This window comes from Homalodisca vitripennis, chromosome 5 (assembly GCF_021130785.1).
Source record: "Homalodisca vitripennis isolate AUS2020 chromosome 5, UT_GWSS_2.1, whole genome shotgun sequence".
NCBI classification, from domain to species: Eukaryota; Metazoa; Arthropoda; class Insecta; order Hemiptera; family Cicadellidae; genus Homalodisca; species Homalodisca vitripennis.
Genome location: NC_060211.1, coordinates 16,446,920 through 16,591,098, shown reverse-complemented (window position 1 = coordinate 16,591,098; position 144,179 = coordinate 16,446,920). Strand labels below are relative to the sequence as shown.

At 31.7% G+C, this 144,179-nt stretch overlaps 2 protein-coding genes across 2 annotated transcripts; one reads left to right on the top strand and one right to left on the bottom strand.

Annotated features, from left to right (window-relative positions):
• The first annotated feature begins 34,065 nt into the window (after positions 1 to 34,065).
• On the top strand, positions 34,066 to 34,473 carry LOC124363366. The gene has a single exon (XM_046818616.1). The coding sequence runs from the start codon at positions 34,066 to 34,068 to the stop codon at positions 34,471 to 34,473; it is 408 nt and encodes a 135-aa protein (XP_046674572.1).
• A 7,863-nt stretch (positions 34,474 to 42,336) lies between these two features.
• LOC124363365 lies at positions 42,337 to 143,514 on the bottom strand. Its single transcript, XM_046818615.1, has 7 exons — positions 143,270 to 143,514; positions 51,168 to 51,346; positions 49,913 to 50,109; positions 48,702 to 48,915; positions 47,246 to 47,423; positions 45,416 to 45,552; positions 42,337 to 42,610 (listed from the first exon to the last, which is right to left on the bottom strand). The coding sequence occupies exons 1-7, from the start codon at positions 143,512 to 143,514 to the stop codon at positions 42,513 to 42,515; spliced, it is 1,248 nt and encodes a 415-aa protein (XP_046674571.1). The 3' UTR covers positions 42,337 to 42,512.
• Positions 143,515 to 144,179: the final 665 nt, after the last annotated feature.

Here is a 144,179-nt window from a genome sequence, read left to right as displayed (position 1 = left end):
TTGCAAATTTCATGAGTTCAAATGAAGTTGCTGATAAAATAAAAACATTGGAAAAAGAAGCTGATGATGGTGTAAAAAAATTATTTACCAATTTAATGTCTCATATCGAAAAAGCTGATGAAATTACTGAAGCGATCAAAGTTTAAAAGAATTATGTTAGTTTGGCTAATAAGAAAAGAATTGTCGGTGTTCGACCTGGTATTGACAAACATGATGTTGTTGTTAAAGAACAAATTTTAAAACCTCTAAAATTATCAGAAAACATCGATATTGTTGATTTACATGATCCGAATGTTAAAAATGCCTTAGATTTTAAAGGAAAAAGAATTAGCGGTGTTAGTAAAGGAATTAATCCATTTGATGTTGTTGTAATGATTCAATTAGAAGATCCTATTAAAATGTTTAATGAACTAAAACAAAATTATGAGAATCATAAACAGCATGTTAAAGATTTTACAACAGAAGTCTATGAAAAACTTGAAGAAAGAAGTAAAAGATCTATAGAAAATTGTGATGAAAAATTTACAAATTTTGAGGAAAATTTCAATCTATATAAAGGCGATCTTTATGGAAAAATAACAAACTTTTTGGAAGATTTCGCTAAATTTCAAGAGGGTTTTAATGAAACCGATAGAAAAAATGGTGAAGTTTTTAAAAGAGTAGTTACTAATCAATCTTTACTTCATGATAAATTAATTAAACTAGAAGAAAACTTTGGCAAAATTAATGAAAAAGTTATAAAAAAATAAGCAGTCTTTTGATAAGTTTAGTTTAGATGCCACAAAAACTTTTGAGAATATTGATCATAAACTCGTTGAATACAACGATTTATATCTCGATAAAGTAAAATAAACTAGAAGAAAACTTTAATAAATTTAAAGAAGATGTCGATAAAACTTTTGAAAACATCGACAACAGATTTAATGGAGTAGGTGGTTACGATGACTAATTTTCCTTATATAAATGGCGCTCATATATTGTGTGAGATGTAAAGAGAAAACTGCCACAAACGATATAAAATACTATGCAAACATTAACGGAGTTAAAAGAATTTCGGGAAAATGTGCTGAATGTAACTCAAAAAAGAGCCAATTTATAAAAACTTGATTTTGAAATTTTTTCTTAATAAATAGAGATGGCGGGACATTACAGTGCTTTCGATCTTTTTATAATGCAACACGAAAGAGAATTTGAAAAAAGAACATTGGGATGACATTTCTCAAAAATATGAATTATCCGAAGATATGATGAGATTATACGTAAACAAATTGAATTGGTATAACATTGCTAAATATCAAACTTTATCATCAGAGTTCATTCAAGAAAATATACATTATCAATTAAAAGATCATATGTCTGTTCTTTGTCTCTATCAACACTTGAGTATAAAGTTTTTGGATGAAAATAAAGATACAGTTGATTGGAATAATATTATAGATAGCGGTTACTATCCTGTGCAGATTTTATTGAAATATGTGACCGAGATCGCAAAATTTAAGGAAGAGAATCCTGAATATGACGAAGTAGATCATAAAAAAATGACTCTAATCTTTTTAATTATTTTACTAAAATTTATATCTTTTCTTATAAAAACGTACATTAGATCGATGAAAAAATGATACATGATGTTTTAAAAATTTCTAAATTTTCTCTTATTAAATGGCGGACTACAGAAAATATGCTAGTGATATTGAAAGGGCGGAGTTTAAAAAATTTCTATCCAATTAGTAAACAACATTTGAATGAACCGAATAAAAGAACTGAGTTTAATATTGATTTTGGAGATAATTTTTGCTCGTCTAACTTCCAGTTTTATATTTCTGGAACTTTAACAAAACAAGATGGTCAAGCATATCTTGGAACTGATAATGTTAGATTAATCGATAATTTTATACCGTTTTTATTTTCTAAGATTGAAGTAAGAAAACACAATAAATTGATAGAAGAAGTCGAAAACTGTGGCCAATTAAGCACAATTAAAGGAACTATTTCGTATTCAAAAAGTGATGTTATTTCTCAAACTTCTAATGGCTTTGAATCAGATTTTAAATTTGGTGTTTTTGAAGCAGCTGGAAATTTATCTCATTTTGGATTAGGATTTTTTGGAAAATGTTACTATTCCGATCTATAAAGGAGGATTTTATCTAAGTTTTATAAGAGCAGAAGACGATGATGTGATTCTGAAGACTGCAACTGGAAATGTTATGCCTGTTGATGGAAAAATAACAATTACAGATTTTTTTATTAGAGTTCCAATGATTGATTATAAAATCACGAGTAAAATAAGGTTGATTGATGAAATTACAAAAAGTCAAAACATTATGTTTAATTTTCTAGATTGGCAATGTATTGAACAAAAAGGTATTTCCGGAACAACTTATTCGTTCGATATTACAAACATTTATAGAAATATCTTCAATCCTAAATTTGTTATCATTGGCTTTCAAACAGATAGACAGAATAAATCAAGAGAAAAATCCTTCAAAAATTCGATAGTTTGGATGTAAAAAATATCAGAGTAAAATTGAACGGTACTTATTATCCAGATGAATTACAAAATTTAAACATTTCCGGAGGTCTTTTCAGAATCATGTATCAGATGTATCAAGATTTTAAGAAAGTTTACTGTAATAATAAGGAAATGTATTACAATCCTAAAGAATTTTTAGCGAATAGACCTATTTATGTCATTGATACAACAAAGAGTTTGACAAATATTTCTGGTTCAAAGAACGATATAATTATCAATATGGATTTTTCAAAAAGCTGTTACAAACTCGACATGTTATGTGGTTGTGGTTTCTGAGAAATTTTTAGCCTATGATGTGACTAAGAAACGATATTAGAGAAATTCAGTAAAAATCGCGTTATTCGTCGGATAGTTTTAAAACTTTACAGAATTGTTAAAGACATTGATAAAAGTTTACATTTTAAATTGCATTAAAAAATTTTGAAAAATAGGGATGATATTAGGAAAAAAACTATTTCAAGGTCATGGACCGGAAGTGGTGATTTTAAAAATACTTTAATATTTACTGATCCTATATACCAAATTTCATCAAAAAAAGCTCCAATAGTTCTCGAGATATAAAAGTTTAAAGATAAGGGATGATTGGGGTAGAATTTTGAAAATTTTGTGAAAAGTTGAACTCGCTTGTTTTTGAAGTTTCAGATTTTTCCGATAAAATTTTTTTATTTTTCTTTGAATATTAAGAAATAGGGGATGATTTCACCCTTATGGATAAGTTAAGTCGAAAGAGTTAAGTATTTACTATATGTGTACCAAATTTCATTAAAATCGGTTGAGTGGTTTTTTAACAACAAGGTTTGAAATAAATATTGATATTCACTTATTTAATATACATTGGAAACTATAACAGTTCTAATATCGATTGTAACCATCGATTTTTACTATCGATAAAACTTCGATATTCATAATCGTTTATATCGCACGGAAAAAATTTTCATCATGGGCGTTGGCCACGTATAGTCAGTCATGCTTGATCCTCCTCTATTTTAACGAAATTTAACAAGATATATCATCAATTAGAAGATTCCTAATGTATTTGCAAGTTGAAGAAAGAAGATATAGACTTTATATGAAGTAAGAAGATTGTGTGATGTTCTGTGTTTCTTGTTAAAAGTGAAGTGAAGTGTTCCACTGGGCGTTGCCATTCATAGTGTTATTATATTTTATAAGTTACTTTTATATTTGGGACTCGAAGAAAAGACGTTACAAGAAGATTGTGAATTTGTGTAGACATTCTAAACTGTGATAAAACATTGTGTGAAAAATAGTGATGTAAAGTGTTCATTTGTAATACAGAATTAAGTGTTTTTACAGTGATTTCATTGTCTCACACGGCCGTGAGAAAAGCAAGGTCATTGTTTGGTGTCACTACTGTCCTTGTACCACACACACGGCGTGTGTGCAAAGCAAGGTCAAGCGTTAGTGGACACAAACGCCTCTCACATGTTTCAATAAAATGAGATTCGAGGTCAAGCGTTAGTGGTACAAACGCTCACAGCAGACGTCACAAATCTACAGTTGATTGAAATAAAAATATATGATACCTTTCTTCTTCTCCCATTCCCAATTTCTTAGAAGTTAAGTAGATATCGCAAAAACACGCACACTAACAACACTCATTTTGTATGTCTTTAACAATAATTGATGATGTTCATATTATTCTCTTTCATTCCTTCTAAAACTTCAAAAATATACTCTTTCGCCACTGAAAAATCCCGATTTCTCCCGTAATAATCTTTATAATCGTACACATAATATCCTAAATAGTTGTACAATAGAATGAAATTATTTCTATTTATCTCTGTTATTGTAGAAATGTAAACACAAACATTTGCGCTGAAAAAATTTTATACCTCGGCAGACTTAGTTCCATAATCTCCATTTATAAAAAAATCTTTTTGTTTAAATGGAAGAGTATAATGCCAACTGTTACAAGTGTTCTAATAGAGGAGAAATTATCGATAAAAGATATTTAGTTTGTAGAGGTTGTAATTTAATTTTGTTAGAAAGACCTAAACCTAAGAAATTTCGAAATAAATTAACACATTTGAATAACCTGCTTACAAAATTGCAATATGGAGACAAGAAGCAAACAAAATTTGTTACAGAATTTAGAAAACAGAATAAAAAATTTTTACTTATCTCTTGGAACCATTGACAAAATTATTTTCCTTTTCAAAGAATACATTAGGTTTGTAGGTATCGATACACACGTTTATTATGAAAAAGATATTACCTGTATTTTTTCATTATCTGGATGTTGAATTTGTTTATGATTTTGAACCAGAAATCCTCGATGATTTTATAGTACATTTGGAGAAATTAAACGAAGAACCTCTTGAAAAGAATGCGGTTTTACTCACATTCTCCCCCGACTTCTCGAGTGAAGGTTAGCGAATTTCATTTTTTCCGTCTTTAAATTTTTTCTATTTAAATGGAGTTCTTGAAAGAGTTAAATGATATTGGAGAATGTAAGTTTAAAGAGTATAAGAAGTTAAATGAATTGGAAGAAAGGAAGAAACATAGAATCTTGAATTTGGAGAAAATGAAAGATAAATTCGGGTTTACAACAATAATTGCCGAGTTGGAAGATTGTAAAGTACACTTGCCGAACAGATTTTTGACTGTTTTGGATGAAAAAAAGATTAAAGAATTAAACAAAAATGAAAAATTACACTTGATTGTTACTGGAAAAAAGACTATTAAAGATAAAGGACTGTGTTACAATTAACTTTGTAGAATAAAGATTTTTTTATTAAGATTTCTGGATTTTTTCATTAAAACAGCTTATAAATGTAGAAGCAAACATTGAACAGTAAAACAGCTAAAGATTCGGTTATTTAACATTCGTGCTTTCCTGTTAGATTTCTTAGATTTGTTTATTGTTCAATGGACAGTATTTTACATTGATTTTCTGACTGTCCCAAAAGTGCGCCAGAACCGCCATATTCATATCTACTTATATATATATATATATATATATATATATATATATATATATATATATATATATATCAAACAGGCACCTAAAATTAAGAAAAACATTTGGGTTTTCCTTCCTTTAGCTGTAGAATTTAAGGCAAACAGTTTTTTTCTGTAGATTTTTGGAAATTTAAGAACATATAAGCCACCATTAAAATATAAACTTATGAATGTCACAAGAGTTTGCTTATTATTAACGCACAATTCTCACAAAACAAGTCTTCTGTTTAGTTGAAGAGTAAAACTATTTAGATGAAAAACTCATTTAGTAAAACTCATTAAATGAAAAGTCAAACCGACCAAATCAGTGGTTCCAAAACCTAGAACTGCTTTTAATTCTTGACTGTCTTTAAAAAAATAAACAAAACAAAAACTAATTTCCAAATATCATATACCAGAACTATAATATGCTGTCTACCCAAATTGTTATTTTGTGACTTCTGTAGCGTTCAGCCATAGACCTCAGGACGCAAGTGAATAATTGAAATTTCTCTCCAACGTTAACTTGTTTTGACAGATTCACTGAGTTGTTCTTGTCGGTTCTATTGTCAAAGGGCAGATTCATTTGTGCATTATTGCTGTTAAACTTTCCATTAAGCGTATAATTGTAACATTTCTGAGTGTATTTGTGATACAATGAGCTGGTTTTCACAATTTAATTATGATATAAGTTATATAAAATTATAAGTTTAAGTAAAAATCTACTTATTGTGTTTCAAATACATACAAATTTTTATATTCCAAAGAGTGAGTATCAATTCATGTTCTGGGTGAATTATATACTCCTTCCAAATTTAAGCGTAATATGGCTTGAGAGTACTTCAATATACTTTTTTTGTTGTATTAAAAAAAACGATAACATAAAGAAGGAAGTACGAATGCTTTAAGGAGAACACTAAGTAAGCAAAGTGTTAACACGTAAAATTAAGAACGAATTTCCATTAAAAACCCTTCATAAACTTTAACGGTATAATGAAAATTAAAAATGTTGGAATAGTATTTTTATTCTGAAAACATGGAATATTTTTTCGATTATAGCTCTCCTAATTAACGATGACATTTAAATTTTTCTAAATTCATCTATAAAATAACACGGAATTAAAATTCAATTCGATTTCTTTATATTCTATTATTTGAAAAAATTGCTAATAATTTTTTTAACTAGCCGATCTTTCTACTCAATACAAAAGTAAAAATTAAAGGTCCAAGTGTTTAAACTTTTAAATAGGTATTTTTCTAACACAGTTTCATTATTTCAGGTATATTTAGATATAACAGTTTGTAGGTATTACCATTATATCAGCTTTTGGAAATAAACAAACATATTATATATATATATATATATATACATATATTCACTTCGAGTGTATAAAAGCAGAATTGCTCTGTTATATCAATTATTAGACTTCTTGATATAAAGTTCCTTTAATATTTCGGCTTTTTGCCGTTTTTCAAAAAGGTATAATACAAAATAACAACACAGCAACAAAATTTACAAAAGTCTTTTGTAAATTTTGTTGCTGTGTTGTTATTTTGTATTATACCTTTTTGAAAACGGCAAAAAGCCGAAATATTAAAGGAACTTTATATCAAGAAGTCTATATATACATATATATATATAAGTAGGTAGGAATATGGCGGTTCTAGCTCACTTTCGGAGCCAACAGTAAATCAAGGGAAAATACTGTTTGAAGGACCATAAACGAATCTGTAACTCACGAATGAAAAATTACCGAATCTATAGCTGTTTGCTTCTACTTTCTTGAGCTGTCAAATCAATCTATCGGAAATGTCTGCTACGAATAAACTATAAATTTAAAACTTATAAACGGAAATGATGGAATTTGCTAACAATCACTCGAGAAGTCGGGGAGAATGTGAGTAAAACCACATTCTTTTGACGAGGTTCTTCATTTAATTTCTCCAAATGTACTATAAAATCATCAAAGATTTCAGGCTTAAAATCGTAATCAAATTCAACATCCAGATAATGAAAAAATAAATACAGGTAAAATCTTCTCATAATAAAACGTGTGTATCGATACCTACAAACCTAATGTATTCTTTGAAAAGGAAAATAATTTTTTCAATGGTTCTAAGAGATAAGTAAAAATTTTATTCTGTTTTCTAAATTCTGTAACAAATTTTGTTTGTTTTTTACCTCCATATTGCAATTTTGTAAGCAGGTTATTCAAATGTGTTAGTTTATTTCGAAATTTCTTAGGTTTAGGTCTTTCGCACAAAATTAAATTACAACCTCTACAAACTAAATAACCTTTTATCAATAATTTCTCCTCTATTACAACACTTGTAACAGTTGGCATTATACTCTTCCATTTAAACAAAAAGATTTTTTTGTTATAAATGGAGATTATGGAACTAACTCTGCCGAGATATAAATTTTTTAGCACAAATGTTTATGTTTATATTTCAACTACCGAGATAAAAAGAAATGATTTTATTTTATTATTCAACTATTTAGGATATTTTGTCTATGATTACAAAGATTATTCCGGAAGAAATCGAGATTTTTCATCAGCGAAAGAGTATATTTTTGAAGTTTTAGAAGGAATGAAAGAAAATAATATGAATTTAGCAAATTATTTTTCTTAAATAAAAAATCTATTCTACTAAATAGTCATCAAACAACATGAACTCTCCAAAATCACTTCAGTTTCTAGCATTTAAAGAACTTACCACAGGAATATAGTTATAAAGACTTCTTTGAATTACCTAAATATGTTAAACAAATGTTGATATTTTCCTTAAGTGAAAACGAATCCTTAAATGAAAACGAATTCAGAGAACTTTTAAGTACTAAAAAGTGTTCAATGCAATTTATTACAGACAACTTAGATAGTATAAATATGTTAAATGTAATAGGAGATTTTAAAATTAATAATAGAAAAATAAGAAAAATATTCCGATTTTTAACAAATAAACTAAAACACCAACAATCTGACATTTTTTCATCGCTTTTATGCTAAATTTCATTGCTTATTTGTTGAAATGTTGAGAAGACAATATCCATACTGGACAAGAAATATGCATACAGCTAGTTTTTTAACAAGTCTTTGTAAACAACAAGATTTATCAAAGGAATTTATAAGAGATCACGCTTTTGTTGTAGATTGGGATAAATTATATGGAAAAAACATTTACGAAACAGATATATTGTGTGTGTGTGGTTCTGACGAAGAAAAGAGAAACGTTTGCCATTCAGCAATTCATTACGATATAATGAAAGACATACAAAATGAATGATTGTGTCTCTGGTGTAGTGTTGTTAGTGTGCGTGTTTGCGCTATGGGAATCACATCACATTCAACTTCTACGGTGTCTATTGTTTAGAGACTTGGCCCCTGCACTGCTACTGTCCAACCAAGTTAATGGCTAGGAGCTGTAATTCGGGTCTTAGACTCTGGAATTTTTTTTGTTCCCAGTCTCATTTTTTTCTTTGGTAACTACTGTGTAGAAGTTGATGGAGAGATTCAATTAGGGAATTTGTGTCGGGTGTTTTGTAAGTGTAATGTTGTATTAATGAACGATGAATGTAATGAACGAATTAAGGAAGAGAAGGAATTAAGGAATGAAGTGGAAAGGTGAGGAAGCAAATGGCGCGCCAACCACAGTTGTCATTACTCGGCTTGTTCTATAGTCATTACACTATGGCCACTCGTGTAAAGACTTGTCCCCAACCACTGAACGACAACCATGTCTTCCTCAATAAAAAAGCGCGCCTGAAGCTCTGGGATTTGAACCAGAACCTCAGGCTTTGAAGGCAAGCGTCTTACCAACTGAGCTACGGAGAGTCTCGAAAGTTATAATCTATATCTCTGCTATATAAGTTGTTCAATTAGGAGTGCTAGTTTACAAATTTATTAATAATTTTATATTTCAAAAAACCACTCAACCGATTTTAATGACATTTGGTACACATATAGTAAATACTTAACTCTTTCGACTTAACTTATCCATAAGGGTGAAATCATCCCCTATTTCTTAATATTCATAAAAAAATAAAAAAAATAATCAGAAAAATCTGAAAACTTCAAAAACAAGCGAGTTCAACTTAAAATTTCATGAAAATAACAAAATTTTCAAAATCTACCCCAATCATCCCTTATCTTAATACTCTTATATCTCGAGAACTATTGGAGCTTTTTTGCTGAAATTTGGTATATAGGATCAGTAAATATTAAAGTATTTTTTAAAATAATAACTTCCGGTCCAACCCTTAAGATGACCTTGGAATAGTTTTTTGTTAATATCATCCCCAATTTTTTAAGATATTCTTTTGAAATTAAAAATGAATACTTATATCAATGTCTTTAACAATTCTGTAAAGTTGTAGAATTATCCAATGAATAATATAGACAATAAGACGATTTTTTTCAAAATTTTACTGAATTTCTCTAATATCGTTCTTAATCACATCATAGGCTAAAATTTCTCAGAAACCACAAACCACATAACATGTCGAGTTAGTAATAGCATTTTGAAAATCCATATTGATAATTATATCGTTCTTTGAACCAGAAATATTTGTCAAAACTCTTTGTTGTATCAATGGCATAAACAGGTCTATTCGCTAAAAATTCTTTAGGATTGTAATACATTTCCTTATTATTACAGTAAACTTTCTTAAAATCTTGATACATCTGATACATGATTCTGAAAAGACCTCCTGAAATGTTTAAATTTTGTAATTCATCTGGAATAATAAGAACCGTTCAATTTTACTCTGATATTTTTTACATCCAAACTTATCAAACTTTGAAGGATTTTTTTTCTTGATTATTCTGTCTACCTGTTTGAAAACCAATGATAACGAACCAATGAAGATATTTTCTATAAATATTTGTAATATCGAACGAATAAGTTGTTCCGGAAATACCTTTTTGTTCAATACATTGCCAATCTAGAAAATTAAACATAATGTTTTGACTTTTTGTAATTTCATCAATCAACCTAATTTTACTCGTGGTTTTATAATCAATCATTGGAACTCTAATAAAAAAATCTGTATTTGTTATTTTTCCATCAACAGGCATAACATTTCCAGTTGCAGTCTTCAGAATCACATCATCGTCTTCTGCTCTTATAAAACTTAGATAAAATCCTCCTTTATAGATCGGAATAGTAACATTTTCAAAAAATCCTAATCCAAAATGAGATAAATTTCCAGCTGCTTCAAAAACACCAAATTTAAAATCTGATTCAAAGCCATTAGAAGTTTGAGAAATAACATCACTTTTTGAATACGAAATAGTTCCTTTAATCGTGCTTAATTGGCCACAGTTTTCGACTTCTTCTATCAATTTATTGTGTTTTCTTACTTCAATCTTAGAAAATAAAAACGGTATAAAATTATCGATTAATCTAACATTTATCAGTTCCAAGATATGCTTGACCATCTTGTTTTGTTAAAGTTCCAGAAATATAAAACTGGAAGTTAGACGAGCAAAAGTTATCTCCAAAATCAATATTAAACTCAGTTCTTTTATTCGGTTTCATTCAAATGTTGTTTACTACTTGGATAGAAATTTTTAAACTCCGCCCTTTCAATATCACTAGCATATTTTCTGTAGTCCGCCATTTAATAAGAGAAAATTTAGAAATTTTAAACATCATGTATAAGAAAGATATCATTTTTCATCGATCTAATGTACGTTTTTTATAAGAAAAGATATAAATTTTAGTCCATTTTTAATGATCTACTTCGTCATATTCAGGATTATCTTCCTTAAATTTTGCAATTTCGGCCACATATTTCAATAAAATCTGCACAGGATAGTAACCGCTATCTATAATATTGTTCCAATCAACTGTATCTTTATTTTCATCCAAAAATTTATACTCAAGTGTTGATAGAGACAAAAGAACAGACATATGATCTTTTAATTGATAATGTATATTTTCTTGAATGAACTCTGGGGACAGATTTTGATATTTAGCAATGTTATACCAATTCAATTTGTTTACGTATAATCTCATCATATCTTCGGATAATTCATATTTTTGAGAAATATCATCCCAATGTTCTTTTTTCAAATCTCTTTCGTGTTGCATTATAAAAAGATCGAAAGCACTGTAATGTCCCGCCATCTCTATTTATTAAGAAAAAATTTCAAGTTTTTATAAATTGGCTCTTTTTAGCGTTACATTCAGCACATTTTCCAGAAACTCTTTTAACTCCATTGATATTTGCATAGTATTTTATATCACTTGTTGCAGTTTTTTCTTTACATCTCACACAGTATATGAGCGCCATTTATATAAGGAAATTTTATCATGCATAAAACCCTGCAAAAATACCTATTTCAGTAAGATCTTCCTCGAACTTATTAATTTTTTCTTCTAATTTTTGAAAATTTGACAGCATAAGAATCATTGTATTCAACAAATTTATGACCAATATTCTCAAAAAGTTTTCGTAGCATCTAAACTAAACTTATCAAAAGACTCTTTAAATCTAGTAAGTTTTTCATTAATTTCACCAACATCGTCTACTGATCTTTTACTTCTTTCATCAAGTTTTTCATAGACTTCTGTTGTAAAATCTTTAACATGCTGTTTATGATTCTCATAATTTTGTTTTAGTTCATTAAACATTTTAATAGGATCTTCTAATTGAATCATTACAACAACATCAAATGGATTAATTCCTTTACTAACACTGCTAATTCTTTTTCCTTTAAAATCTAAGGCATTTTTAACATTCGGATCATGTAAATCAACAATATCGATGTTTTCTGATAATTTTAGAGGTTTTAAAATTTGTTCTTTAACAACAACATCATGTTTGTCAATACCAGGTCGAACACCGACAATTCTTTTTTTATTAGCCAAACTAACATAATTCTTTTCAACTTTGATCGCTTCAGTAATTTTATCAGCTTTTTCGATATGAGACATTAAATTGGTAAATAATTTTTTTACACCATCATCGAATTCTTTTTCCAATGTTTTTATTTTATCAGCAACTTCATTTGAACTCATGAAATTTGCAAGTTTGTTATCATATTCTGCTTTAAAAATCTTCAATCTCGACAGCAAACATATCTGAATCTGGAAGGTTTTGTAATAAATTTTCTAACTTGTTATCAAACTCATTTCTCAAACTATCAAAATTGAAACTATTATCTACATTTTGAATAATTTGTGTTCCAAATACGTCAAAAATATTTTGTGAATCCATATTTATTAAGTAATAATTTGTTAACAACTTCTTTAAAATCTTTACCATCACTCAGTTCATTCAACACAAAAACACATAAATGACCACAAATTGGGGGATCTTTATAGTCTTGAATCTGAGAATCATTGTAGTAGACGCTTGATTTTTTCAAATATTTAATCAATTCTATAGGTGGTTTGTCCTCAATTCTTCCATACGAATCAAAATAACATGCATTCTTATCATTTTTATAATAACAAATCCAATGCGTTCCACTTCCCATAATCGAGTCTAAATTCACAATTCCACATTCAAATTTCTTAACTTTTTCAGGTAATGTATCTCTCATGAAGATTCCTCTAAAATGTTTAATATTTTTGCAGATTTCTTCCAATTCCCCGAATGTTAAAGGTTTTAAATTTTTTTTTCAATGTTTGATTTCACGTAATTCAAAGTTTTTTCATCTAATCCAGATCCTGTAACATCTTCCAACTCTTTATCTAACCAATTTAAAATGTTTCGAACAATAGGAATCACATCCTTTTTAACGATTGGAGCAGCTTTACGAACATAAGGAACAACATTTTTTAACAACTGGAATATTTTCTCCAAAATCTAATAAATCTTTCAAAAGTCCACCATTTTTAAGTTCTTTCAACTGATTATAAGAAAATTCTATTCTGGTTCCTTTATTGTTTTTTCTTATGTTTTTCGAGTGTCTATTTGTTAAAAATATCTTATCTTCGCCATTTTTTAGTTGATCTATTTTAAATTGAATACTAACGGGTATTTTCTTCTTAAAAGCGGATTTTTATTTTTTCTTTCTGATTTTTGCTGAAGTTTACGTTCACCTCCATTTATATAGTTAAAATTTCAAGTTCTCTTCGATTCCCATTCCTAGTTTTCTCTTCAAAAACATTGCTCCAGCTGTTGGAAGCGCAACAAATCTTTCACCTAAACTAGCATCTCTTTGATAAAAATCTATCCATTGCTTTATATCTTGCAAAACTTTATCTGCTATATGTCTGGAATTTGTGTCTCTATGTTTTGCATAAAAAATATCGTGTTTCCATAGCAGCTTGATCTAATTTATTTATACCAGGATCTCCTCTTTTTAGTCTTTTTTCGAGTTTTGTGCCAGGCCTCAGATACTGATAAGTTGGTACGTGTAATTCAAAAGGTAAATTGTTGATAAAATCATTCAAAAGTCCGCTACCTTCAATCATAGATGAACTTATTGGCGGCAAAACTCGTTTTAAATATTTAATTCCATCAGGTTTTTCAATCATTTCATCAAGTTTGTTCGAAATAAAATCCTTAATCGCTTTCTTTTCGTTCAAAAAATTGTTGTTTCCAGCCTTTTCTTGAGCATAAATATAATTTATAATTCCATCGAGTTTTGTCAAATCGTCAATATATCTGTACTCAATCTTATTATCACTGTATTTTCTTATACCTGATCCTTCGATTCGTTTTTCCCAAATTGGTTTAATTAATTTCATATATTTTTTACCTCTACTTGACTTAGGCTTCTTAGTAGATGGATCATTATTTTTGTAAATTGAGTCAGATTCCCATAAAATTTTCTGTATACTTTTTCAAATCTTCTTCAGAATATAAATTATCTTTTGGAGCGTCATAGTCTGTTAATAATCTCCATAAACCTTGAGTTCCTTCATATGTTTTTCTCATTAATAATGATATCATTATGCTCAAAATTAACGGGTAAATTTCCAATCATAAAACTTTTCTTTTTTTTATCCCAATACAAACCAAATTTATATCATCTTTTACTCTAGGAAGGAATTTTTTACCAATTTCACCAAATTATTATATCCGTTGTTCCAGGACTTATTGGTTCAACTATGGTAGAGTCTTCAATGATTCGAGGTCTAAATGGTGTTGAAGATGGTAATTTTGGCAATTCAAACTCTTCAGATTCTGGAATTGAAATATCGGCAAATTGTCGTACAACTGGAACCAAATTCATCAAATTTTGATTATCACTTAAAACATTTTCAATTTTGCCCTCAACGTTTTTTATTGCAGAAGTTACAGGTTGATTGATTTTTTGAATAAATTCTTGTTCTTTTTCATCAATTCGAATCTGTTCTTTAAATTCTTTGATTAATTTCTTTTCGATTTGATCAAGTTTTTTCGCTTCTTCAGAAGTTACGTTCACCATTTAATTAGAAAAATTTTGAAACGTGAACGTGGAACGTATAACGTGAACGTGGAACGTAAAAACGTGAACACGAAACGTAAAACATGAACGTGAAACACGAACGTGAAACACGAACGTGAAACACGAACGTGAAACGTACACACGAACGTAAAACATGAACGTGAAACGTAAACACGAACGTGAAACATGAACGTGAAACATGAACGTGAAACATGAACGTGAAACATGAACGTGAACGTGGAACGTGAACAGATTTACCGTTTTTCTGTTATTTTCATAATGTAAATAAAAATTAAAGATAATATAAAAATAGTTGTAACAAATATTTTATCAAGTAGATTTGTCAGACCACTGAGCAGCATTTATATTAGAAAATTTATTCAGATATTTACCATTTTTAGGCTTCAAAGTTAGATTAATAGTTAAAAATCCATAGTCTTCTTTCCAAATTTTATCACATAATTCATTAAAGTGGTTAAAACTCATATCAGATCCCACATAATTGTTATAAATATTTCTGGAATAATGATCATCTTGTTTAAAAACACACAAACATATTCAAATTATTTCTTATAACTTGTTTATCAACCTTTGAAAAAGCATTGAGAAAGATAGATACAAGATATGTTTTTGTGACGAGACATTACGAAATATTCTTTAATAACGTCTTGATTTTCTAAAATACAATCATCGAAAACGATTAAAGAATTTGGTTTACATTCGCTTAAGTGAACTATGTCCTCGGAAGCATTATAAAAATGTGATATTTTTTTGTTTAAGTTTTTCTCAATATTTTCAAATCTTTCTTGTAATTTTTTATAGGCGTCTTGTTCTAAAGATTTACTAAAAACATACAAATTGGAATAAGGAATCAACCTATTGTAGATAAAATTCAATAATAAAGTTGTTTTTCCACATCCACTTGAACCAACAATTAACAATCTGATTGGTTGATCTTTCTTACTTTCTTTCAAACGTTTGAAGTTTTATCTGATCTTTTTGCTTTAAAAATTTCTCCATTTAAATAGCGAAAATGAAGCTGTTCAAGTTGACTTCAGAAAGCTCTCAATTATTTTTAAACTTTGGAACATCCTATTCATTTAGAGGAAGAATCAAATTATTTTATCGGTTTAAGCGGTTTTTATTCTGAAAATTTTGTAATAAACATTAGTGAAAGTTCTCCTTATTGTATAGGATTTAGTGAGAAGAACATAACAAAATATTATGGTTTAAACAAAGGATCAAATTATACTTTCGATCAAATAAAAAATTCCCTTAAAAATTATCTGAAAACATTCAAACAATCAGATAAATCTTTAAACTTTGACGAAAACAAGTTTGAAATGCAAAAAAATTATCTCTCTAATAAAATTCAAATAAAATCACCAGTAAGAATAATGTTTTCAGCAATTATTGTAGATTTATTGGGGTTTGTTCAAGAAACTATTGAGCCAAATCAGGTATATTTAGGAAATAAAACGCCAAAATTTAGACCGTTTGATGTAATTGAAGTATATTGTAATCTCGTTGAACCTAGTTTTGAAAATCATACCGAACATTTACACAAAGAATCTGAAATTTTGTACACTTTTTTCCCAAATGTTGCTTATGGATCAAAAATCAGTGAAAAACCGAATGAAATCGATTATATTCCAATTAGAAAAAATATTAAAAGAATTCAAAAAATCGTTCTAACTATACAAGACTCTGAGGGAAATTTTATTAAATAATGAGAGTAAAACAACAATATATTTAAGATTGTCGAAAGAATGATGAATCAAGGGGGGAAACGAATCGTTCTTACCTTCAAACTTTCAAAAAAAACACCGTTTTTATCAATGAATCTGGACTTTATTCTCGAAATAAAAATGTTTCTATCTAAATGGAGACAGTTGTAGATCTAATAAATAATCAACTCAAATTCAATAATACAGAAATTTTTACGATTGTTGACGAAAATAACGAAATTTGGTTCAAAGCAAAAGATGTTGCAGAAATTTTAGAATATGAAAACACGATGCAAGCTATCATAAATAATGTCGATAATGATGATAAAAACAACTTTTGAATGTATAAATTACAGGAGGTCTATCCCATAGAACCCGAGAAAATATTCAAAAAACATACTATTTTCGTTAATGAATCTGGTCTTTATACTGAAATAAAAATTACTAGTTAAAAATTTTTCTATCTAAATGGAGTCACTTGTAGGCCTACTCAATAATCAACTCAAATTCAATAACACAAATATCTTAACGATTGTAGACGAAAACAATATGATCTGGTTTAAGGCTAAAGATGTTGCAAAAATTCTAGAATATGAAAATACTATGCAAACGATCAGATTAAACGTTGACGAAGATGATAAATTAACGTTTAAAGACATGAATCAAGGGCGAGCTATTGAATAGCTTACCTTCAAACTTTCAAAACAACACTGTTTTCGTTAATGAATCTGGACTTTATTCTTTAATTTTGAGATCGCATAAATCAGAAGCGAAATTGTTTAAAAATTGGGTTACAAAAGAAGTTTTGCCTTCTATTAGAAAACTTGGTGAGTACAAACTTGAAAACAAGATTAAATATTTAGAGGATGAAGTAAAACACTTGCAAATTAAAGATGAAATCAAAACGGAAATAATCGCAAAACAAAGTGTTAAAAATTGACTTAATGAAACCAGACCTTGTTTGTAAAGATTTTGCTAAGAAAAAACACCATGTTTTTGTATTAATTAAGAAGAATCACATGTGGGAATATCCTTATTACGTTATCAGAGCTCAAAAGAGAGAAATACCGAAAAGATTGAAAGAACTTGAAATTGATTACCCAGAAATGGAAATTTTATTAAGACATGGAGATCCAAATAGTATAAATCTCTACAACCAAATGAAAGAGTCTTTGAATATTTTATACAACGGAAATCATTTTACTACAAATATGGCAGAATCTCGACTGATTTATAGAATATCTAAATTACACGATGAAAATGTTTCTAAATTTTACTAAAAACTCTCGATTTATTATATTTTGTTTGTAAATGTTTAGCATAACTAGGTAACCATTGTAGAATTCTTTTTTCATATTCACAAGGCATTTCGTTTTTATAACTTTCACTGAAATTTTTTTTAGCACAATCTTTGCAAAAAGCATCTTTTCTATCTTTACTATACTGCCAGTTATTAAATTCAGAAATATTTTTATTTTCTTTACAAAAGTAACACTTTTTTTCTTCTAAAGTTAATTTGTCCATTTTATCATGAACCTTACAATAACAGTCTTTTCTATTCTCTTCCTTATAAAATTCTTGACACTTTGTACATTTATAGACTCCATTTATATTGAAAAAATTATTACACGATGAAAATGTTAAACTCTTGAATTATGATATTTTGTCTGTAAATGTTTTTGAAGATAAGGTAACCATTGAAATGATTCGTCCACACTCGCAAAGAGTCGGTTTCTTTTGACGTTTTTGAATAATTCTTCTAGCACAATCTTTACAATGTGTATGTTTTTTATCTTTACTATAATGCCAATCGTAAAATTTGGAAATATCGTTAATTTCTTTACAAACGCAACATTTTTTCTCTTCTAACGTTAATTTTTTCTAATTTATCGTATAGTTCTCTCTCATATTTACTACGACAATCTTTACACATAGACCCTATTCCTCCTTTTTTAGTCTTATTTTTATGAAATTCTTCAAAATATTTATATTCTTGACAAATTGTACACTTTCTTTTTTGAGCCTCCATTTATATAGAAAAAATTACAGCTTTGACTTTCTCAATTCATCATATTCATAAAACTTTCCGGTTATTTCTTCATTATTTAAAATCTTTTATACTATAAGTTACAGGATCTGTGTTATTAATTTGATAAATCACAAAGATTTCTCTTGACCAATTGTTCTTATATTTGTTTGAAAATGTTTGTTTTTTACTAACAATTCTTACATGATCATTGACTTTAAATTTAGTTTTTGTGTGAATTTCTGGTGGAATATACTTGAAAACGGTCTCTAATAACTCCTTTTCTGCATCTTTATCTACGTCTTTCGGTTTCATTTTTATTGTGCTGTGAACTGTATCGTTATAATTGTTTACGATTTTTTGAAGAATATCGATCCATTTAAAGTTTTTATTAATCTCAAAAATTACTTTCATTCTCTCATTTTGAGTTCTGTTATATCTCTCTACAATACTTGATTTCTCTTCATTTTCAGTATGATAAAATCTTAATGTTGTATTTTTCTCAAACATCGTTTAAATTCTTTATTTTTAAACTCTAAACCCTTATCTGTATGAAAGTAGGTTAGGAGGTTTGTGATTGATCCTTATGGCATCTTTTACTATATCTTCGACAGCTTTTGAAACATCCTTGCCGTTTTTTCTTTTGATAGCTCTTGACCAAGCATATTTTGAGAAAGTATCAATAACATTTAACATATACTTAAATCCATCATTTTGATCTGAATAGTTAGACATTATAACTAAATCTGCTGCCCATAAATCGTCAATTCCTAAAGTTATAATTTTTTCTCTTTTTAAACTTTTTTCGTTACTGGTGCATGAATTTCTCTAGCTTCAATCTCGATTTCTTCCTTATTCTTAGATTCTTTCTTTACTTGTTTTTCATAAGGATTCTTTATAAATTTACTCTTATTTGTCTTACATTTTGAACATTTTGCTGCAATTCTATACAATCCTTTTTGAGTTTGAACAATCTTTAGAATCTATATTTTTCGTTTTCTTTTTACACTTGTTACAGTGAATTAAATCATCTTCCATTTATATATCAAAGTTTCCAACTTTGTTTAACTCTTCTAAAATATCTGTTTTAATTTCGCCTTTATATCCATACGGTACTGTATCGATCTTATTTTCTAGGACAATTCTCTTATCATCTTTAGCGTTCAGTGCCAGCTTGTTTATGGTAACTGTGTACAACTCATGTTTGTAGCTTTTGATTACTGTCATCTCTCTAAATTCTTCTTTATCTTCGAACAAACATTTCTTCAAGTTTTCGATATTTATTGTTTTATTTACAACGCTTCTCTTAATCCCTTTGCATCTTACTGGATTTTTTGTCTAGATATTTGTACGAGTACATTTTCGATCTCAATCCACAAAATTCTTCTAAAACTTCGCTATTTAACTCATCTTTGAATTTCCCTATTACCTTCTTATTTTAGTAGTGAAACATTCGTGATCTTCTTGGATAATCACTTGTATCAAAGTCATCTATATTTTCTTTAATAATTTTAAAAGGATCTCGTTTCAATTCTAGGAAATAAACTGTCTGTATCCATGTAACACAGATTCAAATCTGGGTCAAACTTCTTTAATTTATCGTAATAAAACTCATACATTAACAATTTTGAATAGGTCAAGAAACTGAAAATCCTATGTAGATCGGTTTGTTAAATTTAACCTTTTGTTTATTACATGTGACTCGCTATACAGTTGTCGTCAAAGATATTAAAGCATTTGAAGTTTGTTTTCTTGGCCTGTTTTCATTGAAAATTCTTCATTTCCTAGTTTGATATCAACATCTATTTCGCACATTTTTCCATAGATTTTCCAAAAACTGAGTTGTTCATCAGCTTGTAAAAATCTTTCTCAAAGTCACTTGTAGCTTTGGTTCTCATGTTTGTGTTAAAATCAATGTACTTTTTCATAAAAGGCTTCTGATCGAATGCTATAACTCTATTCACATGTTTCAAAATCATACCTTGTTCGAGGTAAAATTTCAAATTTCTTGAATGAACAACGTATTCAGTTTTATCCAGTAAAGTTGTGCAAAGTTTGTTTTTATAATGTTCGGGAGCAAGAGGTAAATCCTTGTGATGTTCATGTAAAATTTGTTGGATATCCTAGATCAACTTCGAGAATATAGCCATAATCTTCGTCGCCAGTGAGTTCTTAAAATTGTTTCTCTTGCCACTCTTCTTTTGTATATGTTTTAGATTCATCCACTTGATATCACTAAACGGCAGTTTTTGCATAAGACCATAGCCATAAAGGTTGTTTGCATCGACATAAAGTAAATAGTTTTCGGGCTTTTTCTTATCGAAATCTTTCAAATATTTGTTATTTGCTTTAACATATCGTTTAATACATTGAGAAATACCTCCACGAATACCTTTTTTCAATCATTAAATACATATTATAACCACTAATCAATTGTAACTCTATTTTCGTTAATTTAACATAGCGTCCCATGCGAGACTTGGAGCTGTTAGATAATGTGCTGGATCAAGTTTGTAACAATTTAGACAAATGTTTCTGAAGTTTTCGAATATATCAGCGAGCAATAAAACATCTTGGATATTGTAACTAAATCAGAGTAATTTCCAAGATTTTTCTCTTTTAATTTGTTCCTAAAACGCTCAAGTAGTGGTTGATAATCTTTCTCAGATATGCTCTCGTCTGTCAAAAGTGAATAGAAAATCTTGAATTTTCAGCTCTTCTGTGTAATCAAGTTTTTCAATACTATCGATAAATTCGTAAGGAAATATACCTTTTCCAGATAGAATTGTTAAAGATTTTCTTCTTCGTCATTTGGTTTGTCTATCTAGAATTTTGCGTTCAATATTCGTCCATCTTGTATAAAATGATTTGTATGTTTGACGTCTTCTTTCTTTAGGATTTTTAGCTAACTTTTCAATAGACGATGCCATGAATCTGAACGTATCTACGAACGAAAACTTGATGAATTTTCTAGGCTTATTCATTGTCAAACTCATAGCCATATCCAGAATTTACAGAATAATTTATATATTTTTTCATTCTGTGTTTGCGATCAAATCAAACATTTTCCATTATTGTTTAGCCATCTCTTTTATGTACAAATGAGTATCGTAATTTTGACATATTTATGGACAGAAAACTGGAATATTTTGTGGAAATTTCAAATTCAGATTACAACATGAATGAGCTGCGCCTCGAAATTTACCTGTTAAATGACAATGATCTCTTACTTTATTATAACTCTTATCTTTCCAAACTATCAGGAGTAAAACCATACTGAATTGACCTCAACATCATAAGCAGACCATTCGCAAATATGACAAACGTTTGCATTTTGGTATGAAATTTCTTCTTCTTCAGTTCAATTTCATAGGTTTTTTGTTCTTAGAATTTATATTTTGTAGCTATGTATTTTGATATTTTATTGAGTTCTTCAAAACAATTTTGCAGGAACAATTTGGCAAATCTTCTTTCATTTTTTGCTCGATAACATATCGGCCTTGTACATACGATTGGTCACATTCGACACTACATATAGAGTAAAACCATAAGGAATGTGCTTCTGAATCTTGGTTGTAGTCGATCTTTGTGGATTGTTCTTGCATGTCGGAATTTTTTCTAATATGCTCTCAAAATCCATATAAATAACGTACGGATGGCTAAACTTCTTTTGATAATTAGTAAATGATGTTGTTTGACCAGGAAACGGCATAATTGGCTTGCAAACTTCATGTTGCTTGCAAATTTCTAAATGATCTGTTAAATCTCCAGATTTGTAGAAATGGCTTAAACATCTTCTACATAGCAATTTTTTTATGTTCGTGTTTTAGATAACTGAGAACTCACTAATCTATTTAAAATCTGTTATCAACACATAATGAGATTTGTCTTCTTGTTTAACATACAATAAATCGATTTCTAACTCGGCCATTATAAACTTCGGAAATTTGTAATGGAACAATGTTGAGTTTTTCGTCATAAGTATAGATATTTATAGACATTTTTGGATATTTGTACTTGGAATTGGAGCTGCGTTTCTCAAATTATTGTATATCTTTTAAAGACATTGGATACTCAAAGCCCGAAAAATATCTCGTCATTTACAAATTTTTCGTATTGTTTTGCTCTGTCAGCATTCTTTTCGGGTTTTCCAATAGCACATTCGGATAGAATAAACAAAACAGAAATCATCTTTATTTTTTGATATTTACACAAGCTTTCTTTACCTTGATCTCTTGTGGTAAAATCGATATATGATCCTGCGTTCATAAATTCGTTGTTTTATTAAGGCTCAAAACTAATTGTTTACAACTTTTAAATGTCCAATCCAGAACCTCTATTTGGATGATTTGTCTGTTCTCGATGTGTTAATTTATTAAATTGCTTAGTAATAAAGTCGTTTACGTCAAATATTTCGTCTGATTTTTTATAGTAAAATACATTGGGCAAGTTTGTGGTTCACCGTTTACTAAAGTTCGTTCATATTCACATTCCAAAGAGAGATATCCTTTCATATTTTTAACATTCTCTTGAAATTTTTTTCTATTAAACTTTTAATTTCTGGCCTCATAAATTGATAGATATTTTGTAAATTGACATGGAATTATCGTTTAAAATTTGTTAAAATGTATTGCTTGAAAAGACCGTGTATTGAGGATAAAACTTCAACATCTATGATATTTTCAGGTTTTTCGTTAAGAGTTTTGTCAATTTCTTCGATCATTTCAGACTTAGTTTTATCGTTTGTTTCAATGGACAATTTTTTCAGCGATTGATTGAATTTTTTCATCATTAAAATAGATTGAGATCTTTTTTTATCTTCCTTAAAGTTTTTCTTTAATTCACGCAATTTTTCTATATTGTACATTCTTTTCATGATCGACAATTTTGATTTTCTTTCAGCCCATTGTCTTAAAAAATTCAGTTCTTTCTCGTAAATTTCTTTGTTTTTGGCATGGAGTTTGGAGCCATAATGTCGATCATAGTTTTTTCTTAAAATTTTCTTTTTTGCAAAACGGACATGTTACTTTTCACCCTCCATTTAAATAAGAAAAAATTTCTTTAACTAAGGTTTGTAGGAGGCAATTTAAATTCTCTATTACTATTTTTTCAATAATTTTAGAATTTAAAAAATTAAATGATTTTTACTTGAATTTGACAGAAATCAGCAACAATTTCTGGTGAAACAGTGATAGATTCTTCTATTTATTATTTAAAAAAATGTGTAAACTAAGACTTAAAATTATTGAAAAAAGTAGTATAGAGAATTTAAAATTGCCTCCTACAAAACCTTAGTTAAGAAATTTTTCTTATTTAAATGGAGCTACTAAAAGAATTAAATGAGGTTGGTGATTTAAAGATCAAAGAATATAAGAAATTAATGGAATTAGAAGAAAATAAGAAATACAAAATTTTTGAATCTGGAGGAAAATGAAAGATAAATTCGGGTTTACAATAATTGCCGAGTTGGAAGATTATAAAGTACACTTACCGAACATATTTTTGACTGTTTTGGATGAAAAAAAAAGATTAAAGAATTGAATAAACATGATAAATTACACTTGGTTGGTTACTGGAAAGAAAGACTATTAAAGATAAAGACTGTGTTACTATCAATTTTGTAGAGTAGAAGATTTTTCGTCGTAGCAGACATTTCCGATAGATTGATTTGAGAAAGTAGAAGCAAACAGCTATAGATTCGGTTTAATTTTTTCATTCGTGATTTACAGATTCGTTTATTGTCCTTTAAACAGTATTTTCCCTTGATTTACTGTTGGCTCCGAAAGTGAGCTAGAAACCGCCATATTCCTACCTACTTATATATATATATATATATATATAATATATATATATATATATATATATATATATATCAATGATCGAATAATTAACGATATACTGGGTTATAAATTTAAGTAAAAGATTCCATTGTTAAAGATCTTTTATTATTTTAAATTGGCAGATTTCCATGGAATATAGACAACCTAAAAAAGCAAGTTTAGTAATTCTATCCAAAGAATACGAAATTTTTGGAATCTTAAAAGCCTGTTATGAAAACAATACCACGAAGGATAACCTTAGTTAATTAAAAAATTTTGGGAATAGTATTTTTATTCTGACAAACATGGAATATTTTTTCAATTATAGCTCTCCTAACGATATGACATTTAAATTTTTAACCGAATTCATCTATAAAATAAACACGGAATTAAAAATTTGTACCGTATGGATGATTACACATGGGGGTGGTGACTTCTGAGGTCGTAGTAATAAATACTCGAATTGCAAAGTTTACTTATAAGTACCTTATAATTTGTGAAAACTTCCCTACAAGCACCACTTTTAGATGGTAAATGAAATGTATGTAAATGCCACGTTGCTGCCATTTAGGAATACAAGAACTAAAAAACGCATATCTTATAGGTGGGCCTAAAATATCCAATGTTCTCTGGAATTATGCCTACGATGTTTTTACTATATAACACAACAAGATTTCACTTCCCTTCGCAATATGAAGACTCACAACCCGGATGTCGGCGTGCTTCCCTTGGCACGAGACATTGAAGCTGTAGTCTAAGAACGGTTATTTCTAGAAAGAGGAGTAGAAGTTGGGAAAGTGGTAGCCATCTACTCAAACAACACGTGAGATAACATCAGCTACGTGAGCTACGTGGAACTCGCCTAAAACAAATTCGCGACGGTATTTAGCCATTTAATGATACAAATTACTTATTATAACAACCGTGGGCCATAAGGACGACGCCACGACTTTTATCTATCTCAATCAGGTAAATTAAAAGATCTTCACGGGTACGTTACTTTACTATTTACAACATTAATTTACGTTACATTCATTTTTATTACGTTTGGCATCAAAGGGCTAATTTTCATAATACGAAAAGATAATTTTTACTTACGGACAAAGCGCGCGAGGTCTGATCGGTCACGTAGTTGGGCTGCTACAAAGGGTTAGAAAGAAAATATTCATGGCAATTAGGTAGTGGCAATTAGGTAGTTACTCCGCCCAAATAATTTAGTTCCGGAACATTGGATAAAAATAATATAAAATTATACTGGCTGAATAGGGTGTGAAATTTACATTATATGAAATTTAATTAACCAATTAAACGGTACAAATTCAATTCGATTTATTTATATTCTATTATTTGACAAAATTGCTAATAATTTTTTTTAACTAGCCGATCTTTCTATTCAATACAAAAGTAAAAATTAAAGGTCCAAGTGTTTTAAACTTTTAAATAGGTATTTTTCTAACACAGTTCATTATTTTCAGGTATATTAAGATATAACAGTTTGTAGGTATTACCATTATATCAGCTATTTGAATAAACAACATATATATATGATATATATATATATATATATATATATATTATATATATATATATATATATATCAATGATCGAATAATTAACGATATATACAGGGTTATAAATTTAAGTAAAAGATTCCATTGTTAGAGATCTTTTATTATTTTAAATTGGCAGATTTCCATGGAATCTAGACAACCTAAAAAGCAAGTTTAGTAATTCTATCCAAAGAATACGATATTTTTGAATCTTGAAAGCCTTGTTAACACGAAGGATAACCTTAGTTAGTCTAGAGTTACCTAAGACAATGCGTTATAATTAAAGAATTTATTTATTGAGGAAAAATGTTTTACAGTACCCTACGTGTTATTCAAAGCCCTAAATTTATACACAAAACTTATACTTGACTATATAGTTTTCTAAAAATATACTGACATGATAAACTGACATTTCTATAACATATAATTATGTAATAGATTAAATATTCATTCATGGCAATGCAGCTGTTCTCGTATTTCATAAATATATAAGTACGTCCAAAGTATTATTTTCAGTAACGCTCGTTTTTCGTACTAAACAAAACATTGACGGTAATTAAAAGTGATCAGCTGGTATTATAGTATTACTTTCATATTTTTCATACGTAGAAAATTGAATTTAAACAGTTATTCCGTGAAATTAAAGCCCAGCGAGCCATATTATAAAGTTTTAAGTATTCACTATTCAATAACCGGCAACTAAGCTACGTTCTTTTAATTATTTTCTAGGAAGTGAATATTGCAAGTTAAACAACACTTTTAAATCGTTCTAATGAACAGACTAATACAAAAAACTGCATTACAAGTGGTATTGATGCCATACTCAAACATTTAGATTACATGGAATTACAGTTACAGTGCATGCTTGTTTACTGATCTGTTAATTTTGCTTCTTTTGATTCCAACACTTGGTACCCCATTACATTTAGGTTAAATTACTACAAATTTCTATGTTTTTATTTCTAATAAATAGTAGATTGCATGCATCTAAATAAATATACATGTTGGTTTACAGGATTAGAACTCTTAGTCTTTGAGTTTCAAACACTTCTCTGGTAGATAGTGTTCTGGGAAGTTTTGTAGAATTAGCTCACACTGTAGTACTGAATTCTTAAAATATTGGTTCGAATAGCTATTAACTCCGAAACAATAAATTTTACTATCAATATTTTTACTAAAATATGCTTAGCCTTCGATTCGACTATATATTAAACGGTAGGATTAAATTCTAAAATTTTTATTTTTCAATTTATTTCAAGCCGTATTCGCAGTTAATACAGATTTTTTGATAGGCAAGCCGCAGATTATAACTGGAGGTTGAATGGACTAAAATGTTCATTAAAGTCAATTTCTTGCTAAGATTCCAAAACTTCATTTAAAAGTTCAAAGCTCTCCTCTCCTCGGGGTTGAACTGGTGTCATTTCCCCTTCTCTAGCCCACAACGTCCTCCTCAACGTATTTGTGTATCTATAAAACCTCTACTTTCCAATAAACAATAAGTGCAAAAAATCAGTTCTTTCAAGCATTTATATGTCTTGAAAATAGCCAAATAAGCAACTGAACAGAATATATTTTGTATTATAAACTACTTTTATTTTATACACTCGTTGCCAAGTTTCTTTGTTATTTTCATACATCATTTAACTTATTTAGTTAATGTTAATTTCCGTAGTTTATTTGCTGTTGCTAATCTTGTGTTATTTTAACCCTTGTCAAATAAATTAAAATGAAACATTTGTATTATTTAGACTGTTTCTAGCTAATTCCTCGCATAAATTAATCGAAAACCCCTTCCAAAGGATTCTGGATAAAGTCAAACATACAAACCTCCCTCCGATAGTTTTGAAATGGAAAAACTGCTTTTTAAGGACACACTGTATAGAGAGTTGTATTATCTAACAATCCCATTTGTATTATATTCGTACCATCCAGAGTGTACATATTCCTGTCGTACACTTAATATGAGTCTGTAATAATAAGTACAAAACCTACAGTATTTATTTATATCTTACGTCTCAGGTCAGATATATATATATATATATATATATATATATATATATATATCTTATTAATAAATATTGTCTTTATTCATTCCCTTTCTACGCTTGAGAATGTTTTGTGATATACACACTTAATTAAACAGTAAATGAATATTTAACTTTACATTTTTTTGTAACTGCCCTCCCTCAAACTCTACGGAGTTATTGGTTGATGCTAACTAAGCTACTAACTTTGTGAGCAAATAATTTGTTTGTTTCACTACAAGATTAATCAAAACCCGTGTTACTATGCATTTATATATTTACCACAGGAAGACATTGTTGAATGATAGAATGATTGCACTAATAGAGATTTTATAAACATTAAAATGTGTGCAAAAGTAAATTACAATATCAGTTTACAGGTACTGGTGAAAAAATATACTATAGGCCCTGGTAAACTTAACAGCTGTTTAAGATAAATTTTATGTTCATAAAATTATAAAGTTAAAGCTACTTTATGCAATGAATTCAATTTATTACAAGTCACGTTGTCAGTATACTACTGAGCTAATAGAAGCTACTTTGGATGTGGTTCTTAGAACTTTTACAGACAGCACAAATAACAGACATTTAAGTTTTCAATGCTTGGACTCATAAGAAAATGTAAAACACAAACTTTGTCTAGTTGTATAAAATTTTTATAAATGTTGGGACCAGTCGGAACCGGAAAACATAGATAGCTATTCTTAATTACAACGTAAAAAGAGCACAAAATGCGATTAAGCATTAATTTAAAAACAAGCCGTATACGGTATGAAGTGGCTTTCAGCTATTTTTAGCTGAGGAATTAAACCATATTTTAAATAGTTCTTACCTCTCTAATGATATTAGATCAGTAACATTTCTGTTGCAGAGTGACGAGAATATAAACAGTAACAATAATACATTAAAGATTTAACAAAACTACCACGATAAGAATTACATATTATCGCACTCAACTTCATGTTACTCGCGTACATAACCACTCAATATAGAACCTCAGTAAAGTTCATATAATTGTGACGTAACACGTTGAGGTAAACATTCCAGAGTGTACTGTACCTGCAGTGCTGTTAGGTAAACACTGTATCGATTGTGTTGTTTGCTCATAAATTTAGATCAGTGTGAACCTATGTGCGAGGTACTAACTGTAAACTGACGATCACTCCAGCACAAGTTCAACACTATCTGTCTTTGGGGTATTACACGGGTTTAATCTTGTCGAATAGCAAAGTCCTACTCAGCCAATGTCGAACTCAAAACTAAAAGCTGTGTTGCGAAAAGCTTCCATTCACACTCCCACCCCCAGGAATCAAAATTTCGTGGTTCAATTTCTTGAAGCTAAAACTCTGACTGTATTGGCCGAGCGTTAGAAAAAGAGGGACTATAAAAGTAACATTTCTGTGTCTCTGTCTGTCATTTTTGTATGTCCGTAAGATATCTCGAGAACGAATTAACCTATAGCCTGAATCTTCATTTCTGTATAAGCAACATCGAAATCTATGATGGTGCATGTCACTCCATGAAATTTAGCTCAGCTTTAGCCAACATTACATTGGTCTTACATGCAATAACGATGACAACGAGAAAATTAGAAAATCACAGAATAAATGTATTTTAAACAGTCTGAGCACATAAAAATTACACTTCAACATTTTATATAGTTACGAATGTAACATAATAAAATAGCGTTGCAAGCAACTTCAGAGAAGTCTGTTACGAGGCAGGTGGTGTACTCCTTCCTTGTTCTAGAATGAAAAACATGTTTTATCCTGTTCTTTAATGTCTAAATAAAATAAAACCTTCTAGATTCAATAAGTACAAAATTTAATATTTACATTAATTACATATGTATAATTATCAATAATTAGTTACAAACATTTTGTATCATTTACTTCCTTAACTCTGGTTTTATGAATTGTATCATTAATTATAGTATCCATGTCAAGGACGATGACAATTAGATAAAGTTTTGAAACTGCATTTTGCTATATTAGTTTTTAAATCAATATTACGAAGCATTGTGCATATGAGTTTAGATCTTATGTCCATAACGGTCCATAACGTTTTCAGTTGTAAATCATTCGCAAATTTGTTTTACTAAAATAAAACTTTAACGTTATATCATCTGCATATTGAATTAAACTTCAAAATCGTAGGATGAATTGCAATTATCATCAAACAATATAAATAATATGGAATTAGGAATCGATCCCTGATGGGCACCAAATTATAATTTCATTGGAAATATTACTTTGACATAAACTGCTATTTCTTGAATGCACCTGTATTAGCTAGGTATGTGGCACTCCATGTATACCATAGCTTTGAAGAATGATCGAAAGGATCGGGTGATTTATACAATCAAACTATAGACCTAGGAAGATGCCAATTGTATGCTGTTGTTTTCCAATCCTTTAATTAAACGATTGGAAAACAACTAATTGCTGTGTTTGGGTTTGCTTGTCGTAAGTCCATTAAGAGTGATTACTTTCATTGCCTAAACCCAAATTGAAGCCTTGATAAGATTTTGTATTTTTCTATATATGCCAAACAACCAATCAAAAATAACTTTTCTAAAGTTATGCTAAGTACAGGTAAAATAGAAACAGGACGGTATCTTCCACCGAATTTCCCTTCTTGAATATTTGAATCGCTTTTGAGTATTTTAGGGATCAAAGAAAACTCTTGTTTGAAGAAAACAAATTGCTTAAGATAATTGATCTTGCGTGGAATGCAATACGTTACATTTAATGACAAACTCGCCGTAAATATTACAGTAAGTATATGCCTTAGTTTTGTTTGATATTAACTTTTTAGAAACAACAAGTCAAAGACAGAGAACTGTAAAGATGAAACATTTCTCAAGGACAGTCTCTGAGACTTATGTATGCCACTCACGTCGCGAACTTATGGAACTTCCTCTTGCTCAGTAGAATGTTCTAACTCAATCCAAATATATACTTTGAAGTCACCTTGTAGTAGTTCATAGCTCCCTATGCCGTGCCAGACTCCATACGTGACAAAGCTATTCTATAACTAGCTTACAGCAAACTTGTACCTAACTAATACTACATAGCTGACTGATACTTTGGGCCATATTAATTATGTAGCAGAACAATGATGAATTAAATAATTTATCATTACTGGTCGAAGAGTATAACGCATAAAAATGGGAAATAGCTGAAAAATAACACAGTAAATATGCACTCTAACTTTCTTATTGTGTCGAAACTCTGTATCCATTCATGTATTACGTTCCTTTTTTTGTTTTATGTGTTATTTGGAATGGCCCCGCCCACCACGAGGACGGCTGTTTTGGAGACAGTTTGGTAAGCTCTCGCGATCCGCGATCGCCCTTTTTCTCTTTACTTCCGCCATCTTCTGCCTGTAGCACTAGCGTACAGCGTCTTTCTATATCTCGCACCAGTCCAGGAGCACGGAGTGCGTGACCAACATGAGCAGCCGCCGCTTATTCGCCACAAGTCCACCAAAAAGTTTTATCAATAGGATCACAGAAGCGGTAAAAACCTTCACCTTTTTTGCCACGTCACGTCGTAGACTTGGCTGTACTCCCTGAACGTGAGCTTGGTATCAAACACAACGCCGAGATACTTCACAAAGCTTTTTTTCTCGATAATCTTCCGGTCCACCCGGACCTGTTAATCCACCGTCTGGTGAGAAGTACGACATTGGTCTTCTACGAAGTCAGAGCCATCCGTCCAGGCAAGCACTCGCAGCATAAAGGTCTTCGCAGTGACGACTGTGGCAATATAATCCTCGTATCCCATGAGGAAGCTCCCTTCAGTCATTTCAATCTGAAGAATTCCATCGTAGGCGATGTTCCACAGTTCCGGTCCCACAATCGCGCTGCGCAGCTCCTGCCGTGATCTCTCTCTAGTACGTTAGCAATCCTGTAAGTCAACCGCCCACACCTGAGACAGCCTTTAAGCACGAGGTAAGGAGGGACTAGGAAATCATCCCGCACGCAGAGCATTCTGCATTTCAGCCCACCTGGCTGAATTGAATGCGTTTCGCACGTCCAGCATGGCCAGCATATTAAGGTTTTGTGTTTTGTGTGGACTGATTGCACAATGTGTTTCTTCACCATTTCCCCCAGCGCAAAGATCAGTTGGAATGCCAACAGCCAACAACACGCGTCGCGCTTCCAGACACTGGGAATTCGCCTGTGAAATCGGGAGTCACGGACATCATGCCTTCAGTTGACTCTTTCTGCTGAGGATGCTGACTCGGAGTATGGTTCTGACAAGAGGATACCAGTTCTCATTAACGAACGTTTTTTAGATGTAAGCCAGCAAGTAGAGGTAACCAACCTTGTTTAGTTAATGTCCCGATTCTAGATTGTGAATGTTTCTGGTATTAATGTCTCAGTCCGTAGAAATGTTCAAAACAACAAACTCAAAATTCTTCACCTAAATATTCAATATTTACGTCAAAAAATCGATGAAGTGGAGGTATTATTGGCTACCGAAAATCCGGATATTGTTTCATTTACCGAACATGGTCTGAAAACCGATGAAATAAAAAATGTGATGTTTTGATAATTACACGCTGGTATGCTCATATTGTAGAAGGAGTTCGTAAATCAGGAGGTGTTGTCATATTTTGTAAACGTGACATATCCTCTGAAGTAATCGATCTCTCTCATCTTTTAGAAGACATGAACATGGAAGTTTGTGGTGGGGCTAAATTCACTTTGAAACAATCATTTACTTTCAATATTATTGGATTATATCGCTCCCTAACGGAAGCAAAAACGTCTTTTTTAACAAATCGGTAGAACTTTTTTGAGCAACTAAGTAGAAAGAACAATCTGATGATCCTTGGAGACTTCAATATTGATTGGTTGGACCATTCAGTAGCTCTCCAGGACATGAAAGACCTTTTACCTTGTTACGGTCTGAGACAACTAGTTAGCTCTCCCACTCGTGAGGACTTGGTCTCTGGCAGGCAGTCATTGCTGGACTGGGTGGTGACTGACATGCCGGAGGGGAGGGTGGCTGTTGAAGGTGTTCGGACAGACTTTCTGACCACTTTGCTCAGCTCGTCTCGGTATTTGGCACCGTCGGGTCGGTCGTTGCCAACACACGTCCTAACCGTCAGTTAACCTCAAATAACATTTGCTTGTTGAACCTCATGTTATCCAGGGAGCCGTGGAATGACATAAATCAGTTCCTGCCATGCAGATAATACATTTGATAGATTTTTACAAACTTTTAGTTATAATTTTGAAGTCGCTTGTCCTAAGAAAATGAGTTAAATTAAAACCTAATCACAATAATAAAAAAGTGGATTACTAAAGGTATAGTAACTTCAAGCAAAACACTAAAATCTTTACATTTCAATTTAAGAATAAGCCCAACACAAGAGAAAAAGAATCATTATAAATGCTATAAGAAGCTTTACTCTAAAGTTATAAAAAATGCTAAGTCCAAATATATTTTGAAACACTCTCTTATCTTCCAATAAAAGCAAAAGACGCTTTGGAAACTCATCAAGCCGAATGTAAGTAAAGGTTTGAGTTCGAATTCTGAATTTGAAATTGAGATTGAGGGACGTGTGGTAAAGAACAAGCAAGAAATTTTGTGACTCATTTAATAGACATTTCACGACAGTGGGTGAAAATTTGAGTAAAAATCGGCACGAACCTCCTTTAACAGTTCCAGGTGCAGAACTACCTGCATGATAATCCAGTATCGATGCACCCGGTGACTCCGGGGGAGGTGGTCTCTGCTGTGAAGAGGTTGAAAAACAAAACATCCTCTGGTATTGACGGTATACCAAGTAAAGTAATAAAATCTTGCATTCAAATCATAAGCCAACCTTTGTCTAACATAGTTTCAGCTTCTTTTCGGACAGGGCCGGTTCCTCGGGCACTGAAGAGCACAGTTGCGATTCCAATACACAAGGGGGGGGGCATTGTAATACTCTGGATTCTTATCGTCCCATTTCTCAAATTTTCTACCTTTATTAAGGTCTTCGAGCTAATTTTTCTTGGCCGATTAAATTTTTTCTTGAGTTCGAATGAACTTCTACATAAGAAAACAATTTGGATTCACGACGGGTAAAAGTACCGGAGAGGCAATAAGTTTTTTCGTGTCGGATATTGTGACCGAGCTGGATCAAAATCGGCGGACTGTGGGGGTTATGATGGATTTGACAAAAGCGTTCGACTGTGTCGGTCACCCACAGCTTCTGGAGTGTCTAAGGTGTCTCGGTCTGGGGCGCTTGGCTCTACAGTGGTTGAACTCTTACCTAACTCAGAGAGAGCAGTGTGTGCAGGTTCGAGGGTTAGTCGTTCATCGTGGCTCCAGTCAATTTTGGTGTCCCTCAGGGTTCGATCTTGGGACCAGTACTCTACAACCTGTATGTAAACAACTTACCCCCAAGCGATCCCACATAACCAGCTTGTTATGTACGCTGATGACATAGCCCTCGGGTTTTCTAGCGGGACAGTCGAGGACTTAGAAATTAATAGTCATATAGTTTTGACACAGCTGTACCAATTTTTAAATAATTTAAATTTTGCATTTGAACTTCAAAAAGACAGTTTTTTTGGAATTTTCAAAACGTATGAAAGATAATTCACCTATTATATTCTAATTAATAATTCAGTAGTACAACAAAGAAGGTGTGTCAAATATTTGGGGTACAAATAGATTGATGACCTCAGCTGGCGTACTCATATCAACTGTGTATGCCAGTCGCTGTCTTCGACTGTTTTCCTAATGTCCCAACTTGCCAAATACCGTAACAAGTTTCTTCTTAAACTTGTATAATGCTCTCTCGTTGAGTCTCGCTTGAGATATGGCCTGCTGGTCTGGGGCTCAGCCACACTAGCACAAATTAATAGAGTGTTTTGTGTTGCAAAAGCGTGCTGTTCGTGTACTCGCTGGACTGAAAAAAAAACGAGAATCGTGCAAAATTGCTTTTAAAGAATTGAACCTCTTAACGCTACCGTCATTGTATATTTTTTGAAACAATAATGTTTGCAAAATTTAACAGTGTAGCAGTTACTGATGGATCCGCAGTACACGAGCACAACACCGGGCTCGAGTAAAACCTCCGCCAAACTCCACACCATACCGTTTGGGCAGCGAGTTTACCGCACAATGTCGGTGCCAGGTGCTTTTGGAGACTTCCCTGAACCGCTGAAAGTGCATCCAAAATAAGGAAGAATTTTAAAAGAAAAATTAAAGGAGCATTTAGTGACGGGTTGTTTTTACACGGTGAGAGAGAGTTTCTAGTATAATAATGTTTTTTTTTTTGTTTTGTTTTTTCTTGCACTATTAGTTGGAATTTGTAAACTTATTTTTAATCGGGCATAAACTAACAAGTGTGTAAAGTAGTGACTCGTTTTAAATTTTAAGTTTTTTTTACAATAATTATAATTATTTAGACTAATAAAAAAATATTTAGTATAATATTTACTGTTGTATAACCATTGTATTTTTTTTATTGTTTTACTTTATAACCTATGTATATACAGCATGTACTTGACTCTGTCATACAAGAAAAGTTGTCTTACGACATTAAAGGAATTTGAATTTGAATATGACCAGCGATTGGTGTTTCGCACCTCAAACCATACCATACCAGCCATCAAGACTTAAATCTCTGCCATAGAATTTGCCTATTTCCAATCAAGCTGTAGCTTGATCAGTATTAAAGTCAGCCCTAAAATTTTCCTACGGTAAATATGATTTTATCTCTCCTTCTTTAGATTGCAGTATTTATAACATAATATTTATATTTAACATTTATAAACTACTAGAGGACTGTAAATAAATTTAGATTTTATGGAACTAAACTCCACGCTAAAGTTAAACTGGTCCCTTCACCATCGAATTTACCACCTCGATCATGAGAACGACTCAGAAAATAAATGTAAAATTTATTTAATTTTATAGACTTATTTTAATATTTTTATTCTTTTTTATACTTTAGATATAATATCTTTTCTTTTCTTTAAAGATAGAGAATTTTAAAGATATAACATTTGTCTCAAGGACAGTCAAGGACTTACGTATGCCCGCTCACGTCGCGAACTTATGGAACTTCCTCTTGCTCAGTAGAATGTTCTAACTCAATCCAAATATATACTTTGAAGTGGCCTTGTAGTAGTTCATAGCGCCCTAGACCGTCTTAGACGCCACACGTGTCAAAGTTATTCTATCACAGTTTGATAGTTCTATAACTAGCTTACAGCAAACTTGCACTAACTAATACTATATAAACCTCCTTAATTGATGCCTGAGGCAGTATTAATAATCTACTAGTGATATAATACTGGATCGGATATCCTAACTAGGCGAATGCACAACTCTTTAAAATATGAACTGGCCAGAAGTCAATATATACAATCTAACTTTTTGTACGAATAAAAGATAAATCCTTCACGTATCACATTTTATTTTTTTGTATTTTTGGTAAATAATTTCTGATTAATTTGAAAATTTTAAATTGCATAGTACTAATTTAGCAAAAACATGGTACTACTGAGATTTTATCTTGTTTAATAAAATAGAAATCATTTTATAAATTAGCGTTCGTTATTAGGTGATTAGCGTCTTTGTGACAAGTTAGATACAAGATACAAACACGTATATTTTCCATTTAATTTACATACGGAATTACAAACATTAATTTAAGGAATTACTCACTGCACAGACTAGAGGTGTATATACTAATTATACATATTAGTTTTTAAACTGCATTGAAATAAGTTAAGTTGTTTTATATTTAATAATAATAAACTTAGGTGAAATTAATATTAAATTTATATTAATTTGCAAGCATATACTTAATATTGAAAATCAATACAAAACAGTTAAGACTATGTCAAATCAAAGTTAACCGTGGATTTTAAAAGTTTATAAACAATCAATCTAAAAAGGCAATAAACATACGAGGTTTATTAGCACGAATGAAGAGACTAAATCAAATTCTAAAGATCTAAAACTATGAACAAAAAATTGAAAAACCTAATGGAGAGAGAAATTATTAAATGAAATGGAATTAAATGTTGATTGTACGGAGATTGTATTAGCATCTCTGCAGGAGCAGCACCGATACACTACAGTTACTCATTGAAGTAAAGTACTAAGTAAGGATACTTCAGCAGCCAGTCCAGTAAGGATTCCACTCTAACATCAAGGAAATTCCATCACACAAAAGAGATGCAATACCCAACATCAAAGTATGTAATAATGCAATTTAAGCTTATTAAGGATGCATTATACTGTAGCTATTTAATCATTAGTTAATAAAAAATCACCAATGCTTGTCCTGAACAGTAAGTGAGATAGTGAAGATGTACGTATGACACTGTATTAGTAATATGGACACTGTCCGAATATATTTTTGTAATTATATGAGTCCATCTTATAGACGGAGAAAGAATATATTCTACACCAGAGATTGTTATTGTAAATATATTCCTTTTGCTATTCGGTGGCAGTATTGGAACTGTACTAAAAGTTCAAAACAAGATGAGGCGCTGATTCCGTTATTATATTCATCCCAATATTGCATCGATTGTTGTACCAGGAAGCATAAAAATCGTAACTTATCATGCAACATCCTTGACTGGTTGAGCGTTAGCGAGCATTTTTACATTGGTGCATTTTAGTACGTAAAAGTGTAAGAGTCGGTGACAAGATATGATTTCAGCGCACTCTTGCATTCAAGTAACCTCCCTAGCTCACCGGAACTCTCATTACTCGAACATTACCATCAAACCTGATATAATGAAAAAATATGTAAATGTATCATTTCTACAGATATCATTTTGTAGAATTTTCCAATGTTCAGTCACAGAGAGTTCCTTTGAATAAGGGGGTTCCCCAGGGATCTATCCTTGGACCTGTACTATTCTTAGTTTATGTGAATGATCTTGAACTATCAATTCAGAATGCAAATATAGTCCAATATGCGGATGACACGCCTCTCTGCGTCAGAGAAAAATCAAATACCGCTCTTGAAATTGAAACTTTTATTGAACTGAATTCTTTTATTCACTATTTCTCGGACTTAAATCTTAAGACAAATAATACCAAAAAAATTATACAAGTTTTTGTCTCCAACAAATTCACGAAATTCGGCCCATTACCTTGGTAGATGACACCCTTTTAGAGGAAGTGGAATCCACTCGATTTTTATGAATATATCTCGATAGAGGATTAACTTGGACCGATCATGTTGAGCATGTATGTGCAAAGGTTGCTTCAGGCGTTTTTGCCCTGAGGAATTTGGCACAGGTTTGATCGTTTGACGTTCTAAGGATGGCCTATATTGGCCTTTTATATCCCTATTTGACCTACGGCATACGCCTTTGGGGTGGATGTGCCAGGATGAGATTCAACAGAGTTTCCAGGCTTCAGAGAAAAGTCATTAGAATTATGTGCACATTGAATCCAAGAGAGTCGTGCCACGATGCTTTCAGGGAGAATGGTTTTCTGACTTTTCCCTGCCTCTATATCTTTAATGTAGCTCTCTCTGTATTGCCGATTCCGATGTGAGTTAATGCGGGGCAGAGACGTCCACAGGTATGATACTAGAGGTGGGGACAGCTACAGGATACAACATCATAGAACACTGGCATCTGAACAACTTCGTTCACAAGCTGGTGTCAGATTAATTAATCATCTCTCTGAGAACAAAAGAAATGTCAACAACCCAACCCTGTTTAAAGCTCGATTAAAGGAAATTTTAGTGTCTGAAGTGTTTTACTCTGTAGATTAGTTCATGTTACGCCGCTGGGACCACTAATTTTTCGTAACTTAGTACGGATTTTTAAGCCATGTATGAATGAGAGAGAGAATTTAATTTAATGTATGTATCCGTGCAATGAATGAATCTTAGAATAGCAAACTGCATGATTTTTAGCTTTATTAATTGATGTTTGCAAATGCAATGGTATAATTTTTTCAAAGCAATAAAAACATGATTGATTGATTGATTGATAATGTGACAAGTTATCTAGAGACAGATAAAATCCGTAGCCTTTAAATGTTGCTTGCAAATTCATGTATACATAAACTAGAATGAGTTCCATGGTGATACATGTCCATTCATGTAATTTGACTGAGCATTGAAGCCTACATCACTCAGTAGGGTGGACCTTTTGTCTGCCGGGGGAATGTAACAATTTCATTCTGTATGATTGCATGTCTGACTCCAGGCCATCTCAATAATGAGAAAGCTATGAACATTAAACTTTGCTTGCAATATCAGCAAAGCCTGTTACGTGACACGCTGTACAGCGTACTCCTACCCTGCATATTAATTAATGTTATAACCAATAACTAGTATGAAATGTTAATAAATGTCATGATGCTTTTAATGCCAGAATTAATCTAAGTAAAGACGCCATAAATCTGTAAAACAATCACTTATATGATGTTTTGCCTGTAACATAAATCAACGAGGTTCTATGTTAAATAACAATTTTTTGTTTCTAACCATTCACTACTGTTGTGGTGTCTTTCCAGTCTATCGTGTAATTGGGTTTTTTCCGAATAAAGGGCACCTGAAATTTTATCGTGGGTCTTTTCGAGGAAAAATTTCTCTACCTCTTCCATAATACAATTGATGGAGGAAACCGTCACATTTTGATTATAAAAAAGTTCATTGCATTTAGTTTAATATTTTTGATGCTGATATAACTGTCTCTCTTCAAAGTTCTGGTGAAGGAGAAAATATTTTTACTGCACTGATGCTGTACCTTACATTGGTCAATAATAATACTATTGATATAATAGGAAAGTATTTGCTTTCTCCGAAAATTTTTCGCGACATTCTTGAATACTAATCACAGCAGAATAATTAAACATCTTCCAAAATAGAGAGTAGTAACTGAAGTCCATCCATAATACACGGTGCAGTTCCATAGTCCTAATAATTGTTTTGACAATACAATTAATGGCTTGCATGGTACTCGAGGCTGTACACATTTCATAGATGGAATTATGTCGTCTGACTGTCGCTAAAGTCTCTAGTTCCAAACGTAAATTGAAACATCAAAAACAGTTTACTGAACACCCTAGGGCTAGTATCCATAACGTCATTGAATGTATATTGTTTCGATATCTTTGGTAAAACATGACAATGATCCTATGACCAATGTAACTCCATTGTATATTGAGAATATTAAAATTAACATTGAAGCTTAAACTATATATTACGATTTCGGACATTTGCCATCGTCATATAGTACGAAAAGAGTATAACACAGCGTTTCGAGAATTTAAATCTACCCCCTTCTTCAGGTTTAAAAACCCTAATTCATTAATTAACTAATAATAGAGGCTGTGGACTGCAACTGAAAGTTGTATACAGGGTGTTTCAATAAACAACCTGGCCTTTATTTGAACTGTTTGACATAAAGCGTTTGAATAAACTGTAACATTAATAAATCCCATGCAGCAAAAGTTGCAAAATTGTTTTTTCCACATTTAAAACACAGAGTGTGTCCGAAATAATGGTCGCAGGTTCAAATCTTGAAAATTTCAAATAGCAAAATAGATCATTAGGCATATAGTTTTAGAGGTCTTTGAACGCTGAAAATTTTGATACAAAACTTTTGGAATCATATTGTGTTTTCAAAATTGCAGGAATTTTTTTACCTTGGAATTTTGTATTTAAATTTTCGACCCTCTTGGACTGATGTTTTATGTTGAAAAAGTCCAAATAAGCTTTTGAACGGTATGTTGCTTGACCTTTTGCAAGGTTTTCTTACAGCACAATAAATATCAAATTTGAAAAACTTTGTAGTCCCGTAACCAACTCATTTAAAGTTAGAACATAGGTCATATGGTACATCAAATTAAAGGTAATTTTGCGAACTTCGTCATTGAGATTTACTAGGGTTATATTGTATTGCATCGCTCTATATCAAACGTTTCAATCACAGTTGATTGCGTCCGGGTGGTCTGAAACACCCTGTATGTCAACAAGACGGACGGCTGAAGTTCAGTCTGGAGAGAATACTCGTAAACCCAAGCGATGGCACTGAACAGGAAACCATGAGTACAAATAACACGTTGCTCCCGAACTAGCGAAGTTGGAAGCTCCTAGAAGCTCTCAGGTGGCGGGAGATGCCAGAATGAAAGCCTTCAGAGGCTGGGAGATCCTCAAAATCGGAAACTCTCAAAGATCGAGGATATTGGAAAATACTGCAGGTTACGAACACCCTCAGATCGGTATATACCATAATATTGTAGCCGGAAGCTCTCATAAATGAGACCAGAAATTTTCAGTTTTTGGGACTTCTCAGATACTATGGTATTTCAAATTTAGAAAGCATCTTGAAGAACCTTTTAATCACAGAAATATATCAGTGGAACTTCCTTGACTTTTTGAACCTCACCAAGGCCACGAACCCAATCCCGATGTGCGAAACTTTTTCAGGGAGTAGACGTTGGAACCTTTGGAATGTTAGAGCCTTTCAGGTGTTATGAACTTCCAGAGACTGGGAGTTGTCACAGACCTAAAACATTCAATTTGAAAGATCTTGGTGAACTTCCATATACCAAAAATGCCTAAAGACCAAGATTTCTTCAATTCTAGATACTTTCGGATAAAGCTGTCAGAGAATTATCTTAGGCTGAAAGCTTACTGGAATTGAAACATCCCTGAGCACGTCAAAAATAATTCCGCGATGCTAAAGCCGATGACTTGTATAAAACTGGAATTACCGGTTATCTGTAATGTACTAAATTAAAATTCATTTAGAAATCGTAAGGTTAGACTAGGTAGCAGCTTCTTGAGAGCTAGTGAATAGAACATTACAGATATCCAAAGGATGACCTCTCATGAAGCCTTTTGTCTAAGGACTGGGAACTCTTTAGGCTGTTTATGGTTTCCTAAGCCAAAAGCTATTGGAAAGAGCAAAATGTAAGGAGAACTTCTAGAAGAAAAGAGATTAAACGTGCTACAAGTTCAAAGCTTTTAGAATAAGAAACTGAAAGGCGGAAGCATGCAGGGGTGAAAATTTAAAGGGACCGGAATCTCCTACAGAGACGCTCTCAGAGTTTTGCAGCTTTCAGAGGTCAAGACGATCCACATTTCGTAAGTTTTCACAGGTGTGCTATTTTCTTGAATCTAAGGCTAAATTTAAAGGCTTAAAAATATTCAAAGAAAATAGATAGGCTACATACAAATTTGGCCACTTTTCTACAAGTGTTATCAACAACTGGAATCCCGAATATACCATAGTTGGTATAAAATGACTGCATTTTTGTCTCTTTCATTGGATTCTACTGGATTAGAAAAAGTTAAATAATAAAGCTAGCATAATTCACAAAATATTTATTCTCATACTATGACAGTACCTACAAATCACATTTTATACAAAAGTTTACTCTAGTAAACTAACGACCTATAAATATGTAATTCGTTTAAATACAACACATTAGACGTGATCCATTGAAAGACGGGAGTCCGAAACTTAAAAACAGTTACTAGAGAGGTCATCTGTAGACGAACAACGAGAGAGTCAGCAGGAGGGTCCAGTAGACTGTCAAATGCTGCGGTGAGCCGCCATGCTGCATAGCCGCAGGAGTCTCCCCTGGACATAAATAAGAGTTATGACACGAAAAAACATGTTTTCAAGTATTTTGCTTTTTGTATCAAACGTATTGTTTTCCAAAATATATGACTTATTTTAAAATGCTATAGTGGCAAATCTATAGTATTATATCAAAATTGAATGGTATCTTTCTGTTTGTTTCTGTATGATTTTACTCAATCACGTAAAAACTAGTGAAAAGATCATACTGAAATTATACATGGGCATTCATATGGTCTTTGGATAACATGGCTATTTCTATTTCGAAAATAGTTCCTCCCAGCTGGGCCCTACTGGTCTTTAAAACCCCTTTTTAATTAATCAGCAGATTTTAAATGTGTTTTAATCACCTGTAAAGTCAAGAATATTAAGTATAAGTATGTATACATATAGGTGATATTAAATGTTGTTATTCATATTTCAAATTCAGCTACAATTTATAAATGTCATGTTACGAGAAAAATTTTTTCTTGTCTGGGTCTGTTTTTTTTTATTTTATTTTTTTTTAATCAACTACAGTACGAGTATGACATAATTTATTACATCATAAGGTTGTTAGCTGAAAAGTAAAAGTAGAGGACCTCGACTTCCTTCAGACTTTCTCCACAGATTCTCCACACTGGTCTGAAATCACCGGAACTGCGAAACAACATATCATGAAATATTGGAATGAAATTTGAGAAATTTCAAAGGTACATAAAGATGAGATTTATTCTCCGCCCAATTTTTAAACGTAAATATGAAATGGAATAAGAGATTGGAATATCTCTTAGTGACTGTCACTTATTACAGCATTGTTTCGAATACCATTGAAAAGAATATGCATGTTTTTTTTTTTATTTTTATAATGAAAATGCATGTAAATCCGAGAGTAACTGTGAATTAATTCATAATAGCTGCACAAAACTTAAATATTTTATTTTTTTCTTTCTTCTTAATTTACAAAATCAAATTTGTAAAATAGAAATGCTAAATTATTAAGAAACAATGAATAACAACGTGACTATGATCAGGCGCAAAACGTCTGTTAGTACAGCGCATAGTTTACAATCTTGGTAGTCTCCTTGATTAACTTCATCTATTATTCCTAGATCGTTATTGCACAGCATGTGTACGTTAACGGTGGCAGACGCCATATAGTCTAACACTTAGCAGGATAATTCATAGCAAATTCGCAGTTAAAGTATCTAACAATAACATAAAAATCGTAGATTTCATACATAACCAGTGTAACTTTAGAATTCGTATATAACTAATTACTTTGGAAATCTGAGTTAATGTTAAGTTTGGTATGTTTAGTAGTTTCCTCGCACAGCACAGAGATGTACATATGGCGGAATATAGTTTTATATAATGTCCTTGCAGTCCTCGCCAGTTAAAACCCTGGAAATTAAAATTAGCCTATACTCCTTCAAAACTGAAGAAGCCAGTTTTTATCTCGATAAGAGATTAGAAAACTATAAGAACAACATGTCCTTAAAGTATAGAATATATGAAACCCTTCGTAATTATTTATGATTAGCTTTTCCAATAAATTAAGCTATTAGTATTTTCCATTAAATAAAAATTATTTTCCATTTGGCCAATTTGAGTTTTGTATTATTCATTTTCTTAGTGTATTGTATTATAGCTCTATTTTCCACTTCTTTTCATTATTACAGTGATCAACCAACCAACTTCGTTGTGAATATGTGTAGTATTAACATTATTTGTAATTATTTATTTTCTTATCATTTATTTGATTACCATTTCTATATTATTATTTTATTGGTGACGTATTATAGAACATTAAAACGGTTCTACTTACTTTTTGCAATCAAGTCACGTACTTTTTTTTATAAGTCACGTACAAGTACGTTTCTCAATGCTTTACGTTTAATGTTGAAAAATGCAACATCTTGGTCAGACTTATTTCAATAGCATTAATACAATTTTCTTTCTTTAAAAAGTACTTTTAGAAATATTTGGCCAAAGCTAGAATTGTACTTGTAAGGTAAGTCAAGTAAAAAATATACGTAAAAAGATCAACTTTATGAAAAACCTGTGCAAAATATAATTTATAAACTATGATTGTATACTTGTCTTTGAAAATGAACATTTATAATATTTGCAGCAAATAATAATTTTTAAAAGTGCAAAAATCAACGTATCGCTTACATTACGGCTTAAACAGTAAGTGCGATTTTTTATAATAACTGGAGTTGACCTTAACGTGTTAAGAAACAAACTGTAAGTATTTTGCTTAAACAAAAGGCTTTTATATAAAAAAAGTAAAAAAATATATTACCAAACATTATCCCTTTAAATATGTCAATTATGAAAATCATTTTCTCAATTCACTGGAATTTTTTAATATATTTAAAAAAATTACAGTATCTGTACAAAATTTATAGCTATTGATCATAGCTACTTTACTATTGACCATATTGTTATTACTATTACACTACTATTGGCAAGTACAGATAATTATCTTGTATACACGTCTCGGAATAATATTTAACAAGAATATAAGTACGCAATACTTCTTAGACAGTGCTTTATGCAAACTTCATTAAATAAAATCGGAGTAAATGAGAAATAACCTAATAGCCTAGAAATTTGATGCAGAAAAATGATTATCTGATATATATATATATATATATATATATATATATATATATATATATATATAGAGAGAGAGAGAGAGAGAGAGAGACAGAGAGAGAGAGAGAGTTTCAAATTACATCAATGAACGAAATTTGTGAGAGTTTTCATCCGGATGGATTTAAATGCGTTTTATATGTATAAATATTGCATTTAACTAACCATTGAGCACATGGACGGTGACGGAGGCTCCAGCCACGTCTGAGAGAGAGCAGGAATAGTTCCCCGAGTCCTGAGGAGTAGCGTGTGCGACCAACAGCCTGCTCCAAGCGCCATCTTCCGTCAGGTCTGTCCTTACACTGTACATCGTCGGCGGTAAGAAACTAGTACTATATCAACAATTGTGTACTTAGCTATGTAACTGTGTAATACTCGATTAGTATTACTCTGCTCACTGCTACAAGTACTACCATAATGAGTAATTACACTTACAGACTGCACTACTATTATTTACTAAGTACTTAACTTATACAAGTTTAAGTGATTTGGCTTTGTGTGGTAGAGATTGACGTGACGTAAGTTAACTAGTAATTGGTTACAAGTTATTACCGACATAGTAGATTCTATCGTTAAGTGCACACAAACTGTACCGGGGAAATATTACGTCGTTACTGTAATAGCTCTAGTAAAACGCTGCACAATCGGGCACAACTGTGGTTTTAAGGCATAACAGCTCCGATATAATGGTCGCAGATGTACTTTTTTCACAAACAGAATATTTACGTTCTTGCTATAAAAATGTTAGATTTTGTCTTTAACACGTTGTTACTTTAATAGTTTTTACTTTTTCATAGTTTTTAATTTTTCCTCAAATTTTAAATTTCCTTGATAATCACTTAAGAGATAGCTACGCTAGTATTCCCTCTTGACTTTGGTTCCATAAAGGAAACCACTAAAATTTGCAATTATTCTTGAAAAGTTGTATATAGTACCTAAATGCAGAAGCAGGCTTGTCGTACCGAATTGTCGCTCAACAAACACAATTCGCTGCCTTTAAAATTTTGCAAAAGAACAAATACTTCATTCGCTCTGTGTATTTAGCAGAATGTGTTCAATCAATGCAGCGCCATGGACTTCATTAGCGTTTATTGCTGTTCATTTAGCACTTTATACCGTTCGAGACTTATCTTTTAAGACTATAATTAATTCTGGGTATCTTTATTGCCACAAGGTCGTTAGAATGACTTTAATGATGAATAACTAATACGTCCCTTAATTTATCTGCGTATTCTTCTTAATTCAGCTTTATAGTGCAGTATTTGTGCGAAGCGTGTTCAGAAAGTAAGTACCGTTTCATTCTACTGCCACCGTAGCGCTGCAATCGGTGTTCCGCGCATGCGCACTAGTCCTCCTTGTTCACTGGCTATCAACTCACGTCATTTTAGTTGTTCTACGTTTTGTTTTCAGTTTTCTCTGAATGTTTAAAATGATTAAGACAATTAGTGATCCCGCCGATTGTTAGATTCGTTCTGTAATAAGATTTTTGAACTTAAGGAATGTAAAACCGGCTTAAGTTTATTGTCAACTTAGAGATGTTTACGGGGAAGACGTGATGAGTAAAGGAATCGTGAGAAAGTGGGTTAGAATGTTCAATGGCGGTCGAACAAATGTGCATGATGAGAATCGGAGCGGTCGGCCTTCTCTTGTCACCGATGATCTGGTAAGGGCAGTTGACTAAAAAATCCAAGAGAAGAGCCGTTTCACTATGACACCGTTATCTGACGATTTCCAACAAATTTCACGCACTCCTTTGTACCAAATTGTTTACGGACCCCATAGATTATCACAAGCTGTGTTCCCGATGGGTTCCAAAAATGCTCACTGACGTGCACAAAACCAAGAGACTCGGAAGTGCTTTGACTTTTCTCACACGGTACAGTGATGATGGTGAGGATTGTTTAAACAAAATTGTCACAAGTGATGAAACTTGGGTCCGTCATGTACCCATGTTATTACTTCTACAGACGAATCCTTGAACGATCGGGACCTCACCTGATGCCTCCCCTGAGGAGGTCATGGTTCAGTATGTCAGACCCGTGTCTCCATAGCAGGAAGTGGGAAGGCCTGGGAACCCTCGTCAGCCGACACTTGAGCTGTATGGTACTCCCAGAATTGTAGAACTTGTCCTTGATAGGAACATCTCTTTCGTCCGTTATTTCCAACTCTGGAACTGTTAGATTCATGTAGTAACTTCAGCTACAACCATAGAAACATCAAGATGCTAAGAATGATTCAATGTGATATTTTTCAACAGGGTAGAAGTTAGGCGTGACCGTTAAATGTACGTGTTTAATATATTTTAGCTCTATCCAATGGAACTAAAAGTAATAAATAACACTATTCGTTCTGAATTAACTTGAAAATATTACTTATTTTGTTTGAAAATTGAAAAGTGATGTTTTTATATGAGGGCGTCTTTTTTAGTTATACAGTTTGTTTCAAATTTATGCAAATTGAAACGATCTTGGAAAATATAAGGCATGCAGCAAAGAATAAATGGAAAAAGTTGTGCATGATAAAATTCAGTGTGGTCAAACTGTTTTTAATCAAAATATTCCAACTGTTACAGCTGTTATACTTCATATCATAGGTATTTCTAAGGTATATCTCTTATTACCTGTGCGAATGAGAGAGCTGTAAAAGTTTAAAATGTTTGACCAAATACAGTTTTTTTGAGCGCAGCGAGTGAGGGAACGCATTAATAATCAACTTAACCACATCGATTTTTTGTGCCATGTTACTATGCACAACTTTGTCTATTTAATATTTGTTGTATCTTTAATAGCTTCCAAGACCCTTTCAGTGTGCATAAAATTTGGAACACACTGTATATTAACTGCCACCACTAGCGTTGACTAGTCATATACAAGCATCCTCAGAATGTGGCAAATTCGAAGGTATTATTTTACCTAAAATTTTATAAATTTTGTAATATTTCAATAACAAGAAGCCTTGTTATTAAAGAAAACTTCTTTCCTGTAATTTGCAACTATTTGGCTATTGGAACATTATGAGAATTAATAAATATAAAGTCCATAATATAGGTTATTCATGCCTTTACCAACAACACAATTATATATCTCTAAATTATTAACTGGCTATTCATAACCTAGTAGACCAATAGTTCCAAACAATATAAAATATGTTGCATTAACTTTCTGTGCTCATCTTTCGGTTTTAAAATTAACACAAGAGTTTAGTTTTGTTTGCTGTTTTCGATAAAACGTTGTTCATAACACGGAGGTGTTGTTCTTTCCCGACAGATTGGATTTGCCTAGTTTTATAAACACGATTTCGCACAGAAAAAACAATTTTTTGTTCCTATTTGTGATACTAAATTTTTCTTCTAAATTATATTGTAGTATGGCCTTAATTTGTTTTTTTATTAGCTCTGTTCAACTCAATTCCAGACTCCAGTAAGATTAAGAAGCGGGGGATGGATGCATACCCACGACGTGCAAATAGACGGAATGGACCCGAGGAGGATGCGAGGGCACCTGACACTCGTAGTGTCCTTGGTCACTCTCCAGCAGAGATCGTACTCTGAGTTGCCAATCGCCGGGCTCCAGCAATCGCACTGCATACCTGGAGTCGCTGGAGTATAGTTCCAATCCCACTGCTAGCAGGCGTAACTGACCTTCTTGTCTCCGCAGCCACGATACCTGTACAAGACAATATCTCAGAACCTACATTAAATATCTCCTAGTTTTAAGTTTCCGAAGCCCTACAAGACTTCAGAATATGGATCTCATTTCAATGTGGCCCAACAGGAAATATGTTTGGGATATACTCTGTTCGGCACGGAAAAGCACTACAGACTTCCCCAGTAAAAATGAGCAGTAAGCAATATCCTAAACTCTTGATAGTTATACCTATACTAGTATTCGCAGTTAGATTTAACACCGAAGATCATTCTGAATTAGTTAAAATATGATAAATTCTGGATAAAATGAGTATTTTTAATATTTAAGACTTGTATTTCTGGAATTAAACAGCATTTAAAGAACTATATAGGAGTATGTCACATGTATCGTAACAGATTTCGCTGAGGTTCCATGATCAATTTAAAATCTATAGCTCAATTCATTCTTGAAATGTCCTGTAGAAATATAGACAGAGAAAATCATACAAAAAAGGAGTTGAAAAAACGCACCTTAGAACTCCATCTTGCAGGAATGAAGTTTACATAATATGTTCATTAAATTGGTATTCATGCAAATGTTTGGATAGTACAATCTACACACTAATTCACTGTAAAATGAAGTATGCTACATGTGTTTATATGTCACATGTTTCAACCTCATCTGGGTTTATTGAGTTTGTTTACAAACTTATTTATTCTGCTATTTTCCCCTTCCCATCATGATTACCCATAAGACCTATAAGGAAATATTCGCTAACGCTCAGCCAAATCTAACGGAATGACATGCACTATCATCGAACTCAGAGTTTCTCTTATAGAAATGAAGTCTCATGCATATTTCAAGTCTGTAGACCAATCCATTTTCGATATATCGATAGAATGATATTTTCTAGGCCCACGAGTGATAGACCTCGCTCTACAGATCAGTCAATAAAAGACTTAATATATTGATGTTATACAGCAACTTGCTGAATCCCATTTATACAAGGTATTGTAAATACGGACTGAGACAGTACCGAGGTTTCCCCAGGGAGCCGGTTGACCCTGCAATGGAGGTCCACGGCAGCGCCCAGCTGCCCGGTCACGTTCACCGAGCTCTCCGGGGCCGCGAAGAACGGCATCGCTGTCGACGACGACTCCTCAGTCCAGGCTGCACTGCGAGTAGTCCTCAAGAGTACTGAACTGGAACTTCTTTTGGCTCCTGGAACACCACCTGACGACGAATCAATTGTGATGTGTTTTAATGTTTCTTGAGCTCCTGAAATAATCTGATTCTATTTTTAGCGGTCTAGCCAGTAAATCAGAATGATCTGATAAATTTTTGTCTGCTTATGCATTAAAATAAGTAAAATTTTGATTACATATTTTTAGTGTAGCCTCCAAAAGTGTTTATTAAAATTAAGATATATTAAGTACCTATAAAACTTTTAACAGTATAACATTAAATGTGTTATAGGTGGTTTATTAATGTAATTAATTTCATTTAGAAAGGGCTCTTGGACACTAAAAGTAAATTTTAAGAGCGATCTTTGCGTTTCACGATAAACTACAACGTATAGGTGAACGAATGGGTCCTCAAGTGAGAAATAAGAAATATAATATAAAAAGTGTGCTTTTCGCTACTGTATTTGTAGAAGATAGTTCACTGGTAACAAATAAAATAAATACAAAATATACAAAGTTTTGAGAATTTTGTGATATTCAATGTACGTTTTTTGCATACTTAGCCCAAATAATATTTATAAGATAACAATTTGAATGCATCTCCATAAAATGTTGCTTTCTTATGATAACATAGTAAGAAATTTTTACATATTCTAGCCTGATGATAAATTAACACTCAGGTGTGAATAAAATATTATTGTACATTTTTGGTGTCCGTTTTAATTACATGATATGAATATATTATCATTATTGATAAAGAAGTGAAATAACATTGGTAATTATTGACCCTTTCAAGTTCCAGGCTTATATATTATGGGATTGTAAGACGACCTTCTTGTAAACAGTTACAAAAAGAAAAGAAAACTTTCACTACTTCTTACAATGTTCTTCTTTTCATTGCTTTAATCATCATCCGACATTCAGTTTTACAATTATTAACTGTTCTGGAAAATAATAATACTTACCAAACGTTATTCTAGGTCCATATATGTTTTAGTTTAATAGTATAATGGAAACCAAAAGAGTTATTAGATAGTAATACATCCTAATGTATCGTAACTTATAAATTGCACGAAAGTTTTAGTATAAGTATAAACCGAATATTACCAGATATAAACCCTGAAGAGTCAGTCCAAGTCCAGAGACTGCTCAGAAATATCAAACAGTAACATCGCGGGCACTCATCGTCGACAATCTGTAACAAAAGAATGATATGAACCAATAATAAGTTCAGAGAATGCTCAGAAATATCAACAGTAACATCGCGGGCACTCATCGTCGACAATCTGTAACAAAAGAATGATATGAACCAATAATAAGTTCAGAGAATGCTCAGAAATGTCAACAGTAACATCGCGGGCACTCATCGTCGACAATCTGTAACAAAAGAATGATATGAACCAATAATAAGTTCAGAGAATGCTCAGAAATGTCAACAGTAACATCGCGGGCACTAATTGTTGGCAATCTGTAACACAAGAATCATAGGAACTAATTAAAAGTACAGAGAATACTCAGAAATATCAACAGTAACATCACGGGCACTCATCGTCGACAATCTGTAACAAAAGAATGATATGAACCAATAATAAGTTCAGAGAATGCTCAGAAATGACAACAGTAACATAGCGGGCACTAATTGTTGGCAATCTGTAACACAAGAATCATAGGAACTAATTAAAAGTACAGAGAATACTCAGAAATATCAACAGTAACATCACGGGCACTCATCGTCGACAATCTGTAACAAAAGAATGATATGAACCAATTAAAAGTTCAGAGAATGCTCAGAAATGACAACAGTAACATAGCGGGCACTAATTGTTGGCAATCTGTAAGACAAAAATTATATGAACCAGTTATAGGACCAGATAATGATTATAAATATAAAAAGTGGCATCGTGGGCACTTATTGTTGTAAAATATGTATACATGAACTATATGAAACCAATTATAAGACTAGAGAATGCACGAAAATATTAATAGTTGCATTGCGGGTACTTATTCTTTGCAATACGTTACACAAGAATGATATTAATCATTTAAAATTCCAGATAATTCTCAGAAATATTAACGATAGCATCGTGTGTACTCGTTGTCGACAATCTGTAATACAAGGACTGTATTAACAACCATCAACAGGCATAAAAGTAATAATTATAACTAACAAGTTTATGCATATAAAACATACACGGAAATATCAAAATCATAATCTTTATGTGGATGTAGTAGCAGTGAAATAAACGAAAAAGTACGTAGAGGAAGAAAGTTATATCTTGGAAAATAACATGATTTTTCATATGTAATTTTTGCAAGTTTTCCACAGAAGAGTTTTTAGGAAGAAGATTTAACCAATGTGACAAAATAATGTTTTGAAACATCGATAAGCAAAGAATTTAATCTTATAAATATCTTTTTCAAGTCCCTTGGCTATCTCGATATGCAATTTCGTTCCAATGCAGGTAACGTATAAACTTTCAAAAAGTTCAGTAATACGTAATTTATGTACCTATAGTACATTGCACTGGAATGCTAATTGCATCATTAACTTAATGCAAAATACGGCATTTTAGCATTTTGAATGGTTTTCGAGGTATTTGGTTGTACGGAAACTCCATCAGAAGTACATTATTAATTCTTCAGTTGTCTCAATATCTACCTAGATCTTCTGACAGCCGGAAGAATTGTTACAAACGGCTTTAGTTGTAATTCTTAACATATTCTTCGTATCACATTGTTTTCTAGTTACTCACTATAGCAATAATATTAAAATATTTTGTAAATAGAAAATTAGACAGTATTCGTTAAGGAAAAAAACGTAATAATAGAAAAGTAAAGTTTCTTGTTATGGGTAAATATTTGACCAAGCAAACTGCGTCTACGGAGGTTACAAACAAAACAAAGTTTTATAAAGCGCTTAACGTCAAGAGATCCTAACTTTACTGTGACGAGATTCAATTATAAAGTTTGAGAGGAAGTTAACAAGTTGTACTTGTAATTAACAAAAAGTTTACGATTTTAAAGTCTCTGGAACTGTAACGTTTCTGAAAATTATTGTATACGTTAAGGAGGAAATTGTAACGTCTTAGAACTATTTAAAGATGCCAAATTCAAAATTTAAAATCCGTATGGCATCTCTGAAGTACTACGACTGATTATAATAAATTATAAAATACATAAATTGTAAGCCATATTAATTTCTAATATATTGTTATCAATCAATTAGGAACAGCTATTAAACATTTGTAGTAGCTAATATTATAGGATGTCTAGGATTCAATACTCAAAATCGCTAACACATCTGACATCGTTGTGAGTCCTTGTTTGTTCACTTAAAGCATTTGCTACCGAAAAGGATCAAATTTGTATTAATGGTAAAAATTTTTAAATCGTTTTTTTACTGGTTTTATATTTTTAAATAATACAAAAAATATAATATAATAAATACACTTTTAAACTAGGATTTGCAATGTTTTTGAAGAGTTATTTTCAAAGCGATTTATCTAAAATTATTTATTGATTTTGCCGGTTAATATTTTTTTTAATATTACATAATCCAAATATTTCGAACTAAATATTCATTAAAATATTGTTAAAGAATATTCAGTTGACTGTGTTAACAGTCAACTATAGATATAGGTAGAGTTAGATAGATACACTTCAAGCTTTTGCAGCAATAATTGTTATTCCAATTTACTGTTTACACAATTGTTTTATTTTGTGATTTATAAAAGTTTCAAACATACATCAAAAATATTTTCAGGTAAAGATGAATAGTATAAGTTGTAAGAATTTTAATTCTGTACCTTAGGTGGTTTTTAAGAAATATCGAATTTACAGTAGTCTTGTAAAACATGCAATACTCATTTGCCAGGAAACTGCGATAAAATAAAAAAACTTTCAGTTCAGTTTAGAATATAAAGAAAACATATCAAAAGTATCGTAGTAAATAAAGCTATATAGGTGTGAAAAGTTGATTATGCCTTTTATTTATATTGTAAATGCTTATTTCATAAATTTAGTGTATTACAGCTTAAAATTTAGTACTGTAAAATATTAAACGATGTTCACTAGCCCACATCAAAGTTCTTTTTCTTAACATTAAATTATCGAAATTCGTTTTCTCCATGGTTTATCATTATTTCAGATCCTTCCTTTCTTCTCCTGTGTTTACCTCAGCTTTGTTCTGTACTCAGTACAGGTCCTTCCAAGATGTAGTATACTCTGGTCAAAAGTATACTCCAATTCTCCAAATGGAGTTTTCTATTATTGAAATAGCAATGATCTAATATCATGTTATTCTTTGGTCAAACATCATCGATTTTAAATTCTAATCAATTAACATTTGCAGATACTTTAAAATTGTTTGTGGTAATCACAAAATAATTACGGTAATTATTGTTAATAGCCTTATTTTATTAATAATCTATAACACAACAAACAAATTCTAAAATTTCATTATAATTGGTAAACTAAATTTGACTGAAACTTCTATAAGGAGCGTAAAAGAGAATTTTAAATTCAAGCAATAATAGAGATTGAATCAAAACTTTAACAGCTTGCCAAATTTCTAACTAAAATAACTGCATTAACCTAACTCAGTGATGAACTTAGTGTACGAGTGTAAAGTTGTGTTAGGTTGAGTTGCATAATTAACATCAGTAGTCAGCGTTGCTGCAGACTTTTACACACACTGTAAATTTTTTTATAGTTTAATTTGACATACTCAATAATTGCTCTTTTATCTGAATACTAACTATTATAATATGATCAAATATAATGAAACATTACAACATTTTCTGTTCGAAATACTTTTAATTAATTCCATATTTCTGATCAATTAATAAGTAACATCCTTATAATTTAAGAATCAATGTTATTCAAGAACAGAATTTTCTACCGCTATTTGGTAACAAAAATGAACGACTTTTAACTTTACTACAAACGTTTAAGGATAAAATATGTTCGAATCCAAGGTAAATCGTAAAAGGTAAAGATAATACGAGAAGCAAGGTAAAATCAAGAGTCCTTCCAAATCAGCCAAAATAATACGTTTTTTTGCAGTATTTAATATTGATATTTATGTAGATATACCGAGTTAAATTACGCTTCGGATGTAGTGCTTTTGTTTAGGAGTGATTTCCAATAGACATAAAAATGCATAATTTATTCATTAATAGATTTACAACTATAAGAACAAATTTCTGTCTTAAAAAGGTTCTAACTTTCACGTACGTAACGTTAAAAAATTCAGTTATTATTCTAAAACAAGGTAGAGGAGTACCCTAGATGTTGTTGAGACAACGCTGAAGCTACGTGCATTTATTTTAAATTGATTGGTCATTTTAATCTCGAAATATCCTGTGGGCAGAAAAAACATGTAGGCATAATTTCTATAACATCAGGCAGACAAAGGATTATTTTGCCAGCCTACTGAATGACAAGCTACAATAACGCTCTGGCAGTTCCAGGGATCATGATGCACAATAATTATCAAACTCGTTCTTGTCAATGTAGAAATTAAAATAAAAAATCCACTGATGAACTGATTTATCCTGAAACTGAAACTGCAGGTGTAGCCTTCTACGGATAGTGAGGCTACATCAACGCTCAATAAAATCTCATAGAGTAATATGTCCGTCATCAAAGACGATCTTGCCCGAGAGAGAGAGAGAGAGAGAGATAGATTATGTCAGAACCTTTAGAAATGGGTGATCCAAATATACAACATTTCAAGTTTATAGTTCAATTGTTTTCTTTAGATATTACCCTAACCTTTGCTTACGCTCAGCCACATTTTGGGATATACACCATTATCGAACTCTATCTCGTCTATATAGAAATAAATATGTAAATACAACGGATAACATCTATATACAACGTATAGACGGATAAATATAAATATATGTATATATACAAGGTGTTTGAATAGTCTGGGTACGGCTTAATATTTTACATACCATAGCAGATAACATCTATAAACTTTGCACAGTGTCATATGGCTATGTAAACTATTTTTCCTTGCTATTACCATGTCATGCCAACCATGGGGGGACGGCCCACAGAGGAAAACATGGAAATCTTAAACGAAAGCATGGGTCGAGTCATACCTCATTTGAAAGAGCTCACTTAGTAGAGTTGAATGCCGCAAACCGCATCTCAAAAGGTTTATCCAATCAGAAATGGCGGGTTGTTTTAGGTACACATTGTGAAGTACATTATGCGCTGCCAATTCTGACTGGATCGTCGTAGGCTATTCTGATGCGGTAGGCGGCGTTTCACTCTACTAACCATGGGTGGGGGGGGGGGGGGGTGGGGGGGGGGGGGGGTGGGGGGGGGGGGGGGTGGGGGGGGGGGGGGGTGGGGGGGGGGGGGGGTGGGGGGGGGGGGGGGTTGTTTGATAGATTTGATTCTTCAGTTTTTGGCGCATTTTTCCTTAAATTTGCAAATAATATTTCACATTCTCTCTATGTGATTTAGATAGGTTGTATTATTATTACAGTTCTAATTTACGTGTAGGGCACATTAACTGTTCAAATCTGTATTATAAACTACAATCGCAATATAATTTATTTTAAAAACATATTCCTTTTAACTCAAAATATTGAAAAAAATGTTTAACATCCGATATAATACTAGTATAGTAAATACATTTTAAGAGACTAATTATATTTTTCTCGTTCTTAATCGCTTAATATACTCGTAGTTAGAAAGATAAGACCTAAGCGAAAATAACCTAAGGTGAAAGTTGGAGTCTCCAAATTAAAACTCCCATTAAAAGATTAAGGAAACCTTTCATTATGATGTAAATCTCTGGTTCTGTCTACGAATAAACTCATTAAAGGGTGAATACTTACTGCTTAAGGTCTTTTTTTCTTTTTGTCTCAGTAATTATTCATAACCAAAGGCTTTGAATTAAAACTCATACATTTTAATTAGCATATATTTTGATTTATTTCTTTAACATGTTTGATTTAACTGCGAATAAGTGTAAAACGTGGATGAAGATACTCTAAATGGGTTTCATGTTTTTTATATTAAAGGATCGGGTATACATTTTGTTTTATTTTGGCCTAATATTGTGCTCTCACTAATATTTGAAACATTTATGAAATAATTCTTTCTAAAAATAAGTTTTGTTTTCATAATGGTAGTTCTACTATAGCAATTTACATAGTATATTATTAATGTGATGAACTTATGTGAGGTATCGTAGAGATTGTTTTTAGGAATTTGTATATTTTTACCATATTACAAATAATAACTAATCGTAAACAACTGTATATGTATTATTATCATATTCTTATTGAAGTTTAATCACGTTTTCTCAGTAAATTGCAATTTTAATATAAAGTCATTAGAAAATACTTGTCGTTTAAAGGTTCATAATTTTAGAGGCTAACAATAGAATAATTGAGGACATTTACAATAAAAGATTATCCTGTTCCTGGGGCCAAAAGGTAAAAGGCTTTCCTGAGATTGTTTGGGAGGGTTTGAAATAAAAGGTAACGGTTCATTAATTACAATAGATGTAAATTCAAATCCAATATCTTTTTTGTCCTTTAAAATAACATTTTCAATATAAGGTTGCTTTCAAATTTTCCTTCAAAAGGCTTCCTTGGATTTATTCATCATAAATTTGAGTATTATTTCCGCTTTACGCTTACATACATAATTATCATGTAGTCTGAAGTCCATATAATACCACGGTGACAGAACGTCGTGTGGTTCTAGCTTGTGGAGAATTCACGAAAAATGCCAGCTAACTTTCTTGGAAACGTTGTAGAGAAATAAAATTATTAATTTATGTAATGTAAATGTAATTTAAAATTCTACATGTAAATATATTTTATTTTGTTTTTGATTTTGCTTAATAGCATTAATATTAAAAAGGCCTATGTTAACTGATTTTGAGTTATGAAATCATTGATTTAAATTTGAGTTTTATTTTAGTACAAAACGTAAGTAAATAATTAATTTTTAGGCCTCGTGGCATTCATGTTGTTAGATATGGCAATAATGAACTAAATAGTTAAAAGAAAGCCGTTGAACAGTTAATTAATTTTTAATTGACGTAATTATGTATTGTGACGCTATTTATATGATAACCTGGTTGGATCCCACAACTATTTAACGACTAATGGTGTTACATGCCTAGCACTCATAACATATGCAGATTACTGCTTGTCTAGCCAATAAAAATGTAAAAATTTTGTATTAATATAATTATTAATGAACTGAATATAAATTGATAGCAATATTTTATATGTGTAAGCAAGTTCTTATGATATATATGCCCCAATGACGTCACGACAAGCTCTGCGACAGGGGCAGGCTCAATTTCAAACGGCTTTTATTGGTTCACGTAACGTCCAGCTTACAGCCTGTTAGAGGCCATTAATTACAAAGAAGCCACTTTTCCAACGAAGCCCATCACTCGGACTGATGGAAATATTTTTATATTATATTTTTTTTATATTTATTAATTTTCATATTATATTTTTAATTTATAAGACTCGCACCGTATCTTGAGAAAAAATATATTTTACACATAGCTTCGTGTCTATGTAGGCATCATGGGGACTGATTATTGTTGATATCATTGAATGGAGTTTTTGGTTGAAAGTCAGGAAAAATGTTTACGTTGATTTTATGGGTAACGAAAATGGCTAGAGAATAAAACAAGATATAATTTTGTCAACAAATAGATTATAATGTTAAGACAATGTAGCATGAGACATAGTTACACGTGTTACACATATATCCCAAAGATCCGCAAGATATCTCGAGAAAGGTTTAATTTATAGACTCCTTTAAGGTTTGCATGAAACTTTTTTACGTTGACATGAGTAACGTTTAAGATGGTGAATATCCATACATAGGATTTTACTAAGCGTCACTGAAATAGGCAAGAACGGTTCTTTTTTTTTAATTTCAAGATAAGGTAATAAATTTCTTTGCGAAATGAATGCATGTGTGTATTTCTGCCCACAGGAGATTTCAAGAACGTAATGGGCTGTTAACTTGAGTAATTTTGCTTGCAACCTCAGTGAGGCCTGTGAACCAGACAACTTAGATAATATTCCTAACACTGGCCGCATAAAACTAAGAACTAAACTTATACAATTTGCTTGTGTCTTTAATTCGTTAAAATTATATTTAATTAAAATCATGGAAGTTCATCTTGTTATCTGTAAAATAGTACAAATTCAATTTGAATACTAAGTTACCTTATATTTCCCATTTACACAATATAATAACTGGTATGCAGATGATTTTTCTTACATCACGACAACAAGGAAAGTCGTCTGGACTAATTAAAATAAAGTGAAACTTCTTTAAGATTGTTATTTTAGAAATAGTATAAAATTGTCTTTATGTAAATAAATTCATAAATAAGTATTGAATGTTAGCAAGAGTGCTGGAGCGAAAATTTTAAAAAGTGCAGTTTTAGGAAATGCCAAATGTTTATGAATAATACGTAATTTTCTTTTAATAGTATTTTCTAATTGAAACTTTTAATAAAAAAGATCTGTTCTTACATATTTGACAAAACAGATACCAAACTATCAAATTAATTATTATAAGTCAAGTAGTATAATCAGTTATTCATACACTACTGGTAATGAATGTATACACTCATTATCAATATCATTGTCAGTGTTGTTTGAACATTCACAAATAGTATCACTAGAATCGCTGGTGAAGGAGAGAGGGGAGAATGTACCTTTAAATGAAATTAAATGAAAAATTGTTTATTTAAACAGGCAACGTTAGGGCCGCATGGCCCTTTCTTACACTTAACCTGTCTGACCAATAATTATTAACAAATATTAACCGAAATAATATTAACACTAATCTACTTTACTAAAGACATTAAATAAAACATTAATCGAAACACTAAAAAATTATAAATATGATACTTCTAAAAATAAAATAAATAAAAAATAGAAAATATAGCTATAAAAAAATAAAAAATACACCCCTGGATCGAATCCCCACTTGATTGGGCTCATCTAGGGTAATGCGATACGTGTCATTCTTAACAGTAAATGGTTGTGTTGAGAAAAGACACGTCACACATCAATTCATTAGTACTATGCTTATGACATCACTCTAATTCAACATAAATTGGCGTGCAAAGCCGTAACAGTACACTATTCATAATTGTTTTGTAATTTGTACCTCTTTGATTTCATAAAATAAATTTCTGATTAGGAACGAGATTCACATTTATACAGCACAGATAACCACTGCTTAGCACTTTAGAGAATTTTAACAGTAGTGTTTATTGTTTATTGTTATAACTTTACATTGAATGTAGTATTCTTCTATAACTTACTTATATTAAAACATAAAACCAATATTTAGTACTTTTATTATTTTGTGAGGCCTTTCGATATCAAGGATATCTTCTTCAGACACATAAAAAAATATTCTTCTATAGATTAAGGTTTTCTGGAGTTTGGAATTCCTGGAGGTCTGGACCTCCACAAAATTGGTTGCTTTCAGTAATATATAGCATCTATAAATTGGTGGTCGTAGAGGTTTTAGGTTAGTCCCACTATGTTTCATATTTCCGTAGAATATGCTTAAATGTTAGTGGTTCCTAGAAATTTTGTACAAGGATTTATACTTCAGGAAGTTATTTTGTCCCCCAGGTGACATTGTATTGTCAGAGGATATCATTCGGGAACCGAAGAATTCCTTACCTGAAATTGTAATAATCTCATTGTCAGCAGAATAATTACTACAATAATAGCAACCAGAGTTTTCAGTACTCTATAAAATTCATAGTTTTTTATCTTTTATGTGCTATTTTTATATGTTTACATTAGCAACCCAATCTTATAATCCCCACTGCAAAATCATTTTTCTCTATACACTTCTATTTACTTGAAAAAGGAAATTGTTGTATACCTTTCTCTCGTTATGTATAAATAGCTATGATTTGCTCAAATGGCGAGATTGTATAACTTAATGCATCGCTTAGTATGAAGTTGAAAAAACTATTCAAAAGTTGCATTCAGATTAATATGCTCAACGTGTGACAGGATTGTGTATGAAATTATAGACGAAGTTAAAGTAGACTGTAGCTAATAACACAATGTGTTCTCCATTTGATTATTTACAATATTTTCTGTGCGCTTAGTGTTACAAGGTGCTATGAAGCCCAATTTGTGACAAATTTATTATATAAAACAAATCTGTTTTATCCTGTGCCTTTTAACTTAAAGAAAATTTAGGTATAATAATCCCTACTTCACTGGAAATAGCTATGATATACCTCGGGTCAGTTGCTGTCTGTAAGTACTTGAGTCCGACGGTACTTCTCAATATTAACCTACTTGACCCACTGAATCACTTGCCCCAGCCCATCTTATATTTATCGTTATAACCTACATAAAAATAAATGTACAGTAAACTTACATCACTGAGCACTAACTTGCTTAGAACCGATATGATTTATTACTTTTATATACAACTGTACTTATTACACCTAGTTTTATATATATATATATATATATAAATTGCTCAAACCATTTAATTCTTCGAGTATTTCGTCCTCGCTGTGAAAACTCATCTTCAGTCAACACATGTTCGATCGAAAATGCCAATAATAAGTATACGTCTATACACTTTAATAATTACAGTGACGGAGCTTTACCCATTGATTAGCGTCACCTAATCTAAAATTGACGCCACTGCAAAGTTTGTTATATATCTAAGATTATCCTGCCCAACACGTTACAAAGAAAGTTAAATTTAACTCGCGGTTATCAACTCGAAATATGATAATTAGGTTTGATTATAAGTTACATAAATCGTATGGCGACTCTTTAATAGTGTGTTTTCTTATATATGTTACATTTGAAAATATTTGACACTCTATCACCTTATGATATTAAAGATTTAAATGGTTTTAAAACTATAGAATTTATTAATACATGCATTGCCTAAAACTTGTCCTGCCGCTATCTTAAATGCTACAAGATTTAAAAAAGAGATTATTTTATAAATACAAAATTATATTATATCATTTGAGAGTTCTAAACTCATTCTGTGAATTTGGTCCATGATGCCTAATACCTGAGAGATAATTAGTAAAAATATAACTTTAAGTAATAGCCGCCGTATTGAATATTAAGATATATCAAAGGTATATTTACCTATTTTATCAGAAAAGTCTTATTCTGTACAGCGAAAAGGTACCGAAAAGAGGCTAACATTGTGTTCCATCATCGGCTTATGCACACCTTGAAAGCATAAGCCATCACAGTCCAGTATAATGAACCAGGTTTATCCATGAAACATGAGAAGTTCTCCATTAATTAAATAATTGCCCCTAATGACTAATTATTCCAGTCCTTAATCGTATAAATGTGCAAAGTTAATTTAGGATGAAATTATTTTGTACCTAAAATAAAATATTTTGTTTAATATTTCTCTTTATGTTCAACATTAATACAGACTCAATCATATCGTATTATTCTTGCTCGTATTCGTAACTAGTAAATAAGGATATGAAGTAAGTGGGCAACCTTAAATGTTCATCTGGTTGTAAATACACCAAAATCACTGTTAAAATTACAGGAAATGTTCAGCAAACAATTAAGCTGGTGGTTTCGTTCTCAGACCTTTCAAACTGCTAGGACTTTTATAATACTACCTCAAACTAGTGGCCATTAGATCAAATATTATTATAATAACAGATTCATTCTACAAATAACAATCCTTTACATAACAAACAGTATTTGAATTATATATATATATAACTTTAAAGTCTGTATTTATATTAAACTGGCCAACTCAGTAATATATTCTCCATCGTAAAAATTGATTTTTTGCATACAATATTTTTTAGATCAATATCTTTCCTGTGAAATGATCTGATACGGTTATTGAATATGTTGTATAACATTAACTTAACTATTAAAAATCAGTTATAGAATCATTTAAACATTTCAGAACACATGTCGCTTATTGTTCGATAATCTGTAACATAATAACAACGAGGATGTATAAGTAGAATGTAACAACACCAGTATAATATAACATGTATTTTCCCGTAGGTTACTTGACCTATACAAAACAAAATTTTATGTACTCAGTGTTACAAGAAATAATGAATCTCATCCTGTGTGACAAATGTATAATGTAAAAGTCTTTTGTTTAATTCTATGCCTTTTACCTTATAGATAAAACGGTAGGTAATATTTCCACTTCGCTGGAAACAGCTATGATCCATAGGGTCAGTCGCTGTCTGTAAGTACTTAAGGCTGATGGCACTTCTCAGTATTGACCTACTTGACCTAAACCTCTGCACACAGACCATCTTAAATTTATCTGTGTTACCTATATAAAAACTAATGTACTGTAAACGTACAAGAACTCTAATTTTGCTTACAAGCAATGATATTTATAACTTTTATTTACAACCAAAGTGCTTACATACATTACTCTATTTTTACTGGTACAAGATATCGTTTCGTTCAAAATATATCTAACACGATCCACTTCTTGTTGAGACAAACCTTCAGTCAACAGATGTTAGACCGAGATTTTTAATAATAAGTAAAGTAGCACATTTATAAATTTAAACTGAATGCTGTTTTTTTCATTTGTAACATACATAGCATTTCATTTAATTTTGTATTTTAAAAATTTCTAAGTTTGTCCCAGCTAACTAAGTATAATGAAAGGTAAATTTCATTAGAGACTGTCACCTAGAAATGTGAAAATGAAGTTTGGTTACTACTTCTGAACGTACATTAGAGGTATGGTGGATAATGGTGACATGTTATATACTTGTTACATTGACAAATATATACACTCTGGCATCTTTTAAATGTCCAGAATTTAAATTGTGTTAACGATATAAAGTGTTTTATTGTTGGACTTGATCTTTTTGCAATCCACCTAAATAACTTTGAGAAACATTGGAATGGTTACATCTCGTTTATTTATAAAAAAATAACATTTTACGGTCACTATGTTGATACCTTACAAAATATGAAAAACGTTAAATTAGTAGAGCATTTTTGAAGAATAACTTACAAAACAGTCATAGTTATAATAATTTTTTAGAATGCTACACCAAATCTGTGGTTTTGTTCTTTTATGCCTTATAACTGAAATTTAACATAATATCTTTCCTATACCGTGAAATCTCTTAAAATTCTAGAAAATGTTTCAGTGTTTGTATGTTGTAGCAAAACACTTTGCTCATATTAAATCGCTCCTATGTAAACCGTTTTATTTTTTGAAAGTGGGTTAACGAAAATATCCAAACCATATTTTACTATCTGTTTACAAAGCTTAGTTTTCCACAACAAATATGTATCAGAACGAAATGACTTGCACTGAGTTCATCCCACAGAGGCCTCACAATACCGTTTTAAGAATCAAACTGATGATACAAACGAGCATATCACACTAAAAATTATGCGCAGTTTTTCATTTAGTGAACTATTCTTGTTCTAAATTTTATAATCATGCAGGGTTTGATACTTGTAAAAAAATACAATGTAACATTAAAATGCAACATGTAATTAGTTTTAATTTTAATGTAAAATCAATTGGTAATATAAAATAATTCACAATAATTAAAATAATATAATACTTTTTATAATATTTACGTGAGTCCATTTGAATATGAGTAGAAGCTTTTTAATAATTATAAAATAATTTAGGCTCAATAATATTATATTATTTGTCCTCATGAAGAATGTGTTTTGTTCTCAAAATTCAAGGCTCACGCCATCAAGATCGTAAATTTACAAACTACAATTTATAAAATCTAAGTGGGTATTGCAAAAAATATTAGAGAATATTACATAAAGCATTAATTTTTTCTTTTCTCGTGGAAATTAATGCGGATGTCCTAATTTATTCCATTCATCATCTGTTACCTTACAAATGAAAGTTTTTTAATGCTGTTTTTATATTACAAACCTAAGTTTTATGATTGACACGGGGAATTTCGTAGAATGCCGACTGCAAAAATCATCGTTTTCTGCAGGTATTAAATTTTACTCAGTTAAGTAATATCCAACCGGTTATTGTATTTTCTTTATGTAATTTACCCTGAAGGCATACATTAGCTTAGAATTTAGGTATACAAAACAATAAACAATAACGTTAGTTTTGTATGACGTATTAAATTAACTACTTTATACCTGTATTCATTTCCAAACTTTTATTAAAAATGATTAAAAATTATTTCATTTAGTCAAATATTAATATGATTTCCAATTTATTATAATTGGAAAACATAATAACCTGTTTGGAAATGTAATAAATATTTTGGGCCAAATCGAAAAAACAGTCGGTAATATTTGCAGATGGAAAGAAGCAATAAGAAGGGCTCAGAAGGGTAGTGTTGACTGAGACACTATATAAATGCAGATAAGGTCACACTCATGTTTAAACTGCGATATAGTTCACTGCCTGCTCTTCCTATCAAAATATGGCTAATGTAAATGTTCAGGCTATGATAAATCTAGGTAGGCACTATTTTTTTGGAATATTTTAAAAATGCGAAACTTTCTGATCTTGCAATATTGTTAAAGTGAAGTTGGAATTGTTTTCTTTGTTTGAAGGTTATTTATGACTATGGAAGGATTGTGAATGATGGAATTGTATTTAATTTCAATTCCTATAATTACTTATCTAATAGAAGGTGTTCTCAAACCCACCAATGAACATTAAAGAATTAGTTGGTGGATAATTCCATCCATTTGTGGAAAGTTCCAACCGTAATATCTTTAAGAGGCATGTAAAACAATTCAACTTTGTTAAAGTCGTATCATAACAGTTTTTCTCCGAACCTGGGTATAAAATAATGTAGAATAATGGGAAACATATTATGTAAATTCTACACTTTTTTTACAAATTTATTTCTATTTCATGTAACATATTAACAATGCGTTGTTACTTTACTTTTACCTAACATACACATTTTTTAAATTTTATTGTCATATACAGACCCCAAACCCCTACCTACTTGTATTACTCAAATGAAATAAATAGTAAAAAGTTTTTCACAGAGGACGATTGTACCACGTTTTGAAAAAGTTAGTAAACAATAATTTGACAGCTTTTTAAGCTGAGTAGTAAATTATGAAAAGATTATTTTTCATAAAACTGTATATACTGTTTGGAGACTAGGAACATACAAAACTTCCATAAAGGCTGTAAAATAAAATGTTTTGACATAAATAATGTTATCACACTTTTAACTTACATATATCAAGAATTCTCTTGAACCTAGGCCTGAAATCAAACATATAGTACGCAATAGTAAGATACATAGATAATAAATAAATATATATATATATATGTATATATATATATATATATATATATATATATATATATATATATAACTAATGTTGGTTTAGTATTTGTATTAAACAGTTTAATTAAACTCCTAAGAGACTGTCTTCTTATGGATATCACAGCGAGGATTTACGTGTTAACACTCATGAAAACTACTACACTGAGTTGTTAACTCCTTAAGAAATCCCGGAAAGCACTGATAATGCGATCACGTACGCCAGTTTTGTTTTCCCCTGAACCAACCTCTCCAAGCTACAGCCACCCGACAATACCGCTGGAATCACAGCTTTTGGTTACAAAATAAACTCTGGATGGCTCTTGCAAAACTGATGACTAAAGATTTATTGCACACATTGATGAACAGATAACTAAAAGGAACAGTTTGATCAGTAAGGTTCAGGAGGTAAACACAATGCAGAAACATTTAAAAGCAAATAGTCTGATAGAGATTTCATAAGTTCAGAACAATTGATTAAAATTTATTTTACATACAAAAATTGTTTACAACAATATAAATTTTCCCCTTAATCCTCAATAAGCTCTAGAAAGAGTAAGTGAGGGTGAAACCCAAATTATAATCACAATATTTCAACATATTTATGAACATAAACTGCTGAAATTTTGTTCAGAAATAAAATCCTATGGAACGGGTGATGAGATTTGCGTAAACTACTCCAGGTACCATCTTGTTTCTGGATTTATGTACATAACATGTTTATATTAAAGTATAGGAGAACACAGCTGGTGAATACTGCAGTTTAAATAATTTAAAACTATATGCAAGTGAACCACAGTGCAATGAAACCACTACAACGTGTGGGATGAAAACGTAAAGGGAATGAATGAGATGCAGGTCAGTGGAAGCAATTTATGACCTTTGTAACTGAGAGCTATGGGATGAGTGGTCTCATGTTTTACATTTTAAAACTTGTTGCTTACTGATTAGGTTATGGTTTTCTTTTTATATGATAATACGCCCATCTACAAGTAATTTTTTTCCGACTGAATCCTTATTTACTAAATTTACACACCACTAGTGTAGACTGTTTTTAGATATTGAGGCATTTACGAACGTTGATAACATATTTTAGTAAACAATGGAATATTTTATTATGTCTTTTTGTAATACGTTTAATTTTTTGAAAACTTTAAATACATTAATAAATCGGGTTTAAAATATGTATATCACTACTTTTAAAAAATAAAGTTAGACACTAATTTAATACCAAATTGTATGTGTTATGAACACATGTTCTTATTACATTCTACATTAAACAATTATTTCTTTCTGAAGAAAATGGGGATTGGAATGAGTTGCTTATTCAAAGCAGCAATACTCATGGAACATAGTACAACATTTTAAAATGGTTTTTCTATAATTTAAATTTTATTGACCAACATTTTATACCAAAAGCTCGGATAAAAACAGTTTTGTGGATTCATTGATCTTATTAAACGTTAATTTATTTCAATAAAATCTTACTTGTTAAAAATAAAGGAATATATGTTTTTTAAAAATACAACTACAACTGTACACTTTTAATTGGTAATTTAGTAATCAATATAAAGAAATTAAATAAATAAAAATAAAATATCTCTCGCACAGCTTTATGGTTTCAAATAAATTTATATTATCCTCAACCTAACAGCGCCATAATTTAATATATGTTTTTAAATTCAGTAGATATTTATTATTATTTTTCAGACTAGTTATTGAATGTTATGACTTGAATTTTAAAAATTTAATTAATTTCTTATTAAATAAATCTCAAAGTACTTACAGACAAAACAACAAATTATCACAAGGTTTCGACAGTGTTAAGTGATTTAGGGAATATTTTTGTAAAAGAGCAAACTATAAAACTTCTAACTAATTTAAATTAAATAACGGGGCATTTCAAAAGTGAGACACAATATGCAAATCAATAATATTATCCAGCAATTACTTACTCGGTGAATTTCAACACAATCAAAAAGGCCATCGTAAAATGTTAATAAGGGCGGGCTGTGATAGACACAAGCTCAAACTCAGACCCAGCCTTACTCACCGAGCGATGTTTTAACAGCGAAAAAACTACAAGAACGTCGGCCAAACCAGCAAACAGTTGACCGCTACCAACCCCTACTTGTCCCGCACCGCCGTCGCGAATCGGCCAAATTCACGGTAACAAACAACTAATAATATTTTATTTGCATATTGCTACTAATAGTAAAAAAACAGAACTACGCCCCTTAATTATATTTACTTTATAATCGGTAAAATTATTTTACTATAAAGCCACGAAGAGCATTAAAAATCACATGTGCATTTAAATTTCATAATGTTAACTTTTATGACAGCAATAATGTGATACTTACATTTATAATTCGGAAATGCAGTTATATAGACCATGGTTTAGATGGAGCAACCGTTTTCATATACCGAAATCCAAGAATACGATATCAAACTTTAAAGTAAAGATTCTATATGAATATTTATAGTTTTGTATTATATGTCCGTATTATACAAAATATTGCCATAACCAATTTATAACATTAAAAACATAACTTTTAGACAACATCGCATTTAATATAAGGAAGTTCTTATGTAGCCTTCAGATCTTTCAGCTACTGATCAAACGGTAATTTTTCCATAAACGCATTATAGTGAAATAATGGCTGGGCTAAAGTAAAAGAGCTTTTGTCGGAATGCTCTATATGAAACAAACATTTTTCCTTTCCCATAAAGTGATTGTAACACAAACAAAATTAAAGATTGTACCCAATACAAATATTTCAATATACGAAGCTGAGCGTAAAGGTGGCATACACAGTTTGTGCTTGTTATTTTGCTCTTTAATATTCAAAAACTTCATTTCAACACATAAATATTGTTTTAAATGTAATAAAAACTTACTTAAAACGTTAATAACGTTTATTTTTAAAACAAGTATTTTTTTAAAAACATATCTTCCAAAAGTGTCAATAAACGTAATTTCCTCCCCACGCATTATCGCAATAAACATATTTCACATTCCAAATGTTTATGCGTTATTCTTTTTTTAAATATAGAATTATTGAAATATTCATAGTTTTATTTATCAGCATTGATAACAAATTTCTTTTTAATGCTCGTTTGTTCAAACACATAGTTTCAAAACAAAATGTAACATTGGTAGCAAGTCTTAATAATGGCCGTCAGTTTAATGTTTGTATTGTATATGTATTATTCATAAAAACAACGTTACAATAATACTCATCATTTGTTAAAATAAATACAACATTGCTGTTGCTCGGCTTTAAAAATGCAACACTCCACAACTAGTTCATATACATTCATTTTAGATTCAGGCTCGTGGGACAAGTGATTTCCCCTATATCCAATAGTTTTTTTTATTTCACAATAATGCTGTATTCTCTTTATATTAAACAATCAGGTATAATTATTTAAACTATACCTGATCATACAGATTGATAAAATGATTGTTTTTCTACTCGTAAATATTTCTACCACGGTAGCTGTACGTATTTAAAGTATTATTTACAACACCTATTAAACGAAGTTTTATACAATATAAAATATTTTCATCTAATTTAATTGCTGACGTATATTTGCAGTGTAAGTGTATTAATAAAGAATTCACAATGAATTTATAGGTAGGTGAGTTTAAAATATCTTGCAATAGAATATAGAGAATGGTTCTAGCCAAACAAATATTTCGATTATTTTTATTTACATGGGCTCTCATTATTGGTAAGATAATTGTATAATTAAGCGGTAATTTAGAACTGCATTTATATATCATTAACAATCCAATTTGCCAAAATCTATGAATCTATAGTTTTGCATAACTTTGAAATAATCATAAAACAATAAAACGTAAAAAAGAAATTGTTGGAGCGTGGTTAGTTAGTAATAACTATCATACCATGACTATCTCATTTGGTGTGTTAAATATTCCTTCGGCGTAGTTTAATCAAAACATGGAATACCAGGAAGTTAAATTTTGGATATATCATTTATAAATATAGGTAACTATATACATAGATTTTATCACATTATTTTATTAATTTAAAAAATAGTACACAGAGAGAACACTTTTTGGACCATCTTATATAAATGAGGTGAGTTTTAGTTGTTGTAATCTTATTATTAGTTATTTAACGTTTCTAATAATAAGTAATCAGGCATACTTGTAAAATGATAATATGTCAAAACAAGTAAAAGAAATTAAAGTATCCTGGATTCTCTACAATATTACAAAAAATTCAAGTGTTAACCTTTTTTATGCATTAATATATGCATTACAAATACATACTGTAGCTTATAATTATGCTTGATACTTTGCAAACTTTGCAATATATGCAAACTAAATATGATAATATATTATGTGTTATCACTTACTGTATGTGCTTCTATCCAAAACATTCATCTAGCTTTCAAACTGTATGTGAATTCTAGTAATTGTTGAAATGTAAAACGATTGTGTTTTAGTTATGTTTATTTGTTGAGTTTTTGACTTAGAGTACCACACGATGGGGACTTCTTCTCTTAATAGGAAATGACTGACTTGCAGAAATAGTTAAATGTTTAGTTATATCCTGTTACTATTTGATGTTGAGTGATATTTACGAAGGGTCACAGTCATACGTCCAAAGATAGACCAGTATAGTGACAGCTATGCCAAAACCTTTCATTCCTTACATTAATTGAAGTACTAATTGTCATATAAAGATCTGTTACAAACCACACGTTATTGTCACAAATATTACAAGGATTAAAACTCTCAAATATTTAGTTTTGGTATGATGTCGCTAGATGGGAGTATTAGGACTGGATTCATCTGACAGTGCACAAGGGTTAATTGTCTCACTTCATGTTCTGAGTGTTCATCCCTCCACTTCAATGTAGCAACCAATTATTAGCTTAGTCATAATCACATAGTGTTAGTGTTCTCTGTTGAACTGTGAAATTTTCGAAATTACCTCCTAGATAATAAGGGCATATAAAGTACATTTCATCAATTTAAATACGGAATTAACAATAAATATTTTTGTCCTTTGTCTCGTGTAGGTGTTGAACTTTTTGAACTGCCAGTAGACGAGTCTATGTCAGGGAAGTCGAATAAATGTTATTGCATACTTGTCGGAAACATATTCGAAAGTGTAACTATCGTTGACATTTCTATATGAAATGTATGCAAAATGATAGCTTCCCACTGAAGTGGAAACTAAAATGAATTCCATAGTTTAAAAGGCAAAGCCAATTATTGCAGAACCAAACTAACACAACTTTAAACGCTAGCCTGACTTGGAAAGCGAACAAGTTTAAGCGTGGGAAATATCGAGTTTGTCCCCACAGGACATTATCTTAAACAAAATGTAATAATTTATTTACTGTAGCAAATAAACACTGACAGTAAAAAATATGTGATTTTGAGACGAATTATGCAAGGATAACACCTTATATTATATGATCCTCTTTCTTGCTTGGTTTTTAGTTATCTCTGTCTACGTTACTAAATTCGGAAATTTTAAAGTCTTTTACTTTAAGAAACCCTTTGGTAAGTCAAATCCAAATTATGACGTCTTTGTATGTATTAAAAGGCTCTCATTGTAATGGAAGGTTACGAACAGTTATATACAATCTGAACAATATAATTCCAAAGAGATCAGTGCATTCTTTAATAAGTATAATAGACTCCGAACACCCGTTTTGATTTTTTGTGTTTACTAAAAAAAGTATGTATATTAAAATACATTATATTTACTAAAGCACTTATTGTTTAATTATGTTCACCTTTTAAAAGTAAAAAAATATATAAAACATAACAATATAAACAAAATAAACCAAACTATGAAGACCCTTGTGCTAAATCTACCACAACAATGGGATTATTGGGCGTAAATCATCTATAATTGTGGAAAAAGTAAATATAATACTTTTCTAATAATAAGAATTACTAATACTATTCTTCAAAGCAGGTTTGCGTTTTTCCATTGTCCTTTTTTATAAATAGTATTTTTTATGATTTATTAAGTGTTGTTTGATGAAATTAGATTTGTAAATGGCGATATTAACATTTTGTTTCACAAATAATAAATAATTCTTAGGAATGAGGTTTTAACTTTTTCTACTTTTTAACTTTATATTAAAAATATTAAAAAGTAAATATTTAATTTTAATTATGGTCTTTTTGCAGTTTTTTGACTATTCGAAGGACATACAATTCACATTACATGTCTGCTTTTGGACTGTTAGTGAAATACTACTATGCCTACACTGCACATGCCTTTTAATATTACGTTAAGTAGATTATTTTTAAAAAATCTTTTAATACTTGATGATTAAGTAGAAACTACATAAAGCCAGTACATTTGTTCATTATTTTATTCTATTTTTATCTACGTCTTTAAAATTATTGTATAATTAAACAGTAATCACTGCAACATATTTAACACTTTTCAATTTTGCAAAGATTGCCTCTTATAGTTGATTTTAAAAAAGATCAAGTTAAATGTTATCTTGTAACATCATCTGAATTAAAACATAATTTCGTGTATAATATGTATGTAATCTATTGTGTGGATATCACCTGGAATTATCACTAATTTTAATAGTAGGTTTATGCATAGTATGTGCTATAAGGTGTCTTGAATGATATGTTAATTTTTTTTAATATTTCGTAGATGCACTATCTTTAAATGTTAAAATGTGTCTAAAGAGACTAAGTTGAGAAATAATTAATTAATGTCTTTCAAAGATTTGAGTGGCCACCATTTTGGAGTGGTATTTTTATTATTCAAAGCAGAGCATATTTACAAAAACTTTTTCAGTAATCCCAATTTGGTATGGTTGAGTTTAAATCTATAAGAGATATATGGAACAAATGTGCATATATGGAGATATATTCATTTCAAAATACCTGCAATATTCTGATTGGAAAACAATATTCTTTATGTCATACGTAACATTATTTTATGTGAATGTTATTGGCAATTTTCTATGAAACCTAAATAAATGCTTGAGTTTCACTTTCGGGGTTATAGAAGTTGGAATCTTATTGCAATCTCCACCAGTAATTGTATGTATATTTGCTTCGGATTATCATGCTATCAACCCAAACGTGTTTATCGAACTATGCAATCTCAAACCTGGAGATTAGTGATCACAGCGAACAGATATTTCCCTGGTGTTTAACTAATACAACCGTAGTTTCTAATCACCCGTCTGTGTTTAACACGTCGGGAGTTGTGATAAGATTTGATATGATGTACCAGTTGCCATTCGTGTTTGGGGAGAGTTTTATTGTTGACTGTAATACTATATCTATTGGAAAGGAAGTATAAGGAAATAAAGTTACAATTATTTATTTATTTTATAAGGACCTTTCGAGTCTTATAAAATTAAGCATGTCCTGAATGACTTCCTGATTAATTCAACCCATGAACTATAGATAGATTAAATGTAGTTACGTAGGTTTAACATGTGCACTAGAGACATACTCATCTTTTTCTCTGTCATCATGGTTCCACCCCATTTTCTTCCTAAGTTGCGAAACTCTGAAAAGAAATATATTATTGGAAATACATTTTATTAATTAAAAAACTTGAATTTTATCAAATGTTTTGTGTAAACATTGTAATATAACAGCACAACCACGAGTATTACTAATGTAACTGCTATTTTTAATTTGCTTTCATTTATAAGTCTTCAAAATATAAATTAATTCTGATATTAACAGTATTTATTATTTCATCCGTTTATGCAAGCACAGATGAGCAGTTTCTCCAGACAAAACAACTAGAATATTTAGTAAAAATATTCTTTTATCCGTAAATTTTTAACAAGTACAAGTATTTAACGCAGTGCTTGATCAGTACTGTATTGCAGATATAAAGGGCAAAATAACTACTTACTTTTACTCCAGATTTTAAAGATATTAAAAACTTTGTGACTGAAGTAGGTTTTTTAAACCTACGAATGTATACATTTTCTTGATCCAGGTAAAAAAGCGACTTAACTGTGACTTCAGAAATGTCTTAGGGAGGAAGCAAATTACAGTGTGTGAAAGTATACTCTCTTTGCATAGGTTATTTATCCGGGCAATAAGGCAAACTCAAAACCTTAACGTTAGCATCGGAAAACATAATTCATTAAAACCAGAACCGTTCTTACACGTTATTAAATAACATAGGAGTCATTATCATTTTCGCTTTTGATCATGGTCAATGTTATAATATGAAGCTTAAATAAACCTACTTCAGTTTGTAGGCTGCATATAGAATCATATTTTTTATATTATAAAACCTGGAAGAAAAAACTCGAGTCATTTTAGAGATAATTATAAAAACTGTTTCGCTCTCCGACTTCAGCATTCCAAACACTCTTTCAACTTAAATCTAAAATGCATAGGAATTTAAAATATTATTCATTTTAGGGGTGTTTAGAGTATAATTTAAAAAGATTAAGTCCCCGTTATCCCTGTTTTTCTAGCAAACTGGAAACTGCATGCTGATAGTACTGCCAGTACAGTATATTCCTTTTATAGATAGACCTACAAAATAATAATCTGGAAAATTCTTACTGAGTAATTTATAGACATCCGGTTATAAAAATCACATTTTGGCCTTTTAGATGCAAGATTTCTTAACGCGTATACTTAAATTTTATGTGCCTCTACAGTTCTAAATGGACGCTGTATATGACTAGTGTATGTCATGTAATGGTTCGCCATTGTGCATGCATTTGTCAGCTAGTTTTATTAACATTCCGGTAATCATAATTAAACTATCATATATATATATACAAATATTGTTTCATGAAAATAAAGATAATCTGTTGGTTATATAGTGCGTTCCTTTAGAAATTCAAATAAATTAAACAAAACACTTTATTTAAATAACGAAACACTGCTAAAGTTGCATGATAAAATATGGCAGATGAAATACTCAGCGTAGTCATTTGAGTGACAATTCTGTAAAAGCACTGCGCAACTTCAACTTCAAAAGCTTTTCCTCAATTAATTGTGTAGATATTTTTCGCATGAAAAGAGCACAATACACTAAATCCTTTGTTGCTGAAAAATAATCATCAAGAGAACACACATGTCTTTCGCATGTCTTGGGCTGGTATTTAAAATTCTATTTTACATGAAATCACTTCGTCCTAAGTATCAATGGAAACTTTACGATACAAACAATATATTTTATTAAAGAAAATTGAGTAAATTTACTATTTATACTTATTCCAGATCAAACTTTTCGTTGTGCCACGTATATATATATATAATTAGACTAACCCTTTTATAACTATACTTTGTAGAAAAGCTGATAAAAACACACACGTAACATGTAACTACTCTAAACTATAAACAAGATGGTATAAAACGGTTAATCAGCTATTAAACGTAATAAATATCAACTGGTAAATGAAAGAAACTCAACATTGTGACACGAAAGCTTAGTAGGAACCCTCTAGAGTGTTAATGGTATTGCTGTTCTAAATGAAGTACTATTAAAGTATTGCAAAGTATTGCATTAAAATATATGATTATTCTGAAGCGTTGTAGTAGTAATAATCGGGTCTCCATTAAAGTCTCGGTAGGAAAATGTTCATATACACTGGCTGCTATTAAATTCGGTATTAGACTTAGTTGTTCTTCTATTTGTTATTTGAATTATCACTTTTTGTAGAAAAATATATTTTTTATTTTTATTTTTGTGAGATTTATTAAATATGTCACAAAGTATATCACAAGTTATGTAAAGGGGTAATAATCTTATCTCACTAAAAATGTGTTAAAACCTTCTTCATTGGAACTGTAATGGCAATGTGAAATATTCATTGATTACATTAGGTATACCACTGGATTGGGTTCTTTTGTACCATCAAGGATAGATCAAACCTCAAAATTATTATTTATATATTTCTTAACAATATTAAAATGTAAAAGACAAGTAGGCAATATTGTAAAGGGAGAGTATGTGTTGGCATGTACTCGTAGTTAGGAAGTACAGAACACGCGATCGGTCAACAGTTACTGTTAGTGCTCGTGGTATTGGGGTAGCAGATCGTGATGAACAAGTGTTGTATTGAGTACAAGAGATGCATGATTTGTGATTTATATTTTTCTACTATTACAGTTTTCCCGAAGATTAATAACAGTTTGCATTAGACAAACCCATAATATTTTAATGAATGTAAATATATATTTAAAAGAAAATAGGTGGCATTTAACTTAAACACTCAGCAAATAGAATGACTATTGGGAAATTAATCAGTAACAATATTTCCGTACAAACAAAATATATAATAATAATAATATTTTAAATATTAAAATTTTTTTAAATAAGTATCTTTAATCTAATGCTATGTATTTTATTTCTTTGTCTTAATTTAACACTAGTATTTTTAACACTATAAAGCTTGTTTTAATAATGCACTCTATAATAAATGGATTGATAACATTATTGAGAAACTAATTTTAAAAAGCAAATATTTATAGTTGATATTTATATTATTTAGTTTTATTTACATTAGTTATTTTGTGTAAAGCATTATAAACGAATTTTTATGAGTTTTTTGTGAATTTAGAAATACCTTGAAGTTTTGTAAGTTAATATAAGAAAATAATGTAGTAACTTGAAAACGAACAATACACCTCTACAGCCTGTTGCCGACACATACAGAAGTGACGATATTTACAACTGTGTGCTTTGGGAAGGAAATAGTCACAAAGTTACTACGGTAAACCACCTTATGTTCTTTTCCCTGTTCGTGAAGAAAAGATTAAAATTCTCTATTCCTAATACTATTCAGCTTCAAAACAATACCATACTCTATGTATGATATACAGTATTTCATGTGTTTTGTTTGGCCTGTTAAAATAACACCCTAAAGAAAGAAAATATTGAAGACTGTCTTTATTACTCCTTGCGAATAGATAGTTGTGGTTATCTGTATATTTTATCATCTGTTTATGCGATTCTATTTATTGCCTATATTTATAAGCGATGTAGTTTATAAAATAGAATTATATCATTTATTAAAATTAAACTTTTTATCAACAAATATGTATGTAAAAAATGTTTAATACAGTATCTTGGGTTTCTATATATTATTTGATTGCATTTTTCGTACAATCACAAATTCATTGTAGTGTTTCCAAAACTTTTTTCCCCATTTTATGTAAGATTTGGTGAAAAACTATTTTTAACATACACGCTATATATTTAATAATAAATACTTTCATAAAATACACCTGTTAACAAAATTTTAATGGGTTTGCTCAAATTTATATCACTCAAAATAAAATAGTCAATTATTAATAAAGTGGAACGTAGTAATCTAATATGAGTATTAATTTGTATCTATAGGTGATGCTATTATTTATACGTAGCACTTTATGATTTTTCTTCAATTTAGACTGTACGACATAGTTTTATATTATTAATATTATTATATGCTTAGAAATGAACCCTGATGCTGACGATATAGTATTATAATTTAAATGAACAGTGCAGATTACAGCTACAGAAACAAGGTGTAGATTTTAATCATCACAGGTATTAAGGTATTAAAAAACAATCTTTGAACTTGAATAAATATACTTGGCTAGATTTATATTAGGTGAAATAAAATATAACCATACATTGGAAAAACTTCATTTTAAAAGGACAGTAATATTGTTGCTCTTGTTTTCAATAGTATTGATTAGCTTGGAACATTAATAATGACCATAAAAACTCTATTATAGTAAAACTGATCATTTTCAGTATGACTAAATCTAGGTGGCCGAAGTCTGGGATAAGCTAAAACAGAGTTAACTAACTGTAACGTGGAAACTTTGAGAAGGCCGACCTCTGTTACACAGTTGTGCAGCACTGGCTTAGAGCTATAGATAAGTTATTAAAGCCTCCCATAGTTTATGCCTTTTGCATTGAATGTATATTCAATTGTATTGTTAGTGTGTAACTAAATAGACTCATCCGAGTTAATGACAGGTTGTGATTAGAGTTTCATCTATATTGATGATTTGTATTTTGTATTAGTGCGTTATTAAACGTGTCTATTTGGAATAATATAACAGTTATGAAAATTGTTTAATAATTCTAATGTATAAATCTTATAGTTAAAGTTTATTTGGAATGATGCACTTTTTATATTCTTTAACAAAAAGGAGAGGTCGAATCATTTTGAATGTCTTATTGCTTAGTTCTCATGGGCCATTACCAGGTGCGAGTTACGTATTATACAGAATAAGGAGGAGAGTATGTGCTGTGCAATGTCAATGGTACTGATAAAATTTACTAATATCACATACTGGGTTAGTATTTGTTCTCTTTAACTTAGATAATGTTATGTATAGAGTATCATATAATAGATTAGATATGTATGAGTATCATATTGTAAGAATAAAGAGAAGAATATACTGTCAGTTTACCCTCAATGCGAAATGTACGCAAGATTCTGACTGTGAAACGATCCACAAGATGCTTGCGCAAGGTGAGCAGTACCTGAGAGAGGTGCTACGTCCCGGGAGGAGGTTTCTCAACGCAGTATGAGTCATCGTGATCTGCTTCACTTTCCCAACGTCAAGAATTTGTTTTGGAGGGAAGCTTCTCCTACTTTGATCCTAAGTTGTATAGTGACCTCCTCCATAACCTGTAACATTGTACTGTACCTGTACTTAGGAATAAGTTACATAAAATGACTGCACATTATTTATTTGTTTAGTTGAACTAAGTTTTTGTTTGGGCTATGGGCTTTAACTTTTATGTATATTTTTCTGTGATGAAAGTATTGCAAGATAACAAGAGTTGTTCTGGAAAGAGGTTATATCGAGGAATGCTAGATATAAAAGACATTTTTATTTATTTGTTTGTGTGCTGTTCAAGGTCAATGGTACTCATAAAATATGGTCATAGACCGTGAAATCATGGTCATAGTAAGCTGCAATGTCAGTTTACAATTTATTTGCATCCATTCATATTTAACAGAGGTCTTTTTAATAGGAATTAATCCTCTTCTTCTTTGGTGTCATATTGAATTTTTATTTCCTGTATCTATCAAATAAAACTAAAGGTGAAGTAAATATTAATCATTTACAATAGTTACTTAAATTTTAAATATTGGGAAGCCTAGCCCTCTTTGGAAATGTGACCCCAAAAATTATTGTTGCTGATGCTGATTTAAAATTAATTTCTTTTTTATATAAACATGTAGTCAGTGAACAGTGAACAGAGTTCTCAATCCATGAAATTCTAATTTTGCCAACAATATGCTCCGCTTAACAATTTGAAATGCCCTCTAGATGTTATGATTATCATAATGATTATAAGTAGTAAGGTTCATGGACCCAATTATTGCCAAAAATTATCGATTAATTTTGTTTAAAACCAAATCAGTATTTTTAGTAACATTACTTTTTATATGAAATCCAAACTTTACTGGAAGTAGGAGTCCTATTGAACAATATCCAATGAGAAATTTTTCATGTACTGTATATGGGTTCAAGTACTCAAGACTTTCTAATCGGTATATAAGGTGTTAAGATAGTGGAGATTAGTTATTTGAGATTAATACCCAATGTAGTATTTAAAGGTATAGTTTTGTATCGTGTTTTTATAACTACAAATTTGACGATAGGATGTCAAAAATATGAAACGATATAAGTGACCCCTTATGTTGTAAATAAAAATAAATTGCCTTAACTGTATAATAACATTTATCCCATAATCAGTTGCAAAATTTTCATATACCAAAATATCTTTAATGTACCACAAATCCTCATAATATTCAAGGGTAAAATATTACTAATAAATATAACTTCTCTGCACATGAACAGCTCAATTTATTGTGATATAATAGTATATTATATAAAACAATTTTACTGATATGTGTTTATAGACTTATTTTAAAATATTGGAATGATATATGAGGATCAGTAATCAGTATGCTATGGCAGCTATGGAATAACTTAGGACCGTAAATCGTGATATACCTATATAATACATGTTGAGTGAATGGATGGAGGTGCCATTATTCTAATATGATTCCACCGTTTTAATTTACTTTTTAGTATGTTTACGGTTCTAATTACTAGAAACTATTATATTATCTGTCCAATTTAAACGATAAATTCATAGATATAATATATTTTGCTGGTTGAGGATGTAGTTTTATAAGTAAGAAATACTATTTGTTTGGATATTGTCACACAAAAAAACACATCAACCAAATAGCACATGACATAGTTCATTATATAGCAAATAAATTTGTTACATACTAATAATATCACAATAAAATACAACAAAAGATTATTTATATAACTTAAAACTTAATTTTTAATATTCCAAAACATATGAAAACTGAGGTAAAACCCACACGCGAGTAATTCCGTCGTTGGAAAATTGAATCCATAGCTCTCAGGTTTTTCTTGGAATTGAGACTCGGAGATGAGGCTATATCCTTCTTGAAGATATTTTAAGTGTTGAAACCTAAATGTAATGTGAAAGTATATTCTAAAGATTTATATATTTTATGTGTGTTATAGATAAATATTACAATGTTATTAGGCACTAGTGATAATACAGAAGAAAATATAACTTTCAATAAGAAAAGTTAGTAAATTACTTATCAACAGTATTTATAATAAATTCTTGATATTTTAAAGGATTTCATAGAATTCTAGGCTCACAGATATTACAGTAAATACAAGTTTATACAGAAAATATTTGATCTCCTGATGCTACACCCTATGAGTCTCACTTAGGTTTGACCGCTTTTTGTTCAACTTTTAAAGTTAGCCATCGTCAAGAATATTATGTGGAATATATAGGGAAAGTTGAAAATTACTTCGAAATTAACATAATTGCAATTAACTATTAAATCAAGTTATAAGAACCACACCGGGTCCTTTAGTTGGTATAACCCAATTTATCTCAGCATTAGCCTACGGTGGTTTTTTTTAATTATAATGAGAATATAAATTTCAAAATATTTACTTTTAGCTGTAAAATAATCCTTACGTGATAAAATGTTTGATAATTTCAAGAAAAAACTGTTTTACTGTACAGGACTTACCTTATATTGTATAGGATATAGTAGGGTCTGAAGCTGATTGAACTAATATTGATAATTTCTTTGTGGGATTTTATCTCGGCACTTTATATTTGATTTATTTTTGTCACCGCTTAGTTACAATGTACCAACTAACAAGATAAATCTGAAATATACTTTTTATTATAAAACATTCAACAGTTTTTCGTTACTTCAAGACGTAACTAAGCAAATAATTAAACTCACTGGCATTAGGAATGATTTCGAGTACAAAGTTAGACTTTTTCGATGATTTTCGCTAGTTCTTTGTCAAGTCTACTTAAAAATAAACCAATACAACTAATTATTGAATCTGAAATAATGTTACGAACACCATAACCAGCAACAGAAAAAAGAACCCACATTCCTTTTGTTACTATTTCACAATTTATTGCATCAAACTGTACTGTTTGTTTAGGAATGTATTCATTCTCCGATTTTCTCTTTGCCAGTTTACTTACCAATACGATTAATTTATAAATATTCACTAACAATTAGGCAAATTGAAACGATTAGGGTTGTTATGCAATAAGTCTAAAACGTAAGTTTTGTGAACATATTCAAATCTATAGGTTAGGTTTTCTCGAGATATAATGCATACAGACAGACTCTACTCCATAGAAATCCATAGTCCATTCAACCAGGAAACATAGCTGTCTCTGACTATGTTGCTATTGCTGATTTGATTCAACAATACAAAGAGCCACTAGTGTGGAGGGGAGATCGTATTATTAATCTTGCTGCAATGACAATTTAATGTCTTATAATTTCTTCATAATCCTCATTAGCAAACCCAGTGTGTCAGGATGCTGTTTCAGGTCAAAGGTGGATTGACCAAAACCTCATGAACTAATAAATACTCAATTCTAAACACGCGCATCGCTGTATTAAAAATATTAGCTTTGTTATTACCGTAATTTTGGTTTTGTTTAGTTCTATAAATAGCCAAAGTTTTTTAATGGTCAAGATTGTAAAAAGAGTAGTATGTATACCATAATAATTTTTAAATAAAATTTGGCGCTGCTATTTTTCTGTGAATCCATTAGTACAGTTCCAAATGGAAGAAATACATTTATTTGTGATGTATTGGTACCTATAAAACAGCTTTCAGTTCTCAGAAGATGGCTTAAATTGTCTTTTTATAAATCTTGTTTTATTGTGTAAATATACAAAATTCTCTTAAACTGAATTACAATTTACTTTGAGCCTTAACAGAGAATGAAACATTGTGACACTATTACGATTTAGTAAATTAATAGATGAAACGTAAAAACGATAATGAAGAGCTTCTGTAAGTTATAATCGCTGTGCGAAACTTGTCCAAATAAATAATACATTCCTCTAAGTTATGTGCTAATGGATGTTTAAAAACATTTTATAAACAGCACAAGTGTTTTATTAATGCTGGTGATTAATGATTTATAGCTTTATAGTTACTTTTATTGCTCTGTTTTGTGCTATAAGTGACATAAATTGAGAAGCAATACTAGTTCGACTTAGCAGTTCTAAAGGATTACTGAAATGTTACTACACAAGTAGTTAGTTACTTTTGACTGAATATAAATCTTTTTAATGTAAAAACGTTAACCTCATAATTTCCTCAAGTTCGCGTTTTAATAAATGTTATTTTAAAAACTTGACTTTTCATCAAAAGTTTATCAACTTAGTTGAAAAAAGAATACTTAACTGATAAAAAATTTCTGAACTATATTATAAACTGGTTTTTATTTATTATTATTGCAATGTAATTATCTCAACTAGTTTGTTGTTCTAAAATAAATAATATGTTACAGATGTTTGAAGGTTTACCGGTGTAAATTAATTTTAGAGTGTCTGACAAGTTGTTTATCCCCCACAAGATGGATCACGTGACGTGTTGACGAGACGAGAAGCAGATAAAGGAGAGGATAATGAATGTTTCCGCGCTGTAACACCACATAAGTAGTCTTCCCATAAGGAGATTTTAAATATTTTAGTACATCGTAACATAAATTTGTATACATTAATATATGCGTAGATTTAGTTAAATGATTTTTTTCTATTGATATGAATTTTAAATCATGCTAGTTTGTAACTTCAAAATTGAAAATTAAAATAGTGTGTTTTTGTCTATGATACTACTTGCCATTGACATATTATGCATTACCCACATTATCGTTAGGGAGATGTACTTATTTTGAAGTAAAATAATCACTAATATTTCTCAAATAGAACCTGCTCAATTCTACACAAGTTTTAATGTTCGTAGATCTTTGACGGATATTGCTGTGAAAAAGGAATCAGTTAAGATAAATGTAACATTTATGTAAAGACCTTTATAATATGCCCATATTTAACCCTAGATTGGGACAAAATGAAATGTACTCAAAAGACAAACCCTTATAAAATATATATATATATATATATATATATATATATATATATGTTTTAGAACTGTAAAAAATATCCAATCTTCCACCTCATCACGTGCTGATTTTGTTAGTTAACATACCTGAATAAGTTTTAAATTCAAACTCCGTATAAAATGTTATTTTATGTTTAACCTACATTATCTCAAACTATAAAATGGTACTCACATGTAGGTATATATAAATATAAACAATATGCATATATACTATATGTTCTAAACTTTATGCACACTGAAGGGTTCTTGGAAACTATAAGAGATACGGATATTTCATATTTGATTTATAGTTTTGAAATCCCTTCAGTGTGCATTAAATTTATCTCACTGTACATTCAATGAATATAGACAAAATATATGTTGTATGCAACATGGAATACCAAAAAGACATGTTAAATACTTTTTGTACACACAGGTAGATCAACTGAGTTTTTTGAAACTCATTTACGGATGAATATCATTACGATTCACATATAATTTTTGAATTTTATTGTAAAGGAAGACGAGTGAAAGTGAGTATTCTGTTTGCATTCAGCTGAGCCAGTGACTACACAAAAGTGCTTAGAATTTGTACAGTATTATAAGGAAGTCGCGTGAAGTTGAGTATTCTATTCCCTTTCAGATGAGCCAGTGGCTTCGCAATAAGTGGTTGGAATTTGGAACAATATTATAAGGATATCGAATGAAAGTGAGTATTCTGTTAGTATACAGGTTTAACATGGTTTAACTTGGTTGAATAGGTGTGTCAAATCAGTCCTAAAGATATATTATCGTACTTATTACTGTAAAAGTCTTAATAGTTTTTCAAAATTTTAAAATGCCAACCTTAAACAATTTTTTCTTGTAATAAGCGTAATGCATGTGGCGATCATGTGTAAATGTAAATATAAGAAAAAACAAAACAAATGTCAATGTATGGAATATTGTTTTTCACAAAAAGATTAAAATTTTTAATAATCATTATATAATTGCTTACGTCCTGTATAAGAATTCAAGTTATAATCAGTTTGAAATTAAAATACATACACATTGCATAATATTTTGTATAATCCAGCATACAAGTTATTTGTTTCACGTAAAACGTACGAATAATAAAAATGTTATTAATTAAAAATCACATACAAACCTTGAGTACGAATATCAGAAATTTTAAGAAGACTACATACACTGAATAGAAAATAGCTCTTCTAAAAGAAAGAAAATAACGCTCTAAAATCTTTTAAGATGATAACAAGCCGCAATATGTATTCTCCGAGAGACACTGACTTATGACCTTTAACTGTCCAGGAACATTTTTCAACACACTACCGCCACACCTCCTCCAAGAGTTTTTTCACTTTTTCTCTCAACAGTTTCCCATCGTCACCCTCAATATCTATAAATATTTCCCGTCAACAGATGATCTGTAGGTATGTAATGGTACAAACAATATGTGGGATGGGTATAATTTATTACTACGTACTGTTAAACAACCTGTACGTCTCTTTGTATCAACTTCAGATAAAAGTCATTGCAGATTATAACTTTTTTTAGGAAAGTGAAACAGATATTTATTTTAGCAAAATGTAGATATTTTATTTATTTAATGAAAACTTTTACAGGTTATTATACTCGTAATGAGATTTCCCGTAGTACATTTCATTTACTGTTTTATGGCTTGGCTAGGATGCTTCACATTTGTGCTCATGAAAGTTCTAAATAACTAATGGCAGATACCATAAATGGCTAACAATGACTGACCTATTGATATAAGAGCAATACTGTATTTTAGATGTATTTCTGTTACATAATTTTGGTGAAAATGGCGTATGCGGAATGACTAATGTACAATTTCACCAAGATAAACTATAGTTAAAAGACAGTATGTTAGTCGGTCATTCCGACATTGTACATTTTCTAAATTTCATAAGATGTAGATTCATAAACATTTACTGCTTTTAAAGGAACCTTCTTTTCCATTACATTAAAACAATCCCTCTGAAGGTTAACCGTAAAACAAACCTTTTTATGCTCAACAATCAGCATTGACCTGATTCAGATGTGCTATTTTACTAGTAGTACTCAGGACAGCCTTATTTTACATGCTCTTAGGCAAATTAGACAATTTAAACCCATCATGAGGTAAACAAGATTTAAATGACATTACGTACGGATTTGACAAAGATCAGTTAATGGAGGTCTCCGAGTTTATTAAAAAGACATTAAAAATGTGTTGTATGTCCCTTATTTTTTAAAGAAAACGATAACAGGTCCTTGTGGCACGATATTTCAATTCGCAGAATTTGCGGCAGCCTTGCAATTATCTTTATCATAAAAAATATAGAGGGGTAACAAAGATAATGACTTCTTCCCCTAGTACATAGCTAAAAATGGCTCTCTATAAGCAACCAATATTTGCTTCTTTTTCTCGCCTAAGATAATTTTGAAGTACAGTAATGTAAGTGATATAAGTGATCTAGGAAAGGAGTACGCCTCACCAAGTGTCATGTAACAGTCTTCACTGAAATTGAACATAAAATGCCAACTATATAGCTAATTTCATTATATACGCGTTATAAGCAGACAGATAATCAAATAGGAAATACATTTTAAAGTCTAAGCCAGATGACAAGAAAATCCGACAACCCACAGAGAGATATACTTTAATGACGTTCAACCAAATCCCATAAATAGGCCTTCACCTTTAACGAACACATTCTTGTCTTTAAAAAAAAGTTACATCAAAAATTTTAATTGCACGGATATATCGTTTTCGAGATATCCTGCGGATAGTTAGGCTACAAAAAGACTTGGACAAATTCCATAAAGGCACGTGTCCATTATTAAACATGACTTTGCTTAAGTAGAAATCTTACATTAAAAGTTTAAAGATTATAGCTAAAATAGGTTTTGATATATCAACCCTACTAATTAGATTTACTAGATCTCAAATAAATGCATTTAAAAGAAATGCGTCACCATCGAATTCATCTTGTCAGTATACAAATACCTTATAAACTAAAGAGTTGGATGACCCGTGAGAATGTAACGAAATTCTTGCCAACTTAATAACTAGATATCATATGCCATATGATTGTACTCAAGCCGATTTACAATTTTGTTTCTTTTATTATTTTATTGGTAACATTGTGGTTATAAAAACTAAATTCTATGGATTGAAATTCACCATCATCGAACTCGATGTTCCTTATGTAGATGTGAAGGTTCAAGCAAAATTTAAACTTTATAGATTTGTTCGTTCTTGAGCTATAGTGCGGAAAACATGAAGCAACATCAACAGACATACTGACAGAAAGCAAATTGTTTGAGCCATTCAAGAATAGCCATTCAACTAACATTCAGCCAAATATGTAATTGTGATTTAAGATTAGTGAAACACAATTTCATAAAATACATTAATATCGTACTCAGATGTTTCAATATGCCTTTATAAAGCCATGATACTAGATTTCCCTTTGAAATATTAACAGACTGTGCCAGTTACATAAAGTCATTTTGTGACCATGAAACAAAATCTGTTGATGTAACGTTTATTTTAGACGAGCAGTTTGACACATCAAAGTTTAATCCTCCACTGGCGAGTCGCTATTAACTGCTTTGAATAATAAAACAAGAGTAATAAACCGTGATAGTTGAAGTATGTAACTTTTATGAGTTTTTATTTTAGACGAGCCGTTTGACACATCAAAGTTTAATCCTACACTGGCGAGTCGCTATTAACTGCTTTGAATAATAAAACAAGAGTAATAAACCGTGATAGTTGAAGTATGTAACTTTTATGAGTTTTTACGGTGTAGCTTGCACTTAAAAAACGTGTAATTGGAGTATGACGTCATCAAAATAAAGATAGCATTTTATGCTCTCTAAAACTTGATCGTTTAATCAAATTCATTGACCTGCAAATTTATAAAATTATTTCTCATCTTATTATTCGAGAAAATAAGTTGTAAATTTCAACTTTAATTCACTACAATTATTACTACGTTTATGCATTCAACATTTAAAATACTATAATAAACAATATACTAATTATATGTTTTCGTTTTATTACGTTTATTAAGTGCAGGTTATATCTATGTTTAGAAATAAATATTTACACAAAAGGTATGCTAAATGTTAAAGTGAAATCAAGATATCTTAGTTATAACATATCAGTAACTTTTGTAAAAAAATTTATACTTTTGGTGTACAATATATAAAGATTTTATAGTAAAGTAGTTAATAGCAAATCTACATTGCGGTGTAAAAGAATACAGCCTAATTTTTCTTGAAAGAAATAAAGAAATCACCAATAAAATAAATCGATCATAAAGATTCTGCAATACGATATAGATTCAATATTGAGGATATACGGTATACAGACTGTTCGATATTTAAAACGCATGATGATAATGTGTGATAACTCTGGGGAAGTTGAAATGTATATTTCAAAAACAAAGCATGTTCCTTTGAAAACTCAACTAAAAGCCTCAGTCAACATTTGATAACTTGAATCTTAGCTACAGGCAAAATGTTTCTGTTTTAGGTCCAATGTATCAAATGTGGTATATACATTTCAGATTTGAAACATTTGTGTTAGGGAAGACTTATATGTACGATTTGTTTATAACATATTTTTTCAATTGAAACCGAGCCATTATCTAATGTTATGAATTAGCAATCTCTAAACTTATCGTGGTTAATTTTTACATTTTTAATTGTAACTCAAGTTTCGTAATAGAAATATAATATAATAGTGGTGTTGACTGTACAAGGTAGGAGTACGGCAGACCAAATGTCGATTAAAAGAAGTTACTGAGGTTCAATACAAAATTTCAAGGCTATAACTCATTTCGTTATTTACATATATAAATACAGACTGTAAATACATTTTTACACTACCCAGAAAACAAAAGGATAATTGTGTCATCTTACCGAGTTATATCGTTTAACCAAATATGGTGGTTGACATATGTTACAAATTTAAATCTGTTACGAATGTACTAAATCTGCAAATGTGTTTATCGTTGAAATCATAGTTAATCATAAAACCATTATAAACATACCCGATAATGATCACCAAAGCTTACTGATTGAATACAGTATAATAGAACACAGTTTTCCTCCTATAGAAATTAATCTTCTTAAAAAATATCAAATATATAAGTTAGTTCGTTTTTGAGATATTGTGTGGACAGGCAGATAGACAGAAATGAAATCTTTTAGCCCTAAGAGTGATAGGCTTCGCTGAAGCCCAGCCATTAAGATATAACAATCTGCACTAACATTAACTATCAAGTATGTACATTAATATTAATTCTTTATAAACACTGTATTTACTCTCAACCCATCCGCCCAGTCCTATAAAAAAATAGATAAACCTATAGTTTTTCCTGAAGGCAATTATTATGTTTACCACAGATCCAAATATAGTAAAAAGTTTCGTTACAGGAAAATAAAAAAACAAGTTTCATACAAATGTGTCTTACTCATTGTATACACAGAATACTGAGTGCATGACAGCACCACTAAGCTGTATGATGATTTATTTGATATGTTATGCTATGGAAGTTATAAAGGTAATACAATGTAATACAATCTGAAAAGCGAACAACTCAATGTCCAGAAGTTGGCAGTCGCTTTAAAGATAGCAGAGGCACACGACACTCTGGAGAACAGTTGGCAACACTGGGGAGTATACGACGGTTACATGAAGATAGAGTGTAGACTCGTGGTAGCATTCATCCGTCAACTCTCCATCCCTCTGACAACCTGCTTACTAAAGTGTATAAATTTAACTAAATATCTGTACAGGACAACATGCTTAAAATATTTATATTAATTAAAAGAGATTATTATGATACTTAAAAACTTTTTGATTTGCAGGTGACGTAAAACCACAAGTATAAAATTATGTAGCTTGAAAATAATTTGCTTATATTCCAAGAGATTTGTTTAAGGCTAATATTCGGTAGAGGAAATCTTTCTTCTCTCTTTGAAATTTTCAGAAAATATTTTTATACGAAGATCATAATAAACCAAAAGTAACAAAACATATTGGTTGAAACCAATTTTTTGATTATTTATTTAGTGTTATTAAAAAAGGGCTGATGAAATCAGACATTTGTCTTTCTGAAGGTATTTTGAAAACGAAATTAACTATGTATTCCAAATTTGACATGAAATTTATTTCCATATAGTTAAAATTGAGTTCAAATTTGGTGCTTGTCCCTAGATGGGTGGAATGTTAGTGGTATCTAGTAATATTAAGTAATTAATAAGTAATATCTCCGCTGAATATCTCGAAAAAAAATTTAGCCACAGACTTGCATAGACGTTATGCATACTTTTTTATCGCTTTGAAGGTTGGAAAACATTATCGTGTATGTTTGCCTGTTAGTCTTCAGCAGGATATAAAAAACCCAATTAAATGTACACGTGAAATTCTGCGGTGTATTACTTGGCTTGTGAATGAGATACTTAGCAGTGGCATATTTATATGCAGTTTCATATCAAACATCCGTTTTATAAAATGTTCTTTTCATTTTCCAGGGAATTTTTACGTTTAAAAATTAGTTTTTAAAATGAAATAAAACCATAAGCATCCTACAAATGCATCATAATTAGGTCTTATCGTGTTTAAAGTCTTGATTAGAATAAAATTAAGTAGAGCATTTCGCTAAAACTATCATTGGTTTTATATTTATTATAAAGTGAAACATACGCAAAATGTGCTAGAACAAGTTCTTAAAAATAAGTTACATAACTAAACATTAATATGCTATTGTCTCTTTATGAATGTATACTCAATACAGGCACCTCTGTTAGACAATTCTTGTATCACATATTATTTTTGTCGATTTTTATAATGACAGGGAGTTGAAATGTATTGAGATTGATGGTTAGCCAATCTGCTAAAATGCTGAAAGCTATGATTGATTAATTAAAAATTGAACACCCTCATGAAATATAGAATACTTACTGGCCAGGTTATCAATAAGACAATAACAGCGTAACAGCATAAATGTATGATACGTGAAATATTATATCCACTAATATAAGTATTAGTGAAAATTCAATAAAGAAGATGGCTTTTGGTGAAACATTGTTTTAGTACTAGGTGCATACGTTCATTACCATTTGAAAAAGTAATCGAAATATTATATAATTACTATGGTAGTTTTATGGCCATACTAACTATGTAGCTACATATTCTGTAGCCAACATAGTATCATGCCCTGTGCTAAATACCTTACTTACATCTAAGTGTTTTAATATTTAGATCACAACCAAATGCAACCGCCTAATTGAACTGTAAGGTAATATTGAAGTAATTGATAAAACTAGAGTATGTTTCACATTATAAAAACCTCTTTTATGTAACCTTTACTACTCAGCAGCAGAAGCAAGTTAAAAGTCATTTATTCCAGAAATGAAGTCAACAAAACACAGGGATCGTGCTTCTCATAATGGGACTGAATGAATGAGTGTCTATCTCTATGAATGTAATTATTTCAGAACAATTTAATAGACTGTAAATGTCAGTGTAGGAGAACCTAGTACTGTGGCTTTATTTGTAAAATTTCAATGAGTAGGATTGAACAGTATTTAATTAGTTTATTTTATCCATACAGAGATTGATGGTGCCTTGAAGCCAAAGATAAATATCCATATCGGAAAAACACTTGCTTAAAACCCAGCGGTGCGGAATATTAAATCCGAAGACATTAACCGTTTCTTGTAGTGTAATAGTTTTGTATATAGAAAACCAATATTGAATAGTGTGTATATATTATTAGTTATTGGAGGAATTTATTGACTAAGCATTAGAGAATCATATCTATCAAATTTGTAAAAAAAATACTTTCCTGTATTTCTGTATGTACACATATCTTTCCATCCGCACAATACTGGTATCCCTAGAACAAGTTGCACTACACACGTGTACTTACTATATCGTCAATATGAAGCTGATGATTGTGCATTTCACTCTACTGTATTTGGCATTAACGAATATTATTAAATCGGTATTATAGGTAACAGTTGTGACAACGAAAAATAGGTCGTAAATAGCGTCGCAAAATAAATAAATTTGTATGTTTTTACGATGGTAACACATTTAGATGTAGACTATTCTATTCATCCTCAGCGAACCCGTTACGTGGTAATTGGTGTGACGTACCTTGTGTATCTTTACACTATTTGGACAGAATCCTTAAATATATCAATACCTGCCTTGGGCTATAAGGTATCAAGTAGGTCTTTGTGTGTCGTGAATCTATTTAACCTAATTAAGTCAAAAGAGGAACTCACAAAGATGGAACTTGAGGACGTTTTTTAGTCAACACTTAAGCCTTGAATAAAGTACCTATAATGTATTTCAAATCTCTGTCCTAAACTGCTAAACGTATTCAGAAATGTATGAAAACTTTATTCCAAAACATTTTGACGTTATTTAGTTGTATTTTATACAATATACATATTTTCTCTACCCTGTTACTCTTTACGGGTTAATGTTATTATTCTCAGTTGTTCTTTGAAGTAAATTCTTGAAAAAATAATAACCTAATTGGCACGTAGTAATTTTTCGTATCTCGAATTTTGTAGTTAATTAATTGACTGGAACTTCTCGTGCACTTTCTCCGTAAGTAATGTTATTATTATTTCTGTTTTAAATTAGCCGTTTAATGGGAGACATCTATTTTGATTGTATTATAAAGTGAGTTTGTAAATAGTAAAGTAAGTTACCTGTGTTATTGTTTCATATGCGAAATTGATATGGATGCAAGTCGTGTTAACGTAATTATGACATAAACACGTTATCGAGGTTGTGGTTTTTGTCGATAAATGGCTAATCCATCACCAATTTGTTACAGGTAAGTTCTAGTCCTCCAAGATTAAGATCAGGAAGCTTTTTTACGAGAATTATTCTTCTCCAACTTTGATCTAATCTACGTTTTTGCAAATAAAGAAGCAATCTCGAGCCAAAATACTGACACCGCGCATGTAAGTTGACATCACCGTGAATGGAAGTCAATGTCTCATTAAATGATGAAAATCGTAAGAAAATTTCCAAAAGATACTGGATCTAGCAGGCCCACCGCTATATCATTGTAATATAATTTGATTGCACATTATTCTATTTTGAAAAGAACGTGGAAATTTATATATTTTATTTCACATCTGAAATTGGCGCTTATAAGTTTTATTTAACACAATTAAACTTGTAAATTAACTTTACCATATCGAGTATTTATACTATGACCTCAGATATCTCCTACACATGTGTTTCGTTCAGTAGGTGCAAAATGCGCTGATAACTATCAAATAAATATATATTGTTATTGAGTATTTAAACGTAGTCAGGACTAAATGTAAGTTGTTTCCTCCAAGGATTTCCGTTGATTATTAGGAGAACAGAGTGATCCGGAGTAGTTTTGTATATTTAAACAGAGTACAGATATAGTAGATCCAGATATCAATCTAAATATTATGGAAGCCGTGGAAATATCATCCAAAACGAGATAAGTGCACAGATGGTGGCTCTTCAGCTTATTAGTGTACTTAGGTATATAGATCATTTGATTCGACAACAAAGAGCATGATAAATCTATTTATCTGCTGGTACATATTTCGCCAACAATAGACTTCCACAGGATTTTCCAAACAGGTCAAAAATGACGTAAGTCTCTATTGTTGTGGTAAAAAAATCAGTTTTTCACTAACTTGTGAATTTTACTAATGAATATTTTAAATTTAAATTTAATTTTGTATGTTAAAAAAGTAACATTTTACACCCCATCTGTACTTCGGGAAACAAAAAAAGAAGAAAAAAAAGTTAAATGTGGTATTTGTATATAGATAAACAAAAAAGGGTTACCTTAGTTTAATCTCCTCCTGTATCCGTTTTGAAAGTTTCTGAAATGAAATGAAACAAACTAAAGACTCTTTTCGTACGAAATTAATGTTTTAATCAACAAATAAAATAAAATGATAACATATTCTGGTAAGAAAATACAACTAAAAACAAATTGCAATCTGCATAAACAAAAAATTATATTAACAAAACTAAAATTTACACTAAAATATATTACGGGCACAGTCTTTCACAATACACATAATTACTTGGAAAACAAAATCAGATCTCGCTTTACTAATAAAAATAAACAAAAATCAAACTCGAAAATATAAAATCTCTAAGGGAAGGATATTAGACACGCCGGTATAGGGGAGTGGCAGTCTTACAAGGAATAATACGGAAGAGAAAGGAAATCTGTCATAGGAATACTAAAGTAATTCTTGGCGCCAAAACAATAAACACATCGGGCAACCAAGAAATCATACAATAAAACAGATTAGTAGAAAGGAAACTATGGGCACACCACGGGGCAACACAGGGATCTAGTGTGCCTCCAAGGAAGAGTACGCCTTCAGATCCTTCGTATGGGCTCGGCCTACGTCTTTTCCTTGGAGATCTCGAAGTTCGAATATATTCCATCCTATGTTTCTATATAGGATGTATGGTCCTTCAAACTTTGGTGCCAATTTTCCTCCTATATTCTCAGCCGCTGAGGAAAGTGTATGGCTGCGCCTCAAAACTTGTTGGCCTATTACAAAACTGTTATCTCTTCTTCTGAGATTATAGTAATGAGCTTGGCGAGTGTGTGCTTTTTCCATGTTTAGCTTACATTTTTCCCTTTATTTTAGCATGAAGTTCATTCGAGATTCATGTATATCGATTTCGCTAGGTGTAACAGCACCTTGAGTGGCATTCTCTAATACCTGACCGTAGATACAGTTTGGAGTTTTAAGTTCTCTGCCAAAATTGAGCATGGCCGGAATAAATTTTGTTGATTCGCTACAACATGTATTCAACGCAAATCTAAATTCATTTAAATGTTGATCCCAACTACGATGATCATTCCGCACGTACTGAGAAATCATAGTTTTCAATACACGGTTCGTTCGCTCTGTTGGATTACTCTGCGGACTATAAGGTGCGGTTGTTTTGTGAATTATTCCCCAATCACTTGTAAGTTTTTGGAAGATTTTCGAGAGGTACTGCGTTCCGTTATCTGTCAGTACTACTTCTGGAGCACCATATCGCATCAATATAAGGTCTTCGAACTTTTCTGCCACCTTCTTAGCAGTTGCTGATGGTAATGCTACAATTTCTACCCATTTGGTAAAGGTATCTTGGAACACCAGGATAAATCTGTTTCCTTTACGAGATCGAGGTAAAGGTCCCATCAGATCACTGGTTACTGTGAACCAAGGTCCTTGGGGGCGTCTGAAGTGCATTTTACCCACCGGTTTGCATTGTTCCACCTTGTATCTCTGGCAAGTGTCGAAATTTTTTACGTATTTTCGAATATCGTTTCTCCATCCAGGCCAAAAGTATCTGGCGCTGATTTTCTGGATCGTTTTGTTTACACCTAAATGGCCAGCTGTTGTGCTGTCATGATTTTCTCTCAGTACATCGGATTTTAGAGAATCTGGTACGCAAAGTTTCCAATTTGTTTTTGGGTCGGTAGATGATTTCTCGATTTTTCGGTATAGTTTATTTCCTCGAATGGTGTAATCTGCATATTTATTCGGACTTGCAGATACCTTCCGAAGCATTTTTGAGTGCCAATCGGGCATAAGTTCGCCTGAAGCTGTTTATAGCCTTGGTTCCTTGGTTTTGAGCGATAGTTGCCTCCGAGAGTTATTCGAACTGTCGTTGGCGGCGCTACAACCAACGGTTGAACCGACTACAGGATCACAGCTTGACGTGTCGATCGGATACCGGGAGAGTGCGTCTGCTACTCGGTTCAGGACTCCCTTGCGGTATTGGACTTCGAAGTCATGTTGCTGTAGTTCCGGCATCCAGCAAGCAAGTCTTCCAGATGGTTTCTCCAAACTCATCAACCACTTTAAAGCTTGATGATCAGTTATCGCAATAAACTTGTACCCTTCGATGTACGGACGAAATTTTTGAACGGCCCATACCAGAGCTAGGCATTATTTCTCGGTTCCGGAAAATTTCTTTTCATTCTCGTGTAAAAGTCGACTCGCATATGCAATAACCTTCTCCCGCAAGCCAATAGTTTGAGTAAGCGAAGCCCCTAAACCTTCATTGGAGGCATCCACGTGGACCACAAAAGTTTCCTTGAAGTCAGGGCAGGCTAAGACCGGTGCGGTAGAAAGTTTTGCTTTAAGGGAATTGAATGCTCGTTCTTGAGAATCCGTCCATTCCCATCTACTCCCCTTTCTTAAGACTTTCGTCAATGGCATAGATATGTTTGCAAAGTTTTCGATAAATCGTCTATACCAAGACCCAAGTCCCAAGAAACTCCGTACTTGTTTTACAGTTTTAGGTGCTGCAAAATCTACAATTGATTTAACCTTTTCTGGATCCGTCTGGATTCCTTTCTCGTTTATTACGTGGCCAAGGTATTTCAACTCCTTTTTACAAAAGTTACATTTTTCCATATTTGGTAATAATCCTGCATTTCTAAGGCGTTCAAACACTTCTTTCAGAAGTTTTAAATGTTCTTCGAAAGTTCGGGGTACCAGCACCAAATCGTCTAAATAGGCAAAAGCGTAGGGCTCAAACTCAGGTCCTATCACTTGGTCTAGCAATCTCTGAAAGGTAGCCGGAGCAGAGTGTAAGCCAAATGGCATGACCTTGAATTGGAATAACTCTCTGCCGGGAACAGTGAAAGCCGTAATTGGTCTACTGTTAACTTCGAGAGGTACCTGCCAATAGCCATCTTTTAAGTCGATTGTGGATATATAGCAAGCATTCCTCAGTTTGTCGAGTATCGCACTTATTTGGGGAAGGGGATATGCATCCTTCTCACTGACCGCATTAACTCGCCTTAAGTCGATGCAACACCTTACTTTTCCATTCGATTTCTTAACCAGCACTAGTGGAGAGCTCCAAGGACTAGATGATGGTTCAATGATGCCTGACTCCAGCATCTTGTCAACTTCTTTGTCAATGATCGCCTGCATTGCCGGGTTGCGATAATAATACCTCTGTTTAATGGGTGTATCAGTTTTAAGGTGAATTTTATGTTCCACTAATGTCGTGCGACCAATAAAGCCATCGAACAAATTGAACTGATAATCAAGGAATTCTTTCAGTTTTTTACTTTCTACTTCTGTTAGTGTCATAACGGCATCAGTATGAATAGTCTTTGAATTATCGCATCTAGTCACTGTTTCTGCAGTACTTTCATGAGGAGTGATATCGATCAGTTTTAAAGGCGTTATAACGTCCATACCCAAAATCATCGGCGTAGTTAAGCCTGGTAGAAACAGGGCACGTACCTTAGTTGTAATATCGGCTATTTCGCAGTTAAATTCGAAGGCCTGAGATATCTGGCTATTTGTGCTATCGGCCATATTAACATTAACATTTACGTTCTTAGGCCTAACACCTAACTGTAATAGATGATTAGCTACTCTTTCCCCTATAATAGTCACCATTGATCCCGTATCAAGCAGTGCACAAAAGGTAGTTTCTTGAATCTTAATGGATACAAATGTTCTAGGATCGTTCGATTTAACTTCTGCACAGCTGCTTTTGTTAAATTCTTTTATTTGGTTGAGCCATTTGGGCCATTCGATTGAGGTGATTTGTTGCCCCAGAGTCCCGGGACACCTCTGACGCTCCGGGCTCCGGAAATGTTTCCCTGCCTGCAAGGACACTGGACGGTTCGAACTCCTACTTTCTTACAGTTAAAACAGTGAATGGTTTTAGGGAGAGGACACTGGTGATATTTATGCCCTTTAGTTTCGCAATTCCAACAAATAGGAATGGCAGTCGTTGTATCTGTAGTAAGATGCCTTGGCTGAGTAGTGTTAGTCGGGACAGTTGTAGAGGGCTCGAACCTTCGTTTATCGGTAAAATATTTGGGTTTATCGTGATACAGTTTCTGGCTTATCTTTCATCTGAACTGGGTATGACAAAAACTCTACGTTTTGTGTCGTATGCTGTCTCAGGTACCATGGATTGAGCCGGATTTGGAGGAGGTCGGTAACTATTCTTCTCTCGCAAATAACTTTCATAAACTTCGGCAAGATGAATTAATTCACTAATCGAGTGAAAACTTTCCCTTCTGATCGTTAATTTGTATTCAGGTCTCATGTTTGAATATAATCGGTTTAGTGTTTGGTTTACAGAGAAGCCACCACGTCGTCGAATTAGAGTCGTAAGGGCTACAATAAATTTTCGCATTGGCTCACTCTCGCCCTGAGTTCTTCGAGTTATTTCCTCATCCAAGTTACGTCGGTAATCTGGAGGAAGATACTGCTCTTCGAAGCTGATTATAAAGTCGTCATAGTTTGTCCAAAATGACTTATTATTTCGGTACCAGAAAAGAGCGTTTCCCTTAAAAAGTTCCGGTAATGGTTTTAGTAGCCGATCGGGAGGTATTTCATAAGATTCGGCAAGTTCATTGAGACGCTCAATGAAAGAGACTGGGTCTCCATCCCCATCGAATCTCAAATTCCATTTCCGAACTTGATTGCAGATATGAGAGATATCCGGATGTCTAAGTTCAGATGTAGGCCTGCTGACCATGTTAGCGTCACTGTCCAATCCAAAATTCGGGTCACGAGGCTCATCACCTGTGAGGGATCTTGCTGTCGGCATTCTCAACGGGTGAGGTGTTGTTATATCTGGTGTGTTTGTTTGGGCTATGGAATTTACAGATTTTTCGTGCATTAAAAGGGCTAATCGTTCCTGTACTAGTCTAAAACTAGCTATAGGAGGGAGGTTTAACATTTCTCGAATGCTAACTTCCTCATGTTGTGTATGACCGTCAACATGAGAGGCACTAATCGGTCCTAATGCTGAGGAAACTACATTGGTCGCGAGGTTTTGTCCGTATGACTATAATTCTGTTCTTAGTGGAAGAGGTTCAGGAGGTGTTTTTCCAGACCTAAGAAAAGTTACAAGTCGCTTTCGTAGTTCAGCCACATTACCATCCGGATTTAGATTAAATGTTCTTAACTCTTCCTGTAGGTCGTTCTTTTGTAGTTTATAAATCCAGCCCACACGAGGATCATTCTCCGAAGGGGAAGGAAGCATAATTTGGGGATTGGGAATAGTTGTAGGGGGGATCGGTAGGCCCATTGTAGTAGTAGTAGTGGTGATGGTACTAGTAGCAGTAGGCGTAGTAGTAATCGGTGCGACTGTAGGGGGACAAAGTTTTGGTAATGTACCAACAGACGCCTGTGGTGTCGTAACCCGAGTTGAAGTCGTAGTAGTCGTAGTTGTTTTTCGTTTGTTTGCGTCCCCTTGTCCATCATTTCCGTTTACGTACATAAAAAATAAAATTTGATAAGGGCGGAGAAAGAGGTTCAATAAGTACATCATTATTGTACGTATAAAATTTTCTTAAACAAAAAGTTATTGTAAAACTTTAAAAATTTTTAGTCGTAAATTGTAAAGTATATTCACAAAAAAGTGTAAAGTAAATCGTAAAGTTCGTAAATTAACGTATATTACAGTCCCAGTTGTTCGGGCGCCACTTTGCGATGTTATTTTCGGGGCAAGCGAAAATATTCGCAACTTGCCAGATAGCCAGTCGAGCTGGGTTAGAAATTTCCAGAGTTCGAGAATTTCATACAACTATTATTTATTGTTAGGAGTCGAATCAGAGGGCCCTGCGGAAGAAATTGATACTTCCAAAATAACGTTGGGCTTACTTCATCACGTCAACTCCAATAAAATTTTTAAGACGTAAAAAATAAAAAAATAATCTTGCTCAGAAAAATAAAAATTTCTTGTTCTAGGAAAGTTATTGTTCAAGCGAGTTCGATTTTCGAAAACAACTGTATTTTTTATTGATACGTCGGTCAGTGAGGAATTACAAGTAAGCTGAGTAGTCTCCACTGATAACTTGGTCGGGGAGTCGTATACAGTAATTATTGTAAGAGCCAGGGGTTGGAATAATTAATCGGTTAAATAATGATGGTTAGTAGAAGCAAAATACAAAATCAAAGCAAAATATGAATAGCAATGGCAAACAAAAGCAATATTCAAATAACACCAATAGCAAATATACAATCTTATAAATTAAAAATTAGCCATGCACCAATATCACAGTGCAACTACTATATACATAAAGCAAGCACTAACCATTAACAAAAAATATTTCTACGGGATGCAAAAGCTAGATGAATTTATAATATAAAAATATACTAAGCTGTATTTATTCTGTAGGCAAGTGTATAGGTCCAAAATAAAATATCAAGTTTACTTTCTCAGGCATATAATTTTGGAAAATAAAAAAAACAAAGTAATCACTTATAACACACCATGCAGAATTACCCTACCATATGCAAGCTAAGATAAAGGTAAATGATTTAAACCATGCAATAAGGCTACTAAGCTAAATTACTATAAATATTAGGGCTCTAAGAATATCAAAGAAAAATTGAACATTCACCCTATCTGCACAGTTCACCAGAAAAAGAAACTAAAATATCGTTAAATAAATATTTTGATGGAGGTTATCGGGGTGAGGGTGTCAGGACGTTCGCAAAAATAAAAATAAAGGGTTGCGAGTCCCGAAATAGATAAAGGAGAAAAAAAAAAGATAATCACTTACAAAGATATAAATAATTAATAAAATGAAAATTAGATTGAACTTCAATAAGAACGAAAAAGATTTCCGAGTAGATTAGAGATTCGCCAAGAAATGTGATAATAATCAGACAACAGAATGATGGTCGAGAAAACTTTATACCTAATATAAAAATTTACATCGATTGAACATAAGATTTAGTTTATGAGGACGGGGTCGGTGGGAAGAAACTATTTATAAAAGGAAGTCGTGGGTATAGGATGCCAGTACAATCGCCGGAAAGAAAGCAGTGGTAAGGCGAGTCCCGACTGTTATATTTTTTCCGGGTGGAGATAATCGGTAGGAAAGTTCATAAAGGAAACTCGGGATGAGGTGTAAGATCGATCGCCAGGAAAAGAAATGCGAGACCTGAAAAATTTAGAAAGGAAAATTTTATCACAGTATTTAAAATTTAGTCGAAATTACAAAAAAAAAATATAATCTGATTAATTGGAATTCAAAATATAAGTTAAATTGTAGAAAAGAATAACTTTAGTAATTCTAGTTGAAAAAGTAATTAAAGTTTCAGTAAATTGAGAAAGTCAAATATATTCTATTTAAATTTAATGATACCCTTAAATAACAAATAATTTATTAAGAGTATATTTAAAATCAAACAATTATCTTATCAAAATAAATCTATAACCATCAAACATTACTAATATATTTCAGATCGATTAATTTTCATAAATGACAAATAAAATATTAAATTCTGTTTCATATAAAAAAAATGTGGAAGAATTGTTGATGGCGGAGATAAAACACTTTAGTAAGGAACATGGTCGTTGTTCCTTACCTGGTGCTGGATATCGGCGGCGGGCGTCGAGTCGCGATGTACAGTCGTTCAGCGAGCGGGGTCGGGGGAAGGGGTCGAAGTCGTCGTGGTGAGCAGCGGTCGTCGGCGGTGTCGCGGTTACTGACTGTCTCCCTGTGTCTTCAATCGGCCGTCATTATATAGGTTCGTGCGATCGCGGGGGTGGGGGAAGCCTTCTCCTCTCGCCGTGATCGGAGGGGAAGCGACGATATCCGCGCGGGCACGGACCTGCCAGATAGCGTCTGACTCATCGTCAGTAAAATAATTATTTCGCTCCTTTTTATGATAATTCTAAAACCCAAGTCGTTATTCGTAATATTAAAAAAATTGTCTGTTCTAATTTTACAATTTTACTAATGAATATTTTAAATTTAAATTTAATTTTGTATGTTAAAAAAGTAACATGTTACACCTTAAATAGGACAATACCTACCTTGGGCTATAAGGTATCAAGACTGTCTGTGTGTGTGTGTGTCATGAACCTATTTAATTTGACTAAGGAAATAGAAGAATCCACCAATTTGGTAGGTATAGTCGTTTTTTGGTCTAAATTTAAGCCTCGAATAAAGTATAATGTATTTGAGATATCTGTCCTAAACTGCCAAACGTTAACAGAAATATAAGAAACTTTATTTAAAAGAATTGTACCGTTATTTAGTTGTGTTGTATGTAATACACATATTTTCGGTACCCTGTTACTCGTTACGCGATAGTTTTATTTTTCTCTGATGTTCTTCGAAATAAATTCTTGCCAGACTATTAACCTAATATTAGCAAGCGTAGTAATTGTACCTCTCTCAAATCTTTTGGTTAGTTAATTGACTGCAAAGACACTCTCGATCTCCTTCTGGGTAAATGAAATTGTTATTTTTTATATAATAAATTAGACGTTTCATGGGGAAAATCTATTTTTATTGTATTATAAAGTGAATTTGTAAATAGTAAATTAACTTACCTGTGTTATTGTTTTATATGCGAAATTGATATGGATGCAAGTCGTGTTAACGTAATTCTGACATAAACACGTTATCGAGGTTGTGGTTTTTGTCGATAAATGGCTAATCCATCACCAATTTGTTACAGGTAAGTTCTAGTCCTCCAAAATTAAGATCAGGAAGCTTTTTTACGAGAATTATTCTTCTCCAACTTTGACCTAATCTACGTTTTTGCAAATAAAGAAGCAATCTCGAGCCAAAATACTTACGCCGCTTACGTATGTTGATGTCAATGTGAATGGAAGTCAATCTTATTAAATTACGAAAAGCGTAGGCAAACTTCCAACCATTATAAAGACCCATACCTATATTATTTTCATATTTTTATTACATATTTCTCTATTTTTACAGCAATGTGGAAATTCATATATTTTGTTTAAATTCTGAAATTGGCAGTTATAAAGTTATTTACCACAATTAACCTTATAATTTAACTGTATCGAGTATTTAAAACTGTGACCTCAGACATCTCGTACACATGTGTTTCGTCCAGTAGGTACAAAATGCATTGGCAACTACCATCAAGTAAATATATTGTTATCGAGTATGTAAAACTGCGACCTCAGACATCTCCTATACACGTGTTTTGTCCAGTAGGTAAAAAATGTAGTGCCACTATCATCAAAAGAATATATTGTTAATGAGTGTTTAAACGTAGTTGGGACTAAATATAAGTTGCTCCCTCCAAGTATGACCGTTGATTATTAAGAGAACAGAGTGATCCGGAGTAGTTTTGTACATTTTAAACAGAGTACAGTATTGGTAGATCCAGATTTCAATCTAAATATTATGGAAGCCGTGGAAATATCATCCAAAATGAGATGAGTGCACAGCTGGTGGCTCTTTAGCTTATTAGTGTACTTAGGTATATAGATCATTTGATTCGACAACAAAGAGCAAGATAAATCTATTTATCTGCTGGTACATATTTCGCCAATAATAGACTTCCACAGGATTTTACAAACAGGTCAAAAATGACGTGCTATAATTGGTTTAATGTGTTGCTCGCGTATTACGTATTGTTATACGATTATATTATTGACAAAGTCTCTATTTTTGTGGTAAAAAAATCTGTTTTTCACTTACTTGAACTACAGATTTATTTTTAAAATGTTATTTCGAATAAAATAGATACATATATGTCACTTATGTGTTCTTAACTTTCATTTATTATAAAAGAAAGAAGTAGCTTAAGAAAGAAAACATGTTGTATGCTATATTATTACTATGCTCTTATCATAAAGTGAGGGATATGTTTACAATCATAGCAATCAGGAATTAGCAATATTGTACCTAATAGAATTACATTAATTTGTTCCTTTAAAAGCTATACCCATTTACAATGACTATGATAACGTATTCAGGTAAGGTTAAAAGTATGAAAAATATTAAAATAACATGGCGTATCACTTTTACGTAATAAATAAAATTACTATTGCATATTACCCATTAAACACTTTATTGCCCAATCAAACTTTGTGATAAATAAGTTAAAATATTTGGTAGCTACTAGTAATTGGCATTCTCTAGAACTAATTTCTCCAGGGACGTCCTATGTGGTTAGTTTGGTGTGACCACGCGACAGTGTGTTACCTTCACTAGCAGAAATCGTGTTTTTGAGTTCTCCCTATTGTTATGATACCTGTTAGTGTTTACCGACTATATTTTCCTCAAGCATAAGCTAGTTATTGTATTATATTTATAATTTTTCTTACCATAAGAAACAGAGAAACATGTAGCGTAACAGTCCTACTTCAGTTTGCATGTAAAATTAAAATTGTGTAGCTCATTTTATTCTTGATATGTCCAGCGGACAGATAGACAGACATATTAAACGAAATTAAAAATATTACGACCCTCAGATATACAAATGAGAATTAGCGTCAATAAAGTATCTTTAGAGATATCCTATATATTTAATGGGTTACTATGTCACATACTAAGATAACACATGATTGTACTTAGTTTCTTTACTACACGGAGACACAGGACGGTGTTTTATGAACGCTTGCCTTCACATTCAGGGGTTTATATTTTGATAAACCGATTGCCACGAAATGCATCTACGTCTCAATCGAATTTCTGGTGTAATACTGGGAAACCACACAATAACATGCCGATGGGGCAGTGTAGCTGGTACAAAAGTTATCGCAAGATAACCAAATCAAGCAACGTCGAACGTGGCTGCTGCTTGGATGGCTGACCGCTGAGCAATCGCTTGCAATCAGCCCGCCTGTCCGGCCATTGGTGGTAGTGGTTCGGAAGTCACCTTCCCGTTTCCCCTTAAGTTAAGCGTTAGAGAGGGCTTCTTACTTTGCCCTAACTTTGCCTGGTAAAATAAAAAATATATACGTTACTTTATTTTAATAACAAGACTGAGCGAAGTGGGAATTATTGGTGATGAATGAATGTGGAATGAGTTGTGAAATATATGTCTAAACTAGAGCCCGATGTGGTATGTAGGTCCAATTTTGCCAAATGCCAAATATGAATTGATAATAATTTTGATCTGAACACAATGTTTTTTTGTAGACAATTCTAAGCACTAAATATTGGTACAGTATTACGAAGAAGATAATTCCATAAAGTCAAATATTTAATAACAGTAAAGATAGCTCAACTAATTAAATATTGAAATTTCGGCACATTTTAAAGATTATCAAGTGTATTAACACGTTAATTTGGTATTGATCCACAAGAGAAGTTACACGATTTTGTGCCTTTATGGTAGAAAGAGTTAATTTTGCCACCAGTGACTACACCGGTTTCCAACGTTCTCTACTACAAAATAATTGTTACAATTATTTGTGTTAACAATAACGATAGTGATGTTCGTCTGAACAGCCTAATCTGCATTAGCTTCCAACGATCCGTAACACTTGAGAAGTGCTACGTTTATGTGCCTTTAAAGTAGAAAAAGGTACTTTTCACCTCACCGGCAACACCTGCTAACCTAAGCTGAGTAATGGGGTTATTTAAAAATCAGTTGAAGACAAGAGGTTGCTCGTGTACTTTTACAATATCTGGTTATAACTTCTCCTTACACGATTTCGAGATAAGAGCTGTCCACAGTTTTCAGGAGTATACATTAATATAGCAGCGACATAGCTATCGCAATTGATATTTAACTGCACAGTGAAACTTTATGTGGGTGTAACTTACAATCCTAAATTACGCAAGTTTACTGTAACCCAACCGCTTTTAACAATGCACTTACCGTTGGCAGCCATTGGTAATCATGCAAAGTTTTATACCAACTATAAACGTACCTATTGAAGGTAAAAAAAAAAACACCAATATAAAAATTTAAAACTCCCTACTATTTGATTAATTTGTTCTAAAATTTTCTATTTTATTAGTGTTATATTTCCAAGGTTTTAAAATATGAAGTTTTTTAAGGATATGAAAACAATTGCTATGTAATATGACATGGTCATAATTACAAATACAAAAACATAACTGAATTATTATTACGTAAATTAGTTTTTATATTTAAAAAAATTCTTTCCCTCAAGAGGCTGGACAAATTGCATTATGTCTCTTTCAGTTGGTCCGCCTTACTATCTGTCTATTTTTCTGTAAATGTATATCTATCCGCAAGATAGATCTATCGAAAACAAAATGTACTACAGACTTGAAAAAAACCTTCATTTTTATTTGCGCAACACTGATTTAGATGTTGACACATGTCTCTGCGTGGGATTCCCTTGTTCTTATAAGAAACCACGTTGGCGCGGAGAAAAAAGCAAAATAGATAAACTTATAAACAAAATGCTTTAATACGGAATTTTGATATGTGACTTCTGTATTCATAGAGTAAAATGAAAAAGTATTAGAGTGGAAAACAATGTTGGAATTGGTTAAAAAGATTTGATTTCAGTGCACTCTTGTGTAGTAGTAACTTTTTTAGCTCACCGGAACCTTTATTGTTTGAATATTGCTATGAAACGTAACGTAATAAACAAAGTTTGGAATTTATCATTTGGCAGGATATCGCAAAAAATATTTGGTCCTTATACTTATAATTACGAATAACACTTCGTTTCTACAAAGGCAGGATATGTTCTATAATACTGCAAGGCCAACCATGAAATTTTATTACCGTATTTTTTTGTTAAGTATTTCCTGTATTATGTTTGTCTGTGTATCGGCCCAGAGGGCATTTCAAGAATTAAAGAAATTACATGAGTTTTATATATAGCAACATATATATATATAATATATATATAAAAACTTATGTAGTTAGAAAATATACTTTTCCAAAAGTATATTACCTGAACTAAATACATAAGCAAAAAAATTTTAATAATAAATCAATTCCTTATTATTTTATATATAAGCGTGTACACAAACTTATTGAAGCATGTAACGAGACACGTAGTGTGGTGTACTGTTCTAAATTTTGTGGATTATTAATAAATAGATGAATATATTACAATTTGTCGTTTTAGTATGAAAGACTAATCTCCAACATAATTTATAATATACAATGGAGAAAAATAATAGTATACGTCTGCATTGATATTAGATAAGCTAAACTGATAAGGAATTTAATTTAATTATTATATTTTTGCTTATATATTTAGTTCAGGTAATAATATACTTTTGGATAACGAAATTTTTGTTTACTATATATAAACTATACTATTTTTCAATTCCAAACAACATTAAAATAGTTATTATTCAATTACATTATTTTTACATACGGCAATTCAATAATTCCTTAAATTTCCAAATGATGTTTTAGGAGGTAAAACTTTTCAATTGCAAGCTTCAGGTGGGAATTCTTCGTAAACTTGGGAAGAATCACTGATGCACGTTAGAGTTCAGCGGGGCAAAACTCCCACTTTTATATCTCAGAGTGTAACTCTCTCATTCTCTTTCAATCCATTATGGATCACAAAATGATAATAATACATTTTTCTTACTATCCAGTACATTTTACATTTTCACTTTGGTATTTTATAAATCTAGTTCATTGTAAATGAAAAAGAATGTACAAATATTTTACTTTAAGAAATTTTAAAATAAAGAAGTTGTTTTTACATATCTAAAAACTTTTTATATAAAATATTTCACAAAATACATTTTATCTGACTCTTTAACAACCATAGAAGTGAAACACACTTTTTTGTTTATACCTTAAGTTTTTATACCTTAATATAATATTGTTATTTCTAAACTCAAGATGAGTTTTTCAGTTATCCACCACTATTTTATGTCTGTAATGCAGTTTGTTAGTAATAATAAAGTAAGAGTACCATACAAAAGTGAGAAAAAGCATTATGCCATACATCGAATATTAAATGCTAAGCTATATGTTTCTTAATTCTTAAAACTACTGTATGAAGACCGTTGCTATTCAATGACCCTTTGATAATTAGTTTAAATTTAGTTCACCGATTGTTAAACATTCGTGTTTGGCCAAATTTAAATAAAATATATTTTGTCACTTACACTTTTATTACTCGCAAACATTTTTATAGCATTTAGCCTACGAAATTCTTTGTTTTAACAGCTTCTATGAATAAAGAGTTAAGATAAAGGTTTAAACCCAGTAACAGTGTCTATCATGGAAGTGACTGGACACTTTAGATAAGGAGACGAGTAAACCTTTCCGGCGGTTCTGCTTGTCGTTAACTCGACCCGATACGTGCTGGTGAGTCATGCTAAAGCGATATCTTTTAACTCTGAGCTAAAATACTAAGATATAGCCAAAGTTGGTTAATTAATACTAAATGAAAAAAATAAAAAACCTATATTTAATATCTCATATTGATTAAAATGGCCTCGTAAAATTGGAATAAGGCTTAAAATGTGATCGGGTTCTCCTTGAAAAATTTAGTTTTTATATACAAATTTTCTATTGCTATTTCATACTCAAAAGGCTATTTCTTACACTGGAACAAGCTTTTCTGTTGTGTTATAGTCATCAGTATTTAAAACCGAAATATTATTTATCAAAATTCATTTTCACTTAGTCAACATTTTCTCACACTTGTAACAAACACATCGACGTATAAAATAAGTATTATATAGCATCCATATGATAACACTATGGTGACTTTTTTTCATTTTATACCGAATTTAATAGTTCAGTAATAATATAAATTCTCTTACTTATTTCTATTAACTGAAGTATATAATTTCTAAACTGATTTCTAAATGTATGAAGCTGAATTTGTTTATTAATCTCAATTAAACATCACATGAATACGTAGATACAACACTCTAAATTATCATTATTTCTTCCGCAACTGTAAATTAACATCTTATATTCTAAAAACTATCAATATACTTTTTGTGTCGTGTAAACCTGTAGTGTCGAGTAATAAATCTAGAATTGATTTATTTTGAAGTGATATCCAAGTTATAAGAGATTATTACTACTACTATATTTCCTGTTACCTTTTTGTATTTCACTTAGAGCTATTTGGATATATAATGGTTCAATATATATAATCACTTCACATTATAATGATGAGGGAATGAGGAATGATAAATGTTTCCGGCAGTCAAGGGTCATAAGTTATCATCTCTGTAGGAAAACAGTTTGTGAAGTACTGTTTACAAGGTTTGGATGAACACTTTCACTTCATTTTCTAATATCTCATAGGCAAAATCTTCATAGGCAAAAAAGGAACGCTAAAACAATAGTAGCAGTTGGATAACTTCAATCTTTATGTTTCTGTGTTGAGATTATGATATGTACATTATCAACAGTTGTACTGTGATCCGTGTATATAAATAACGTACTGTATTTTAGCCTATATAGTACCATAAAATGCGATCTGTGTCTATTAGTAACGTACTGTATATTAGTCTATTTAGTACACTATATTGTGATCCGTGTCTATTTATACCGTGCCGTATATTAGTGAATATATTACCGTGCCGAATATTGGTCTATTTATTACCGTCACCTAAAATCCGTTATTATTATTACTGTATCGAATATTAGTCTATATAGTGCCGTAAATTGATATCCGTGTCTATTATTAACGTACTGTATATTAGTCTATTTAGTACAGTATATGTGATCCGTGTCTATTTATACCGTGCCGTATATTAGTGAATATATTACCGTGCCGAATGTTGGTCTATTCAGTACCGTAACCTAAAATCCGTTATTATTATTACCGTATCGAATATTAGTCTATATAGTGCCGCAAATTGATATCCGTGTCTATTAGTATCGTACTGTATATTAGTCTATATAGTACAGTATATTGTGATCCGTGTCTATTTATACCGTGCCGTATATTGGTGAATATATTACCGTGCCGAATGTTGGTCTATTTAGTACCGTAACCTAAAATCCGTTATTATTATTACCGTATCGAATATTAGTCTATATAGTGCCGTAAATTGATATCCGTGTCTATTAGTATCGTACGGTTTATTGATCTGGCTTCTTAAGACACTTTGCAAAAAGAAAGAAAAAAACTTAAACAGTTAAATGCATTTTCACATATGCGCTTATATTATTATTTTTTCCTAGGTGGTTTAATTTAAAATTTTAATAAAGCTATTTATTTTGAACCAAACTATGATAATTTTTTGCAAATCTTTAATGTAACGTATAATTTTTGATTCGTCTATCTTATAGGTTTTATTGTCATTAATGTGTTTACTTGGTTTAATAGTGTGATTCCCTGGCGTAAAAGTGTGTTAATACTGGACATACTATAGCAAAAAAAATCGTAAAAGTATTAAATATACCAAATTATTTAAAACTAATACAACAATCAACTGCAGCAACGTAGCGCTCGGCGATAAAGAATGTTGCATCTACTGAGAATGGGGCATGGTCAAGAATTTAGATTCGTCTTAAGTATGCACACGTTCTGTGGAGTAGGTATAAAATAGTTGCAGAAATGCTGGGAAGTAGAGCAAAATACCTGAAAGTTGCAGTGAATAGTTTTACTTTTTTAAAAACAAATTTCATTCAAAATCATGTCAGCGTTGTAATTGTTAGCTCTGGACTCTCGTACGATTTTGCGACAGAATTGATTTTAAGAAAGACAATATGATAATTTGTATAAGCAGAATGAACCTTGTAATAAGTCACATTTCCCGCGCTTTTCCTGTAAGACCACCGGACTTAATATTTGTAAGGATTTAAATATTTTTAAAAGTAGTGTATTTGGTCCTATTAAACAATTACACGTTATAACTAGAACATTTACGATGGTACAGATATAAATGCTAAAATAGTGTGGAAGCAATATCCGGGTAAGAATAACTGAGTAATTTGATTCCATTGTTTGGAATACTACCCATGGTTATGTGTGCAAACACTGATGCTATTCTATTGTTTTCAGTAATATTCAATAAATTGAAATTTAATGTGGCAATGTTTACTTTTTCTTGTTAAATTTACTCTTCTTAAGGGTAACTAACTGTTTAAATTTTATAAATACGGTAAGGTATGGATAGGTTTTACCGTTAGTTTTATTAGACTTACTATCAATCATATTTTCTAAACTAATGCTGAATTTTAAGATTTATATTCCTTAAAGGGCGTTCTGTATTTGAAATTATATCCTCTTAGGGAATCTATCTTTCTTTTACAATAAGTGATATCCCTTTTCACGCGTATTAAAAGAAATCTTACGTTGCAAAAATTACTACTATCGCGTATGACCTCAAATTTTGCAATCAAATGTGTATCCTCCATCGCGATCTGGTTACTAAAACTGCTAATATGTACGTTAGGATGTTAGCTGAAAGTCAAACGACAGCTGAGCCTGTTGTCGATCCGGTACTGGTTGTCATAGCAACCGTAAGCTTTTTTGCGCGCTGTATATTGGCGGGTTTTACGGGTTTTCTGTGTTGGAGGACAGTGGAATTCTAGATATATGAACAAACTTTGCAGAATTTCGAACTGCTAATAATATATGAACATTGTTGACAGCTGTAGGACTGTCCGTATCTCTCAAATTAAGATAGTTATCTGTTTGTCCTGTATTTTTATACCTATTTATTTCAAATATATAGGCTAAATTTCTTTAAAATAATAAGTTTCAAATTTTTATATATGTATAAATTTTTTTAAAGTTAGAAATTTAAGCAAATTAGTATTTATAATTTTTATCTAAAATTCATGTTAGGTAGAAATAATAAAACTGATATTCAACCATCTACAGGTTAAAAACTATAACATTCCTTTAATCAAAGACACTTGTGAATTTATTTGTGTTATTAATCTACATATTCTAATTTGTATATAATATATATATATATATATATATATATATATTAATATTATATACCAAATATAGCACCGATGAAAGTGATAATACAAAACATAGAAGTTAGGAAAATTCCGTCGCTCATTTTTTTAAAACAGAAGAAACTTGAACATATGTTTTATTTACGTGCTATAGTTTATTTCGATGAACGGATATCTCAAGTATTACCAAAAAAATGCATTAGTAAATAATAACAGAGTTAAAATATAAGGCTATGGTTTCTCTTTATATTTAACGTTTTACCACTTGGCATAGTAAATAAAACATTTAGTTACAGACTTAAGATTTTTCCTAAGTTTAACCTACGTGATGCCTTCTGTACTCGAGCTGTGGCGAGTTTCGAGTCTGAAGCGTATGACTTATGAACTGAGTCAGATATATTATACATTAACTACATGTCATATAGACAATGCAATACTACGTTATATGTCTACAGAAAAACAAAATGGTTTCATGTCACAATTTAAAGTAAGATTAAGATGTATTTAACTATAAACAAATTATATGTAAACATTAAATAATATATTGCCTTGTAGTTAAAAACTGTTTGAGAAAAATACAATACAATAACTATTAGAGTATAACAAGTAAAATATACACTTTTAAGAGAATCACCTTCACGACGCTTGTAGCTTTAAAGACTCCAAAGTATATAAAGAGGTTTGTGGTGTTTCAGATCCATTCTTATGCGGATCGCAACCTGATCAGGGTATTCGTAGGGATCGTAACGATGACTTTATGGATGTGAAGGCCCACCAGCCAGTTGAGAGGACATCGGGCAGAGGGGACATCATATGACGTCGTTTCAACCGCGGACCCAGAGTCTGACAGCAATACCGAACTACGAAGCTTGCTGTTAGATCTCGAGCACTTTTACAGAAGTTAAGAAACTACCCGTAGACCCCAAGACTGCACCTGACGATATAGTGGCTCGATACTCTGTTCGGCGATACAGCTCCAGATCCAGTGCTAGAGTTCTCAAGGCATCACCTAGCTGTAAATGTTATGATTAAGAGAATACAGGTTACACGTTGATACTATACATAGACGACGATGGATTGAGTAATAAAACAAACATTTTTTAATCTTAACAGCGTGTTTCATTTCAATACTGTGACCTAGACTAGAATCCCGTTTAAAATACTAGTGCGGAGGTGGGTTCCCCGTGGAAAAGGACGTTAGTGTAGAGAGAAAATACCTATACAAAAACCATTTGGTATAATACTAGTACCCAAGCAAGTTTCTAGCATAAATTTATACCTTACTTGATATCAGTAGATTTCAATAAGTATAGAAGGTATCAGATTAATTTTTATTCTAGAAGAAGAGTTATGGTCATATAGCTACATAACAAAATCCGACTAAGGGGCAATTAATAATATTTTCACTTTGAAATAGAGAGTTTTTAGACTTTTTATATATTTGGGTTAAGAATAAATATTATTTAAAGAGTGTAAACTAAACCTAGCCACCATAAACTATAAAACCTTACTGTTATTTGCAGCAGCGTTACATCCTTAAAGATTTATGGATCATAAATTGGTTTCGTTGAGCTGTATTATAAGAGCCTCTTGGTTACACCTCGCGCTGGAGCATGTCATGAATTCTTAAACTGACACTAAACGTCAATGTAATGTATGAACCAAAATAATGTTTTCATACAAATAACGCATTTACGATCTATGTGTAATCTAAAAATATATAGAATTGCATTATACAGCAGCAAAGCTATAGAGTGTCTTGCTTCTTTCAGGAATGTAATCATATCTTTCTTATAATTTGGATAAAAATACCTTATTCTCCGGAGATTGATCTACATTACCTATTTCGGGAAGTCTGGTATAAAGTATTTGTAATGTTGTTTCATGTATAATGTAAATTACATACTGGCAATATGAAATGAAATTTTGAGTCGCAATGAATTATTGATGGGTAGGCATCTCTTAATCCAGAAAATCAATCAGATCTATCTTCTTCTGTATATAGGATTAAATTTCTACATCAAGTGCAGACTGACATGGAATGCTCATACATTTCAATCATGAATGTTTTAAGAAACACTAAGTTATAAGAAACACTCCCACTTAATTTTCAAATATTCTAGAGCGCTAGCCATAAGCTCTTTAGTTTCAATATTTGAAATGTAATTTTAACTGTTCCAGAATAGTGAAGTATATGGGAACCACTTGCTTCAACCATGGGTGATTGTCTCACTCCCTTCGGTGACTTTGTCACATCGTCTATGTCTGGGGACGTTTCACCGTGAAGCTGATTCGTTTGTCTGGCTTGAACCCTAAATTTTTTCATGTACAACTAAAATTTATATACTGGCCTCAAATCAGTAAATATAGTCACCAAAAATGTATATCAAAATTAATGGGATGGATATACCACAGCCGCTGGTTCATAAAGGTGCCCTAACTTAAAGAAATTATTACTACCCACGAAATACAGTGCCCTGTTGCATCTGAATAATCTACAACGCATATTAAAATCTATATGTGTATTGTGGAATACGTGTGTCATAACTTCTGCATAAAAAATAAATTAAGAATATCCTATTAAAATAGTCCAGGTACAATTGCTTTTGTGGGCTTCTTTACAAATAGATTTTCAAATGTAATTGCAGAAGAAGGCAACGGCAAATATTGCAATTCAAAAATTCAAAAGTAAATGCAAGCGAACTTATTTTGCTATGAAATATTTATAACATGTGGAATAACGTGAGAGGAATGAAATTCAGTGGAGTGGATACAATTTATGAGCGGTAACCTTTGTAACTGAAAGCTATGGGATGAGTGGTCTGATATTTTACATTATGTTTTTCAGATTAATAATTTGTACTATTAGTTTGCATCCCACTAATTTCAAAGTTTTGCATTTATGAAAGATGATAATATAGGCCTGGCAAACAAAATATTATGCGTATATTATAAATAGTTACTTAAAATTGTAAATATTTGAAACGGCTGTATTAGTTACAAACGATTACCTACAATATAAAATGGTGTATTTACTCGTAAATAAAAATTCTTTTTTAATATATATATATATATATATATATATATATATATATATATATATATCTTCAATAAGAATAGAAAAGAATAGAAGAAAAAGAACATAAAAATTCTCTATATTTCGTCTTAAGACATTTTCAAGAGATATACAGTAGGTAAATAAGCAAATATATCAACAAAAAATAATAAACAAAAGAAACATCATATAATTTATATTTTATATATATATATATATAAAATAATAATAATTATATATATATAAGAATGCGTTGTACGTATTGGGGCAGTTAGGCTATATAATCATTATTATTAATATGCCGGATCGTAAAATCTCATAGTATTTTGCTATTATTCTTTGTCCTCATGGTTGCCCATAAGAAAAATATACACATTTTCACTAACGCTTAACCGAATTTCGTAGTGTGACATGTTCTATCACAAAAGTAAAAAATTTATATTTATAAGTGAAACTTCACGCTAAAATAATATCTATGGTTCATTTTTGTTTCGATACATTGTGCGGAAAGACAGTTACACAGACATACTCATTCAGACGGATATAAATGAAATTTTCAAGCCCTTCAAGTGAAAGCGTAGTTAACACCAATTAAAAATCACGGAGAAGATTAAAATGATGTATATTGAGACGTGTAGCGTTTGAATAAAACAAGAGCAATATAACAATTTCTCATGAAAGATTACTCTACTATTGTACTTGGTTAAGGAGCTTCAAATGTCATAACATCACAAGTCGTATATACTCATACATATGATGTTAACATTTAACGGTACCAACTTCCGGTTCTCTACAACTACATTATGTTTCTTACAGCAGTCTACTACCACTGTACGTAATACGGAAATGGTAACACATAACTTGAACTTTGTCCTTCGTATTATGGACTCTATTGTGGTCAGGATGTTACCGAGATGTTACTTACTATTTCAAATTTCTTTCTCTCAAGAATATCCTTATCGACTGTTGCCTCTTGAAAAATGTGACAGTATAAAAATATTAGTTACAGTATAAAATCCTTTTACTTGGATTCGTGCAAAAATACTCAACAGTTACGATAAATAAGCAATACTTACAGTAATGAATAGTTTTTAAAAAATACAATTTTTAAAGTGATAAATAATACAAGACGAATTGCTTTCCTTCTTTTAATTTAATTAAACCTATATTAACTACTGTTTCGTCATTTTTAAATATGAGTTAGTAATTGAGTATGGTAATTGAAATATTACAAAATAAATGTTAAAATGGCGGAAAAAGTTTAATGCTTATTAGTTAATCTATTACAAATATTAGTTACAGTATAAAAGCTTTTTACTTGGATTCGTGCAAAAATACTCAACAGATACAATAAATAAGCAATACTTACAGTAATGAAATGAAAATTCGTTTATTTAAACAGGCAAAGTTAGGTCCTCGTGGCCCTCTTTCTTACACTTAACCTGTCTGATCAATAATTATTAACAAATATTAACCAAATTAATATTAACACTAATCTACCTTACTAAATACATTAAATTAAACATTATTCTAAACACTAAAAAATTATAAATATGATACTTCTAAATAAAAAATTAATAATTATACAATCATAACACAAAATAATATTACAACTTCAACTTTTAATAAGAACCAAAAACTATTAATAATACCTAATAAAAATGATTTTGGGGGGGGGGGGGGGTGGGGGGCCGTCAATATTATTCATCCCAATATTGCGAACGATTATTTTACCAGGAAAAAGTCATTTCGTAGCTCTCCCGTGCAATTTTCCGGTTACTGGTCTGAGCGTTAGCGAGCATTTTTACATTGGTTATATTTTATACGAAAGAGTATATTCTACATCGGAGGTTATTATCGTAAATATTAATTCCTTTTCTCCTATTTCAGTGGAAATGATCCCTACTATATAGTTGATAGTGCCAAAAATAATGAGAGTGCTTATTCCGTTATAATATTCATCCTAATATTGCGACGATTGTTATACCAGAAAGCATCGTATCCATAACGTCCCATACCATTTATTTAACTTCCTGAGCGTCAGTTAATTCCCTATCACTCGTGGGGCTAAAAGATTTAATGTCTGTATGTCTGTCTGTCTCTCTTTTTGTCTCTCCGCTGATCTGTCCCTTTGCTCGCACGATATCTCGAACATTAACTGACCTATAATCGAACTGAACGAAGCTTCATTTGTTTACTAGAAACACCAAGTTTGATGAATGATGCATGTCACTCCATACAATTTAGCAGAGCTTTAGTGAATATTTTTACATTGGTCTTGTAGGCAACCATAATAGAAATTTTTAAAATAGTAGGATAACTAAAATTAATTATAAACAGACTGAATACAATCATATAAGATTTAATTAACATGTGACGTTTTTATTTATAACCCTAAAATAAAAAATAATACAGTTGAAAGTTAATGTTAAAAATCAGTGACAAGATATTATTTCATAGCACTCTTGCGTTGTAGTACCCACCTTAGCTCATCGGAGCTCTCATTATTGGAAATTGCTTTCAAACCTAATATAATGAACAAACATTTGAATTTATTATGTGCAAGATATTTAGGGAAAGATATCATCTGCAGCCTTGAAATGACTCTCGAAAGTTTATTTCTCCATAAACAAGAATGACTTCTATGGTGATACATGTCCATTCCATTTGACTGTGAGCACTATAGATGTCTAATACTCAGTAGGCGGGCACAATACATTTGTCTGCCTGGGGAATGTAACAATTTAATTTCTGTATGATTGCCTGCCTGTTCTCCAGGCCATGCTCAATAATGAATAAGCTATGAACATTGAACTTTGTATCTGCAAAGCCTGTTTCATGACGCGCGGTGTGGCGTACTAAGGAGTATCCACTAATAAAGTAACTAATAACCACTAATTGGTATTGTTTGTAAGGACAAAACCAATTCGTTTTATTTGCGGACCGTATAAAATACTTTTCAAATACTAATCATCAACTTTGACTACTGCTGTCACAAACAGTAAGAAGATTTTTTATATCTCAAATCTTTTTTCACAAAAATTTAAACAAGCAGAGCATATCAGAACATGTTTGAATAAAAATAATAATCGCCGAGATGGATCAAGGTGACAGTTTCATCGAGACAGAATCCAGAGGAAGATAAAACCAGTGAGGAACGGGCTCAATTTCCTAAACTGCTAGATCATTTCAGCTCAATATATTCTGCTTTTTTATGTCACACTACTTATTGGTTCAGAATTATAACAAATTATGTTTCAAGTAAAAAAAAAAAAACATTATTTAATACATTGTGCAACAGTACTTATGTTACTTAAATGTATATATAACTACAACTTACAAGTGTAAGTTCTGTATAATGAGAAATAAATATTATTTACATTTTATTTAATGTGACAAATACGTGTATTTATGAATATTATGTCTAGTTCATGAATTTTTATCTAATAAGCTAGTACGGACCTATTAGAGTAAAGAATAGGGATTATTGCTCCAACCGGGACTAATTGAGATCGCAGGACATCTAGAGAATGAAATGAGCTATTGGCTTGAGATTTTTACAAGCAATATCTTAGCAAAGCCTGGTACGCGAGACGTGGTGAGTTTTACTCCTATCTTATTTATATAAAGAAACTATAAAAGTACTTTAAAGGTTATTCCACAGTAATTTCTTTCTTTTATATTATTACATTTTTTAATTATAAATTGTATAATTATTATAATTTATATAATATTAATCTATAATTTAACTGACATTTTAAATCGTGCAAGAATTTCGTTTATACATTAATATCACATGAAAACTCTATTTAATACTGGAAAAAAATCTGAATAAAATATGTTATACACTTCATCATACTTGAGAGATATTATATTCTAATTTGCAGATTTCTGTTTGGATAGATTTTGAAAATTTGAAATATTTATTTGCTGTTTATTTAAATCATTCTTCAACTTCTCGATGCATTGTAAAGCTATTTGTCTTGCTTTTACTTGAGTGTAGAAATTACTTTTTGGCTGATCATTAGTGAAGTTTATCACTCGAGGAGCTAATAAAAGTTCATTCATGTCTGTTCTATCCACGGGAATTTCTAGAATTACTTTAAATTTATATCTTTAAGACTTGAAATGTTGTACAAGGTTTCAGTTCTTTATAAAAAAATATTAAGTTAGATTTTACTTCATGGTACTTGTCTAAATAAAGCCAATAAAAAATTTATTTAAACGCACTGGTTTGCGGTCATATGACAATCTAGTGTGTGAGAGTAACACATATACACTATCCGCAAGATATCTGGAGAAAGACATGGCTCGGACAATATCTCTCTTGTCTGTCGGGGAAATATAAATATTTATTTTCTTGACATAATGCGTACAAAGTCCTACTTTGGCTTACTCCTGCCTTTTATATTTATTACATGAATTTCCACACTTTTGGTTATAACTTAATTAGAAGAATAAAAGTGTCCAAGTTTAAATGAGGATAACACGGTTATAAGTGATCTGATTTCATGGCGTTGACGTCATATCCATTTTAATGGATAATTTACAAATTAAATTTTCTTTTCTGCCACGTTTAAAGATTCGCTTGGTTTACTTTTACTTGATACCTTCCGCAAAATCAACCCAATTACACTAAAACTCTTTGTGGAAGCGAAATGAATTACAGAATTGTTAAAATATGCTTTTTTATTCAATATGATTAATATCACACCGAGACTACGCTAAAACACTTAGTGTATTCCAAAGTACATTGCCCTATTTTTTTTTATTTTTCGTCAATTTTACTCTGTCCCACGATAAATTTTATTGATTCAATGCATCTAAGTAAATAAGAATATTTTTAGCTTCATAGTTCATTGCATCTCTATTCCACTGTATGATATTTAATAGCAAAATATTACCAAATTTATTATGGCATTGACATATCAGATATTCCTATCATAATACATCGCGTTAAGTACATAAAGGAAGTAACAGCGTTGTTTGTTACTATAGGTTGTACAAGGAGAGGGTGATGCACACCGATAGATTTTGATAATTTTTCTATTGTATTATATCCATTCTAGTTTCTGGAATATATTTTAATTCACAGATTTCCTTAGGAAATACAACTTTATTAAAACGTGTAATCCCAAATAAATATGAATTTAAGTAAAAACTGTTTGAATGTAACAAAAATATTCAATATTTTCAGAAAAACAGCAGTTGTCACATCCACACGTGTTGTTGCACTTACATTTATGTGATCGTGTGCGCTCTGTCTGTTACTGTTTTTTTTAATCAACATTAGCACTGACACTAAGGACTAAATGTATTTTTTTCAATATTATCGTTACACTTTGCTGTTAAACAAAACAAAGACGTTATTACGCTGTATTTTGTAATTAAATTCTGACTATTTACTGAGAGTATTTTAACAAAATATATTAACCAAACAACATTGTTTGTTCACAGTGTTCACGATAGATATTAGTTTTTTAGATTATAAAGTAAGTCTGGTATTATGTTACTTTTTATTTTTTTATTATTTATTCCTTTTTTTCCTAGTACTGAGTATTTTGTGTAAAGGAAATATGAGGTTTAAATTATACCTAAACTTTATATACCAGAAAGAATTTTTGTTATTCAGTTGTGTGAAACATGTATATTTTTCTTAATTTGCACTCAATTTTAAATTTATATAAATGCATGAATACTCGTGATTTTTTGCTGAATAGGATTAGTTTAATTTATGAATCTACGAGGAAAGACTTTCATTACTCTTCAACACATTACACTTCAAACCACCTTACTCAACTTTACTTTCTTACTAAATATTACCTTTCTAGTTACTGTTATATAAGTATTATAATATATTTATCTTTATAACAGCAGTATAAATGTTTTATTATTAGTCTTAGCTTTATGCATTTAGTGAAAAAAGCAATCAAATAATGACTATTTTACTGTTTCTATGCTATATCCTTTTAGCCATCACTGAACATTAACCAAACACAAAGTTTGGGGGTTTATTAGACGGTGAAGTCAATATAAGGTTTTTATAAAATGTTTATGTATGTACGCTTTAATGACGTCGGAGTGTTCCTTATAGCAATTACGCAAATATTTATTACAATGCAGATGTTAGAAAGAACATATTTTAACTACTTCAGTCGTATTTATTACATCTAAACAATAAAAGAATCTTTGCAACTCTCTGTTGGCCTTTCAGTAACGGTGGATATATTAAATGAGTAAATTAATGTTAAATGTGATTGAACTATTTTATTATTATTGTATATGCTTACTCTTCTTTATTTTGCATTTTACATTGATCTATACAATAAATATTATAGCAGTTATTGCAATTTGTAATTTTAATATTTTATTTCGTATCACTATTTCAGAATCTTTATCTACAATATATTTATCCTCCCCAATTGTATTATCACCTAATTAATTAGCAATACTATTTTTAGAATGTTTCGTAATGGTACCACTAGGTAGTCATTCAGTATACAATTTTATTTCACTATATAAAATAAATAACTGTGTAATGGGCCTTGTCAAAGCCAATCCTCAAGTTGGAATGTAGCCAACGACTTCACTATATCCTGACAGAAGCCAACATGCCGCAAACATGACAGATACCGATTCTTAGTAGACGTTATAATGAAGAATAATAAATGTATTACATTTTTAATCTATATTATTATTAAAAAAACGGTTGCTTTTCAAGTTATTTAGGTTTTAATATTTTTTTAAATGGCCCGCCATTTTGAAAATACACATAAGATCTTTTTAAAATAATTTTTTTACAACTTATGTTCATGTTTATAATATTTATGCCAAGTTTTAACAAAATCGGTAAACCCGTATTGAAAATAAAATTACTTGTATTTAAAATACAAAATGGCCGATCTAAGGTAAACGAAGCTAGATAGGACTATACATTATATGACATTTTTCGTTCAGTTTGACCTCCTGAACAATTTGGTGAAGTTTGGACCTGTAATTTTGGGACACCCAGTATAATGATCTGGTGTTGTCTGTGTTTGGTTTTTACCAAATCACATAAAACTACTTTTTTTGCTGGTACTGATAATTTTACGTGGACATCTTTAGGGTCCCTAGGTAACATATAAGAATATTCTTACATCCCACTACACCCCACCCCACTTGTCTCTAAAGTTGTGAAAAATTCTATCTAGGTCTCTAATGGTGCATTACAAGGAATGAAATATTAAAAATTTAAAAATCCTGTTTAAAAGTAATCAAACTGTCCTGTGTAAACATTGCTTTATGACAGCATCACTATATGTTTAACAAATTTTACCAATATTTTCAATTTTTTTATATTTATAGCGTTGAAAAGCATAAATAGTAGCATCACAGTAACATCACTTCTTATTTCAAACTTCTATGCAACCGTTGTTGAGCAAAGTGTAAAAATATGTCCATATCGAAAAATTAAAAGATTTAGTATAAAATATACTTTTAATCATATATTTTTAGAAAATATGAAATATGCGGCGCGCATTCAGTGCTGTATCACAGGTATCAAAAGACAAAGTTACTTTCTAACTTTTGCTATAAATTTACAAACTGATAAAAAACCATCTTAGTTGTCTTTTTGACAGAAGTAAGCTTCTAAGACCGGTTTATGTATATAAAAGTTCTTGCTTGGGGAGACAAGGCAAAATCAATTATAAACTTTTAACATCTTTTCTTGATGGTGGCAAAAAGGCAAATTGAACAATTGCTTTCGAAATATAATTCACTCGCACCACATACGAGTACAAGTGCAAAGATTACAAAGTTGTGTGTGAGGTCATGCTTAACCGCTGATATTAAATAGTCGCATATAACAAAATTAATTAATTATTATGTTATGTATAGGAATTTTGGGATTAATATTCAAATATATTATATTTTACAATAATAATCGTAAACTTAAACTAATCATTTTATTTTGACTTTCTGTTAATAGAGCATATGTTTTTAAATTCTAAGAATACTTTTAACTAAGAACTTTGTTTGCTAAATCTGTTTTTGTAATATAACCTGTTTAAAACTTATAAAATTAAGTAAACAAGTAATCTCTATCCGGTATGTGCGCGATAACTTGCGAACAATTTAAATTAATCTGTTTTATGCATTATTATTCAAACAGATGATATATCGAATAGCTTTTTTCCAATTTACTTAAAGTAAAATATCTATTTAAAACTACATGTCACACAATCCTATTGTATTTATATACGTTAAATTTAAAATCAAACCAACCAACCCATATAATTGCACAAAACCATATAATTGCAGATCGTAAGCTAAATGATATATGAATTAGTCCATACATCTAACTTTAATCAATAATTTTTTATTGCGTTTTTGAATTATACTATTTTATAAATCTCTTGATGTGATTTTTAAGACCGTATTTCTTTAAAACAATTCTGACCAGAGTAAAACAATTTTTTTTATGTTTTTAATAATCGTTAGCATAACATTATTATACAACTTGTCTACAGATGACTGTCACCTGAGAGTTGAGAATCAACATTTCACCAGAGCGAGAGTAGAACGTGATATTGACTAAGACTGATGTATCTTGGCCTGAGAGTGACATTGTATTTGTATTGTGTACATAATACACATTCTCCCGTGTATATAACACCCAGTTACACTTTTTGTAGAAAATATACAAGCGAAATACGTTATGACAGCATAAACACAACGTGAAAAAATAATCAGCATAAACATGTAAATTGCTCAATAATGTAGAAGTGGATGAAAATATCATATGACATGCAATAAACCACGTAATGCAATTGGCAGAGCTGTTATTAACTGTCTTTAACTGTACTTTTAACGTAGCATCATGAATATTTTAATTCATAAAATCAGCTCATTTACTGATTAGTCGATCTACAGTTGAAAATATATAACATTGGTGACCTAGAATGGTGTCCCATGAATGTTCTAATAAAGAAAATAGTAAATACAAATGTGTCACTAACGATACATTATTCCTTTCACTCATTCGTAACCTCACTTTAACTATTGATTACAACCAATATTCCCCAACTCTTGTGTTTTCCCTCCCATGAGCTTCTATTTTTTAAACATATATAACTTAGACTAAACATATAAATATATAAACATCAGATATCTTTTTACTAATTAAATACTTGCTAATACTTTATCTGATTTTTATGGTCTTTAACCCTTGGAAGTTGTGATTTCCTGCAGTGTTTTATTATTTATAAAGGACAAAGAAGCTGAGAAAAACCTTTCATTGAACATCTTAAACGTCCGAGGTTTCCGGTATTCAGTATATTTCAGAATTAATGGGGGGAGGGAATTTGGGTGATTGAGGTCCCATGAGACGGTTTCCACGAGGAGGGATCCTAGGGAAGGGCAATGTACTAGATATGCAGCTTCCCAAAAATATATAATTGGTAATGCGGGATCATGTCTGTATGTGTGTGAGAGTAGTTAGTAAAACGTCTTTGTAAAAGTCAAACAGGTTTTGTACAAAGGCCTGTTCAATTACTTCGGCACCAGTTCAATTTGCTTTTGACATCGTAAAAAGGCAATTTCAAACTAATTTTCCTCTTTGTTCTACCATTATTATCTAGAAAGACAACCTCCTATTTTCTTATCTTTTTTAAGTTTAGATGTACAGTTTTTTTGTGATATTTTATGTGTTTGCACTACTTGGTATTATTAGCTGCAATTTTAAGTTCAGAAATAAACGTTTTACTTTAACATAAAAAAACAACTTTATTATAAAACAAAGAGAACCTATTTTCTGGTTGGTTTGGTTGCTTAGAAGGCAGAACTGACACAGTCTGCTATTAGTTACTCACAGTAAGTATATTAGATACATTACAATTACTTACGTTTTGTACAGTTCTTTTATAATTGAGTGATTCACAAAATAAAAACCTTACTTCAAATTAAAAGCTTAAAATCTAAAACTTCCAAATTCCTTTTGCAAGCCTGGTCAAGCATAAATAACAGGCAAATATGATAGACATAGTTTATCATTTATATTACAAGTTAATTGTATAACACGGATATATTATAAAAAACAGTTTGTTCATACCATGTGTAACTCAAATACATCAAAAATTTATATACATTTAAAAAATACTATGTTCACTAAAGTAAAGGCAGCACCTTTTTGGGAGATTTTGGCAAGAAATAAGTGTTCAGATAATACCATTACATAGTTATGTAAATATCGGTTGTATATAAAATAGATATATAATATATATATATATATATATATATATAAATCTTCAATAAAAAGTTAGTTTGTTTCTGCTATTTGTATATATTATATATATTGAGCAGATTTGATATATATGGTATACACAGCCAACAAGTGATATGGGTTCGAGTCCCGGCGGATAAATACTTTTTGATTCAATGTTGAGGTTATTGTGTTCAAGCCGTATACTGCACTCTCAGGCGGCTCATGACACCCCCTAGGGTCTTGTCTGTGGAGTTGTGTCACCTAGGTGCCGTCAAAGCTCAACATTCATACAATGCCTAGTCCCTGAGTAGCCCAGGTCACTGTTAGTGTTCCCTTATCTATATATATCAAGCTAAATTCGAGATTTTTTAAATCAAAATCTACTTTTCCGATTTTCCTAAATTTTACTTCCCGCTATATTTCTAATATTTTCCACGTTTATCTATTTATTTTTATTTACAAAGAAAACATTGACAAGTACCAAGTAGAAGCAAGTTCAAAGAACATTTCAGAAAAAGTAACAGACTAACTACCTTTCTAAGTAGTCACACTTAAATTGGAAGCAAGTATACAGTAGAAAAGGACCGACATTTAAAACATTGGAATTTTAATTCTTAATTATAAACCACAGAAATGTTTTTTTTACTACATCAAAAATATATTTTAAAGAATATAATCTTCTACGTACTTACTTGTTAATACAAAATACCGATTATTTTAGAACTATCGTAATATAATCTTTATAAGTCCGATTTGGGGCTCAAATTGTATAGTAATTAGTTATTGTAACAACTTTAATACAACTTTAAGCCATTCTTAACTTTAATTAGTTCTTATAGAACTTATAATATAAAACTGTATAACTGTGATAGTGAGGATTTATGATTTGAAACTTGGTCGTGGTAAACAAGAGTTGTGAATAATTTTCCCTATGGAATCAAAAATTATAATTAAAACAACCACGATTCATAAAATAATACAATAGGCAACATACAAAAAATACATAAGTAATACATTATACACTATTCAAATCATCAAAATCCAGTTCTAAAGACAGCAGATTAACAGAGTGCAGTATATTTAACCAAAAATAACATTATTAGTTCCAGTTTCGGAGACAATACTAAAAGCGAATGGCTGTCACTTTTATTGTTGTTTATCTGCATTTAAATGAGACCCAATATGAAACTGTTTTGTTACGCTAAACAAAAACACGTATATCCTACACAACTCATGACGTTCAATGTGTCCAAAACTCAATAACAAGAATTTTATTAACTTTTATTCTTTTTGAAGTAATTATTTTTGAAGAGAGGGTGAAACATGTATTTATCTTTGCAACTAAGCATTGGCGTAAACTAATTCTTAGATCTGCAACAGTTTCTGAATAACGTCCAGGAGAGTTGGTCTATTGAATAAGTTATTTATTGGTCGAGCGAGAATTTAATGCTAGCCCAGATATGTCCGTTCACGTATATGTATGGCTTAGTCAATGGGCCTGTGGGCGCTGGCGACCTTTATGTGATGGGTCTGGGCCCGATTCGTGATCGGGGGCCGTTTACTGTACTTAACTTTTTAATACAAAGAAAACTACTGAGAATGTTAGAACTTTTGCGTTATGTGGCTTGCACGATGGGCGCGCTGGAAAATTTTTGGGGGGCTATTGTTTGTGTAGGGTGCGGATTAAAAACTAGTTATTTCAGTGCGGTGTGCATCAGTGTTTGCATGGTGGGTGGTGTTGCGGATTGGGTTCGGGGGGGGGGGGCGGATAATTGGCTGCGGTGTGGCGTGGGGGTGGGGTGGGTTGGGGGTGGTGGGGGGAGTGGGGGGGGAGGGGGGGGGGGGGGTAGGGGGGGCAGTGGAGAGGGGGCAGGGGCGTGTGGGGGTGGGGGCGGGGAGGAGGGGGGGGGTGAGGAGGGGGGGGGGGGGGGGGGGGGGGGGGGGGGGGGTGCGTGTCGGGGGGGGGGCGTGGGGGGGGGGGGGGGGGGTGGGGGGGGGGCGGGGGGGTGGTAGCTTAGAGGGGGAGGGGGTGGTGGGGGGGGGGGGAGGTGGTGGGGGGGGGGGGGGGGGGAGGGGGGGGGGGGGGGGGGGGGGAGGGTGGGTGGCTGGGGGGGGTGTGGTGGGGGAGGGGGGGGGGGCGGGGGGGGGGAGGGGGGGGGGGGGGGGGGGAAGTGGGGGGGGGGAGGGGGGGGGGGGGGGGGGTGGGGATGGGGGGGGGGAGGGGGGGGGGGGGGGGGTTGTACCCGAGAACGTGGGATTTTTTTTTTTAATTCCCGCCTTTTTTTCTTTGTTTTTTTGTTTTGTTGTTTGCTTTTTTTCCACAATTGTTTTTGTTTTTTTATTTTTTGTTTTTTTTTGTTTTGTGATTGTTGTTTTTGTTTTTTCTTTTTTTTCTGTTTTCTTTTCGTTTTTTTTTTTTTTTTTTTGGTTTTTTTCTTTTTTTTTGTTGTTTTTGTTACTTTTTCTTTAAACTTACAATGGAATACCGTCAGTGCAAACTTATGATTTTCTAAACTCTAACAGCTTTATACGAAACTTGCTTTCAATTTAGCTTGTAAATTAACTGTGTCAGTATTTAGGAAACACATATTCACTGGGTAATCATTTAGTTTTACTCATTTAATGAAACTACAGTTACAGTACTACACTTCCCCGCTTTAAGATTCTAAGTAGTTTTGTAAAAACTGTTAATGCTAAGAAACTCCACAAATAAAAAATAATTTGTGATTCATTTAATATTACACTCGAGAGGCTGGCAAATCTTCGTTTTTGTCTGTGGGGAAAATAATAAAGTGGAAAGCAATGTTTGAAAGTTAATGTTAATATTATATTTCAGTGCATTCTTGCGTAGTGTGCCCTCTCCATCTAACGTAAGTTTTATTATTTGAATATTTCCATGGAATTTTAAACAAAATTCTGAAAATATCATATGGCAAGATATATCGGGGATAGTTTATCAATTTTGTTTGGAATTCATTTCTACTTAGGCAGTAAAGTGTTGTGTTATCGGTAGGTACCCCAGCCTTGGAATTTAGAGGAATTTTTTATCTGTATAAATAGTCTGCATGTCTATCTACCAGCAGGTAACATCTCGAGAATTAAATAAGTTGTAAAGTATAAATATTTTATGCGACCTCAGCGAAGACTCTTACGCGACACGATGTGTGGGCACTCTCCTTCCTTGTTTATTCACTCACTTAATTTGCCAAATTTTTCTTTAAAAAAGATTTTTCTGTTACATATTTTACAGTTGATTGGGGGGATTACTTTTATTCCAAATTGGTCAGCAGCTTGAATGTTTGCGCCGAGTGTTTCTTCAAGTTAAAACATTGGAATATTATTAAGTCTGCCGAACATGTACACGACACACCTAAAAACACACCAGGCGGGTGGATTTCACTTTATCGTTTGATCCTAAAATCAATCCGGTTCTTGCTTAAACCATCAAAAAAGTCCAGTTTAAAGGTCTGTAGGTTTCTATCAAAAGTTCTCCTCAGATCGTTATGTCATATGTCTGGCAGGTAACTAAACAACCACTGGACCTTTTAGGGTTAATAATCAATAGGGGTTGTTCATCGACCCAAGGAGAAACCATATTTGCGAAGATCCTTTATGGATATGTTTTCAATTATTTAAGATACAGAAGGACAGACGATGGGGCGGACTGCTCTTTCATCTCCAAAAATTGACTCTTAAAAGCTCAGATGGGTTTCTTCCTTGGCATAAGAGGAACTCCTAAGTAATAAGATTCTCGTCTGGCAACCTTTCTATGGTTACATTTACGGAGGATCGATCAGACACAATGACTTTTAAATATAATAATCTATTATTGAGAACCATCTTATTGTTATATTTATGAAGCAGAAGTTATAGCAAATAACGGGAAGCTCAGCTGTAGAACTCCGGACAGTGCCAAACTAGTTAAAAAAACTACTCCGCGGGCGTTCGGCAGGCAGCGCTGGTTGTGGCTAGTTCCAGTGGAATCCAACTTTTTCTATCCCACAGTGTTTGATCGCTTTGTAGATTATCTCAGCAAAACTTTCGCCCGTGACCGAGATGGCTTAATCAATTAAATGTCTTTATCTTTTTAAAAAGCACACTTTAATCGTGTTAACTTACTTCAGATCCTCCAGTACCTGGTCAGGAAAGTGTACATTTGGTTATTCATGGATATTTCATTGCTCGCTTGTTGAATATATATGCGATTCCTTGGCAGCAATTAAACTCTACGAAGTTTATCGTAATTTCACATATGTATAATAAGACGTTAACAAACATCCAGTACTGTATTCTTTCCAATTGGGTTTTACAACTAAAAGAAATAAAATTTGTCATTGGCCCTTTTTTTTTTATGAAACTACAAAAGTATCTTTAAAATAAAACTTTCTTATAATACAAATAGTATTAGTAAATATTTAGATTTCTGTAAAGACCTTATTTTTTGGTTCTGCATCTCTAACTTATTCAATAGTTTTTTTAATTTTATGTCTACAAAATTAAAAAATGACGTATCGATATACAGCTCGGTCTGTAGATCACATACGTTGGAAACCAAAAGACAAGCTTTCATTTCGTTAAAATAAAATGAATTATAAATTTTAACACGGTAAAATGTACAGAAGAATTATTTCATAATAAATTTGTTTTTACCTTTACAGATTTTTACTATCAATAATAAGTTTTTCACACAGCTCAAGTATAACATTCACATATAAATAAAACCTTTTTTTAATGCTTTTAAACTCTTTTGAACAACGTGGAAATCAATAAATTTTATGTTGTTTAATTTAAATAAGGATCTTTGTTTTATTAAAGTGGCCAATATCCAGATTTAGAATGAACAAGAGTATCTTCAGATGAGTTGTCATGGTTGTTATATGTTTACTATCCGAATCAGAATAAAAGGGATTATCGATAGACTACATCTGCAGGGTTTATTGGATGATGTGTGCCAAAATGAAGAATTAGACTAATCAACTAATGAGAGCACATTACCAGACTGTTGTTATCGCTCTTTTTCATCTTTTGTAAGTCTTGAGCAAACTATTTTTCCTTTCAAAAATCGACATATATTTCTTTCTTGTAATTGCCACTAATTATTGAAGTGCCTGGCTGGATAATATTGAACAAATTGAAATACGACGTGTGTATGGTTACAATAATTAAATTATTATTTATTAAATATAAATAATATTTTAATTTTAATTTTGGTGTTGCATATGCTGTAGTAAACTCGCTACTGTTAAGTCAGTTATGAAATAATAGCTTTTTAAAACTGTTTGTTAAAAATTGATATTTATAACAAATATAGATAATGTTAAGTTTTAGGTGATGTATATCGTCTTGTAGAATAAAATTCATTTTTATTCCATGCCTCGGAAGTCCCCTGAGATCGAATGTATCAGAAAGTTTTAATCTTCCAAAAGATCAGGATTTTCCGATTGCACGGAGCTACTAAAAGGCTGAAACCATCACTGTACCAGGTGTATCAACTTTCTGAATTATGAGGTGTGAACATTTTTTTCGGCTTCAAATTCAACAATAGCATTGATTTTCTAAAGTGACACTATTTGGGTGGTAACCCCCCCCCCCCCCCCCCCCCCCTGCCCCCCCCCCCCCCCACCCCACTACAATCTTGCAGCGAAAAGTTACCATGATTACCATAACACCGATACTTAGATTGCCAGTTATAGTATCAAGAACATCAGAATCTTAAAATAACTAGAGAAATATAACGTACCAAAGTATGGTCGGATATTTTCGTAACCAATATTTTCTATTAATTTTTCTAACGCCTATGACACCCAAGAAGCAAATTTACATCCATAAACAACACTTTTAATAATACAGAAATATTTTAGGACATAAATTATATAACTGTATTTTCGTGATTTTAAGGGTTCACAATGTTGGCTACTAACAGTGGCTTAATTTCTAAAATTTTAGGTGTGGGAAACTCTTAAAGCGGGAAGCTCAGACCCGGTGGGTATGGAATACACCCCAGGGGAAAGGAGGGGGGCCCTCACCCAGGAAAACTTTTGGAAAATTCTAACTGGTAAACCTTTGTTTTTAGGCTCCACCCAGACATAAAAATACATTCATTTTTATAAAATACCAAGTGATATTTTTATGCTGTTTTATTTTCTTTAAGGTGCTTGATTTGGATGTAAGAAACTAAAAATACATGAATTTAAATTATTGAGTTTACTCTCTACTTTACTCTACTCCATTAACACCTTGTTGCCTACTTTAAATTTCCCAGAAAAATAATTTGGTTTGATTTTCATTGACCATTTTGTTTGAATTCAATGAAGCTCGCCAATATTAATTTTTTAATGGAAAATGGTTAAAAATTAAAACAATTTGAGCATTATTCACAGTTTTATTTATACACATTACAGTAGTAATAATAATACATATTAATATGTAAATGGGATGTTTGTTAATATAACAGCTTTTTTCCAAGTTTGCATATTTTACAAAAAAATTGCATACCTTATGGGTACAAAACAATATTAATACATTCAAAATAAACCAACTTCTTGGAAATGAAAAGGAAAGCGTTTTAATTACACACAAAATAAATGGAACACACAGAGTGGAGTAACACGGTTTCATTTTTTAAAATCTAGTGTAAGTTTTAAAAAGTTAAGGTTGATTATTTTATTTGCTTATTAGTTATTATAACTAAACTATGTAACGGATTTGTAGTATAATATTTATAAGGCAATGCCAAGGACTGTTGGTAAACTTAGGTTTTAGTTTTTGTTTGTTAATATTTTAAAGTGTGAAAACTACAAAAGACAACAAAACAACAATACACAAAAACTAACTGTAAGTACAAAAAAGAACTCAGAAAACTTGTGTTCAGAACACAACTATAAGTTAGGCATAGGCTAGTTGATTTTAATGAAAACTTATATGTTCTGAATTCTAAAAAGATATTTAAAAAACAGATTTAGGGACAAAAGATTCCCAAAATGCAATGCTGTCTTCATGGTATGTTTTCTGCCCTCGTTGTTTTGACCTTGGTGTCATAGTGCTGAATGGTTGTCCCTTGCGCCTGCCAGGTTTTGACACGTGTCGCTCGGGATTGTATCTAGCCACAGGGACGGTTCCTAGGAGCCTGATCCGCAATTAAATCGCAAACAGTGCTAATGTAGAGTGAAGATCTAAGAGGAGACATAATATAGATTCATTGCAGAAAAAAACCCACGTTCAAATTCAGCACTAGACACTGCCACAATACTATTTATGATGGAAATCAGTTTCTTAAACGACGGGGCGGTTGCTCTAGAATAGTAGGTCTTCTCTCCACTGTAACATAGTCATTCAGTACCTGCTTGAAGTGTCTGAAGTCTCTAATTATATACCTGAGAGCTGCTAATCTTTAAATCTATCGGCAGATTCGCTGGATCTCACCATTCTCCGTAGGTGATGGATAAGTTCTTCTTGGCCACTACAATGGGGTGGATCACTTTGATGTCATTCTTGATTTTGGTGTAGTGTTCAGCCGCATTTTGAATATGATGATAGCAACCTTGATAGTCAAGTTGTTAGAGAGGCTCCGATAGAACTGTTTTTTCTGGAATACTGGGTATCTTGGATCTTACACAAAGTTTAAACATCTTGAAACAATCAAATCGTTTCAATAGCAATTTTAGCTTCCACTGAACGGTTTACCCATGTTTTCAACTCGGTTTTTCAAAACACTTTGATTAACCGTGTTACATCACTTGTGGGCTTGGATAAGGTTGAGGCATGATTTTTGAATCTGTAAGGACAAATCCGATAATCTCTTTCTAGAGCATCGAACATCAATGCCAGGTTGTGTACAAAAGTTGTAGAAGATAATGTTACCACAAAGCCCTTTGTAAGTTGAACGTTGCTTCGAGTCTCTTTGTTTGTCTTCAGAAGCTTCAATGAAATGATTGTACAAAGCTTTAAAATCTGTCCAAAAATGCTTTCACCGCCATCTAAGCTCGGAGGCTACCCAACGAGTATCTAAAACACGGCCGATTTTCAACATTTGCTCCTCTAGTCCTTTAGCAACTTCTTGCCAACTCCCTGCTGTTTTTCCGGTGAACAACTAAACATGTTTCTAATTTTATCCATGATAATATCTTAAAATGATTCATTCCAGCTACTTCTTCTATGGAAATCGTGCACGGCAAGCTCTAAAAACGATGGTTCAAACAATGCCAAATGGAACAAGTTGGGGAACGTTTCAGTAAGCTGTATAGGCAAGGCCAGATTTCTTGCCCTAGTTGCACTGGAAGAACCAATCACAAGTAGGAGCAATCATATGGTCTTTCATGAATTCAAAGGACTTAGACCTAATGCTTGTTAAACTGATTTAAAAAGTTCTTGTAAATTTATACCAAGCTGATGTTGTGGCTATTTAGCTCAAAAAGTGTTAAAGAACACTGTCATAAGGGTTTTTGCATTCCCTTTAGAACAGTTCTGATATAAACCACCAAAGCATTTTTGTTTTTGAAAACTGAAGTGGCTTTCATCCAAAAGCAGGGGAATATTTAGAGTCTGACTTGATTAGGGCCATTTATCAAGTCTGATTTCATTTTTTATCAGAAATATGATGAATTATATGGGAGCAAGCAACATTTGAATGTAGGATTCGCACCCATATTCTAAGCCATTCATTTATTTGAAGATCTATTTCAGTTTCAAACTCAAAAAAAGGGCCTATTTAGTTTAGCTTGCTTATAAAGCCTGGTGCGGAAAAATGCGCTTCAGTTACAATCTGCTGCTCTTTATGCATAGAAGCAACAGCTTTTTTCATTGCATCTTTCACTTAGCTACAATGAGTATTTTTTCAGCTAAAGGACTTGAGCTCGAGGACCCCACGGTTGTAAAAATTATCTTTTTCCTAAGAGAGGATTGCTGGTCTTTTTTATTGTTTCCATAAGCGGTAACGAGTTCCTAAAAAACCCTCTCTTCGCTAATCTTTAGGCCCTTCGTTTTCTCTGAACCTAGAGTACTCCACACTAACGGGTCAAACGTTGCAAACCTAGTTATCTGTTCACAATTAACCATGGATTTTTAGCTTTAAATTCAAAACAATTTGTTCTTCAGACCAACAAACTGGCTGTTCACCCCTATTAAACAAATCATTATTTTCATTACTAACCTTAGCTTCGTCTGCATCAGATCCTCCAAAACCCACCAACTTGGATACTATTTTGACCGACGGGAGGGAAGTCGCAAGAGGAATGGTTAATCGCAATTATCCTCATTGAATCCCGATTGTCGTCTTGTTTTTTATCTTGATCAACAATTGAAGTTGTAGTCAAATGCTTCCGAACTGCAGTTCTCATTTATTCGCTTATCCTTTTTGTTTCTGTAGGGTTAGGTTTAAAGAAATCAGCAATGTTTTCTGGTAAGGTCATAGTCAATTAGGAATCTTTTTAGCTGCACCAGCACTAAGAAGCATAAACACGAACACAATCAACGACCTGCACCTCAAAAACGAACTTAAGCGTGATGGGATGCGATTGGCAACTTGTAACTTAAACGCGAAAACACACACAAGGTCAAGTCAACTAGTCAAACGCTCTTGTGATCACTGGGGCGGTGGCGCCGGTGGTGAAGGAATGGATGGGGGAATGGAAAGGGGGTGGGGGTGGGTGGTATTGCCCTTTGTTATTGAGAGGCGCAGCCGCGCATGCAGCGAACTAGGATGACTCGCCCATCACCTTCCTCCTGCCTGATTCCGTGCAAGACTCATCACAGCACAGCTAACAACCCTGGCTTGAGTACGGGCGCTTACTATCTGATGACGAGGTCCACTCGCAAACATAGCATAGCATAATATTGATCCTATCCTACAATTTTCTTTAACCTAAACTTGTACTCGTAGTTTTTAAAAGCGTTCCCTTGCGTTCCGGCACTCTTGGGAGGTAAGGGAACGCCGTTCCCTTGCGTTCCCACTGTAATTAACCACTGGCTACAAACCATGGTGACTAAACATTATTAAGATGTTTTTTTTTAAAAAAAGAAAGGTATAATTATGTCAAAGCAATGAAAAGCACACCACCTGTACTTTTTAAAATTCTGTATTATTTGATAACAATGCACTATTTTTTAATAATTCCCTTTCCAATTCATAAACTCCTATCCTGAGCTTTCAAATACAACAGGTGGCTAGGATGTTTGGTTGTTTAAAGCAGTTATTACAAGCAAGCATTTCAATTAGAATAAGATTGAATCTGATATGGAAGTGTTATTACTTGCTACTAAAATAAGATATATTAAATGTTTTCTTTCGAAATTTATTCCATGCCAATACAAAAGATACACACCCGATAATTAATTCCGGAATTCAACGCCTCTGATGTAATTCCGCATTAAATCGATATTTTTTTAATTTTACAAAGGTTTAAAATAAATACTAGTGCTAATGTTTGTAATTTCGGTCGATTTTTGTCTACTTCTCTAAGTAATAAAATGGTAGAAAACAATAAGTTCAACTTTTTTAAGTATATTGTTTCTAATGTTCAACTCCTAAATCTGAAGAACCTGTATTGAATAAAAATGAAATTTTCACTATGAGTTCTTAAATTAAAACTACGGGTTAAATTAGTCCGAATCCTTTTAATGTTTATTATGGTTGAATTTATTTACATGCAAACCCAGTACTTTATATTTTGACCATACGTTATTATAAATATGTAGTTCTGCATGTTTATTTAAAAATTGAATATAGAGTAATTGAAACAAAATTCTAATTGTATGTCAGATAGAAGATAGAAAAATAGATAGAAATAAAATATTCTTTTTTTCTTGTAAAAATGTACAATAGTAAAATTATATATAAACATCATTTATACCTTAAGCACAAACACAAAAACATTGGCTCCTTAATTGTAGACACAATTAACATGAAAATAAAAATAAAACAATGTAACTTTTTGTTTAAAATGAATTATGAACATGTCTTTCTTTTTTATATTAATACAGCTAAGGTACATCAATAAACAAAATTTCAAGAAAACAAAAATAGGACCTCAATAGGCATAAGGAAACTGCCTGGTGTAGAGGCTCCAAACTTTTCTTAGAAAAAAAAGAAGAAAAACAACACTCAAGCATAATTGAATTAACAAATATAAAATTCAAATACGATCAATCTTCCCATTTAAAAACTAAGCTTTTCTACAAAACAAATTTGAATAAAAAAAACACCATTTTATAATTTTCAAAGTCTAAAGCTAATTCAGTTACATAAAATGCCATAATTATAAATTATAACCATATCCAGTTAGATTATATCTTCCATATAGACTTAAACGTTTGTGTAAGGACTTAACCAACAATAAACCCTTAAAATTAATTATCAAAACTATTTTATATTTACTAGAAAATCAACACTTTCAAAAGACAATAACCACGTTTTTAATTTTTTTTTGAAATTGATTTAGAATTAATTACATATTTATTATTACACTTGGCAAAAACGTTGTAAATTTTGGGTCCTAAAATGATGTTACCTTTTTGAAAAAAAGTTAAATTAGGCTTGGGCCACAGTAAATACAGGTTCATTTCTTAATTTAGAGAATATAAAATACTATTTTTTTTTGCGTAAATTCCCCACTTCTTACAGAAAACAGCTTTAGGACCTTGAAAACAAACAAATGCTTCAGAGGGAAGAATTTTACTTGTTACGAATAGAGGATACGAAGCTTCTTGTCTTACCCTTTTCCCTGTCATTAATCTTAAAAAAAAACTTTTGCAAAAGAAAAAAGCTGTTTGTTATTTGATTCATAATTCCCACCCCAACAAAATTAAACCATATTTCCAATATACTATTAACTAATGAGAAATATAACCGTTCCTTAAAACTTGTTCTCTACAAATTTTAAATTTTTTTTCAAAAAAAATAAAAACATCTCAATACGTTAGTAAGTTTAGACTTCAAATTTTGTTTATATGTTTCTTTCCAATTTAACTCATGATCTAAAAAAAAAGATACACATCCTAATTACTTCATAGTGGTTGTTTACTGACCTACTATAGCACATTCAATAACTTGCATTTGGATTGAAAACAAAGGCATTTAGTACATTTATAAACTATACAGTCTTGGAATTTCTTTTCAATCCTTAAAATTAAAGTTTATATATTTTGTACTTGGCAGGTCTTAGCAGCTTATTATTACTGAAAAAACACCATTCGGAAGTGCATTCAAATCAAAACTAAGGGGAATTTTTTACCGTTTCCAATCATCTTTAACATAAACATAAGGTCTGTATCATCAGCAAAAACGAAGTTATGTGACCGTTGAAAAACGTGCCATCGCAAAGATCATTAATTATAAATTAAAAATATGATCGGACCAAGCACAGATCCTTGGGGTTCACCGTGTTTTATTATGCCAAAAGATCACTGATGATGTTTTACAAACTTGTACACATTGTTTTCCGATCTGTTAAATAGCTTTGAAACCATTTTAAAAACTTTACCTCTAATTCCACAGCCAAACATTTTTTCTAAGAGTATCCTATGATCCACTGTTATCGAAATGCTTTCTTAATATCCAAAAACAGACCAGTAACCTTTTTAGCTGAATTCAAACCAAAGTAATCATTTTCTAAAAAATTTCTTAAATCATCTTCTGGATTTAAACTACTTTTCTAAATACAAAACTGGTTTTTACTAAAAAAAATTTATTTTTTTCAAGAAAGTTTCTATTAATTTTTTCTTCATTACTTTCTCATAAATCTTAGCAACATGTTGAAATGAAAGGAGCGATATAGGCCTACAGTTATGGCACATCATTTTTTTGAATTTTTTTATGCAAAGGATATTCACTACAGCCTGTTTTAATTTATCAGGAAATATACCTTCATTAAAACTAAAATGAATGAAATAATGTAAAACTTCCAATATGTCTTTCAGAATGGGACTTAATTAATGTAGAGTTGATTACCATCGATACTCAGGTGATGTACTGTTTTTTTTTTTAATGAATTAATTGCTATTGTTAGGTCTTCGACGTTTACTTTCATCCAAAAGCATTGATTTATAACATATATTTCTGGGGAAGGAAAATATTGTTTATACTAGAAATCACTAGATTATTTAGGTTATCAAACAACAGAGAGAAAAAAATTGTTTTAAAACTCATTTGCCCACAACATGTGGGTCACTAACTGTACTTCCATTTACAATTAAGGCTATTTTTCCAGGTTTTCGAGTTTTCTGACCAGTAACATCATTTATTACCCTCCAAGTAGGACTTTGAATCACCTCGACAGTTTTCAAAAAGATGACTATAATATGAATCACGCAATAATAAACGGATATCTGACACAAGCTTATTCCTTAGTTTTTAAAATAACTTTTCAACCTATCGTTCTCTGGATGCCTTTTAACTTTTTTCAAACAGCTGATTTATAAACTTAATTCGCCGGCAAATAAAAAATCATTCATCCACGGCTTTTAACTCACAGACCATAGCCTTATTTGCAGTCTTCAAAGTTACTGTATAGAAATTGCATGAATTAAAACATTAAGAAAAACGTCAAAAGCATCAGAAGGGTTAGACTGACAATAAACATCCGTCCAATCCGTGTTAGCAAGAACCGATCTAAGTGTTGCGTAATTGATGCGATAAGAACCGGTGGTAGCATGAGAGCAAAGGTCAGCTGCACCTGCCGCCTGCACACATACACGCACACGCACCACAATCATACAATGATCAGTTATGTTTGCTTGTGCAACAGTTGCCTCTATCTCCGTCTCATCTTTACTATTTACTCGTGCAAAAACATGATCAATACAAGTTCTTGTTTCGTCAGTAATCCTAGTCGGTTCTTTTATTAAGCATTCCAGTCCACCAAAAGATAATATATTATTATACCGATCTACTAAATTGTCATCACATAAAATATTGAAATTAACATCACCAACAAAAAAGACGTGCTTAAAAGATTTAAAAAAGTTTTTTTTTATAAAAAAATCAGTAAGCTCATTTAAAAACAAACTTTTGTCGTACAAATGTAATCTATATATAGCTATTAGCAAAAATTCCTGGTTTAAAAAACTAAATTCTACTGTTACAATATCTGCCGACTTAAAATTAACGGGATTACATTTTATGACGGATAATTTATCTTGATTCCTTATATAAACCACAACTCCACCAGCTCGATAAGTTTCATTATTTTTAAAAAAACTAATATAATTTGGAATGTCATAGAACTGTATTTCGTTACATTTAACCCATATTTCAGATAATATTATTATTTCTGGATAAAACTCTCTAGCTGTCAGTTCAGTTAAAAATATATCAAAATTACTTCTTAATGCTTCTAATATTCTGATGAATTAAATTAAACTCCTGTTTATTTAATTGCATACTAACCTAAAAACTATATATATATATACAACAACTAAATGTCAACATTATAATTATCTGTCACGTATTTATTTTTCATTTATGTTTAAGCCAGTTAATACAACTCTAACAAGCATTCATATTGACATAAATCTAAAACAAAAATGCATTCGAGTATGTTAATACAATCTCACAGACATTAGCGAGACTTACCGCTTTGACCTCAGAGACCTCAGGCACAAAGTTGCCGTTTTTTTTCGCAGGTAATGAGAACTAGATTTAATATTCCCTGTATAGAATTCAAGGGGATTTAACACGATGGTAAATCAGTTTACATTTTAACATATGTCAAAGTAAACACATGCTACGTGATACCTTTGCCTGTTAAATAAATTGTTATTGGTTATTCAGTGGTTAGTTTAACCAGGGAATTGAAACCTAGCACTCTGCTCCTGCAGCAAAGCAATTATTATATTACCACTTTGACGTTGAAAGTCTCATTGATGTGCATACGAGCAGACTGGTAATTTGATTAAATTATCTCTTCACTCATTGAACACTATACCGACACAAATGGGTCATGTTAACATGCCGGAAATTTATGAGTCAATAACATCTCCTCTTTCAGAGGTCTCTTATCGAATGTTATTCTCGTTTGTTGAAGAACGAATGTGTCATTTAGAAGAAAATTTGTTTAGCAAATTAAAAGTTTAAATTATTTGCATTTTCATCTGAACAGGGCTTCACATGTAAACTTGTTTGTATTAAAATATTAAAAATCTTAAGAAACTTATGATAGAAATAATACAATATTGTAGGTCACGTGAAGACAACGTGACAAATAGTTTTGCGTTTCCTTTATGATGTTTTTCAATTGCCTATTGAATATTTCTGAATAATTGTTCTATAAATGTTACGAACATACGGCAATTTTTACTATGGATTTATTGCAATGTACTCAACCAAGTATATTGTGAAAAGTGATGTAATATAATAATCCAGCTTGGCACTTACAATTTTTACCTAACAAAAATGTAGTAATATTAAAAAAATTTAAAAATGTACTATTAATGTATATTAGCACATGATATTAATAATGCAATGAATATGTATATTGTTATTACTAAATAAGTTCGGTTCCTTAGTTCCTTGTCTGGTTATAATTAGTAAACCTCTGTAAATAAAATTTTAAGATAATTTAAAATTTTTAAGTCACGTTTGTTCTATGTCCAAATAATATTTTTTTATTTTGAGGTAGCCAGTAACAATTGGAGAGTTTACACAATTCAATTGATAAATATTATTTTAGTTGAAGCGACTTTTGATTTCTATTCTACTGTAAATAACATATTTAAAAAATGCAATATACACACATATAAATATATATGAGAATTTAAGTGACTAAACTTAATACATGCTATAAAGAGCACTGTAATGAAACGAAATGAGTTACTAGATATCATTTAAGAACTTTTTTATATTTACATTTTATAAAGGACATATAAAGGAAGGTTTTTTTTTCACGCATAATCATGTAATATTTTAGGGACTAAAAAGTAAAATGTTAATTTGATTTAGTGGTTCTTAAATTTATCTCTGAAAACACTTGCCAAATGTATTAACTCCTTCAAATGTTCCTCTGACCAACACTTCAGTAATTATGACCTAACGTAAAATTGTATGTTATTCACGAACTGAAATTTACACATTCCACCATGATGTAATGTGTAAAATTAAAAAAAAAAACACAGATCTGAGGAACCTTACTTCTGTATTTCGGCATTAGTAAGCTTTTATCTTTTAAATTATGTTGTCACTTTATACAGTTTTTAAAAAAGAAATAAGTTTACTTCCCAAATACCAGTTTTGATAAAAGAGGTAAGGCTGAAAATCACCAAAAAGTACATTTTTATACACTATTAAGGTATTGTGAGTTTATTTTTACTAGTTAGTGGTTAAAAGATAAAAATTAATTTTCACCCCTATTCCTGTGGGGGGGGGGGGGTGGGGGGGGGGGGGGGTGGGGGGGGGGGGGGGTGGGGGGGGGGGGGGGTGGGGGGGGGGGGGGGTGGGGGGGGGGGGGGGTGGGGGGTTTTTCGAGTTGTTCGATTAAATTTGCGTTGAGACAGAGAGTCGTCTCATCTGCATACTGGACGATTCGTCCTTGTTGTACAGAAGAACTGGCATCGTTAATGTATATGAGAAAGAGTAAAGGACAAAGAACAGAGCCCTACGGAACTCCATACCTTAGTATTTCCTGTTTTGATTGAACATCTGAAAATATTACAAATTGATCTCGATTACTGAGAAACGATTCGAGCCACATGAGGGGGATTCCTCGTTTCCCGTAATGCTTTAATTTGGAAATGAGGTTACGGTGGTCAACACAGTCGAAAGCCTTAGTAAGGTCCAGAAATACACTTAGTGTATCTCTTTGACCTTCGATTCCCTATACTATCCGATCCAGGAGACGCACGACTGAGTCTATTGTCGATTTTCCACTTCGGAAGCCGAATTGGTTTACTGAGAGTAAATTATATCTTTCCAAAAATCTACGCATCTTGTGAGGTAGACTTCAAATATCTTGCTGAAGACTAACAGCATTGAGATGGGGCGGTAATTTTGGGTTGAGGAAGGATCGCCCTTCTTGAAAATTAATGTGACCTTTGCTATTTTGAGAGATGAAGGGACTGGTCCAGAGAGAAAAGAGAGGTTAATTAAATGCGCTAGTGGCCTAAGCAAATGCCATGAGCATTGCTTGAGGAGTCATGTTAAAACGTGATTAGAGTCGTATGATCGTTTTTAAGGGGGGTCTCTTATCACTCTAATAATCTCCTTCTCTGAGACCGGAGCCAAAGCCATGGAAGCTATGGAGCTTGGTAATAATGAAGGGGGTGGCTGACTCTGAGCTGCTGTGTGGAGCCCTTGGTCAGGTCCTAACGAGGCAAAAAAATTTTGAATTTGCGACCCTAGAAGGGCCATTGATAAGTTCGTTGTTAACGTTGAGTTTTATTTCTTAGTTAGTGTGTGTCTTCTTATTGTTAATTATGGGCCAAGTAGTTTTTTTTTTTAAATATTAGACGTGAGCAGAGCTTTGTTTACATCATAAACTTTTGCGGGTTTTGATGATTTTTCTACAGATTTGTTTTTAGTTTTGGAAGAAATCTTTAAATTCTTGATTTGGTGAATGCATTTTAATTTCCGAAAAATAACAATTTTCTCTAGAAATTAGGACGCCTTTTGTTATCCATAGGCACGTTTTCCCTCGGGTTTCGTGAAGTTTGATTTAAGGAGCAACTCATGTTCAAGTAGTAGTTGAAAATTGTTTAGAAATTTTTGAATTAAAGTTTGAAGGGATCTCCAAACTTTAGAAAGCTCCAACTTTCTTTTGAAAAAAGAGAATTAAGGAGCTGGATATTTGTGGGCCTTGTATCCCTGACTGTTGTATTGTATGCTGGATCCCTTGTTGGCTCATGACCATTGATAACGGCTTGTTGGCCATAATGGTCAGAAATCAGGGACAACTATCGAGCCCAACAGCACAGGCTGACGCTTACGCAGCATCTGCCTCAACAAGTTGGTGTCAGATTAATCAGCTCCCGGAAAGTATAAAGAACTCCAACAATAAAAACCAATTCAAAACTCGTATAAAACGCCTATTGGTGTCTAGAGCGTTCTACTCTGTCGATGAGTTCATGATAAGCCGCTGGGATTTATGAGAGGCATAGGATCTGGAGTCAGTGAGAGTGTGCTTGAGTGAATGTGTGGAGGTGTAGGTTTGGGTGGATGTGTGAAAACTATTTACAAAATGATTTACTGACATTTGCAATGCAATGTAAAATTGTAAAAATACAATAAAATATGATTTGATTTGATTTGATAGCGCAGTGTTGAGGACCGTAATCTGCACGCCTGGTAAGTTGATGACGATGTTGTCAATAGCTTTCGCTGACCATTCTAGGTCAAACGACTTTAGCAGATCAGCAAGTCTTTTTACTGTGGGACTATGAACATCCAAAACGTCGTTGTCGATTTGAGAATGTTTGGTTTGTAACTTTACCCCTGTAACTTCAATTTACTTACCTGTGGGTTTGCCAACTTGGTAAAGGGTGAAAGAGAAATTGTTTTTGGTAATAATTGCACCACCTCCTCCTTTGAAGAAGCCGCGACAGTAGTAATTTGCCAAATGATAATTTTGAGTGGGACGGCAGTACCGGTATCAGGAGCAACCTCAGCCGTCTCGGCCGCAGCAGTCGAGGCACACAACCCGCAAGAGCCTCCACGATGAGTCTGGCCAGCCGCCACTTGTCTTTAATGTGGATATGCATCTCGTGCCTCGTGAAGTGCTTCTGTTACAGTCTATTCATATCTAGGACAGTGATGTGGTGTTTAGCAGCCATTTCTTCGATGTAAGCATTCACGAGAGCGGTGTGCTGGTTAATGTCGTGCGTAGAGGGCAAGTCGTGGCGATGAGGCAGCGTGGTGACAATCAGCCTGTTATGAGAAGCTAAGGACGTGATCCTCTTCTCCAGGTTGTGGTTGTCGAATATATTCCGTTGCTCCCCGGCCGCAAGGTCATTGGTTCCGACGATCAGGATGCTGCACCAAAATTCGCTAGTCACCGGCTGAGGTTGGGATGAGGTGATCTGAAGCAGCCTCGCCTAAAACAGACTCAGACAAGTACACAAGTGACATGCACTATCACCATCCTTGAACTTCTAGTTCTAGACGAAAGTCTAACATGGAATCCAAATATAGAAAACATATTATCAAAAGCGATACAGAGATTCTAGGGGCCTGTAAAAGACTCTTTGAATTTAAATGGGGACTGAAACAAAATGATTTATTAGATATACAAAGCCATCATAAAATCAATGATCACATAAGCTGCTCTAGTGTGGTGACCGAAAATTGAACAAAAAACATCAGCGAAGAGGTCTTCAAAGGTTAGCTTGCGTAAGCGTCACTGGGGTAATGTCCAAATTTGGCACTT

Excerpts from the sequence above, each read along its gene's own strand:
- LOC124363366 (XM_046818616.1), top strand. The coding sequence starts at position 34,066 with ATGAACTTCTACATAAGAAAACAATTTGGATTCACGACGGGTAAAAGT.
- LOC124363365 (XM_046818615.1), bottom strand. The coding sequence starts at position 143,514 with ATGCATATCCACATTAAAGACAAGTGGCGGCTGGCCAGACTCATCGTG. Across the intron at positions 50,110-51,167 it reads CTCTTCAGGGTTTATATCTG|GTGGTGTTCCAGGAGCCAAA; the intron begins GTAATATTCGGT and ends ATTCGTCGTCAG. Across the intron at positions 42,611-45,415 it reads CACCGTCCATGTGCTCAATG|GGGAGACTCCTGCGGCTATG; the intron begins GTTAGTTAAATG and ends ATTTATGTCCAG.